The sequence below is a fragment of the Lygodium microphyllum genome, chromosome 9, assembly GCF_053477565.2.
Source record: "Lygodium microphyllum isolate KBCC chromosome 9, Lygodium_microphyllum_v1.1.10, whole genome shotgun sequence".
Lineage (NCBI taxonomy): Eukaryota > Viridiplantae > Streptophyta > Polypodiopsida > Schizaeales > Lygodiaceae > Lygodium > Lygodium microphyllum.
In genome coordinates this window covers 74,066,852-74,211,030 of record NC_141143.1, presented here as the reverse complement: position 1 = coordinate 74,211,030, position 144,179 = coordinate 74,066,852, and the positions used below count along the sequence as shown (strand labels likewise).

The window sequence follows — 144,179 nt, the reverse complement described above, 5'->3', positions numbered from 1 at the left end:
TAATTTGAAATTGTACAAATTTTACTTTTCTTATAAAAATTTTAAAAAATGAATTTTCACAACATGGAATCCCAAGCCTTACCCATTTTTTATCTTTATTTCATAGTTAGCAATTACTTGGTTGTGATCAAGTTCTTGGTTTCTCAATTGCTCTTGGAATCTAGAATGTCTTTGAAGGCCTAACTTTTTGGTATGCACACTCTCTCTTTTTGAAATGTTACACTTCATGAGCTCAACGGTTGGGACTTTTGACACCCTCTTATTCATTTAACTTGATCAACCCATGAAGTACAATAGCTATCTCTTACCTAGCCTCTTGTATGCATGGATTTCCTTCAAGAATGAAGGATATCCAAAAGTGTGCTTCTTTCATTCTCGACTCTCTACAACCTTAGCATGCAAGGAAGAAGTATAAGCATAGGTATGAGAGTGGTTCTTTCAGTTGCTCATGGCTCTCTTTATGAGCAATCAAAATTTAGTCTTGATGGAAAATAAATGGGATGCAAGATGCTAGCTGCTTAATAGCAAGTTCTACTTCAACTCTCATAAAGTCATGGAGCCCTTGACTTCACACATTTCTTCTTCTCCCTCCCCATTACAAGTTTTGACTATCATTGACCACAACAATGACACATACTCGGTGTTCTTCAGCCCAAAAATCGGCCATGTCCAAGCAAACTAGGTTGACATTGAAGAGGATGAAGGGGCTAGCATGTTGCGAGAGGACTAACAACTACATCAGAACTAGGAGGAAATGATGCCAAAAAAAGTGCACACATTTTTCCTAGTGGAACCCGGACGGTAACTCCATTTTTTGATTCACGAACATTTAGGTTTTCATATTTATGGGTAAGTCAATCATGAATGGTTTCTTAAGTCGAATTGTTAGGGTATGCAAAATTGTTGTGGGATTGTTGGTCTACATGGGAGGGAGCCCGATTATCATAAAAATAATAGTACTAAGTGCCTCAAAAATTACTATTTTTTGATGATTTATAGGACTTTTTCACTATCTTTTTTTTCTCAACATTAACAACTACAAGCTTTCTACATTTTGTATGCAACAATGTATTTTAGTGGTATATTACTATGTTTCTACAAATCAAGTTCAATATACTAGATGTGCAATACACATGGGGTTTCATGATCATCCTGTGCAAAGGGAGTGGGTCATGGAAGGAATGAAATTGTTGAGGTAGAGGTTCACATCAAAGCTATGGCATGCCCACAATCAACATCTAAACAAGTCAAACTATCCATTTTCCAAGAGATGATCCTTGATCTATTAAAGAAAGGGTATCACTCACTAGAAGGGGTATTTAGTGAGTGAGAGTTGAATGAGTTGCTTTAACTTGTCACACACTTAAAAAATAGAAACAAGATTGAACAATGCACTCAAGATGCCAAATGAAGCAATGGATTGTTTTGAAAGCGCTTGAGGAAAAAAGAAACAAGAACACTTTGAAATATAGATAACACAACTTTCTCTCTCTTCCAATACAATCTATTTGCTAAATTAAGTATCTAATTGGATAGATATTGGTTAATATTCAACCTTTTGGTAAAGCTTGCATGCCTTGGTCTTCTCAACTAGAGAATACTTCTTTAGCTCTTATTGCTTAGGTAACTTCTTAGTCTTTTTGTGGTCTATTGATTGCAAACTCAAAGCTTACCATGGAGCCTCCATGTATATTCCATTGTGCTTCAAGGCTGAGCAAGCAAGAAGAGAAGAAGTACAAGAGCAAGAGCAATAAGAAAAAGAGGGTGATGATGATGATGATGATGATGATGATGAGAGACCTTAGAGAGCTCTCAACCACTCATGTGCATGTCCCCACTCTATCCTACCCTCACATTCACATAACCTTAAGACTACACAAGCAAGAGAGCTTGTTTCTATGTAAGGTAGAAAAAATACATTTAGCAAAATGATGTAAATGGTGAATGATAATATCTATGTATAGCTCTCACCCTTGTACATGTGGTCTAAGGTGTTTTCACATGTGTCTAAGCTCATATGTAAACTATTTGGAGGCTTAGGGCCAAGCATTCTAACCTATGTTAGCTACATATAGTTCCATCATCAATATGTAAGGTGTTTTCACATGTGTCTAAGCTCATATGTAAACTATTTGGAGGCTTAGGGCCAAGCATTCTAACCTATGTTAGCTACATATAGTTCCATCATCAATAGGTTACAAGTGAGTTTTTACAAGTAAAGGTATATTGTAGTTAATTTTGGATTTCGGTGGTACTCATAAGGTCTTACTTTTTGTTACAATCCATCAAGGAGAAACAACTAAGTTGTTGTATGTTTTGCACCATAGCTCTTCGGAGGGAGAATAAGTGGGAGAGAGAACACATAGCTCTAAGATGGGAGAATAAGTGGAAGAGAGAACACATTTTCATTCATGTCTGATCATGATCGGATAGATGAACTCATTGGAATCTCCTCTTGGATATTGAAGCAAGCTATTTAGGTTTCCTTTACATTACACATGCAAATATAAGTGTGGTGCAAGGGGGCCCACAATAATATCATTAGCTTCTCTCTCCTTCAAATCCTTTTTATTATCTTATTTCTAATGTTTCATGGCTCCTCTTCATGTCTTGCCTTGTTCTCTCTCTCTCTCTCTCTCTCTCTCTCTCTCTCTCTCTCTCATATATATATATATATAAGCCAACTATAATGCCTTAAAATATTGGCATGCTATAAAAGAACAAAATGTTAGTTATAATAAACATAATGCATATTTTAAACCCCCACATTGGCAAGAATTAGTTATCTAGGACATGAAAATATGATTCAATGCTAAAAGATGGATTGAACCAAACTTTAAGGGAAAATGTGTATGTGTGTGTGTGGATTGTTTCTACCATGTAATGATAGTTTGTCCTACAACTTAAAAACTCTTCTTCTTCTTCTTCTTCTTCTTCTTCTTCTTCTTCCCTCTCTCTCTCTCTCTCTCTCTCTCTCTCTCTCTCTCTCTCTCTCTCTCTCTCTCTCTCTCTCTCTCTCTCTCTCTCTCTCTCTCTCTCTCTCTCTTTGTGACCTTATACAACTCAAGTCTTGCATACTTCCACTATTTACAAATTCCCAATATCAACCTTCAATATAGCTCCATTTTTTAGATTTCTTTATAGGGGGATATAAATGAACACATTTAATTTCCATGTACTTGGTAACATGGTATCAATGCAAAAATCCACTTCTATGATATATGTTTTTACTTATATTATGAAGTTCCATACATCCATTAAATAGGTTAGGACACTATTTGATAAGTAAGATAGGTACCTATAATTTTTAACCTCTATAATAGAACCCATGTTTGCAATAAATAGAATTTTTTAATGTATTCAATCTTGGCTAGCATAATACATCCATGTTCAAGCTTTATTTGTATGATTTGTCTATGCTAATACTTCCTCCTTGTATAGTTTATAGACTCCATGCTCATTATCTCCTAAATATAATAGAAATAATTAAAATGAATGAAAAGGGTTACAAAATATTTACTTACAAAGGAAAAACCAATATGCATGCATAGGTACACATATGTGTTTGCATTGGACAGTCCGCATGTGATATATACATGTGCATGCAAGTAGTAGGAGTATATAGATATGTGAATTTCAAAATGTATAGACTAGTATTAGAACATATCCAAGCTTAGCATCAATAAGAATATGCAATGGATCACATATAGGCCCAAATTTGCAAGTACTAATCCCAGTGAGTTCACATTGGAATATGTAGTATTTTGTGTGTGTGTGTGTGTGATACAAGGGGATTTATTTTCTAGTTGAGTTATAAAAAGTATTTTTACATAGGAGCATAACATGTATAAAAATAGCCTAGAGGGGTTTTACGTAGTGAACCCCTAGGTTACCAATCACTATCCATCAATTTTGGAATCATGGAATTTGAATTACAATGTACCTTGATCTATGAAAGAAAAACAAAGAAACTTTAAAGAGGATGGACACAAGATTCAAAGAGAGAGAGAGAGAGAGAGAGAGAGAGAGAGAGAGAGAGAGAGAGGTAGCTCTATGTATTAGGTTTTGGAGCTTGTTGAACCCTCAAGCTGTTAGTCTACTAGGCTAATGTTGAAGAGAGTTGAAGCCAAAGCTAAATTTTGAAGAGAGAGAGAGAGAGGTAAACACTATATTAGGGATTTTGGGAATTTCCATGTACTTTGGGAACCCCCAATACCTTTATTATTTGATCGCATGGTCAAATCTTATTGTCCTAGTTAAAGGTGGAGTCTAGCCTAAATACTACATAAGCTACCTTCCCAAATTCCACTTTAAAATATGGATCAAGATTTAGCCACTTGGTCAAACATTTATCACTTATTTGAGATTGAGACTTGGGAAATTCTCAAATTCTTTAATATGGTGTTGGTAGCTCTAAACAAACTTTGGAGCTTATTGAGTTTCGTTAAGACACAAAAGATAAGAGTTAGATACTTTTGTGGAAGCTTGAGCTTCATCTTGACATGGACATCAAGCTTGATTGCGGTGGATCTTGAGCTTGAGCTTAAGGTGATGTAGAAAGACAAAGCCTGGCACTAGTAGAAAGGATGATAGAGATTGAAATTTGGAATTTGGCTGGGTTTTGAGTGAGAAAAAATGATAGACTTTTAAAAACAACAAGTTCATCAACTCCTTTTTTACCTTCATTTGTGGGGGGCGGAATTTTTAACTACTTCTAGAGATTGAAACTATTGGGGACCCTTAGGACCAAATAGATACTACTACTTAGTGTGAGTATTTCTTGGGGGATTGAATGTGCATTCCTCCGCTCTTTCTATTGGAACTTATCATTAGTTAGATCTTAACCATGCTAGACCTTTTGGAGTTAACCTTTGTTCCCATGCTTTAAAAAATCATATGAAAACATATACCTTACTACAAGAGTCCAAATAGATCAAGAAACATCCAATTCTTAAAAATTCCAATAAAATGTCAAACTAGGTTTTATGACAAGTCTTGAAAGACTCAAATAATGGGCACTAAATGCCCAACCATTGAATTCAAGATGAGGGGTACTAAGTGTGAGGACTTACATAGCTTGCATTGGTATCTATGAAGAACATTTACCTTCTTTGAGGATAGCATGCATAGCTTGCGTTGATACCTGTGAAAAATATTTGACTTATTAGTTCCTAACATTTTGATATAATGCAATCAAGCCCACAAATGTCAAATCCACAAAAATGACTAATTTGATAACGTGTTTAATTGGATGTTCTTTTAATAACAAGGAGGGAATGATAAGTCTTTTCGAAGAACGTAAGAAGAATAGCTAGAGTAAGACAACAAAGCATACTCGTGATCTCTAGGTAATGAAGTTTGCATTGCATGAGAGAAAGTTAGAATGTAAGCATGAGAGAAAATTAGAATGCAAGCATGTAGTAAGAATGGGCAATGGATACATACGTAGACCGGGGTGCATGCTACGTTACGTGACACTCGGCACAGGCGGCAAACAACATTTGATGATACACTGATCAGTACTGAGGAGGTCGTTCCACTTGGGCCAGCAACGGAAGAGAGCGAACACAGCCCGATCATCAGTCACGCACAGAGAGAGAGAGAGAGAGAGAGAGAGAGAGAGAGAGAAGGCTTGGCGATGAAGGGCTGTGCTCTCTCTCTTCTGCTTCTGGCAAAGTGGATAGCTGGAAATAATACTTCTGTGATGATAACAAAAGAGGAAGGCGCAGTCGAGCCAGAGAGAGAGAGAGAAGGCTTGGCGATGAAGGGCTGTGCTCTCTCTCTTCTGCTTCTGGCAAAGTGGATAGCTGGAAATAATACTTCTGTGATGATAACAAAAGAGGAAGGCTCTCTCTCTTCTGCTTCTGGCAAAGTGGATAGCTGGAAATAATACTTCTGTGATGATAACAAAAGAGGAAGGCGCAGTCGAGCCAGAGAGAGAGAGAGAAGGCTTGGCGATGAAGGGCTGTGCTCTCTCTCTTCTGCTTCTGGCAAAGTGGATAGCTGGTAATAATACTTCTGTGATGATAACAAAAGAGGAAGGCGCAGTCGAGCCAGAGATGGCTGTGATGGAGAAAGGAAGGCGATGCGACGCTTAAATAGAGAGAGAGAGAGAGAGAGAGAGAGAGTGCGCGTGTGTGTGTGCGTGAGGTTGCTTTTACGTAGTAGATAGAAACGTAGAGAGAGAGAGAGAGAGAGAGAGAGAGAGAGAGCGGCTACTTTCACGTAGTAGGAGCACATAAAGAGAGAGAGAGAGAGAGTGTGTGTGTGTAAGTGTGTGTGAGTAGAGAGAGTGTGCGTGTATCTCTGTCTCTCTGTATGTGTGTCTCCATCCGATCGCTGGGGTACATCCACGTGGCCTAGCCCTACCACATCCAGCATTTCGGCTGGATTCCCATGCGCGTGCTTGTCTTTCCTTTCCCCTTTTTCTCTTCGCCTTTTAAAAAATCCTCCTTACGGAAAACTCAGCCCCTCCTTTTTGTTCCACATGAGCATGTTCTTTTTTCCAAAGGAGGACATTCCAGCACCCCATCCAATGGAATCACCCCAAAGTAGCCTCCCAATAAAGAGGAACATGCTCCCCCCCCACACCAATAAACAATGTAATGATACTTTCTCCTTTCCATTAATCATCATAAGCTTCTTCTTATCCACATCTCAAACGATGGTCCAATGGCTACTCATAGCATGCCTCTCCTATAATCTAACATAGCTTTCAAGGTCTATCTCTTCCTGTCTTCATGGAAAACTTCTCCCACTGTTATTGAAACTTCCCAGTTAAATTGACAAGGTTATTTACTTCACCACATGAGACAATGTTCGCTCCTTGCCCTAAGGGAAATACTTGATAAAGATGTAAAGGTAGATATATATTAGCCATGACTGAGCAACATTTTGAGGTATTTGTTCCACTTTTCCAAGTGTACATATGTACTATAGAGCCACATGAGATGCCTCTCTTCCACTTTTCCAAGTGTACATATGTACTATAGAGCCACATGAGATGCCTCTCCTTCACACTCATTACTAGGTGTTTATAATATCCAAACCTATTCTAATGTGAATGCAAATTCTCCTTTTATGCTTAAGGCATTCAATGAAACTTTGTCAAATCTCATTAAATATTTTCCCAAATCTAACTACAATAATAATATGGGTCTTGAAACTTACATGCTAAAATACCCATTCAATATTCTTCATATCTAACCACAGTGTACCAAATCTTGAAGCTTATAACACTAAAATGTTTGAGGACTTGATTCTTAAAACCTTCATTGCAAAGCTTTTGACTCATTTTGAAAGGTGTTCTTTATGTTTTCGACTTGGAAAGGAAAACCCTTATGCAACCCTAATAGCTTTTTACCACTTAAGTCATGTAATCTCTCAATGATGTTGGTACTATGAGGACTAATAGTCACCTATAGGGACCACTTTAGACATTTGAATTCCTCACTAGAAATAGTACAAAATGCATAACAAGAATCTCATGTGTAGATTATAAGGCCAAAATTGCAGCAAAAATAGAAGCACTTGTGAGAATAACACCAAGTTAAGATTTGTGACTCATCACTAGAGTATCACAAAATCATAATTGTAGTATGAATGAATAGAATATTAATAACAATAAGGTTGTAAATTGAATACGTATCATTGTTGATCTCATGATATTGGGTACTTTGTTGGTTAATAAACTTTTAAAAAGGTAGTGTTATATTAGCAATATGACACATGCTAATGTGTTGACCTCATTTGAATGTGTTCCCTTTGGTTGGGAAACTCACTAGAGAAACTCTTGCCCATATATATTGGCAAGCGAAGTTATCTTCATATTCAAGCCCATATTTAAATTATTCAAATATTTTCAAAAATCCCATGACTTATGTATTCCTTTAAATTTTATGAAATTATAAAGGATATGTTGAGATAGAAAAAATATTTGCTTCAAATTTCCTACTTTACACCACTTAATACCAAGTAATTATTTCAAATAGCTTTCAAGTGTATAAACTATTTTTAAAGCTAAACTAATATATTTTTATAAGCATGTAACACTTTTCTATTTCTATGGCCTCGATCTTGTCTTATATACTACATATTCAAAGTAAGTAATTTAATTATTGATTTCCTATCATTTGTGGAGATGTAGCTTGTAGTTATTAAGTTGTCAATTGATACGATTTATACTTAAGGTAGATTAAATCTTTTAAGCACACAAAAAAATAAAAAATACAATATACTTCAATAACATGTTTTATAAAACAATTTTCTTAAAGAGAAAGAGAGAGAAGAAAAAATGAAAGACTTTTGACCGAAGAATGCAATTCGGAAAATATCTCATCGCATGAAACATACTTTAAATTATCAGAGGCCTTCCTCTAAGGTTTATTAGTTCATTTTTGTTGTTCTTATACATAAAAAAGATATCATTTTAAAAGGTAATGAAGCATTTCAACAAGCTTCTCAACTAGGATTGCTCTTCATGGCTTCCTTTTTCCTCCATCCAAATGAGTCATAGAGTTCTCAAATTAACCACATTACTTCATGTCCTCAATGAGTAGATATCACTACTAATTATCATGTTTTATTTGATGGAAACCTTCAAATGGAAAGAAGTGAATGAAAGAAAATAGATGAATTTATATATTACATCAATTATTCTCACTACTATTGATTTGTAATGGTATTCCAAGAATACATTTTGAGAATATCCTCGAGTATTTGGTTGTCATAGCAATGATACTTACACACATAAGTACAGTAAATGCCACTATAATCCTATCCATAGAAAGTAACTATCTAACAATGCATGATTATTAAATAGCAAATCTTTTCATAAAAAGTACATGATTATACAAGTAGCATGCTTATTGCAAATTCTCTAGAAATATATAAAAGGGTCCATCATTGTTAATATACCTATAGCAAAGTCCTCTTCTACACTTTATACATATTATTTTTCCTTAGGATAACATAAGCTAAGGAACATCACATAAGAAAACTCAATTTCCTTAATGTAGTTAAATATTTAGCTATTTACTTTTAGGTCATAAAATTCAATGAACGTACATTAAAAATAATTAAAAATTATTTATTTATGTATTTATTTATGTATTTATTTATGGATATCATATATAACCAAAAAATATATTCAAAACTAAAAATTAAACTTCAATAAAATTTCAAATTAAAATAAAGAAAGAATATACACACATATACATTTTTAAAATTTATTTTGAGACTTAACTTTTTTGAATTGGTTTTTTGTTATTAAATCATTTACTATTGACACATAAGCATTGTCTAGTTAAATAAAAAATGAAACCAAGCCAAATAATAGAATGAACTGCTAATTAGAACTAGTATTGTCAATAAAGTCATAGAAGTAGCTTAAAGTCAGTCAAAACTTTAAAGACAAAAGGTGGCAAGATTTCATGAACTTGATAATATCTTTCATATGCACTATTTGAATGCTATGATCAAGTTTTAATAAGACATTATGATAGGAACTTTGTGATACTCTTTCATATGTTTTGATTAATTTCAAAAGTAGATTTATATAGAAAGTCACAGAAGTGCTATTACTAGATCTTTGCATCATAACTTCAAGTTCTTGATGCCAGGAGGCATATTCCACGGTGGATTCCGTGAGGTTTTACGGTGGATTCCGTAAACTTAGATGACCGGGGCTCATACGCAAAGAGGATTCTTTGTGCGAGAAGTTGATGGGGACGCCTGTCCTTTTCGGGCGTTTCATTAATTTAGTGTGTACATGGGTGATTCCATAGCGGGTGATTCCGCAAAATGCATATTAAATTAATAAACGTTTATGAGTTTAGAGTGCGCACTCGTAATAAATTAAGGTTAGGATTTATTTCTAACCAGTTGATTTATTTATGTAGCTGAAGACTGCTAGGTATTCACTTTTGTCGGTTTAATTGTGTTATTTTACTAACGATTGTGAATGCTTCAGTTGATGTGTAGAGATAGCAGGAGTGGCGGAGGAAAGCATTGGAGTCTAGCGGGTTTCCGATCTTTGGACTATATTTTGATAGGCGCCACGCCTATATTTTGATTATGTCTATAGAGACATCGACTATTTATTATTATTTTGTATGCGCTTATGCGCCTGGATATGTTATTTTTATTTGGACATTGAGATTGGGCGTGCCAGACTCTTTGGGCACCGTCCATTAGCTTTATTTTCCTATTTTTGGTAGAAAGCAAACTCAAAAGCTAAAAGCTTGTATATTTTTGTAATTGGGCTATTTTTGAGCAAAAAGATTGAAAATATATATTAAATACATGCTTTGTGAAGCGCTCACACAAGGCATGGGGGAGATTCAACCCAATTTGTCTCTTGTCTCATGTCGTGCTTGCTTTTACATTGATTTTTGTGCTAAAAAGTAGAGAACTTTGTTCTTGGGGACCTTTGAGGATTCACCACGTGAGCTACCTGCGTCCGATCTGCGCACCAGTGGTATCAGAGCGGAGCAGAGATCAAGGGCTTCCAATCGCTACCAATCTCGGGCGAAGGCGGAGCTCCAGGAACAAACGGCCTCTACAGTCAATCTCGTCGCGAACCGTCGATACAGGCAGACTTCTGGCGATCAAGAACCCCTATTTCTACTGTCAGATCGCGAAGGACCACTCTCTGTCGGCGGAGGACCACTCCCTCAACTCCATGAACAAGTCGTGATGAAACTGTGAGAAAAGCTCTTAATCCTATTAATCAAAAGCTTAATCATAAAGCTAAAGGGTATTAGAGAAGCTTGATTAGCTTCAAATCTTCAAATCGTGGCAAGAGGAGATCATCCCGAAATTTTCGGCGGAAAAAACGGACCCCCCCCCCCTCACGATCAGAAAACGGCGGCCTATTTTCCTCCTTCTTAAGCTTCTTAAGCTTAAGCTTAACTAATTAAGCTTAAGTCCCTCCATACTCTGCAAGTCAGTGAAGGCAGAGAAGTCAAAAAACTCCTGGTCTCGCACTACAGAAGACAAGTTCAGTAAGTCACTTGGAATCAAGTACTGCAAGTCCTGCAAATCGGCTAAGTCCAGCAAGTCAACAATCCTGCAAGTCTGTTAAGTCTGCAACTCTGCAAGTCAGACTAAATCAGAACTGACTAACGCTCGAAACTCCTAGAAGACTTGTTCGTTTGCAAAAACTCAGAACTGGAAAGTTGTTCGCAGCAAGCTGTTTTACCTATCTGCAACTTCGTTGAAGTACTTTCAGCAAACAGAGACAGAAATATTTCAGAATTTCTGAAAATTGAAGAAGAAAATACCCAAAAATACATAGCCTTGTAACCCCAAATTTGAGCTACGCTCATCCCGCTAACTGATTTTGAGTGAGAAAGGTTTGTTGAGTTTTACAGGATGACTACCCCACTTATGGATGATCCTATGGCTGAAGACGACCTACCCGAGCCTACCATGGAACAAAAGCTGGATCTTATTATGTTGCAATTAGACGAAGAGCGAAGAGCTAGGCAAGCCTTGCAAGCGCAATTGACAAAGCTACAAGGAGCGTCCACTGATAAAGAAGAACCCCAAGCTGAAGATTTGATACGCCGTACCATCGACGCCACTCTTGAAGCACAAACCATTCGCAAGGAATCCAAGATAAGTAAACGAAGTTTCAAGTTTCGCACTTTCAATGGCATAAGAGAGGGAAAGACTGTTTTATCATTCATTAGCCAGTTTGATGACTATTTCCATGAGGAAACTTATCCTGAGAAAGATAAAATCAAGTGTGTTACTAATCATTTGATAGATAGAGCTTCACTTTGGTGGACTGTCGTCCGCAAGAGCATAGAATGTCCTGCTACATGGGAAGATTTTAAGAAGAAGTTTATGCAAAATTTCCTTCCACCGCAATTTCATGAGAAGGCAATCAAGCAATGGGATTTACTGCAACAACGCGACCGTGAGCCTATTTCACAGTATACAGAGCGTTTCTGGAATGCACTTCTACAGCTACGCATGCTTGAAGATGTACCAGAGACGACACATAAGCGGAAGTACATGTCTGGACTTCTTGGACATTACTACGCTGAGGTAAATATGTTCAAGCCTGCTACCCTTGAAGATGCCATCTCCTTAGCTCATGACACTGAAGATAAGTTACGTGGAAGAGATCGACGACCACAGCCATTCCAAGCAAACGGTAATTATGGATCTAAACAATTCAATTCCAATTTCAGAAGGTTTAATCCAGGTCGTTTTTCATCACCATCTTTCCGCAAGAATTGGCCTAAACCACCTGCATTACCATCCACTGTCAATCCAAATCCTAAGCCTATCCAACAAGCAAATCCAAATATACCCAGACTCCCAGCCATTGCAAATAATGTGACCAAAGCCAAGCCCATCGTATGCTACAAGTGTCACCAGCCAGGCCATCTCGCAGCAAATTGTCATTCAAAGAAGCCATCAGCACATATCAACTACCTTGGGGCTATGGACGAGGACGAGCATGAGGATATGCCGGATTTCACTGAAGAAGAAGATGATCCTACTACTACTTCCGACACTTTACCAGGTATGCCTACTTTACATTCATTGTTGACTATGAAATGTATGGTGCATGGAAAAGAAAGAATTATATTGCATGATGACGGTAGTACTCATGACTTTATTTCAGCAAAATTGGTAAAGGAATTGAAATTGCATACTGTACCTACGCACTATCGCATAAAAGCTGCATTTTTAGGCACTAGGTACAATGGCACACAAGAAGTTCAAAATTTAGAAATTCAAATTGGTCCATATATTGAAAGAAGAAATTTCTTAGTTGTCCCATTACAGTCTAGCGACATTATTCTAGGAATGCCATGGAGACACCAACATAATCCCAGTATAGATTATTCCACACACACAATGAATATAAATTTTCAAGGAAAATCTATTACATTATTTGGTATGCATGCATCTCATATGTTTCCACTGCTTTCGCATACTCAAGCAAAACGTGCACTACGCAAGAATACTAAATCATATCTCATTTGGGTGAATGAATTGCACGCAAAAGAAACTCATATGCACCCTAGGCATAAGGAATTTCTTGCATATTTTAAGGACTGTTTTGCAGAAGACCTACCACCAGGTTTACCTCCATCACGTCCAGAAGACCATAAAATTGACCTAATACCTGGCACACAACCACCTTGCAAAGCCCCATATAGGCACAATCAAATAGAGCAAAAAGAAATCCAGACTCAAGTAGAAGAATTACTAAATAGAGGTTTAATTCGACCTAGCAGTTCCCCATTCGGTGCACCTGTGCTCTTAGTCAAGAAAAAGAATAATACTTATCGGATGTGTATTGACTACCGAGCATTAAACAAGATCACTGTAAAGAATAGGTATCCTATACCTAGAGTTGATGACCTTATGGACAAACTGCAAGGATCTTCTATATTTAGTAAAATTGACCTTAAATCTGGATATCATCAGGTGAGGTTAGATAGATCCGACATATTTAAGACTGCATTCAGGACACAGTTTGGCCATTACGAATTCTTAGTTATGCCATTCGGATTAACTAATGCACCTGCCACTTTCAGTAGAATGATGAACCGTATTTTTCTAAAATATCAATATTGTGTGATTGTTTTCTTTGATGATATTTTAGTGTTCAGTCAAAGTGAAAAAGAGCATTATGAGCATTTATCATTAGTTTTTCAATTACTGAAAGAAAATCAATTGTTTGCAAATCCTGACAAGAGTGAATTCTTTAAGACAGAAATAGAATATCTAGGTCATATTGTATCAGAAGAAGGAATAAAAGTTGATCCTAAGAAAATTGACGCAATATTGCATTGGCCTATTCCTAAAAATGTACATGAATTACGTTCATTCCTTGGTCTTGCTAGTTTCTATAGGAAGTTTGTACGTAATTTCTCATTACTTGCTTTACCACTGACCAAACTTCTTAAGAAAGGCATTGTTTATCAATGGACTGAAAACCAGCAGAAATCCTTTGATTTACTTAAACGTGCATTGACCAATGCCCCTGTCCTACAATTGCCTGACTTTAACAGACCATTCTTTCTAGTTGTGACTGATGCTAGCGGATCAGGAATAGGAGCCGTGCTAATGCAAGACAACCATCCAATAGCATATTCTAGTTCTAAGCTGAAACCCTCTGAGCTCAAATATTCCACTTATGACAAGGAACTCTTAGCAGTTGTCCAAGCATTGAAACAATGGAAGCATTATTTAATGGGTTCAGAATTCATGATAAAGACTGACCAGCAAAGCATTAGACATCTACTTAGCCAACCCCAAATTTCTGACCGTCATATCAAATGGGCTTCATTCATTCAAAGTTTCCATCCTATCATTCAATACCAACCTGGAAAAGAAAATGTAGTTGCCGATGCATTAAGTAGAAGACCTGCAATTCATAACATTTCTATCATATCTTTTGATTCTTTAATTGCTATGAAAGACACATATCACCAGGATATTACTTTTCATTCTGATTGGCAAAAATTAGTTCAAAATAATTTCATTCCTGTTGATTCATTGTCATATAATGATGGATTCATGTTCTTTGAAAAGAGACTGTGTGTTACTATTCCATTCCGATCTTTTGTTTTGAATGAAATTCATTGTCCCCCATATCAAGGTCATAGAGGTATCATTTCTACATTACGCATGTTAACTGAAGATTTTTATTGGCCGCATATGGATGCAGATGTGTCTAATTTTGTTTCTGAATGTCTGATTTGTCAAAGAATAAAAAGACATCATGGTAAACAGTATGGGTTATTAATGCCTTTATCTATTCCATCTAAACCTTGGGAACATATATCTATGGATTTCATTACTGGCTTACCAAATACTAAATCTAACCATGACATGATTTGGACAATTGTAGATAGATTTAGTAAGCAAGCATATTTCATTGCATGTAAGAAAACTTTAACAGCATCACAAGCAGCACAGTTATTTTTGAAAACTATTTTTACTAACCATGGATTGCCGAAAGTGATTATTTCAGATAGAGATTCTAGATTTTGTAATAATTTCTGGATTACACTGTTTGCAAATCTAGGCACAAAGATTGATTTCTCATCTGCATTTCATCCAGAAACAAATGGACAAACAGAAGCCACAAATAGCACTATTCTAGATCTTTTACGTGCATACACTATCTCTAAACCTCAAACATGGGATACTCATTTACATTTATTACAGTTTGCATATAATAATACACCTCACACATCTACAAAGAAAGCACCTTTTGAAGTTATTTATGGACATAGATTATCTACACCTGTTGCATCTTTGTCTAATAGAATACAAAGTGCCGATGATATTGCTGTTATGCATAACACTATTTTTGATGAGGTCAAGGATATGATTGCTAAAGCCCAACAATCATATACCAAACAAGCCAACAAGAAAAGACAAGCCATGAATTTCAAAGTTGATGATTATGTTTGGCTTAGAATAGAGAAACGTAGACTGCAAAGTGTAGATAGACATCCAGTTGTCAAATTAGCCCCTAGATTCTACGGACCATTTAGAATCATTCATAAGATTAATGACAATGCATTCAAGTTAGAACTGCCATCTCATTGGAAAATTCATAATACCTTTCATATTAGTTTGTTGAGACCATTTAGAGGACAATTACCTATCCACCCTGTCTATGAAAACCCACCTTTACTAGAAGAAGAGACTGAAATCCTTGAACCAGAAGCCATCATAGACACTGATTACATGACCACTAGAACTGGCCGAAGGTACTCTAGATATCTCGTGAAATTTAAGAACCATCCTGTAGAAGAAGCACAATGGATGCACGCTAGAGACCTAAATGCTTTCCCCACTCTGTTAGCTCCACATTGAGCTAATAGCAATTGAGGTCAATTGCTATCCCACCCCGGGGGTATGATGCCAGGAGGCATATTCCACGGTGGATTCCGTGAGGTTTTACGGTGGATTCCGTAAACTTAGATGACCGGGGCTCATACGCAAAGAGGATTCTTTGTGCGAGAAGTTGATGGGGACGCCTGTCCTTTTCGGGCGTTTCATTAATTTAGTGTGTACATGGGTGATTCCATAGCGGGTGATTCCGCAAAATGCATATTAAATTAATAAACGTTTATGAGTTTAGAGTGCGCACTCGTAATAAATTAAGGTTAGGATTTATTTCTAACCAGTTGATTTATTTATGTAGCTGAAGACTGCTAGGTATTCACTTTTGTCGGTTTAATTGTGTTATTTTACTAACGATTGTGAATGCTTCAGTTGATGTGTAGAGATAGCAGGAGTGGCGGAGGAAAGCATTGGAGTCTAGCGGGTTTCCGATCTTTGGACTATATTTTGATAGGCGCCACGCCTATATTTTGATTATGTCTATAGAGACATCGACTATTTATTATTATTTTGTATGCGCTTATGCGCCTGGATATGTTATTTTTATTTGGACATTGAGATTGGGCGTGCCAGACTCTTTGGGCACCGTCCATTAGCTTTATTTTCCTATTTTTGGTAGAAAGCAAACTCAAAAGCTAAAAGCTTGTATATTTTTGTAATTGGGCTATTTTTGAGCAAAAAGATTGAAAATATATATTAAATACATGCTTTGTGAAGCGCTCACACAAGGCATGGGGGAGATTCAACCCAATTTGTCTCTTGTCTCATGTCGTGCTTGCTTTTACATTGATTTTTGTGCTAAAAAGTAGAGAACTTTGTTCTTGGGGACCTTTGAGGATTCACCACGTGAGCTACCTGCGTCCGATCTGCGCACCAGTTCTTTAAAATGTTAATAGTATGTTTCTTCAATAGATGTAGTACCTTTCTATATGTTTTCATTGATCTCTAAGTATTCTTGAGAAAATATCTAGAGCATTCAAAAAAATCTTGAGAAATATATGTACAAAATCTAAAACTCCATAATCTCTATCAATAATGTGTATTCCAAAAATAGAGTTTTTGAATGCAAAAATGCGTTGATGATATGTTTTCAACTCCTATATTATGTAGAGAAGGAATCCATCTCTAAAATAAAGTTTAGGAATTGATGTATGCAAATGGAAATAAATCCTACAAGGATAACTTTAACTTCAATAATATTGTAACCTATATTATTAACAAAACTTGGTTCATTACATTACCAAAATTTATTGTACTTATCAAATTGACTATGATCATCCAACTTCCACTCATCCTTCTCATGATAGAGGAGAAAACCTTTGGCAATACATGGATTTTTTTAAAAAAATCTTACCAACAAGGAGTAGGAGGTGAGGAAAGAACTATGGATAACCACACTACTAGAAATATGTAGTTTTTGCAACAAGGGCACCAAGTGGGCATTACATATGCAACACATATAAACTACACATAAACAATGTAATTGTGTTATGCAATGAATTTGCATCTATTTTTGTGATAGATACTTTCCCTTTCATTTATTCTCTCTCTCTCTCTCTCTCTCTCTCTCTCTCTCTCTCTCTCTCTCTCTCTCTCTCTCTCTCTCTCTCTCTCTCTCTCTCTCTCTCTCTCTCTCTCTCTCCCAACCACATAGTAAACATGATCATGAGGAGTTGTTCTCCCTCTTAGTAGACACCATCACAAGGAGTGCAACAGTTAGTAACAAGTACATATCTATGTCATATCCCTCATAGTTGAAATCATACTCATATGGTTGATTGAACTATCAATTCTTCCCTTTAACAAGCACCAACTCAGAGAGTGTGGAAACTAGTAGGGCATTTCTCTGTCTTATATCCCTCATAATTCAAGTCATACCTATGTGGTTGATTGAACCAAAAAATTGTTTTGATTAATGCTTCCTCAACTCAAAGTTGTCACATTTATCTTGATTTATATATTTAATAAATGTTTAAAGATAGATGTTTTCAATTCTAAGGCATGAGAAAAATGATTTGGCATATGTAAAAGAGATGCATGTATTAGATTTAAGTAGGAACAATTATAGTGGGAGGAGGAGAGGTAGAAGCAATGCTTATGAACTTTGGATGTCACATGATTACAATTTTCTAGCTTGACACTCCTAGAGAACTTTGGGTAATCATCCAATGTATGAGTAGTTGCTTTACCTTCATGCTTCACTAAGACTACCATCAAATAGTAGACCCTCTCCATAGATTTAATGGTATAAATAAAGGTTATTGGTAGGGATCAGGCTCTGAATGATGCATGATATTAAGTTTGTATTGTCTACTATCAAAAGACACGTAGCTTTGCCAGAAAGCTTTAACATTATCATATTCGAATAGAAAGAATACCATGGTGATGTAATCCCAATCATTGCAACAAAGGCAATTCATGCACAATTTACAATAGTGATGCCATATGCACTCATTTCTCTATGGACACACAAAAGTATGAAGAGCTTTTTCCAAAAGAAAATAATAACTATTAATGCATGGAAATGATTGCTAGCATATGGATTCGTTTCTCTATGGACACATAAAAGCATGAAGAGCGTATTCAAAAAGAAAATGGCACTTGTTAATGCATAGAAATGTGAATATCTTATTCAAAAGGAAGATTAAAACTAGTCATTTCTCTTATCCCAACCATGAGAGAGAGAGAGAGGTGGGTGGGTGTGGATGTGGGTTTCAAAATGCCAATTTATCATTTTTAAGAAACATGAATAATTAATGCAATGATGTAACAAGTTGTTTGCAACTACATGAGATGCAAGAACAAATGTAGATTAGTTATGAATACTCTATAGTATAAATTTATATTACTAATAAGCATTTACAATAATAACATTAAGATGATTTCAAGATAAACCAAAAGGGATGTCACTTAGAAGACCAAAGAGCGAATAACACTTAACTTCTTGCCTACTATTTTGTAAGGTCAAGTAGTTTTTATCCATTCTTTACACTACAAGATACAGGCCTCATACCAACATTCAAAGCGACAAAAATGTTCATTAAAAAATTTGCCCCCATCATCCTAAAAAATGTCAATATTAGTGACGTCATAGAACAGTGGCTATAATTTTCGTTATATGAGTTGCTATTTGCGTCGCATATAGCAACGATTTGCGACGCTAATAATGACGCGTGTAATAAATCTACAATGCTAATAGTGACGGTTACATGGAATTTTCTTTTTTGTGGCGGCCATACAAAAGAGTTTCAGTAAAGTGTAGAATGCTCGTCAAAATGAAGGTAAAGTGTACTTGAATCCATAAGACTGATACACGAAATAAATACAAGATCACGTAATGACAGCAACGGTAGAATCATGGCAAGATACAAAGGATAATAATAACATAGTGCATAGAAAATGCCTACATAAATCACATGACCAAAAAAGAAGAGGATGTGCACTCCACGAATCCAAGGGCAAGCTATAGATCCTCGCCATCATCCCGCCACCACAAAGGGGCATCAAACGAACTCTGCAAAAAAAGAAACAACTACACATTAGTCTACCATACAATAATGCATTTTAATTAAAATTAGTGTCTACGGACAAGAAAGATGAGTGACTTACTAGGCCCCCGCTTCCATACAATTGATCGATCAATGCAATGAGACCGTGTCTCTCTACATATCGAGTCTCTAGACTGATGGGATTGGGTTTGTAATGGAGTGCTACAGAGAAAACAAAATACAACTTCTAGAAACTGGACTGTCAGTACAAGGGATATTGCAAAAAAATAAGCAAGCAGAACAAAAGAAAAACTTACAAAGTCCTCTAGATAAGTCTGATGCCTGCCACTCCCAAGATGATGGACCACTCCCATTGCCTCCAAGTCGTACCCTTGCCGCCTTGTGCTACTATCTCCAATGTCCTGGAGAATCTGTAGCCTCCTCCCTAAGTCGGTGCTGTCGTGATGTTATGAGGACACAGTGTGAAAAAGTATGTAATGCATCATCATCTGACTTCTTTATTGATCTAGAGAGTCAATGTGATCTGAGCCATTAGTACTAGTGTGAGTTGCATGGATTATCTGAAAATACTAGATTTTTGGATAATTTTAGACTTTTTTTATATAATTTATTGTAAATATCTAAAAAAGTTAGAAAAAGCTTCTAGATTAGGATGGCATGCAAAAAGCTAGTTGCTTTTTTAACCAATTAGAGGATTTTCACAAGAAGGACATATTGACGAAATCGCGCGCGTCGCGATCGCTGTAAAGGCTGAAAACTACAGATTGAACTAAAAGAAGGAGTGATCAGGAAGATCCGTGAGCAGGTGTCCTGAGGTTTTACTCCCCTTTTGGAGCCAACGGAGCCATCAGATTTGGGTTTCGAGCAGTAGAAAAGGAGTTGTAATTTTTATGCCTGTTTTGTTCTACGAAGAAGCTCCAGGAGATCTAATGCTTGGAGATTGCTTCTGAGTCGTGCAAAGATTCCAGGTTCTTTCAATACATATTGATTCAATTCATTGTCTTCTCTTCTCTTCCATCTCCTATCTCTTCTTCCTTCTACTTCTAATCCCCAGTGGATTCAACCTTTCGACAAAAACCCCTCTGACATTGGTGAACTTGACGTGAAAGGTCATCACAGAAGAAGGAAAGATAAGATGGAAGAACCTTCGAATACAATCTCCAATGATGTTTTGCAACAGTTGGTGCAAATTATGAATATGCTTATGTAGGTGATGCAAGCTTCAGCTCAAACAGAAAGTGTTGTGATGAATGCTTTGCAACATTAGGGGAGTTTTGAGGTCTTGAAAATGCCTTTTAGGATGTGGAGAGAGAGTGCTCTAGACCAATAAGAGAAAAGCCTCCGTAACGGAACTTCTATTTAAAAAAAATTAAAAAATCATTTTATAAAAATATATAAATATGATAATATTACGAATTTGTATTTTTATTATGTATTTTTAGTCTCTTATATTCGTGATTATGACATCTTTTGCATTAATGGCATAGAGTCTCGGCTACTTTTATTTAATGATGTTTCTAGATTAATGATAATGACTGATGTAATCGAAATTCAAATTGGTGAAAAGCATGGCGCTCAGTTTTTTCCCTCCTTTCTTTTATTCCTCTATTATTTTTCCCTCCGTTATGATAGCCTAGTCCTCTCTCTCTCTCTCTCTCTCTCTCTGTGCATGTATCTCTCTCTTCTACCATGGATACAGAAATTCGACCTTCAACAAGGCGTCCAAGCTCCCAAATCACATCCATATCAGTGTTTAACTCATTCCAAACTGATGGAAGATGGATTCCTACTATCATTAGCAAAGGTAGTTGGATCACCATGCAACAAGCAAAACGTGGAAAAAGGCAAAGACATGAGAGCTCGTTTATCTCTGCTTGGAAGGGCAGAATCCGAGATTTTAAGCTTGGAGCAAATAAGAATAGTATCAAAGAGGTACTAGTGTAACATGTGTTCATGCATAGAGAGCTGTGTTTGAAACCTGGATCTTCAAAGCTTCCAATGCATAGACCAAATTGTAAGAATTTGATTCTTAAAGTTTTTCCTTTCTTAAACATGGTTTAGGTTTTTCCGTTATAATATTTGTTTGTCTTGTAGATGTCTATCCCTCTAATCTTGAGGAATGGCAACCAGTGGAATCTATTATTGATGTTATACATGGTTCAATTGGAGAAGAAATGTATAGAGGTAGAAAGAAGATAGAGCTTGCAAAGAATGGAATATTCTTTTATGACCATTCTTATGTTATTCCTATGCGGTGTTGCCAATGGGAATCAATAAAACTCCTTCCTTTGCCAGATTTTTCAAGCTTTGAGTAGCCTTTGCCAAGTCCAGCTACTAGTGAGGGCTATAGATGTAAGATATTTTCTGAGATCCAGAAAGTACTAAAATCTAATATCTCAAGTAGGCTAAGCAAAGTTAATTTATTTATGCCTATTAATATATTTATTGATTTCTTCTCTAATATGGAGATAAGAATAACAAAAACCATGCTTTCAGTGAAGAGACTAACATATGATCATATCATACAATTTGTTGATGAAGGATGGGATACAAGGACAGAAGGAAAAATTATATGTAAGATAGATCAAGACTCTATAGCTTGTAAATATATGATTGCTACTCAAAATTTTATCCTTAGCTTTTACTATAGTCGATGGCATTTTGTTGGTAGTAGTCTAGTTGCTTTAGACCAGAATCTTAATGATTTCAGCAAGGATCCTATTGTGGATCTTGATATTTGGTTCAACGAGGATATTATTGCAATCTTAAAGATCAGAAAATCATGTACGCTACATCAAGTGAGGATGGATTTACAAAATGAAGACATTGAACTACCATGCTCCTTTGTATTCCAACTTGACAAGAAATGAGTAAGTTTTCACATCATATTATATCTACTTAGATGTATATCAAGATCTCACTTTCTAACTAACAAACATTTGTAATTTATTTTTTGCAGATATCGAAAAGGAGAGAAAATAAAATACACTGCAATGGCATTCAAGAAAAGATATCTTTACTATCAATATAAAATACATGTACAAATTTTGTAGCAGATGTCTATCTGCCATCTCTATGAGATATACAAGGGCTGAAGGGCAAATTTCTATATATGAAGGCCTACAAGGCGATATGGCAAAGCTATTTCTTTTTTGGAGAACTATCCTTTCTAGGAGTCCTTTTGCCTTTCTTTGATGTCTTGGGTATAGAAGGTATTGAAGCTGTGGATTTGCCTTCCGTGGTTATAGGCACCGCATCTCCTTCATGGTGCAAATCCCCACCAATCTCTGTTGTTGGTTGTATACAATTGACCATCATATACTTCAAGAGCTTTGCTCTAATGTACCAAACATGCTCAGATGTATAGCAATCCTTCGAAAACTGTCACACATTTATAGAAAAAAGAGTTTTAGTTCATTATTGTTCTTACAATAGACTATATTTTTATCATCAATGGACTATTTGCAATTAATATCTATCTTAAAGTTTAGCATCTTTCATATTACCTTTACATGTTTATCATCATTAAGATAAACAAAGTTAACCATTCTTCTAGCATTTGCAATCACCCTCCAGCCACAAGAATGACTATCATCCTAATGGGGACACTGCAACCACCAACACAAAGTAAAACTATAAAGAGGACGAATGGTAGTTCATAGAATAAACTCATGTTTCAATTATTTTAATGAATAACTTACCGCAACTTGTCTATATTGCATTGTTGCAAGCAAATCAGATGGCATAGGGGGTCTTTTCTCTAGCTCTTCAATTAATCTTTTGGCACCTATGTATATAAAATATATTAAAATTTAGAGTACTTACAAAAAAAAGAATTGAAATATCAAGGAGCCCTTGGATAATATAACTTACAATTTAGCATTTCCATGGCTTCCTTTCATAGAGTTGATTAAAAAGCATTGCTTATCCACAAGGTCTATTGCACTCAAGCTCCAATGAGAACTAAAAGCAATCATATCTCAACAAATTAGTAGGATAAAATCTCAAAAACTCTAATAGAATATTGAATCACTTACTTTTCATTATATGGAATTATAAGCAGCTCCAAAGTATCGAAGTCAATCAAATTGAGCTAGTGCTCAATAAAACTTGCATCAAGCTCATTCCTCATAAAGAATGAGATAGATGGATCAAAAACCTCAATTTTTTGTTGTATATCCAAAGGAAACTCATGCATTATACACCTAGAAAAGGCATAGAAATAGTGAGTATAAACAAGAAAAATCTTATTGCTAAAAAAATATCAAAAAGTATAAGTAATTATGGATGGACATACCTTAGGCCAGCAAGAATAAGACTGTCATTTACTTCTCTTCTTTTATCCTTAAGAATCTGAACACATGCAGCATCAAAGGAGATAACCTCAGTTCTTTTGCCTACGTCACCAGGTAAGAAACAAAACACACTGAATCCTTTTGGATTAGCTGCTTCAAGAAGGGTGGCTAGCTCATTTTCAAAGGACTCTAGTTGCTCTATTTCCCTTTCTTCAACCCTTTGCGTCCTATACTCTCTCCATTTATCTGCTTGTTCCTCTTTAGCCTTCTCCTCTTTTTCATGTTGCCTTGTATCCTTCTCATGGGTGACATCCTCAACCCTGACACCAGAATCATCTTTCTTTCTTCTAGCTGGGGGCACATTAAGGATATTAAATGTCTTCATATCAGTGAGGGGAATTGGCTCAAGGACCTTTGAAAATCTATATCTTAGCCTCCTAAGAATTACCATGTCCTTGTCCATGAGTGTGAGCCTATGAGCATGAGCAACACAAATGTAGGCATCTTGGAAAAACTCAATTAGAAAATCCTCTATGGCTTCTTGTATACAATTAAGAGCTGTTCTTGTCCATCTGAAACTATCCAAACTATATCTGTCACAAATTTCCCTGACAAGCCTCTGAAAAGACAACTTTGGAATTGCATTGTCAAGAGCATTTACTGCCTTCCTAATCTCCCTTAGACACCTGACATTTTGAGAAAACCTTCTCCTTGGCTTTGACTTTCTAGAGAGCTTGTGAGGCTTTGAAGACTAATGAATCTTTGATGCTAAATCCCTAGGATCAATCTTCTCTTTTCTTGTTGTTGCCTTAGTCCTAGCCATCTGCCAAAAAAACATATGTTACTTCTTCTCCAGCATGTAAAGCAAAACGCGAGTCCCAGACAAGAGTTATCTATGCTGCATGGCGTTTTCTCGTATCAGTTGAATTTTTCTCGAGCTGTCTAGTGAAACGCGAGTGTCAAGCAAGGCGCCTCCTTGTAGCTGCTTCTTTTCGCGTTTCACCGGACTTGTTGTCCATTGTGTCCAGTGAAACGCGAATTTAAGCCAGGAAACCTGCTTGAAGTACCTTATTTTCGTGTTTCACCGGACAGCTCATGAATAGCATAAAATTTGACAAAACCAAGAAAAAAGAGCTTTGATCCAAGGAAAGCTTTTAAGATTACTTAAAATATCCACAGAATTAGGAAGGAAATTTGAAGATTTCCTTAAATATCCACAATATTAAGGAATGCTTTCATTGTGGAAAAAATTCTTTGGTAGTGGTCATGAGCTAATAATAACATAAAGGATTAAGGAAAAATATCAAAACAATGTATTGAATGGAGCTTGTTATTGAAAAGCAAGATGCAGAAACCATACCTTCTTTTTAGCTTGTTCTTCACAATCTCAGCCTAAAGATGACAATATGCTTGAAGGTTTGCTTTGTTGGGGAAGCAGTGAGATGCTTGGAGATTGGAAGGAAATGCTTGGAGACTGGAAGGAACACCAAAAACAAAGATGGAGTAGCGAAAAAATGTGATGAAAGGTGAAGGCGGTGAATTTGCATGGACTCAACGTTCTTCACAAAGTGTTAATAACACATGTGTGACGTACTCTCGCTTACCGGAATTTTTTATTTACTTGAAAAAGGGTTATTTAACATACATGTGACGTATTTTTGGAAAAAGAGAATGCGCACGTCTTCTGAGGAGTTTATTACGCTGTGTTAAGTCGGACACGTGTACACGTATTTTTCCATTATTACACAAACTTTTTCATTGGAACCATCACCACATGCTTAACGGTCGATATAAAAGCATTTCAAACCCATTTCTCCGACATTGTCTTCTTCTCTGCCAAAATTTCATCTCGACTTCCCTTCAAGGTCCTTGCATCCTGTGTGGAGAGTAGTTCAACAATCTTTGATATGTAACAATTTTTTTTATTACAAGCATTTTAACAAAATAATTTTGATTAATATAGAAAGAATGTTTTATAACACTTGAACAATTAAAGATGTTATGTGCTTTCTATCTTTCAAAAGCAGCATAGCTTTTCCAAAAATGATTATATCATCAATTTGTGTGTTTTCATAGAATTTATTTATTGTTCATGTTTCTTTTCTTCATTTGCAATTTTTGACCAGTGAAACGCGAGACAATGTCTCTGTTGATGATATTTTGCTTAGTATCGCGTTTCACCGGCCACATATTAGAATAATTTTTGTCTTCAAGCTAGTGTTCGATGAAACGCGATTCCTTCACAGGAATTTGCCTTACACACTTGAATTTTCGCGTTTCACCGGTCAACTAAAAAAATTCTCATTTTTTGATTTTTTTGTCTTGGAAAATCAATGTTGGGGCCTCTTTCCATGATATCATCTTGTTTTATTGGATATTGGTTCTATTGTGTTTTTTTTTTCAAGGATAAATATTTTTCTGGTCAAGATGACAAAGAGGAAGCTATCTCTAGAAGGAATGGATGAGGAGGAGATAATTGAGACATCTGATGATAGGCTCTTTGATTTTTTACACACCACTGGAAATTCTTCCAAGTTTTGCTATATCAGGGAAATTTTCAATGTTCCTTTTGATTTGAAGGAGTTATTGGAGGATCTTGATGATAAACTTAAGGAGTACAGATGTTTTTATGATAGACATGTGCAAGGTTTGGAAGTCAATGGATTTGTTCATTATAGTGATGTCATGGGAGCCACCAATACATCCAGGTCAACTTTGCTCGGCAGGTTCAACCTCATTGATGAGGAATTCAGAAAGAAAGAAACATGTTTCCCTTTCCACAGGTACCAACACCAATGCCTTCTGATCTACAAGGACGTTGGATTTATTGTGTATCTTCAGTACATGGAAAATTCTTCTCCAGATATAGACCAACAGAGAAAGCTAGAGGATATTGCAAATATGGATAAGGAGGTCGAAGAGAAGGAGGAGATGTTCCAAGAAGATGTTGAGAATCAACTTGTCCAAGGTTTTGATGTAGGTTTATTCAAGAGTGACAATATCACAATGGTGGAAGAAAAGGAGATTGAGCCAAGAGCACAGGTTGATGAAGAAGGTCCTCTTGCCTGTGTTCCAACATTTCCCACTTATCTTATCAACAAGAAGAGATATGTGTTGCTAAATGATATTCAACATCTTTTTGATCTTAGAGAAGATTATTGCTTAGCAATCCTTGCAGGTTGGGGCAAAAATGACATGAATTTTATAGGTTATGAACAAGAACCACTAGCAAGTCTTGATGTTGAGGGAGAGAATTTCCAAGATAGCTCTATAGCCTTACATACATGTATTAATCAGATCATAGAATACGAAAAGGGGGGGCTACCTATAGAAGAAGAGTTCTTGCAGGTCCAGAAGAAACTTCATATTGATGATGTAGGGTATGAAGAGAGATTGAAGTCTCCATCAGATGAGAAGCCCAAGAGTTCAATAAATCTTTATGATGATAGTCTTCTTGAAGAAGATGAACACCCTAAGGTATGAAATATAATTTGAAGTTACCCATTGAGTTATGTTAGACTTTATTATGCATCATAGATAAATATCTTATATCTTGTACTGTTGTGGTCTGTTCTATAGATTGAGATTGAAGATCTGGACAACTTTCTTGGAAGGGCCAAGGGCTCTAGGCCAATGAAGCTTGGAAAAAATCAAAGCCTTGGCCATTATATTGGAAACTTAAACAATCAAACAATTGTAATATATCATAGTAGATTGTCAAGCTCTCCAAGTCTACCAATGATGGCTTTGAGAGCTATCTCAAAGGTAATTGGATCTCAAGTTTTCAACAGAGGTTTGGACAAGATCATTTTGGTGGAGAAGGAAGAAGCCATAAGAGTTTTTGGCTTTATGCTTGGATACAGTGGATCTAGAGCTGGATATTTTGGAGTTCTTGGCTCCTATTTGCTCTCTTATGTAGGAGATAGTAAGAATTTGAAGCTTCTTCCAGGCTATCGGAAACAAGAGTTTTTGAAATACAGAGGTCTTATTGAGTGGGATGAAACAAAAGATTCCTCTAGAGGCCCTATCGAGCTACCTGAAACCAAGGACTCCTCTGAAGGCCCTGTTGAGGTGCCTGAAAATAAGGACTCTTCTGCAACACAATCAGACTAGAAGATGCCAAAGATTAAGGGTTTCTTGAAACCCATCTTTTTCCAACTCTTTGTTTGGTTTGTAACCATTCTGTAAATCTTTGCTTTGCGCAATAATTTAAATATCTATCTTTTCTTCTTTGGGTAACAATTTGTATAGTCCTTGCTAAAGATGATGTATTGCTTGATGTGGTTGTATCTTTAAGCTTGAATTTATGCCAAATTTGTCGATAGAACCATTGAAAGACCTCTAATAAACTATTGGCTTTGTGTCTTCCACCTCCATGTCTTGTATGTCTGAAATATTTTGTTCTTGCTTGATAATGTGATTTTTCCATACCTTGGGTTGACCAGATAGATAGAGATCCATATTGTTTAATAAAGTATGGAGCATGGTTGTATAGAATATGCTGCATAGTCAACAAATAAGGAAAGTTATTAAAAAACATTATATGAGTTCGACAATGAAGAAACAAACATATACAAACTTCTTACCATATAGTGAGTAAAGTGTTGATCACCCCAAGCTTCTGTCATCGCCTTTTTGAAAAGGTTCAATTGGTTTTTAAAGTCTTTGAGATCATCATCATTCCATTCAGTCTTATCACAATAAAAAAACACTTTGTCTAGTGTTTCCCAAACTTTAGCTTTTCTATTTCGAGCTTGTCCATTATCAGTGTGATCCTTAACTGCATTATGTAGGGATTTCCACTGATTAAATTTAATAGTTGAGCCACCATTTCTCGAGTTTATCTTGCCAAGTCTCCCATGAAAGCCTAGAAACCTTCTAGCCTTCACTCCACCAATAGATGGTTTTTTTGGGACACAATTACCATCCTTAGACTTTTGAAGGTCTGGTTCAATAACAACATTGCCACCATGCAAACCAATTGCAGAGAGAACTTTTTCAACCTTTGTTATAGCATTTGTTCTAGTTGATAATGGCTTCAACTTCCATGAAAATCCTATATAGAGATGAACAAGCTTTTCGATTATCCTGCAAAGTGCATGAAGTGCACAAATATGGGCATTCACTAAAGGAATGTCCAAGACTGGTTTAAACTGTGGATCCTTATTGTGCCTAGAGGGAGCTCTATTCCAATTGCTTGAGTTTAACTCTACAGCTGATGACATGCAGTATAAGCAAGGAGATCTCGAGTTAGCTCCCTTTGATACATTATACATACATTTGAGTGTCTTTAGGTCACCAACTATGTGCCACTCAATCCTATAGTTCCCTAATCCTTCAACAAATAGCTCTTCTCCTACTTGTTGCCTTTGAATAACATTAGGTATTGATGTTTGATGAAAAACCCAATATAGTATATCAAAATTATCAGTATCTACCTCAAATGCTTCTAGCCACCAGATGTTATATTCAAATTGAACACTAAATGATGTTGAGTGATTGCAATGACTTGACGAAAGTGCTCGATTCATCAAGGTGATAGAGATTCTCTCCAATTTTTTACATTTCAGAATCTCACTTTCATCAAGTTTAATCACAAATCTAGCCACTCCCTGTGCCTCTGCTACTGACAAGTCATAAAATTTGATCATTAAGCATTGTAGGGTGGGCAAGTCAAGGAAAATATTGTTAAACTCATTGAATGTAACCTCCTTTTTCTTGCCCTTGAAGCTAGCCTTGATATGAAAAGGCTCACCTAGAATCTCCATCACTTTGTTATTAACTCTCTGTCTGATAGTCCTAACCACAAATGGTTTCGGAAGTATGCAATTGTGTACATGTCCTTGCTTCATATTTGATTGTAAAAGTTGGAAAAGTTGCATATAAGCATCTCGACTGATACCAATACTATCCAGTGTCTTCTGTACTAACTCAGAATCCAAAGAATGATCCTTCACAAATGACTCCAAGCATTGTTTCTTTGCCTGTTTAAATTTCTTCTTCTCCAAGATATCCTTTGAAACCACTGAAGGAAGAAGATGATAATAAAACTGAGCTGCTTTTAAAGAATCTCTTTCACTTGCATTTGGTTGTAGAAGAGATCTAAGCAAAATTAACATCACAAATCAATGCAAGTAGTTTAAATAAAGCCATATTTAAGATTTTTCAAGTGAAAAAAAATATACATTGCTGCTTGGATTCTTTTAACACAGCCTCCTCCTCCTCGTTTGAGATTCTCAATATTTTTAAGAGCTCTTTGTCAATTTCGAAGGCCTAATAAAGTTTGCTTTTGTTGATAAGCTTTGATACGCTTTTCCATTGAATGAATTTTTTGTTGACAATCCTCTAGCTTCTGCAACAACTCTATATTGTGTTTCATCAAAAGATGATTCTCTAGTCCAAGGATATCCTTTTCTGCAACAAGATTAAGTGTATAACCTAAAAATCCATTGTAGCCATCACCAATAAACCTCATTAATGACGAGCTATTATAGAAAGGAGGAGTGCTATTTCTGCTAGGATCTTTGGGATATAGCTTTCCATCTAACCAAAGATCAATATTCTTGTTTCCTTCAAACCTCAGTATATGTTTCATAGACTCTGTAACCGTGATAGATTTTGTTCTCTTTCTTATCGGTTCATACTCACTGTCCAACTCAATATGAAGATGATAGAGAGGTCTTTTATGAGAGCTACAGAGATCATTAGATGATTGATCCATAGCTGAGTTACAGAGATCATTGGGTGATTGATCCATAGCTAAGGATATGATTAGAAGCAAGAACGAAAACAAAGAAGAGACTAATAAGAAGGAGAAAAAAAGAAGAGAGAAACGATGGAGAAACGATGGAGGGAGGCAATCGAGTATCCACCAAAATTCAAATTGAATATTACTTTTCACTTTAATGAGGAGAGGTAAGATCTTCATTATGACAACCTTGCCAACTTTATGGCGACCTAGATTTCTAGGTTTGATGTGACCACGAGAATATCACAACAATGACTTATTAACGAATTTTGATATTTTAACTTACCAAAATATAAACCTTTTAAAATTTCTATAAAATGATTTTATTTCGTAAATTGTTTTCTCTCTCTAGGATCTCTTACAGGGCATTTTCGAGACCTCAAAACTCCCCTAATGGTAGTTGAGCGTGAGGTGAAGTTATTGAATGGCAAGAATGTATCTGCATATGTACATACCTATGCTCAGAAGATGGAATTCTTTGGAGTGGCTCAATTTGCATGGAGCAAGAATTTTGTACGTGTTACTGTTCATGAACTGAAAGCACAGATTACTGAATTATACTTGCAGGATGCTGACTAGGTAGCCTTCAAGAAGACACTCATGGAAGAATTTTATATTGAGGATACCAGTTTGATTACGTGCAAGAATTTTCACGAGTGGGTTATACAACCCAATAAGGGTCTTGTGGCTATAGAATTGTTAAGAGAATTTGAAAGTCGATTTGAACAGTTGGATCTTGCAGAACAGCAAGCTCTTGCAAGTTAGAAAATTAAATTGTTTCTACAGGCAACTGATCCTGAGCTTTAAGAGAAGCTTGATGATTTACTAGAGGATCAGACTACAGAGACAGGTTTGAAAACAAAGTGGAGACATGTCAAGGAAGCTGTTGCTGCGCTTGTGAATAAGAATAGAAGAAGAGAAAGATTGCATGTCTCTAGCTTGCCCACGGTTACGGGCAAAATAGTTGAAGTATCCAGTAAGCCACCTACTTCTGTGGCTAACCCTATGGTTGTACCTGCTATTGTTCCCTCTATTAGGGAAGATGTCTTGGATGAATTGGTCAAAGGGATGCGGAATCTTCAATTGAAGGTTGCAAAATTGGATGAAAAAGGACAAGAGAAAAGGGGACGGGCAACAGCTCCTAAACTTGGAAAAAGATGTATGTGGTGTGACAGCTTGCAGCATAAGAGAAAGGATTGTGTTGCCTATCAGGAGGCCTTGACACGACAACTCATCTTTTGGAAAGATGGAAAGATCCATGCACAAGAAATGGGATTGCCTCTTGCTTTGAATTTTGGAAAGGGAGGTATGCAGAAGTTATTGGAAGACTTGGTTGTCCGAAATGCTTATGCTGTGGTATATGCTTCTACTTTTGGTTTACAATTGGATAGAATGCATGGCCAAGTGATGGTTGGTCCAAAGGCTGAAATATGGACACATGCTTTACATGCAGATGAAAAGAGAAAGGTTATTGATAGTGAAATGTCTCATGAAAGGCAAGACATTCGTGGCATAACTGGTTGGGAATCACCAGTAGATGCATATTCAGTGTATGCATATTTAGCAAAGGTAAAAAACACGGATGTACTTATGGAAGAAAAACGAAAAAGAGATGAAGATATTGCATGGACATCTAAAAGAATGACAAGAAGAAGTGTGGATTAGCCTAAAGCTGCAAATCATCCACCTCCCGAGCATGTTATGGAAGAGGTCAGTCAGGAGCAAAAATAGGATAACAAACAAGAGGGCAAAAAGAAGAGCAAGCAGCCAGGATATATAGTTGCAATCTGACATTGAGACAGCCACAGATCTTAAGAAGGTTCTTGAAGAACGGATCTTAAACAATCGGGTGGAATTTACCTTGGGAGAGGTGCTTGGCATTGCCAAGCGAGAATTTCGTCATGAGATCATTGACATAATTAAAAGGAAGCGTCAGTTTCTTGGTGATACCACTAGTGCATTGCTACAATTTGAAGAGAAAACTGGTTTGTTGGGTATTCGGGCTGAATACGAGCATGAAGTAAGTACAGGATTGTCTATGCAGGATGCTACTAATCAATGGACAACATGTGGAAAAGAGAAGAAAGTGGCTGAAAATGCATTGTCTTGTAGCAATATGCATGGTGGAGTAAGGCAAATGCAACAATATGGAGAAGAGATTCTAGGATTTATTCCTCGAAGTCACTACACAAGAAATCATTGGGCTAGAGCTACCACTAAAACAGTAGTAAAAATACGGGAGCGTGAAACTCCTTGTGTTGCTTTACTTGACCATGGGTCTGAGATAGATGTCATTGAGCATGGATTGTATGAAAATGGTGTATGGCCTGTAGACACTGATCATGGTTGGTGAATGAGAGCTGCAAATAATTCTTCAGGGGAGCTCTATGATGCATGTCCTAATGTAAAAGTAACGATTGGTAATGTACAAAAAGAGCAACACTTCTTTGTGCAAGATAATTCCTCATATGCAGTGATTTTGGGACAGCCCTATATTACAGGACTGCGTATGGAAACAAAGGTGCTTGATGATGGTTCTACTTATACAAGAGTCAGAAGCAAAGATGGGAGGAAAGCAGTCCAATTTCTTATTTTTTGTGTTAATCATCCTAGAAATCGTGATACGCTTCGAGAGTCTCCTTTGGTTCCAAATGCAAGGGAATTCAAAGACTAAGATTTTCATTAAGCACTACTATAATGCGGGGCTATAGTAGTGCTGTTCAGAGGGTGTACTCGCCTCTTGATGAAATGAAGCATGTATTTACTATTGGTAATTCTCATTTTACAGCAAACAGTTCATGTTGGTTTAAGCCTATGGAAGCTATGTGTAGGGCTGAACGCATATCTATGAAATGGGCTACTAAGAAACTGAGAGCATTGGGGTTGTTAATTGAAAATGATGGCATTTCAGGCATCTTTTATGGGCTGAATATTAATGACACTATGTGTGAAATTTCAGCAAGTATACATGCAGAACATGAGGCTGAAAACAGAGTGTTGTCAGTATATTCTTTGGATATGTATGATGTTATAGCATTGTTTGCTTAGCAGGAAGGATTACAATGGGTTGAAGCACTTGTGGAGACAAAGTACAAGACAGTTGACAAAAAGGTGAAACCAATTGCTTTGCCACTTCCACCAGAGAGTGAGGGTATGTATGAAAAAGTGTCAAGGCAGCCAAGCTTACGGGATCCTAAAGATATAGGTCATCAGTTTACATCTGAAACATTACAGGAATTGAAAGTTGGTATAGAAGGGTTTCTTTTGCCTACTGAGAGAGACTATTTTATGCGGATGTTGGCTACACATGGGAAGGCATTTGCATTTCAGCCAAGTAAAATAGGTTGTGTGGATCTAAATGTTGTCTCTCCTATTGTCATATTTACTATGCCACATGTAGCATGGAACTTGAGTCCTATTCCAGTGTCTAAAGCTTACTTGCCAAAGCTGATGGATTTGCTAAATGAGAAGATTTGCATGAAGATCTTGGAGCCTTCTTCAGCCCCGTACTCAAATTGTTGGTTTACTGTGCCCAAAAAGAATGGGGCTTTGAGATTTATTCAAGACATGCAACCAGTCAATAAAGTGACCATAAGAAATATGGGTGCAGGTCCTATGGTTGATGAATTTGCAGAGGCTTTTGCAGGCAGAGCAATCTATTCTTTGGGTGATCTTTAATTGGGTTATGATCAGTTTCAGCTTGTAATTGAAAGCAGGGATATCAAAACCATGAAGACTCCTTTGGGGTTAGTACGGATGTGTACTCTCCCACAAGGTGCAACAAACTCAGTGGTACACATGACAAATGCTATGAATAGGGTACTCATGGATTTTATACCACAATTGACTATGCCCTTCTTGGATGATGTTCCAATCAAAGGGTGTGTAGTGGATGAAAAGAATGAAGAGATGGATGCTCATGGATGTAGATAGTTTGTTGCAGACCATATTGTGGATTGTGAGAGTATTTTGACACGTCTAGAAGAGGAGCATTTAAGTCTTTCTAGAAAAAATTCTGTCTTTGGAGTTGAAGAGGTTTTGATTGTTGGGCATATGTGTGGGCCTTATGGGCAAAAACCATCACAAGCAAAAATAGATGGGATTGATAGAATGCAAGATGTATGCACAAATGTATCAGAGGTGCGTAGATTCTTGGGTGCATCTGTGTTCTATTTGATATGGATTCCTCACTTTGCACATGTAGCCGATGCTCTTTATCAACTTCTAAGGAAAGGTCAGAAATTTCATTGGGAAAGGAAGCATAAGAAAGCAATGAAGAAATTGAAGCAACTCTTAAAATCTGATCCTACATTGAGAAAGGTTGACTATTCACATGGAAAGCCTATCATTATTACTGTTGATACAAGCCCAATTGGGCTTGGATGGGAAATTGGGCAAGATGATGAGGAAGGACAAAGATATGCAATTTGCTTTGGTGCTAAAGTATTGACTGAACCACAGAGAATACATCCACATGTTAAAACATAATTATGGGGAATTGTTATAGCCTTTAAATATAATAAGGATATTTTATGGGTGCTCATGTAGTCATTGAGACTGATTGTTTGCTGGTATTGGGTATGATTACTAGTTGTGCTACCTCGGACATTGCTATGCTCCGGTGGATTGCATGCATCAAATCTTTGAACCCTGAATTTCAGCATATTGCAGGAAGAGATAACCCAGTGGGCTGACATGTTATCTCGAGCACGCTATGAGAATGAAGATGGGATGATGGATGAGGAGGAAGAAGATGACTTTCTTATGGCTGAAAATGATGTTGCAAGAGTGAATTTAGCAATGCAAGATATTGCTATAGCATTAACAGAAGCTTGGACAACAAAGAGAAGACACTTTATATGTTTTGCATCTTGTGTAGAAGTGTTTCTGGAAGACAAATGTGCAGGAGAGTGTCTGAGAATTGGTGAATATCTCAGTACATTAACAAAGAGAGATGAATGGTCAGATGAGGAGTTTAAGAAGATCAAGAGGAAAGCCTATGGATTTTTCTTAAAAGATGGATACTTATGGAAACATGCTAAAAATAAATAGGGTATGTCATTGCGAGTTTTGGGTAATAGAGCTTCACAAGTAACTGTTATGCAAAAATTTCATGAAAGCTTATGGGCTAATCATGGAGATGTTTGGGGTACTTTAACAAATATCAAAGAAAGATATCGGTGGCAGGGTATGTATAAGGATGTTGCTTACTTTGTGGAAACATGTTTGACATTTCAAATGTATTCAACTGTGAGACATCGGGATGGATTGCAAGCCACATATCCATTATCTCTTCATTTTAAGTGGGTGGTGGATCTGGTAACAATGCTTACAGGTCTTTGGCAAATGAGGTATCTTGTGCTTGCTCATGAAGACTTGACTAATCAAGTGGAAGGGAGAGCTCTACGTACTAAGACGACAAATGATGTATGTACTTTTCTCTTAGAAGAGATCTTTTGTCGATATGGCTGTGTGGGAAAAATTACAATAGATAGGGGTGAGCTAGATGCAGATGAGGCTCATGATTTCTTTACACGGTTTGGGATAAAGCTTGCTTTAACATCAGCTTATAACCCTAAAGGAAATGGAAAAAGTGAAAGAGGTCATCCACCTATTATGAAGGCATTGGCAAAAGCATGTGGAGAGAAGGTAAAAGAGTGGCCATGATTGCTCCCTTATGCTTTGTGGGCTGACAGAACAACTCGTAGTGATGTTATAGGATATATGCCTGCAAAATTGATGTATGGTCGAAAACCTATCATGCCGATAGAAGAGATGATAGTCACATGGAGTGTGTTACCTTGGGAGGAGGAGTTGAATCGAGAGGAGTTGTTGGCCTTAAGCATTAGACAGTTGGAAAGAAAGTGAGAAGACATAGAGACAGCAACTACAAAGTTAAGGGTAGCAAGGATACAGAACAAGAAACGGTTTGACAAAAGACATAGACTGAGACCAAGAACCATACAAGATGGGGATTGGGTATTGGTTTATGATAGCAGTTTAGATAACTAGCATAGTGCCATGTGTAAAGTTTCCAAAAGATGGTTTGGACCCTATGTGGTAAGACAGGTGTTGGATAATGCTACTTATGCATTAAATGAGCTGGAGCCATCAAACTTTTGGTAGCAGGAAAAAGAATCAAATTATTCAAAAGGCGGGAATCTACTACCTATGAGTTGCCATAATTGGAAGAAAATAGTGGTCATGATACAGGGGCCAGCTAGGAAGATAGGGGCCAGCCAGGAAGATATGGAAGATGAAGAAGTAAAGGATATGGTTGCAGAGGATGAGGAGGACCCAGAATCTGGTGACAACTAGGATTTTGGCACATATCGGAGGATGTGCAGGTTGAGAGGGGGTGGATGTCGTGATTTTATGAGGACACAGTGTGAAAATTTATGGAATGCATCATCATCTGACTTCTTTATTGATCTAGAGAGTCAATGTGATATGAGCCATTAGTACTAGTGTGAATTGCATGGATTATGCAAAAATACTAGATTTTTGGATAATTTTGGACTATTTTTGATATTACTTATTGTAAAAATCCAAAAATTAAGAGAAAGCTTCTAGATTAGAATAGCATGCAAAAAGCTAGTTGCTTTTTCAACCTATTAGAGGATTTTCACAAGAAGGACAGATTGACGAAATCATGCGCGTCGCCATCGCTGTAAACAGTTGAAAACTGCAGATTGAACTGAAAGAAGATGGAGTGATCAAGGAGATCCGTGAGCAGGTGTCTTGCAGTTTTACCCCCCTTTCGGAGCCAACGGAGCCATCAAATTTGGGTTCCAAGCAGCAGAGAAGGAGTTGTAATTTTTATGCACGTTTTGTTCTACGAAGAAGCTCCATGAGATCTAATGCGTGGAGATTGCTTCTGAATAGTGCGAAGATTCTAGGTTCTTTCAATACATATTGATTCAATTCATTGTGATTTATTTTCGTAGTGTTTACCACTTGGGTATTCTCTATCTTCTCTTCCATCTCATATCTCTTCTTCCTTCTACTTCTGATCCTCGGTGGATTCGACCTTTTGAAAAAAACCCCTCTGATAGTGCTAGTCATATACGTCTAGCCACTCGGGCTTTGAGGCCCCACTCTTAAGTGCCTCGCATATATCTGATCATCTGTGTTCTCTCCCACCTGCGACTACGCTCCTGGGCATACCCAAGAGAGCCCTGCACATCTAGTGTACATACGGGGGTAGTATCTCTCAGAGGAGCACCCATAGGGATGCCACTTGTGGACAGTTGAGCAAAGGCTGGAGTGACTGGAGTAGACATCCCCACAGGTGTGACAAATCCCATAGGTGACACAACTCTAGTAGAATGATGAGACGAAGACACACTGCGTCAGTACCTCCACAACAACCACTTGAGCCACACTCTCTCAAACCTGCATGAGAGCGAGGAGCAGCACCTATATCCCGAGCCCGACCGTGGGCTCATTGCATCCACATCTCCACAACATCCCCCAGAACCACTCCCTCCGTCCGAAGCATCAACCTCGTCTACTAGGAATCAAAGCATCGGAGTGCACCAAAGTAGATCTAACAGAATGGCCTGATGGTGTTCGAGATAGCTCTTGGTCCGCCATAACTCTGAATCAAGCCATCTGATCTAGAGACATACATGTGAAGATCTCTTGTAGTTCCTTGTCACTCATCCCTCGACTCATCGTATGGATCCAAATATCCACAAAGGTCACCTGCACAGACAAAAATTGATGTTAGCATAATCAATATAAATCAAGCAAAGCACAGTAATATAAATCTTTTAAAAATAATCTTACTTAAAACACATATCTTATGTACCCTTATAAGCAATTCATCAACGAATTGAGTAGGTGGATGCTCCAAGTATGAAGTATCTTATAGTCCCATGTCAATCTCTTAACACAACTTCGCATACACTGAAAGGTCGATAGAGAGGTCACAAAAAAAGGATGATTCCACCTCGTTCACAAAGAATTCTTGGACTCCTGTATTTCCATCATTGTTACCCAATTCTGGCTCTTCTACATGCTCCAAGCTTTTGATGGCCTCCACACCTTGCAATATTGACCCCTCTATTTGCAAACTATCCTCATCTACGTTGGGAACATTACTTTTATCATATACTCTCATACTTCGGGGAGCTGAAGGTACAACATAACACCATCGAGGTTGTCAGGGTTTGGATAGAAAATTATCTGTTTAAAATCATGTATAAGAGAGATTTAACTTTTGTGACATGTACTATGTCATAATAAAATTTAAAAAAATATGAGTTCATGCACCTGTTCACAATGGATCGGCAATACGAACATATCGCACAAATCCGTCCATCTCTTTTTGGAATCTATTTCAAGAAATCTAGATGGACCTCGTCGAACTGTTGCCCTAGTCCCTTCAAGTACCACTTTGACCCACTGCACTCAAATAGGAACATGGAGAAGCTATGGTAATCCACCATGATAATACTTTACAAGTTTCCAAAATACTCCATCTCATCTATAATGGTGTTTGGAGATCCATTGCTCGTCATTGGCTCTCTTGCTCAAACTTTGCCATGATACCACAATCTCTTGTGGAGCATATTTTGTCATACGCTCCATGCGAAAATGTTGTCCGTACCTTCACGCTACACTGTATATTTTATACTATATATTGAAACAGTTAATTAGTTATCACATATAAAATCTAGATATGACAAATCCTAAACACGTTGTCACCTTTGGACTATATCCCCTCGAGAATTCTCACTCCTCACTTGAGATCTCCACCCCTTCGTGAGACGTTGCGGTCAAAGTTCCATGCAACCATCGCGTTGACAAACCGCAGCATCTCCTCCATGCCCTAAGGATATCAAATCGATTGATGGCATGTAATATGTTGAAAATCAGATCGTGCTTCTTCTCGATCTTTCCCGGATTGCTCGTATCTAGCAAGCCACACCTCTATGGAGAAATGGCGCAATATACAAAAATGATTTACTCTCTCCTCCATTGTAGCATCTCTCCTTTTTTCTACCCCATTTTCAACCACCACATCTTCAATCAATCTATCATCATCCTTCAGTGACTATAGCATACTATTGTCTGAATCCACTGTTGGTAGCCATTGTGAAATATGCACTAACGCCTCAGACACCAACCAACCTTTAGCCATACTACCTTCTAGCCAAGCTCGTTGTCGCACAAAGCCTTTCAAGATTTTCATGAAGCACTCCAAGAAGAACATACATCGTGTATGAATTGGTCCTGCAATCTCCACTTCCTCTACAAGATGTACCAGGAGTTGGGTTTTTATCATGGGCATAGTGGTGGGCAAGTACTTCTCAAGAGACAGACAGAGTCTCCACTACTCTCCACCTCTTGCGGATTCAATAGAGGATGTCTTTATCTCCTTCAATGAGATTCATTGCACTAAATTTCACAACCTGTAAATCACACCGCGTATTTTTGGAGTAAGGCATCCTGCGATCACGATCAGTAGTACAAACTACCACAAATGAAAAAGTATTACGAACAATGACTAGACTCTAAGTAGCGAAGTATGCATGCTACTTGCAATACATTCATAGTACAAACCTAACATATCTTATGCCAATCATGGGATTTTCGTCCTGATAATTGGTCATCTTTAGAAAACATGGACCTGAGAGAACGCATCATACCCATCGGATTGCAGATAGACTTGATAATTTGCTTCCCAATGCACTCTTCTTTAGTGTGGACAAAACCCAAGGAGCGTGAGGTAGCTGTAAGCGACCATCAACACTCGACTGCAACCAAAGTGCCTCCATCTTTCCTACCTCCTTCAAATCCATTCATGCCTTTGTAGTGTCTCTTTCCTATTATGTGTTCCCATAGTAAGCTGCCCACATTCTTGAAAATATGCATGGGATCCAACAAGTGGTTGATCTGTAAGTGGGTCTAATACAACAACTTGTAGAAAATAGAGAACCGTCGCATTCCGTTTGGATGTGACTCCGTATAGACCATTTTCAGCTAATACCAGCTTTGGGCATTCATTCATCTTGAAGGTCGTCCAAGAAAACCTTCCCTCAGTTCATGACCCTCTGGCGAGAAAGTGGCATGTCCTTGATAAACCATCTTCTTCATGGTTTGCAACCTTCGGGAGTCTAACTATGGCCCACACAATGGACATGCATGATAACCTCAGGTAACCAAACCTATCCCAACACCTCTATCCAGTGAATACAAACTTGAACAAGCTATGATAGATACTACCAATGAGAATGACAGCCTACTTACCTGAGCACTCCCCGAATCCTGGAAAGTTATGCATGGCCCACATGAGAATGGCTCGTATATTGGCGAACCGTCGACCATCGCGCTTGCTCATATCTTCCATGGTGACCCCCTCCTCCCACAAAATCTTAAGGTCATCGACTAACAGAGGAAGATACATGTCCATATTCTTGACTTTGTAGCAGCTAGGAATGAGCAAGCTAAGGATGAGGTGTCCTTTCTTTGTAGAAAGCCATGGAGGGATGTTGTAATTAACAAGGACTATAGGCCACACACTGTAAGAAGTTAAGTGCAGACCGAATGGGTTCACACCATCCATAGCAAGATCGAGCTAAAGATTCCTTGGCTCTCCGGTAGGTAGAGCCAATGTGACTCCATGTGCATGAATCTGTTGTTATTCGTTGGACTCCATCTATGGATCTATTCTGTGCCTCAAGGGGGGGGGGGGGGGGAAGGGGGGGGGGAGGGGGGTTTCACTCATGAATATATGTATATATAACATGAGTTCAAAATAAGGGGTTTTTAAAATACAATTTCTATAAATTCTTTACATAGAAAAGGTGTCATATAAAGGGGTTACTTACAGATTGAATAGAAAGGGTTTTGTTAATTCAAGAAAAATTCATAGATTAGGATATTTATAAATAGGCCATGAAAGCACGTTATATAGAGAATATATATATAGTGAACCCCCCAAGTTCTACGCATGCCACATTGTCAAGGTCGTCATGCTGGACATGTAATGTATACGAGGGATAAGTGGAAAGTGTCTAAGAACTTTTTGAGGGATGGTTTGCCCTTGCAAGTCCTATCGATACATGTGAGCACCATACTTTGGACATGTCTCCATATTCTCATATTCTCCTCAAAATAGTACGCAGTCATTGATACATGCATGGATGTTGTTGTAGTCCATGCCAAGCTTTCGTGAAACATATCGTGTATCATCACAAGACTCAGGCATGGTATATTTGCAAGTGGTAATGTATGATACTTTAGTAACCTGAAAAGAAATCATAAAACACCTTGAAAAAGCACAATTGGTTTTTATGATGGTGCCGAAAAGAAATCAACGAAGCATATGTAGAAGGTACTTGAATAACTCGGTCACACTCGCATCGCTCCATCCATATTTTGCTTGCATACTTACACATATTACTACTACTAGTACTCGCCTTCCTGAAGCATTGAACACACCCAAGGTGCACCTTTAACAAAACCCCTCTCTCTCTCTCTCTACTACTACCACTACTACTACTAGTACTCGCCTTCTCGAACACACCAAAGGTTCACCTTAAACAAAACCTCTGTCTCTCTCTCTCTCTCTCTACTACTACTACTACTACTACTACTACTCACCTTCTCAAAGTGTTGAACACACCCAAGGTGCACCTTTAACAAAACATCTCTTTCTCTCTCTCTCACTCTTCTTCTTCTTCTACTACTACTACTACTACTACTACTACTATTACTACTACTACTACTACTACTACTAAGAAGGAAAGAAGAAATTAAAGAACAAGATCTTACCCTCTCTTTGTTTTTTATCAATTTATTCTCCTCTCTCCCTCCCTCTCTCTCTCTCTTTTTCTTTCTTTATTATGTTTCATGTTTATTCCCTCTTTCTCTTGTTCTTTCTTTCTTTTTTTCTCTCTCTCTCCCTCTCTCATTTTCTCTCTTTTTCTCTCAGTACACATCATTTTTAACAAAAACTAACAAAAGAAAATGAGAAAAAAAAACAAACTAAGAGGGAGCAATGCACTCACTACAAAGGCCCCAGGATGGATTCGGTGGCTCCTCTTCGCGACGGAGCTCCTCTTTGCCCTTTGTGCACTTCCTCCTCTTCTTTGCAAACGGCAGTGGCGGCAGCGATGGTTAGAAGCTCTCATTCTCCCTCTTTCTCTCTTTCTCTCCCTCTCCCTCCCAAACACACAATGTAGTTCGCTCCCTCTTTTACTCTTTTGCGCAAAATGTCGCGCTCGGGTTTTGGCTCGCTTTTTTCTGTCTGAGTACCGTTGCTATTTGCGTTACATTTGCAACGCAAATAGCGACGCCACTAATTTGCATAAAAAATGGCAGTCGTTATTCCCCTATATCCTTGTAGTATTAAAGGCTATTAAAATATCATAATATATTCTATATATACATTTCCCTCAACACTATGATCTATGTTCAACTCTTCAAAAATCATGCTTTTCCTACTAAAATTTTAACCCTATTTCAATCAAATTCCAACAAACATAATAATAGTGATTGCAAGAAGAAGTATAAAATGGACAGAGAGAGAAAGAGAGAGAGAGAGAGAGAGAGAGAGAGAGAGAGAGAGAGTGTGTGTGTGTGTGTGTGTGAGTGAGAGAGAGAGAGAGTGTGTGTGTGTGTGTGAGTGAGTGAGTGCATGCATGCGTGCGCGCATGCATGTGTGTGTGAATCATATTGTAGCTTCACCCCCATCTCTTTGTCTTGCAAAGTAGAATCTACTATAACTAGCTTGAATTTTATTATTGATATAATTAGCCTATTAGCTCATTTGCAAGATGTGGAAGACATAAGACCATATGCAAGTTAAAGTGTGAGAAGAAAAAAGTCCCTAGAGCCAAGCTAGATAATTAGATCTACCATGCACATGAGTAGAGGTTGCTTGGAAATTACTTACACCTTTTCCGCATCCTCTCCCCTCTTCTTAAAGACAATAGAAGGATATTATATGAAGAAATACACCCAAACCCACATCTCATAGAAATTACTTACACCTTTTCCACATCCTCTCTCCTCTTCTTAAAGACAATAGAAGGATATTATATCAAGAAATACCCCCAAACCCACATCTCATAGCAAGACACAATAAAAAATATTACCAAAACATAGGAGCCTAACTCACATCAAAATATAGAGAGCCACCTTTGGCCACCACCTCTAGCCACATGCTATGAAGTGTGTGCCATCGTGCTTGCATGTTGCTTCCTTGCCTACATAACACCACCTACCTTTACCAACATGTTACTCCTTATTTCTTGTCTATCTTGCCTATATGCAATTTTCTGCTACCTTTATGCCTACTTTATACCACCTTTATGTCTTGTCCCGATCACCTATCAACATTAAAAATTCTAAAAGGATGTGTATTTTAGTATAAATTAAGATTAATTTTATTGTTGTCCATGATGAGTGTCTTTCTCAAGATTAAGTTATTGTATTTTTCCCAATACTTTGTGAATTGTTGAACTCGTAAGTACCATCAATACTAGATCTCATCTCACAAAGATATTATTTTCGTAAGGCCTAGCCAATTATACTTTTTTCGTGGGGCATTTTCTAGATTGGCACAATACTATCCATTGCTAGAGGTAGGTTGTTGATGATGGTACAAAGACTACTACTTATGGGTAGGTTGTTGATGATGGTACAAAGGTAGGGCTTCACACATGAGGAGATCAATGAGGATATGTAGAGCTACATGATGCTCTCCAAAGATGCACTAAAGGCTACTATTGAGAGGTTGTCCATCTAGGTATTGTTAGACTATCTAGGAGAGGGTACCTCAACAAATCCCTCCTTGACTATAAGGTGACCCTCTTTGTTCCTCTACAATCTTTCAAACCTCTTTGACATTAGCTCTACACGTGCCTCTTTGCACCTCATGGTTATTAAGGTTTGGCTCATGTCACTCAAGATGAGGGACCGAGGTAAGATTTCTCAATATATAGTAGACATGGTTTTGTGCTAATTGAATTGTATGTTATGCTTAAAGATGCTCTCTACATTAATTATTATCTTATCTATGTGAAACAATGAGGGCCCAATACATAGATGGAGTAATAGTTTTGTTCATATGAAGCAATGAGAGCCCAATACATAGATGAATGAGTATTAGTTCTCAATCTTCTACAGCATGAGTTGCTATAGAAGTTGCATCCTCTCTATCTAGTCTAATGTTGCCTCTTATGCTAGTGCCTCAAGGAGGGAGAGCATCTTCCCTTCTAGGTACTCTTCTAGGTTATAAAGTATAGTTTATTTTAATCATGCATATGTTTTGAAATTTTTTCTTACATTTCTTTTTTATACGTTTGATTTCCTAAATTATTCTCTAAGTCACACTATAGGGGTATATATGGAGATATTTATGGTACTTATCATGATGGTTGCATCATTATGCTTGGAGGAGGATTGATTTCTTTTCAATGGATTCATGACATCATCGACTATACATGCTACATGTTCATCTAGATAGCACGTAAGTATTAATCCAAGCTTATTGGAATAGCATGAATCTAATTCTTGTGCTAACTTTGCTTGTGTCACTGTAAGAAAATATAAAGATTAGGAATCAATGTCAAAATTTTTTACCATTGCACAATTAGAGTAGGAGGTTTGAGCCATAAGTGAGTCCTAAGCAACGCGACTCTCCTACTACAGTAGAAATGAAAACATGTACATTATGTTCACATTCATTAACTCTTGGTTTCTTGAGTTCAATTGATCAATGAAAGTCAAGGAAGAGGGAGCTTGGAGAAAACATAGAATGTAGGATCATGATTAAGGCACAATAACTTGAAGAAGAACGCAATAAACATTAAAATGTGCATAATAGATATAGAGAAGATTGAGAAATCTTAAAATTCACATGTAGATCTGATTTATAGGGTAGTGAACATAAACTTACAATACACACACTATTTAATGTAATATAGAGAATAAATTACACAAATACCCTGAGAGTTAAAGAACTCTTGCATAGCAGAGACAATAGATTATCCCTCAAGGTCGAGACCTCTTATGATATTTCTTAATGGGAGTGCATCCTCAATAGCAACACGATAAATGAGGAGAAGATTATAGCAAGGTCCTCACCATTTGATAAGTTATTGCTAGTACAACATTTGAAAGAACAAGAAGAAGTTGCCGATGTTATAGGTGATGGGACCAACGGTGCACCAGCTCTTCACGAAGTAGATATTGGGCTTGTAATGGGTATTCCCGGCATGAAGGTAGCAAGATTGAGTGCAGATGTAATAATATTGGATGACAAATTCACAACTATAGTAAATGTTGCAAAATGGGGTCGCAAAGCTAATGTTAGTCGTGCTTTTTTGGAGAGACTAGTATTTTTGTGATGAGGAGGAGAAAAGCTAGGGATGATGGAAGAATAGAAAAGCCTTACGCTACTGTTGACAAGCAAGAAGACGGCATGGCAATGGTGAGGAAGAAGATGATGGTGATGATGGTGAGGAAGAAGACGACGCAGTTGCTGCTGGCTTGTTGTTTGGACCAATCGCCTCTTTATTGATATCTTCACGCAAAGCAGCAGACAAGAAGCTGCTCATGGTCTCTTTTTGCCCTCGGATGAAACCAAAATGATTCCATAGCTTGACCCCGTATTCTGTGCAGTCGCCCTCATTGCCATGATTGCCATCTTGCAGCCACCAAGTAGTGATCAACATGGGCTCTGAAGAAGGCTAAAGTAGTCACTCACTGTGGCTTCATACCGCTAATAATCATAATTGCCATGAACATGGAGCCGAAGCCTCATATCTTACAACTACTGAAATGCAGTCATAGTCTAGGGAAGATCTAGAAGTGCAAAAACAACGTGCTGATCATGGCAAGTGCTCCTGCAGACCAAAACCAACAACATTGTGTATAGCAGGACTACAATATCATAAAAAGCATAGATTGAAGGAGTGGGGAACGAAATCAAGTGCTGGTGCTGCAATATTTAAAGCTGATAATCATGTCTTCTATTCAAGGAGTAGCATCACTCATGAGGATATCCAAGGGTATCAGAGCAAGAGGCGAAGCATTTATTAAAGGAGGTGAAAGGAGTCAGCTAGAGCCTATACATGACCTTAGAATTGTACTCCATGACTACTCCAGTTCATTTGCAAGCTTGTCAACCTATGATGTTCTATAGTGAATTTTGATTGGAGTTGCAACGTGGGAGAGGGCTTACAGATCTCCAAGACCTTGAGGAATTGTTTAGTAGCTTGTACTTGTCTCCTAGGAACTAATCTTGATCTATCATCTTTGAACACCTCATTGTGTCAAGCCATAGAAGCAAAATCATTAAATTTCAATTGTAATCCCAATTTTGAACTCTTATGCTATGAGTGTTAACTCCAGTTTACCTTCTCTTGACCATGAGTCTTTTGCACATGTACCTTGACCATACCTTTAATCAATGAGCTTGCTTTCACATACGCCTTTGTTCTAGCTTTCTCTTTCTTGCTTGAGGTTAGTACTCTTCATATTCCATTGCTCCCATCTCCAATAGCATCCCTACAACGAGTAACTTTCACGAACTCCTGCGCATATTGTGTGCGACATCTGTTGGTGAACCCGACGTGAAAGCGTCGCTTATGTTCATTGAGATGGGAGACCCCCTTTGAATAATCGACCTTCATCATCGATTGTTTCTTCCTTGTCAACTAATGAGATGAAGACTTTGTTACAAACTCTTTCTTCAGCCATTATGATGCAAAATCAACAAATGCAATTATCTATGCAGCGGCAGTAGCATTTACATCATCAACAGCAATTGGATGAACAATGACTGTTGCATCAAGAATAGGAGCATACACTTGGTGTGACTAAGGTGATTGAGGTTGTGGTTAGTGAGTGAAAATTATTTGATGGCCATAATATTTCAGCCTACATTAAGGCCAGATATGTTTTTTTAGAGTTTGGACCAATTGGAGTAACTCTTTCGTATGGCTTTCCACGCCTGCTTTGTATGTTAGAGTGATATATTTTTTTGTACAGGACTCTAACTGTGATGCTTTTAAGAAAGCACTCAAAGGCGAATATTTTCTGGAGGATTATACTATTGCTACATGAAAGACATTCAGAGAGGGGATTTATCAGCCCAACAAAGGACTTATTGCCTCTGAATTATTGCCGGAGTTTGAAGAGCAATAAAACTAGTTGGATGCACTAGAGCAAAGAGCTCTGAACTCAAAGAAAGTGGAGTGATTCTTATAGGCCGCTGATCCTGCACTTCAGGATGAGTTGGGAGAGCTACTAGAGGACTGTACGTGCATCCTATGGGATTGAAGATGGATTGGCAAAACGGGATCTAGTCACCACCAGTGATGTCTTCTCCCACCACGACTTCTCCTACTTTGCATGTTGCACCCTGCACTACTTCTCCTATTTCTTAGCCTGTGTCTATGCCTATGCCTATTCCTCCTGCGGCTATCAGACCTACTACAAAACCAACTGTCGAAGATATGGTGGAGGATATATCAAAGAACTTAAAAGACCTACAAATCAAGATGACTAGAATGGAGCAACAACCGCTTAGTCTAGCTTTGATTTTCAGCCCCAACTTCTTCTACTCCTGCAAATTCTTCTAAGACTAATCGTGTCCGTCGTTTTGCATGTGGTGTAATAGTCCAGATCATGAGTGGAAGGATTGTCAAGATTTTAAAGAGGCGAGAAGACTGAAGTTGGTAGTCTGGAAAGACAAGATGATATGTTTTGGAGATACAGGGAGATACAGAGCAGCTGATCAAATCAAATTTTGGTAAGGGTGGTATGAAGAAATTATTAAACAAGTTTCTTTTGCACTCTTTTTATGTGATGTGAGAGGTGGTAAGAGAAGTTGCTGCCTATGGCCTTCAATTAGAGCAATTGCCAAAGGACAAATCTCCTTTATGGTCCTATGCATTGCATGTAGAGAAAAAGGGAAAAGCCTCAATATCCAAACATTTAGCCATAGGTGATAAGATCAGGAAAGGGACTAGATGGGATGATCAAGTTGATGTCTTTTCTATTTATGCCTATATGGAAAAATCTCAGGGATTCAAAGTGCTTGCTGAGGAGAAGTGAAAAAGAGATTATGATCAGCCCAAAGGTTCAAAGAGAGTTACTAGTAGGAGTGATCCAGTTTCTCAGCCTTCTTCTTCACGATATCGGGTAGGTTACTCATGAATATATGTGTGCATCACGTGGGTTCAAAATAAGATATATTTAAAATACCATTTTTATACATTTTTAACATATAGAAGGGTGTAATATAAGGGGATTATTAACAGATTGAATAGAAAAAGGTTACATTTTATTCAACAAAAATTCACAAATAAGGATATTTATAAATAGGCCTTGAACACACGTGATGTAGAGGATATGCATATAGTAACTTTCATGAGTTCACAACCAAATCAGAGTATGGCTAATGTTTAGAATTTGAAAGTACCAAAAGATTAGAAAGCCCCAAAGATAAAGGATCCGAAGCCAAAAAAGCAACCTAGATGCAAGCTGCTTTTCGGAAATTGAGATGACTCTACGGACTTGAAGAAGGTGCTTGAGGATCCGATTCTTAACTAGAAAATTGAATTTACTCTTGGAGAAGTCTTGGGAATCACCAAAATATAATTTCATGATGTTATCATCAACATCATCAAAAGAAAGAAACAAATTATTGAAGAGTCAACACAGGATATGATCCATCGAGAGGCTTTAGCAATGTTGTTGAGGCTATTATCTATGGCTTGTAGATTGAGGAGATTGGTTCTAATGAGTAGATTACTGAGTCTACAGATGGAGCTTTATGTATGTAGTCCAACAAGACTCTTCAGTCTTTTACTATAGCCCATACACTATGCGGAGAGTGATAACGTGCCTAGATTGGTGCCTCAACCATTTTTCTCGCAATCACTAGGCTCGTGCAACTACAAAGATGGCAGTCAAGCTTGGTGAGGAAACCCCTTTTGTAGCTCTTTTGGATCACAGCTCCAAGATTAATGTCATAGAGCATGGATTTTATGATACCGATTGATGTGGATCATGGTTGGTATATATGCATTTGGCCAACAACACTACAGGAGATTTGTATACTCCTTGTCTGAACTTGAAGATTTCTATTGGAGATGTAGATGAGACTTATCGTTTCTTCGTGCAAAACTCTTGTTCCTATCCTATTACTTTGGGATAGCCATTCATTACTGAGTCTCAAATGGAGACTAAGGTTTTGGACAATGGGTCTGCCTATGCGTGGATCCAAAGCAAGGATCCGGCAGTACATGCTTCTACTTTTGATCTAGAATTGGATAGAATGCATGGCCAAGTCCAAAGGCTAAAATATGGACACATGCTTTACATGTAGCTGAAAAGAGAAAGGTTACTGATAGTGAAATTGATGCCAGGAGGCATATTCCACGGTGGATTCCGTGAGGTTTTACGGTGGATTCCGTAAACTTAGATGACCGGGGCTCATACACAAAGAGGATTCTTTGTGCGAGAAGTTGATGGGGACGCCTATCCTTTTCGAGCGTTTCATTAATTTAGTGTGTACGTGGGTGATTCCATAGCGGGTGATTCCGCAAAATGCATATTAAATTAATAAACGTTTATGAGTTTAGAGTGCGCACTCGTAATAAATTAAGGTTAGGATTTATTTCTAACCAGTTGATTTATTTACACTACAAGATATAGACCTTATAGCGACGTTTAAAGCGACGAAAATACAAACAACAAAATTTGCCCCCGTCGTCGCAAAAAGCGTCGTTATTGACGACGCCATGGAATCGTCGCTATTTGCGTCGCTATATGCGTCGCTATATACGTCACAAATGCGACGCATATAGCGACGCAAATAGCGACGCATATAGCGACGGTTACAGAGAATTTGCGACGTTGATAGCGACGACAATAGCGACGCCTGCAGTAAATTTGCGACGCAAATAGCGACGGTAACAGAGGAAAAAAAAATTTTGTGGCAGGGCAGCTCACATATAGCACTGTGTGCTGTATGAGAGCCATACAAAATAGTTTCTGCACTGCTGCATACAAAGCGTTTGCAAACAAAAAGAATCTATACTGAAATCATAAAACTGATAGATGAAATAAATACATGATATCGCATAAAATGCGATTGGTACAATCATAAAACAATATCACTAATACATAGAAAATGTCTACATAAATCGGGCGACTAAAAACTAAAGGTATGTGAGCGCTAAGGATCCGAGGGCGAGCTACAAATCGTCGTCCCCCGAAAGCTCGTCCCTCTGCAAAGGAGCATCAAACGGATTCTGCAGAAAAAGAAACAACATATCAATCCACCATACAATAATGCATTCAAATATCTCATGGTAACTACGGACATGAAAGATGAGAGACTTACTGGGCCGCCGCGTCTGTACAATCGGTCGATCAATGATCTGAGACCGTGCCTCTCTGCATATTGAGTCTCAAGGCCTTGCGGATCACGATTTGTAATGGAGTGCTGCAAAGAAAACAAAATGCTAACTGTTAGAAATATGATTGTCAGTACAAATAATATCTCAAAAAAACAAATAAGCAAAACAAAAGAGAAACTTACAAAGTCCTCCAAATATGTCCTGTGGCCGCCACTCCCAAGATGATGTACCGATCCGGCCTCGATTCGTGCCCTCGCCGCCTCCCGCTGCTGACTCCAACGTCCTGGCGAATTTGTAGCCTCCTCCCTCAGTCGGCGCCAGTCCTCTGCATCTAACCACTCGGGCTTTGGAGCCCCACTCTTGATTGCCTTGCGTGCGTCGGATCGTCTATGTGACATGTATGCACGCATGCAATCCATCATCCAGCCCGTAGAGAATCTATCCACTGCGGCTGGCACCGGGAACTCCTCATGCAAGGATGCTACTATGTACTCCTTGCTCCCCTCCGGTATGTTCCTCCAATGATCCAGGACGTTGTGCCGAAAAACTTGTTGGCACAACTCCCTCATGCGAGCTATCACCCTCCTCCCCTCATCATTCATGATGATAGCTCCTGACCTGCCATCCACTAGGTATCCATAATCCCTAGGAGTGTGCCTCGTATGGGCCCTCTCCCATCTCCGTCCACGCTCCTGGGCATATCCAGGAGACCCCTGAACATCCGGTGTACCGACGGGGGTACCCTCTCCCGGAGTGCCACTGAAAGGGGTGCCACCAGAGGGGGTGCCACCAAAAGGAGTGCCACCAGAGGGGGTGCCACCAAAAGGAGTGCCACCAAAAGGCGTGACATCTGCCAACGGCTGCGCAAAAGCCGGAGTAACTGGAGTGGACGTCCCCACAGGTGTGACAAATCCTGGAGGTGACCGAGCTCTAGCTGAACGACGAGACGGAGACACCGCGTCCGTGTCTCCACAGCAGCACCCCCCTGATCCTCCTGCAGTCGCAGTCCCTCCCTCTGGCCCAAGTCGCGAGCGTCGAGATCGTCTGCTCGAAGCTGAAGCATCTGATCGCACTGAAGCTGATCTAGCAGAGCGCCCTGACGAAGAACGAGACAGCTCCTGATCTGCTATCTCTCTGAATCTCGCGAGCTGATCTGGAGACATACGTGCCATCATCTCCTGAAACTCCTCATCGCTCATCCCTCGACTCATCCTGAAAATAAAGATACCTGCAGAGATAAAAAATAATGTTAGAATAATCAATTGAAACTATACAAAGCGCATTAATATAAATCATTTTTGAAAAATCCATCTTAAAATGCATATCTTATCTACCTTTATGGAAGATCTAAACAACGAATTGAGTAATACAATTCTCCAAGAATGAAGTATTCTATGGTCCCATGTTAATCTCCTGACATAACTCTGCATACACTGGAAGGTCGATAGACATGTCACCACAAAAGAACGAGTCTGCCTCGTTCTCAAAAAATTCTACGACTTCTGTATTTCCATCATTGTTAGCCGATGCGGGCTCCAAGCTTGCGGTGGCCTCCACCCCTTGTAATTTCGATCCCTCTATTTGCATATATTCTTCATCTATGCCTGGAACATCGCTTTGATCGTATACTCTCGCACCTCTAGGAGTTGAAGGTATAACATACCACCATCGAGGTTGTCGGGGATTTGGATAGAAGATTACCTGTTCACAAACACTTACAAACCGTCTTCAAACCATTGTGACATAAAGCATGTCGTATTACAATTAGCAAGCAAATGACTAGAAGATTACCTGTTCACAATGTGCCGGCAACACAAAGGTGTCGCGCAAATCCATCCATTTTTTTTCGGAATCTATTTCGAGAAATCCAGATGGACCTCGTCGAACCGTTGCGCCAGCTCCTCCAAGTACCACTTTGAACCACTGCACATCGAATATTATCATGGAGAAGCTACGGTAATCCACCGTAATAATACTTTGCAAATTCCCAAAATACTCCATCTCATCCACAACCGTGTTCGGATCCGTTGCTCGTCGCCGGCTCTCTTGCTCAAACCTTGCCATGACACCACAGTCCATTGTGGAGCGCATTTTGTCAATACGCTCCACCCGAAAATGCCGTCCGCGCGACCACGCTGCACTATATATTTTGTACTGCACATTGAAACACTCAAATTAGATGTAGCAAACAAATTCAGATACGACACATTCTAAACCCCTCATTACCTTTGGACTACATCCCCTCGAGAACTCCCACTCCTCCATTGAGACCTCTGCCCCTTCGCTGGATGCTGCGATCAAGGCTCCATGCAACCATCATGTTGACATAAACCGCGGCATCTCCTCCATGCCTTCGGGATATCGAATCGGTCGGTGACGCGTACTGCGTCGGAATTCAGCTCGCGCTTCCTCTCGATCTTGCCTTGCAATCTGGTACTTGGCGAGCCACGTCTCTATGGAGGCATGGTGCAACATACAAAAGCGATTCACTTTCTCTTCCATTGAGGCATCCATTCTTTTTTCTACCCCATTTCCAACCACCACATCTCCAGTCAGCCTGTCATCGTCCTTGAGCATCCATAGCATTTCATTGTCTGGTTCCACCGTTGGTAGCCATTGTGAGATATGCACTAATGCCTCTGACACCAACCAACCCTCCGCCATGCTACCTTCCGGACGAGCTCGTTGTCGCACAAAGCCTTTCAGGGTTTTCATGAAGCGCTCCAGGAAGAACATCCATCGCGTATGGACAGGTCCGGCAATCTCCACTTCGTCCACAAGATGCACAAGAAGGTGAACTTGTATCGTGAGCATGCTAGTGGGCAGGTATTTCTCAAAGAGACAGACCGTCTCAACTGCTCCCCGCCTTGCGGATTCAATAGAGGACGTCTTAATCTCTTTCTGTGAGATCCATTGCACCAAAGTCGACAGCTTGTAAATGGCCCCGCGAATTTCTGGAGTTAGGCATCCCACGATTGCGATCGGTAGGACAAACTGCCACAAATGAGAAAGCATTAAGAATAATGGTCACTTTTCAAATTTCAAAATGTCCACGCTAATTAAAATCCATTCTGTTCACAAACCTGACATATCTTATGCCAATCATGGGATTTTAGCCCAGACATTTGGTCATCTTTAGAAAATGCGGACCTGAGAGAACGCATCATACCCGTCGGAGTGCGGATAGACTTGATTACTTGCTTCACAATGCGCTCTTCTTTGGTAGACAAAACCCAGGGAGCACGAGGAAGCTGCACTCCCCCTTCAGCACTCGACTGCGGCCAAAGCGCCTCCATCTTACCTACCTCCTTTAAATCCATTCGTGACCCTATAGTGTCTCTCTTTCCTGTGATGTGGTCCCATAGCAAGCTGCCCACATTTTTGAAAATATGCATGGGATCCAACAAGTGGTTGACCTGTAAGTGGGTCCAATATGGCAACTCGTAGAAAACTGAGAACCGTCGCATTCCATTTGGATGTGATTCCGGGTTTACCATTTTCAGCTCGTACCAGCTTGCAGCGTTCATACGTGCTGGAGGTCGTCCAAGAAAACCTTCCCTGAGTTCATGATCCTCCGGCAAGAAAGTGGCGTGTCCTTGATATACCATCTTCTTCATGGTTCGTGACCTTCGGGAGTCTAACTGTGGCCCACACAATGGACACGCATGATAACCTGAGGTAACGAGACCTGCAAGGCGATCCACGACCTAGTGAATACTTGATTGAATGAAATAAAATATAGATATTACCGGCGTGAACAAAGGTCTGCTCACCTGAGCACTCTCCCAATCCCGGAAAGTCATGCATCGTCCACATGAGAATGGCTCGAATGTTGGCTGACCGCCGACCATCGCGCCTGCTCATATCTTGCACCGTGACCCCCTCCTCCCACAAAATCTTAAGCTCATCGACTAATGGACGAAGATACACGTCCATATTTTTTACTTTGTAGCGGCCTGGGACGAGCAAGCTAAGGATGAGATGTCCTTTCTTCGTAGAAAGCCATGGAGGAATGTTGTAGTTGACAAGCACTATAGGCCACACACTGTAAGAAGTCGAGCGCAGACCGAATGGGTTCACACCATCCATGGCGAGACCGAGCCGAAGATTCCTTGGCTCTCGCGCAAAGCCTGGGAAGGTAGAGTCAATGTGGCTCCATGCGCGCGAATCTGCTGATATTCGTTGCACTCCATCCGTAGACCTATTCTGCACATGCCACGTTGTCAAGCTTGCCATGGCAGACGTGCGAAACATGTGGTTTATGCGGGGGATGAGCGGAAAGTGTCTGAGGACTTTTTGAGGGATGGTCTGCCCTTGCAAGTCCTGTCGATACCTGTGAGCACCACACTTTGGACATGTCTCCATAGTCTCGTATTCATCTCGAAACAATATGCAGTCGTTGATACATGCATGGATGTTATTGTAGTCCATGCCAAGCTTCCGTAAAACATGTCGTGCATCATCACGAGACTCAGGCATGGTGTTTGCAGGTGGCAATATATGATATTTCAATAACCTGAAAACATCATAAAACACCTTGAAAAATCCATCCATATTTACAATAATACTGTTTTTAAAAAAAACGATGAAGTCTGTATGCAAGGTACCTGAATAACTCAGTCACACTCGTATCGCTCCAACCGTATTTCGCTTGCACACTTAAGAGTGCAAGCAATGTCTTCAACCGAGATACTCGGCACCCATCATATAATGGTATGGATGCTTCCTCTCTAAGCGGGTCAGATGTCTCAACATCCATGGGAATCAATGCATCGATCATTGCCTCCATCTCAGGCTCCAAGATTGTAGGCAAGTCGGGAAGGTTGTCTGTCTCCTCTGGCATTGACGATATAGATGGGCCTTGCGAGTGGTCTATTGGCTCCTGCCATCCATCCATCTCACGTCCACGAACTCTTCTAATTGGCCGCAAAGGGTGCACTCCCCCTTGGGTCGAGACATCACCCCCCTGGACACAAAATTTGCCAACAAGACCCAATCTTATTGTGTATGGTTTTCAATTAGCTTGAGAGTACAATGCATGAAAAATGCTAACTTGAAAATACCGTTTGCTGAAAATCTGCAATCGCCTGATCAATAATCTCAGGTTGAAACTCGCCAAATCGTCGTACGTGTTCTATAGACAATCGGCGTTTTCGTCTAATTGCCAACTTGCATTGAGAGCAAGAACATGGGACACGCTGATTAAGATACGACTCGCGGTCTTGAACAATAGGACCTTCTTCGTTTGCCATCTTATCTACATTACAGCAAACGAGGCTTAAATGGATAGCTTTTTGGAGTTGTACGTCAACTTGCAAGTTGACCATAAACCTTGCATTGTATATAGTAGTCGAGAGATTTTCCGATGTTATATCTCGGCCTTGTATCATGCTCAACGATTTGTTTGTCCCGGTAGATAATTTTTTGTTATATCTCGGCTTTGAGTATAAGTAATCCATTTTAAAATTAATGTGCGCCATCTATGAAATTTTACAACTATAGTAATAAAATTTATTTCAATCAATTCTACTCATAGTCATAAGACCTGAGAGAAATTATCCTATACTCAATTTAAGGGATCTCCACTTCTATAACAATAATTTTGGGTTAATTTTGATGAAGTACGTGGCCGTATGCAAAGCACATTGCATACCATTATCGATACGTATATTATCTTAAATTTCATTCCCTTCCCTCTCCCTCTCCCTCTCCCTCTCTTTCTCTCACCCTCTCCCTCACCCTCTCGTTCTCTTTCTCTCCCTCTCTCATTTCCTCCCTCCTCCTCCCTCTCCCTCTCCCTCCCTCTTTTTCCCTCTTTCTCCCTCTCCCTCTCCCTCGCTCCCTCGCTCCCTCTCCCTCCCCCTCCCTCTTTCTCTCCCTCTCTCATTTCCTTCCCCTCCCCCTCCCTCTCCCTCTCCCTCTCCCTCTCTTTTTCTCCCTCTCCCTCTCTATCTCTCTTTCTCTCTCATTTCCTAAACAAGCAAAAAATAAAGTGATTTAAACATCCTCCAAGCAAAAGGGAGAGGGAGAGATACAATGCACTCTCCCTCTCTTTCTCTTTCTATCCCTCTCTCATTTCCTTCCCCTTCCTATCCCTCTCACTCTCTTTCTCTCTCATTTCCTCTCCTAAACAAGCAAAAAATAAAGTGATTCAAACATTAAACAAGCAAAAGGGAGAGGGAGGGAGAGAGAGAATGCACTCTCCCTCCTTCTCCCTCTCTTTTTCTTTCTCTCCCTCTCCTATTTCCTCCCCCTCCCTCTCCCTCTCCCTCTATTTCTCTTTCTCTTTCTTTCCCTTTCACTCTCCCTCTCCCTCTCTTTCTCTCTTACTCTCTCGTTTCCTCTCCTAAACAAGCAAAGAAGAAAGTAATTTAAACATTAAACAAGCAAAAGGGAGAGAGAGAGAGAGAGAATGCACTCTCACTCTCTTTCTCTTTCTCTCCCTCTCTTTCTCTCCCTCTCTCTCCCTCTCCCTCTCCTTCTCTTTCTTTTCCTCTCCTAAATAAACAAAAGAGAACGATTTAAACCTTCAACAAGTAAAAGAAAGAGAGAGGGAGACTCACCAATGAGATATGGCGAGCGTGGGCGGCTTCTCTTTGCAACGAGGGCTCCTCCTCTCCTTCGCGAACAACGACGGTGGCAGTGGCGGTGGCGGCGGCGGCGGTAACAAGTCTCTTCCTCCTCTTCTTTCACAAAGCCTTGGCTCTCTCCCTCGCTCTCGCTCTCAAAAGGCGAAGAAAACAAAATGAAAACGGCGCTCTGGTTTCGGCCGCGCTTTTTTTCCCTGCGGCGTCGCTATATGCGTCGCTATATGCGTCGCTATTTGCGACGCAAATAGCGACGCATATAGCGACGCAAATAGCGACGCCAATAGCGACGCCGATAAACGCCGTCGCTAATCGGCGTCGCTATTGCCCCAGTCCCTTGTAGTGTTATGTAGCTGAAGACTGCTAGGTATTCACTTTTGTCGGTTTAATTGTATTATTTTACTAACGATTGTGAATGCTTCAGTTGATGTGTAGAGATAGCAGCAGTGGTGGAGGAAAGCATTGGAGTCTAGCGAGTATTCAACCTTTGGATTATATTTTGATAGGCGCCACACCTATATTTTGTTATGTCTATCGAGACATCAATTATTGATTATTATTTTGTATGTGCCTATGCGCACGGATATGTTATTTCCATTTTGGACATTGAGATTGGGCGTGCCAGACTCTATGGGCACCGTCCATTAGCTTTATTTCCTATTTTTGTAGAAAGCAAACTCAAAAGCTAAAAGCTTGTCATATTTTTGTAAATTGGGCTATTATTGAGCATGAAGATGGAAATATACATAAAATACATGCTTTGTGAAGCGCTCACACAAGGCATGGGGGGAGATTGAACCCAATTGGTCTCTTGCCTCTTGTCGTTCATGCTTTTACATTGTTTTTTATGCAAAAAGGTAGAGTTCATTGTTCTTGGGGACCTTCCGGGATTCACTACGTGAGCATACTGCGACCGATCTGCGCACCAGTGGTATCAGAGCGGAGCTGAGATCAAGAGCTTCCAATCGCTACTAATCTCGGGCGAAGGCGGAGCTCCAGGAACGATCGGGCTCTACAGTCAATCTCATCGCGAACCGTCGATACAGGCAGACTTCTGGCGATCAAGAACCCCTGTTTCTACTGTCAGATCGCGAAGGACCAGGCTGTGCAGGCGGAGGACCACGCATCCATCTCCTTCATCAAGTCGTGGATATACAGTAAGAAGTTCATATCTAATTGCTTCAAAAAGCTTAGTCTTCAAGCTTAAAGGCTTAAGGAATTGAAGAAGTCTCACAAAACTTGTCAACGAGGTATCTGAGTATGTCCGAGAAATCCGCGACGGCATGAAACGGCTGCCCACGTCCTCATATCCTGCGCCGTTTTTCCTTAATTACCTCCCCCTTCCATAGCTTAAGCTATTAAGCTTAAATCCTTAAGCTTCGTCAAGTTGTACAAGACACACAAGTCGACAAACTTCAGGTCCTGCACCTCCGAGGTCAAGTTCTGTAAGTCAAGTGGAATCAAGTCCTGCAAGTTCCTCAAGTCGGCCTAAGTTTTGCAAGTCTGTAACTCTGCAAGTCGGCTAAGTCTGCAACTCTGCAAATCAGACTAGTCAACTGGAGTCAGAACTGACTAGTGCTTAAAACTCCTAGAAGGCTTGTTCCTATGCAAAAACTCTAAACTGGAAAGTTGTTCGTGGCAAGGTGTTCTACCTATCTACAGGTCCGCTGAAGTATTTTCAGCAAACGAAGACGGAAATATCGCAGATTTTCTGAAAATTGAGAAAGAAATACCCAAAAATACATAGCCTTGTAACCCCGAATTTGAGCTACGCTCATCCCGCTAACCTGATTTTGAGTGAGAAAGATTTATTGAGTTTTACAGGATGACGACCCCACATATGGATGATCCTATGGCTGAAGACGACTTACCTGAGCCTACCATGGAACAAAAGCTGGATCTAATCATGCTACAATTGGAAGAAGAGCGAAGGGCTAGGCAAGCATTGCGAGCGCAATTGAGAAAACTACGAAGAGCGTCCACCGATAAAGAAGAACCTCAAGCTGAAGATTTGATTCGACGTACCATCGACACCACTCTTGAAGCACAAACCATTCGCAAGGAATCCAAGATAAGTAAACGAAGTTTCAAATTTCGCACTTTCAATGGCATACGAGAAGGAAAGACTGTTTTATCATTCATTAGCCAGTTTGATGACTATTTCCATGAGGAAACTTATCCAGAAAAAGATAAAATCAAGTGTGTTACTAATCATCTGATAGACAGAGCATCACTATGGTGGACTGTAGTACGCAAGAGCATAGAATGTCCTACTACTTGGGAAGATTTCAAGAAGAAGTTCATGCAAAATTTCCTTCCACCGCAATTTCATGAGAAGGCTATCAAGCAATGGGATTTACTTCAACAACGGGATCGTGAGTCTATTCCACAGTATACAGAGCGTTTTTGGAATGCACTCCTACAGCTACGCATGCTTGAAGACGTACCAGAGACGACACATAAGCGGAAGTACATGTCTGGACTTCTTGGACATTACTACGCTGAAGTGAACATGTTCAAGCCTGCTACCCTTGAAGACGCCATCTCACTAGCTCACGACACTGAAGATAAGTTACGCGGAAGAGACAGACGACCACAGCAATTCCAAGCCAATGGTAATTATGGATCTAAACAATTCAATTCCAATTTTAGAAGGTTTAATCCAGGTCGTTTCTCATCACCATCTTTCCGCAAGAATTGGCCTAAACCACCTGCATTACCCTCCAATGTCAATCCAAATTCTAAGCCTATTCCACAAGCAAATCCAAATGTACCCAAACTTCCAGCCATTGCAAATAATGTAACCAAAGCCAAGCCAATAGTATGCTATAAGTGTCACCAACCTGGGCATCTCGCAGCAAATTGTCATTCAAAGAAGCCACCAGCACATATCAACTATCTTGGAGCCATGGACGAAGACGAGCATGAGGATATGCCAGATTTCACTGAAGATGAGGATGATCCTACTACTACTTCCGACACTTTACCAGGTATGCCTACTCCACATTCATTGTTGACTATGAAATGTATGGTGCATGCAAAGGAAAGAACTATCTTGCATGATGACGGTAGTACTCATGACTTTATTTCAGCAAAATTGGTAAAGGAATTGAAATTACATATAGTACCTACGCATTATAGCATAAAAGCTGCATTTTTAGGCACTAGGTATAATGGCACACAAGAAGTACAAGATTTAGAGATTCAAATTGGTTCATATATTGAAAGAATAAATTTCTTAGTTGTCCCATTACAGTCAAGCGACATTATTTTAGGAATGCCTTGGAGACACCAACATAATCCAAATATAGATTATTCCACGCACACAATGAATATTAATTTTCAAGGAAAATCTATTATATTATATGGTATGCATGTATCTAATATTTTTCCACTACTTTCGCATACTCAAGCAAAACGTGCATTACGCAAGAGTACTAAATCATATCTCATTTGGGTGAATGAATTGCAAGCAAAGGAAAATCATATGCACCCTAGGCATAAGGAATTTCTTGCATATTTTAAGGACTGTTTTGCAGAAGACCTACCACCAGGTTTACCACCTTCACGTCCAGAAGACCATAAGATTGATTTAATTCCTGGCACACAACCACCTTGCAAAGCACCATATAGGCACAATCAGATAGAGCAAAAAGAAATCCAGAGTCAAGTTGAAGAATTACTAAATAGAGGCTTAATTCGACCTAGCAATTCTCCATTTGGTGCACCTGTACTCTTAGTCAAGAAAAAGAATAATACTTATCGTATGTGTATTGACTACCGAGCATTAAATAAGATCACTGTAAAGAATAGGTATCCTATATCTAGAGTTGATGACCTTATGGACAAACTGCAAGGATCTTCTATATTTAGTAAAATTGACCTTAAGTCTGGATATCATCAGGTGAGGCTAGATAGATCCGACATATTTAAGACTGCATTCAGAACACAGTTTGGCCATTACGAATTCTTAGTCATGCCATTCGGATTAACTAATGCACCTGCTACTTTCAGTAGAATGATGAACCGTATCTTTTTGAAATATCAATATTGTGTGATTGTTTTCTTTGATGATATTTTGGTGTTTAGTCAAAGTGAAAAAGAGCATTATGAGCATTTATCATTAGTTTTTCAATTACTCAAAGAAAATCAATTGTTTGCAAATCCTGAAAAGAGTGAATTCTTTAAGACAGAAATTGAGTATTTGGGTCATATTGTATCAAAAGAAGGAATTAAAGTTGATCCTAAGAAAATTGATGCAATATTGCATTGGCATGTTCCCAAAAACGTGCATGAATTAAGCTCATTTCTTGGTCTTGCTAGTTTCTATAGGAAGTTTGTACGTAATTTTTCATTACTTGCTTTACCATTAACCAAACTTCTTAAGAAAGGAATTGTTTATCAATGGACTGAAACTCAACAGAAATCCTTTGACTTACTGAAACGTGCATTAACTAATGCCCCTGTTCTACAATTGCCTGACTTTAATAGACCATTCTTTCTAGTTGTGACCGATGCTAGCGGATCAGGAATAGTAGCCGTATTAATGCAAGACAATCATCCAATAGCATATTCTAGTTCTAAGCTGAAACCCTCTGAGCTCAAATATTCCACTTATGACAAAGAACTATTAGCAGTTGTACAAGCATTAAAACAGTGGAAACACTATTTAATGGGTTCAGAATTCATGATAAAGACCGACCAGCAAAGCATTAGACATCTACTTAGCCAACCCCAAATTTCTGACCCTCATATCAAATGGGCTTCCTTCATTCAAAGTTTTCATCCTATCATTCAATACCAACCTGAAAAAGAAAATGTAGTTGCTGATGCATTGAGTAGAAGATCTGCAATTCATAATATTTCTATCATATCTTTTGATTCTTTGATTGCTATGAAAGATAAATATCACCAGGATATTACTTTTTATTCTGATTGACAAAAATTAGTTCAAAATAATTTCATTCCTGTTGATTCATTGTCATATAATGATGGATTTATGTTTTTTGAAAAGAGACTGTGTGTTACTATTCCATTCCGATCTTTTGTTTTGAATGAAATTCATTGTCCCCCATATCAAGGTCATAGAGGTATCATATCTACATTACGCATGTTAACTGAAGATTTTTATTGGCCGCATATGGATGCAAATGTATCTAATTTCGTTTCTGAATGTTTGATTTGTCAAAGAATAAAGAGACATCATGGTAAACAGTATGGATTACTAATGCCTTTGTCTATTCCATCTAAACCTTGGGAACATATTTCTATGGATTTCATTACTGGTTTACCAAATACTAAATCTAACCATGACATGATTTGGACAATTGTAGATAGATTTAGTAAGCAAGCATATTTCATTCCATGTAAGAAAACTTTAACAGCATCACAAGCAGCACAGTTATTTTTTAAAACTGTTTTTACTAACCATGGATTGCCAAAAGTGATTATTTCAGATCGTGATTCTAGATTTTGTAATAATTTTTGGATTACACTGTTTGCAAATCTAGGCACAAAGATTGATTTCTCATCTGCATTTCATCCAGAAACAAATGGACAAACAGAAGCCACAAATAGCACCATTCTAGATCTTTTATGTACATATACTATCTCTAAACCTCAGACATGGGACACTCATTTGCATTTATTACAGTTTGCATACAACAATACACCGCACACATCTACAAAGAAAGCACCTTTTGAAGTCATTTATGGATATAGATTATCTACACCTGTTGCATCTTTGTCTAATAGAATTCAGAGTGCTGATGATATTGCTACTATGCATAATAGTATTTTTGATGAGGTTAAGGATATGATTGCTAAAGCCCAACAATCATATACCAAACAAGCTAACAAGAAAAGACAAGCCATGAATTTCAAAGTTGATGATTATGTTTGGCTTAGAATAGAAAAGCGTAGACTGCAAAGTGTAGATAGACATCCAGTTGTCAAATTAGCTCCTCGATTTTATGGACCATTTAGAATCATTCATAAGATTAATGATAATGCATTCAAGTTAGAATTGCCATCTCATTGGAAAATTCATAATACATTTCATATTAGTTTATTGAGACCATTTAGAGGCCAATTACCTATCCACCCTGTTTATGAAAACCCACCTTTATTAGAGGAAGAGACTGAAATACTTGAACCAGAAACCATCATAGACACTGACTACATAACCACTAGAACTGGCCGAAGGTATTCTAGATATCTAGTAAAATTTAAGAACCATCCTGTAGAGGAAGCACAATGGATGCACGCTAGAGACTTAAATGCTTTCCCCACTCTGTTAGTTCCACATTGAGCTAATAGCAATTGAGGTCAATTGCTATCCCACCCCGGGGGTATGATGCCAGGAGGCATATTCCACGGTGGATTCCGTGAGGTTTTACGGTGGATTCCGTAAACTTAGATGACCGGGGCTCATACACAAAGAGGATTCTTTGTGCGAGAAGTTGATGGGGACGCCTGTCCTTTTCGGGCGTTTCATTAATTTAGTGTGTACGTGGGTGATTCCATAGCGGGTGATTCCGCAAAATGCATATTAAATTAATAAACGTTTATGAGTTTAGAGTGCGCACTCGTAATAAATTAAGGTTAGGATTTATTTCTAACCAGTTGATTTATTTATGTAGCTGAAGACTGCTAGGTATTCACTTTTGTCGGTTTAATTATATTATTTTACTAACGATTGTGAATGCTTCAGTTGATGTGTAGAGATAGCAGCAGTGGCGGAGGAAAGCATTGGAGTCTAGCGAGTATTCAACCTTTGGATTATATTTTGATAGGCGCCACGCCTATATTTTGTTATGTCTATCGAGACATCGATTATTGATTATTATTTTGTATGTGTCTATACGCACGGATATGTTATTTCTATTTTGGACATTGAGATTGGGCGTGCCAAACTCTATGGGCACCGTCCATTAGCTTTATTTCCTATTTTTGTAGAAAGCAAACTCAAAAGCTAAAAGCTTGTCATATTTTTGTAAATTGGGCTATTATTGAGCATGAAGATGGAAATATACATAAAATACATGCTTTGTGAAGCGCTCACACAAGGCATGGGGGGAGATTGAACCCAATTGGTCTCTTGCCTCTTGTCGTTCATGCTTTTACATTGTTTTTTGTGCAAAAAGGTAGAGTTCATTGTTCTTGGGGACCTTCCGGGATTCACTACGTGAGCATACTGCGACCGATCTGCGTAGAGTTCATTGTTCTTGGGGACCTTCCGGGATTCACTACGTGAGCATACTGCGACCGATCTGCGCACCAAACATGTCTCATGTAGGGCAAGACATTCATGACATAACTGGTTGGGAATCAGTGGTAGATGCATATTCAGTGTATGCATATTTAGCAAAGGTACAAAATAGAGATGTACTTGTGAAAGAGAAATGAAAGAGAGATTAAGATAATGTAGGGACATCTAAAAAAGTGACAAGAAGAAGTATGGATCAGTCGAAAGCCACAAATCAGCCACCTCCCGAGCATGTTATGAAAGAGGTTAGTCATCAGGAGCAAAAACATGATAGCAAACAAGAGGGCAAAAAGAAGGGCAAGAAGCTAGGATATAGGTTGCAATCTGACGTTGAAACAGACACAGATCTGAAGAAGATGCTTGAAGAATGGATCTTAAACAGTCGGGTGGAATTCACCTTGGGAGAAGTGCTTGGCATCGCCAAGGGAGAATTGCATGATGACATCATTAACATAATTAAGAGGAAGTATCAGTTTCTTGGTGATACCACTAGTGCATTGCTGCAATTTGAAGAGGAAATTGGTTTGTTGGATATTCGGGCTGAATATGAGCATGAAGTAAGTACTGGATTATCTATGCAGGATGCTACTAATCAATGGGACAACATGTGGAAAAGAGAATAAAGTGGCTAAAAATACATTGTTTTATAGCAATATGCATGGTGGAGTAAGGCAGATGCAACAATATGGGGAAGAGACTCTAGGATTTATTCCTCAAATTCACTACACAAGAAATCATTGGGCTAGGGCTACCACTAAAAAACGATAGTGAAAATAGGAGAATGTGAAACTCCTTGTCTTGATTTACTTGACCATGGGTCTGAGATAAATGTCATTGAGTGTGGATTGTATAAAAATGGTGCATGGCCTATAGACATTGATCATGGTTGGTGTATGAGGGCTGCAAATAATTCTTCGGGAGAGCTCTATGCTACATGTCCTAATGTAAAAGTGACAATTGGTGATGTACAAGAAGAGCAACACTTCTTTGTACAAGATAATTCCTCATATGCAATGATTTTGGGATAGCCCTATATTATAGGAGTGCATATGGAAACAAAGGTGCTTGATGATGGTTCTGCTTATGCAAGAGTCAGAAGCAAGGATGGGAGGAAAGTAGTCCAATTTCTTACTGTTTGTGTTAATCATCCTAGAAATTGTGATATGCTTCAAGAGTCTCCTTTGGCTTCAAATGCAAGGGAATTCAAAGACCTAGATTTTAATTAAGCACTGCTGTAATGTAGGGCTACAATAGTGTTGTTCAGAGGATATACTCGCCTCTTGATGGAATAAAGCATGTATTTACTATTGATTGTTCTCAGTTTATAGCAAAATAACTCATGTTGGTTTAAGACTATGGAAGCTATATGCAAGGCTGAACGCATATCTATGAAACGGGCTACTAAGGAATTGAAAGCATTAGAACTATTAGCTGAAAATGAAGGCATTTCAGACATCTTTTATGGGCTAAATATTAATGACACTATGGCTGAAATTTTAGCAATTATACAAGTAAAAAATGAAACTGAAAATAGAGTGTTGTCAATATGTTCTTTGGACATGTATGATGTTATAGCATTGTTTGCTCAGTAGGAAGGATTACAATGGGCTGAAGCACTTGTAGACACAAAGTATAAGATAGTTGACAAAAAGATGAAACCAATTGCTTTGCCACTTCCACCAGAAAGTGAGGTTTTGTATGAAAAAGTGTCAAGGTAGCCAAGCTTATGAGATCCTAAAGATATAAGTCATCAATTTACATTTGAAACATTACAGGAATTGAAAGTTGGTGCAGAAGGGTTTCTTTTGCCTACTGAAAGAAACTGTTTTATGCAGATGTTGGCTAGGCATGGAAAGGCATTTGCATTTCAGCCAACTAAAATAGGTTCTGTGGATCCAAATGTTGTCTCTCCTATGGTAATATTTACTATGCCACATGTACCATGGAACTTGAGGCCTATTCCAGTTCCTAAAGCTTACTTACCAAAGTTGATGGATTTGCTGAAGGAAAAGATTTGCATGAAGATCTTGGAGCCCTCTTCAGCCCCATACTCAAATCATTGGTTTATTGTGCACAAAAAGAATGGGGCTTTGAGATTTATTCAAGACATGCAACCTGTCAATAAAGTGACTATAAGAAATGTGGGTGCATGTCCTATGGTTGATGAATTTGCAGAGGCTTTACTCGGGGTATGATCAGTTTCGTCTTGCAATTAAGAGCAAGGATATCACAACCATGAAGACTCCTTTGGGGTTAGTTTGGATGTGTACTCTCCCATAGGGTGCAACAAACTCAGTGGCACACATGAAAAATGCTATGAATAGGGTACTCATGGATTTTATACCACAATTGACATTGCCCTTCTTAGATGATATTCCAATCAAAGGGTGGTGTAGTGGATGAAAAGAATGAAGAGATGGATGCTCATGGATGCAGACAATTTTTTACAGACCATATTATGGATTGTGAGAGGATTTTGATGCATCTAGAAGAGGTGCATTTAACTATTTCTAGAAAAAGTATGTCTTTGGAGTTGAAGAGGTTTTGATTGTTGGGCATATGTGTGGGCCCTATGGGCGAAGACCATCACCAGCAAAAATAGATAGGATTGATAGAATGCAAGATATATGCACGAATGTATCAAAGGTGTGTAGATTCTTGGGTGCTTGTATGTTCTATTTGATATAGATTCCTCACTTTGCACATGTAGCTAATGCTCTATATCAACTTCTAAGGAAAGGTTAGAGATTTCATTAGGAAAGGAAGCATCAGAAAGTAATGAAGAAATTGAAGCAGTTCTTAAAATCTGCTCCTACATTGAGAAAGGCTGACTATTCACATGGAAAGCCTATCATTATTACTATTGATACAAGCCCAATCGGGATTAGATGGGAAATTGGGAAAGATGATGAGGAAGGGCAAATATATGCAATTCTCTTTGGTGCTAAAGTATTGACAGAATGACAGAGAAGGTATTCACACGTTAAAAGATAATTATGGGAAATTGTGATAGCCCTTAAATGTGATAATGAGTATTTTATGGGTGCTCATGTAGTCATTAAGACCGATTGTTTGCTAGTATTGGGTATGATTACTAGTTGTGTTACTCCAAACATTGTTATGCTCCAGTGGATTGCATACATCAAATCTTTGAACCATAAATTTCAGCATATTGCAGGAAGAGATAACCTAGTGGCAGACATGTTATCTTGAGCATGCTATGAGAATGAAGATAGGATGATGGATGAGGAGGAAGAATATTACTTTCTTGCCAGTGAAAATGATGTTGCAAGAGTGAATTTAGCAATGCAAGGTGTTGCTACAGTATTAACAGAAGCTTGGACAATAAAGAGAAGACACTTTAGATGTTTTACATCTTGTGTAGAAGTGTTTCTGGAAGAGGAATATGCTGGAGAGTGGCTGAGAATTGGTCAATATCTCAGCACATTAACAAAGAGATATGAATGGTCAAATGAGGAGTTTAAGAAGATCAAGAGGAAAGCCTATGGGTTTTTCTTAAAAGATGGATACTTATGGAAACATGCTAAAAAGAAACAAGATATGCCATTGCGAGTTTTGGGTGATAGAGCTTCACAAGTAAATGTTATGCAAGAATTTCATGAAAGCTTATCGCCTAGTCATAGAAGTGTTTGGGGTACTTTTGCAAAGATCAAAGAAAGATATTGGTGGCAGGGTATGTATAAGGATGTTTCTCACTTTGTGGAAACATGTACGACATGTCAAATATATTCATTTGTGAGACATCGGGATGGATTACAGCCCACATATCCATTGTCTCTTCATTTTAAGTGGGTGGTGGATTTAGTCACAATGCCTACAGGTCTTTGAAAAATGAGATATCTTATGCTTTCCCATGAAGACTTGACTAATCAAGTGGAAGGGAGAGCTCTGCATACTAAGATGACAAATGATGTGTGTACTTTTCTCTTAGAAGAGATCTTTTGTCAGTATGGTTGTGCGGGAAAACCTACTGTAGATAGGGGTGAGTTGGATGCATATGAAGCTCATGATTTCTTTGCATGGTTGAGGATAAAGCTTGCTTTAACTTCAGCCTATAACCCAAAGGAAATGGCAAAAGTAAAAGAGGTCATCCACCTATTGTGAAGTCATTGGCAAAAGCATATGGAGAGAAGGTAAAAGAGTGGCCACGATTGCTCCCTTATGCTTTGTGGGCTGCCAGAACCACTCATAGTGTTGCTACAGGATATATGAGTGCAGAATTGATGTATGGCCAAAAACCTATCATGTGGATAGAAGAGATGAAAGTCACATCGAGTGTGCTATCTTGGGAGGAGGAGTTGAATCAAGAGGAGTTGTTGGCCTTACGTATTAGATAGTTGGAAAGAAACTCAAAAGACATAGAGGCAGCAATTGCAAAGTTAAGGGCAGCAAGGATACAGAACAAGAAATGGTTTGATAAAAGGCATATATTGAGGCCAAGAACCATACAAGATGGGGATTGGGTATTGGTTTATGATAGCACTTTAGACAACTAACATAGTGCCATGCATAAAGTTTCCAAAAGACGATTTGGACCCTATGTGGTAAGATAGGTGTTTGATAATGCTACCTATGCATTAAATGAGCTGGATGGGACAGCCATAAAACTTCTAATAGCAGGGAAAAGAATCAAATTATTCAAGAGGCGAAAATCTAATGCCTATGAGTTACCAGAATTGGAAGAAAATAGTGGCCATGATATAGGGGGTAACCAGGAAGATATGGAAGATGAAGCAGCAAAGGATATGGTTATAGAGGATGTGGAAGACTCAAATCTAATGACAACTAGGATTTTGGCACATACTAGAGGATGTGCAGGTTCAAAGGGGGTGGATGTCGTGCCACTACGCGAACATGGTCTGAAAAAATCTGGAGTGCATCATCATCTGACTTTCTTATTGATCAAGAGAGTCAATGTGATCTGAGTCATTAGTACTAGTGCGAGTGGCATGAATGGTCCAAAAATACTAGATATTTGGATAATTTTACCCTATTTTTGATATTATTTATTGTAAAAATCCAAAAAAGTTAGAAAAGCTTCTAGATTAGGATGGTATGTAAAAAGCAAGTTTCTTTTTCAGCCAATTATTGGATTTTTCATAAAAAAGAGAGATAGGTGAAATCGTGTGCGTCGTGATCACTCTTGATAGGCTGAAAATTGCACTTTGAACTGGAAGAGGAAGAAGGAGTGATCTAGGAGATCCCTGACCAGGTATCCTAGGGTTTTACCCCCCTTCTGAAGCCAATGGAGCCATGAGATTTGGGTTCCGAGCAGCAGAGAAGGAGTTGTTATTTAGATGTATGTTTTTTGTCTACGAAGGAGCTCCAGAAGATCTAATGCCTAGAGAGTGCTTCTGAGTAGTGCCTGACTAAGAATTTCAGGTTCTGCCAATACATATTGATTCAGTTCATTGTGCTTTGTCTTTGTCGTGTTTATCTCTTGTCTATTCTTTTTCTTCTCTTCCATCTCCTATCTCTAGTTCCTTCTACCTCTGATTCCCCGTGGATTCAACCTTTCGACAAAAACCCCTCCGACACCGCCTGGCTAGATGGTCTGCACTTCTACACATGGTATATTGGTGCTCCTTATGATACTCACATGGCCACTAACTTATTATTTAATATATTTAGTTTTCTATACATACCTACATCAGGTAAAGATATAGCACCAGTCGATTAGTGTAGTCTGACATGCACTATTTGACTTACTAGTAGGCTACTTTCCCTTATGTTGTATCTTATCTATACTTTCTGTACATTGTATTGTGTGTGGAAGAAGAGGAAGAAATATACAACAAAAAATTTGGCCTCCATCTCTCTTCTTCTGTTCATGAGTGAGCTTTCTCTTGTGTATTTAGTGTGTGTTTAGTGTAACAGCTCAAGCAAGTCCCCCCACCACGCGATTCTTGTCATGGTATTAGAGTGGCAACATTAAAAGAGGCTAATTTTGAAGGTTGAAGTGAAGGAAAAGAAGCAAGGTTCAAGCAAGCAAGCAACGGGTAATAAGCTCTCCCATTCTTCCACTATATCTCTTGGTGGATAGTGCTTGTGGAGGCACCGAAAGGAGGATAGAGTGAAAATCTCAGATTGCTATGAGATTTGATGTGTGAGTAGAGCATTGTATATTCTACAATTAAGTCCTTCCAGCCATTTCCCACAGTTTATTTGGGCATTTGAGGCCGTTTGAGGCCCCATTTTAGAGCCGCAAGGTTTTGGATAGTAGTTTTAGGGTATATTGTGATTTTGGCTATATTGACTGAAAGTGGGTGCACAGGTTACAGATTTCAAATTTGTAAATTTTGAGGTGTTTTCTAAGAAGAAAAAATAAGTTTTATTTGTAAATAGGTTGTATATTACATATACTATTAAGTAATCAATGAAAAAGGTTGCTTGGTGTATTGTTGTGCACTTATTGTGAAAGGTTGGAGAAGAGTAGCTGGAGCCCCAAGAGAGACACCAAGGAAAAGGAGATTCTACTGCAAGAAAATCTATCTTGTAACATCAACAATCTTATATTTCATTATTTTAATGACCAAAACAAAGAAAACAGTAATTCTTCACGCAGCATCATAAACACAATATTAGTGAGTTTGGGAATCTCCCAATTCCCATTTTTTGAATACTAAAAAGGTGGTACCCGGATACCATGCCCATAAGTTTCTCAAAACCATATGATGTGATCTATCATTAGAAAGTGCTTGAAAAATAGAATCTATTGAGCTATAGAACACTCAATTTGGAGTTATAGTATTCAAGTTACGACAAATCCAAAGATTTGACCATGTGTCCCAAACTTAAGGGAAATTCCAGTATTCCCCAATATGGTGTTCATAGTAGATATCTCCCATGGATTTGACAGAATCAACCATAATCTTCTACATCTTCATAAAATCCATCAATAAAACAAGGAACATAAAAGAATACACCATTTTTTAATGAAAAACAATCACATAGTATTCATCTTCAATGTCTTCATAGTTTTCTTTCTCAATCTCTCATATACAGATACACTGTTTTGATAGAATTGGCTATCTCTAGCTCTCTCTGGCTCTCTCTCTCTCTCTCTCTCTCTCTCTCTCTCTCTCTCTCTCTCTCTCTCTGGCTCTCTCTCTCTCTCTCTTTCTCTCTCTCTCTCTTTCTCTCTTAATAATACATAATCTCCTCACTACAATACTTAATAATAACACTTAATAATCCCTCTTAGGTCGTGGATATACCTTCCAAGAGGTATGGGAGGTATGAAAGGGCACCAAAGCCACTACAATGTCTCTTCATAGCTCACTACTGTCACTATCACTTCAGTCTTCAGCAACTGCTTCTTCCATTTGTTTTAGCTCTTTTGAACTTAGATTCATCCTTTCCAAAAGTTGAAAAACTTTTTCAAAGTCACACATACATTCTACAGAACTCTTACAGAAGATCTACAGAACAAAACAGAACAGGAACAGAGCAGAGACAGAGGCTCTACAGAAGGTTTACAAAGGGTCACAGAAGGTCATCAGAGAACGTCAGATCCTCCTAACTCATACTAAAACCATTCCAAACTATCAAAAACTATTTAATAAGATTTTAAAAGATTTCAACCTTCATCAATAATCAATCCGTGCTTCATACAAAAGAAAATCAGAACAAAACAGAAGGTATCAAAACCAATCAGAACCTCAATAGAACCTATTAGAACATCACAGAGCTTCATGTTTCTACTGAGAATCATCATGAACTTCCAAAACATAATCAATATCATCCAAAACACTCTCAAACACTTCCATCAACAACCATACATCACTCTAAATCCATCAAAAATCAACCATTCAAACCTCAAAAACAACAAAAATCAATCAAATATTGAGTCTTTTTCCACTCTCAACATATCCCTACACTTCGAAAGGAAGTGTCCTCGTGACCTAATGAAAAGAAGAATGTAAGTTCAGTAAAGATCTCAATTTGATCTTCTGTAGTATCTTCAACAATCACTCCATCACGACCCCAACTTATCACCTGTATCTAGGAAAGAATACTACTAAAGGAAAACTTCATTATTCATTAACACATCTGATAAACAATAAAAATTCATAAAAATTTTATAAAGGGTATAAGAGGTACTTCAGCTTTGCATCGTAGGCTTGCCATTCACCATCACCATCAATAGTTGAAAAGAGAACTCTCAAAAAAATTATTCAACCAGCACGAACTCATCACATACAAATTATTATGGCACAAACACAAACACAACCATCTAAATGGCACCTCCAAAAGATGTCTCATTAAGAAGCATAGAAGATACATTCAGGGATATCAATGAAGATGATCCCTCTTAAAAGCTTGATGATTAGGAAAGCAATCTAGGGATAAAGACTCATCTACAAAAGATTTTGGATGATTCTGAAATAATTGAAGGCAGAACATCCGTTCTAGCAAAACAAGGTATCTGCTAGGTAGACAAAGGGCATAAAAATATAGGACATCCAACTATTGGGAATCAATGTTCACATTGACATTCATACAAAGCTTTGGAATGGCCTTTTGATCGTTATGGGAATGCCTATACATATATGCTAGGTACCAAGAAAAATGGGTTATCAATCTCACTGAAGGATCTAGATATTGTGAATATTGTTGAGAAAAATGGAGGTAATTTTGGTATTCTTGACTAGCAGTTGTCCAGTCCCCTGGAATTAATGGCCAATTAATATATGGTCCTGTGAGAGAATCTGTTGAGCTCCATCCTCTTCTTCTCGGAATCTGTTGATCAAATCCATCGTACCCACTAACCAACTAAGGGGGTTGAGAAATAGAAGTGGCAAGAGATGGAAGAGGAATGAGTAAAAGAGGATGAAGAGATGGATAGGCAAAATAATAAAATGAGGAATAGGATAAAAAAGAAGTAGCTGAAAATTTAAGCGAATCAGTTAGGAAAGGTGTCAATTGATAAGTAGGAAAAGTAGAAGGTATATGGATAGATGGGGAAGGACAAGGGGGAGAAGGGGAAAAGACTCGAACTTCAATGAAAGAACAATAGGTAAAGATTGGAATTTGAGGAAAACCTTGAGGTTGGAAAAGGAGAGGTAAGTTAGTTGCTGAGTTGGATTGATAAAGGGAAAAATAAGCATCATAGCGATGGGCCATTTGTTGATAATACAATAAGCTAGGAACAGAGGGACCTAACACAGATCGTCGATAGTAAGCATCAAAGAAGGATGAATCAAATGGAAGGTTCTTGGAAAGATAAGCTAGGAGATCCACCCTCAGCTGGTTAGTGCTCTGTGTTGAGATATCGAGCTCCACTCGTGATACGCCAGGGTGACCGTTGTGTATTTATGTCACCGACTTGTCAGTTGCAGATGCGGTTGGTACACCGCCCATGAATAATAGCTACATGATAGCTATCCTTATTTACTCTAGTTCGTGGCTCAGTTAGTATGCCACCTTAGTTAGTTGAGTTTGGTTTGAGACCCATATCTAGGGTTCTTCTATTTTCTTTGTACTTGAGTTCTTTTGGCTTGCACAACTAAGAAGAGGAAAACTGTTTTCAGCCTCCACCCTTGTGTGTATTCCCCCATTGTGTAAGCAAGAAAGCTACAAGTGAGACTCCTTCCTTCTCTCCCACAATCTTGACATGGTATCAGAGCCTTGTTCGTGGTAAGGAGCTCAAGAAAGCAAGCCAAGCTCGCGGTGTTCTGGTAAGAGGAGCAGTGTTGCTTTCATTTTCTGTTTTGGGAGTAGATCTTTGCAGGTAGCACAGCCGGAAAGTGCAGGAGTGCATTGTCTCAGGTTGAGACGCCCTTCGCGGTGAAGCAAGAGGCCAGTATATGCTGCGGGGAAAGGGCTTTAGCCCTTGGCGAGCTTGTTTTTTTGATTTGAGGCCATTTCGGGGCCTGTTTTGGAGGCGGAAGTTTTCTGTACACACTCAGGAAAAGGCCCAGTTTTATGCTGTGCAGCCACTGTTCTACAGGTCGGTGAATAGTTACTGTAAAAATTGCATTGTATGCTTGTGCGCAGAGACATTGGGAGTTACAGAATCATCCTTGCTGCCTGTTGATGCAAAATCGTCACTAGGAAGTGACTGTGTGGTCAAATACCACTTTCGCCAGTTTTGCAGATTTTCCCTTGTGAGGGTGAAGGTGTGGTTTTTGCAGTGACAGAATTTTTTACAGTCTTCTATAATGGCATCTGATTCTCTTTCACAGATTGTCACTGAAAAGCTTGACAAGAACAACTTCCAAGCATGGAAGTTTAGAATGACGAATTTCCTTATGGGAAAAGGATATTGGGAATTTGTTGCAGAAAATGAAGAAGAACCAGTTATTCCTGATGTTCCCAATCAACAGCAAATGCAGGCATTTAAAGCATGGCATGAGAGAGCCAGGAAAGTTATGTATTGGCTGTCTATCAGCATTTCAGACTCTATGATTGTGCATATTCAGGATGCAAGTACGCCAAAGGAGGCATGGGATACTTTGTCAAAAATGTATAGCACAAATACGCAAGCCAGGAAAATGCAGCTCAAGCAAGAGTTGCACAATGTGCAAAGAGAAAATATGAGCATCAACGACTACCATATGAAGGTGAAGAAGATTGCAGATGCACTTGCTTCCATTGGGTCACCAGTGGAAGATGATGATTTAGTTTCTGTGACCTTGAATGGTCTAGGAAAGGATTATGCACAGTTTCGGACATCCATTTCAGTTCGTGAAAGATTTCCTGATTTTGAGGAGTTGATTGCTCTTCTAATTTCTGAGGAACAGAGAAATGGTGGTGCATCTTCTTCAGGAGGAACTTCAAAAGAAGTTGTCTTCTACTCAATTGCTGGAAGAGGTAGAGGCAGAGGTAGAGGAGGCCGATTTGGAGGCCATGGTAGAAATCAGAATATGCAGCAAACTCAAGAAAACCAGTCCTATGGAGGAGGACGTGGTAACTCTAGAGGCAGGGGGAGCCAAAGAGGTCGTGGTGGATGGCAAAGAGGTCAAAATGCAAACAGTAATGTTGAATGCTACTACTGTGGTAAAATGGGTCATATGGCTAAAGACTGCTATAAAAAGCAGAATGACATCATGAATGGAAAACTGCAACAAGGGAATTATGCATCTTCTAGCAGACAGGGTGATGACAGAAATGAGCATTTGTTCATGGTGCAGCACATGAACAATTCTGTGACAAGTGCAGAAGAAAGCAATGATGTATGGTATGTTGACTCAGGTGCATCAAACCATATGACAGGTCATGCAGAATGGATGGAGGATGCAAGGAAAATGGAAAAACCAGGATTTGTGGAGACTGGTGATGATACTGCACATCCTATTGTGCAGATTGGAAAAATTCCCTTGTCTATGCAGGATGGGAAAAAGAAATACATGTCCGATGTATTTCATGTCCCGAATATCACCAAGAATCTGGTTTCTGTCGGTCAAATGGTTGAGCAGGGCTTGCAGGCCAGATTTAATCCTCATGGATGCTTTGTTGAGGATATGAAAAATAAAGGTCGCTTGATAGCAAAAGGAAAGAAGAAGGGCAGAATGTTTACGTTGGATGTAGACATGTCTGAATTGAGTGCAGCAATGTTTGCACATGGGACCGGTGTAGTTGCAGATATTGATATCTGGCATAAACGCATTGGTCATGTTAATGTACAACAACTTAAATCAATGCAGGCCCAAAATATTGTTGCAGGATTGCCAAAATTCAAGGTTGCATAAATGCATAAGGTATGTGAAGCCTGTCAGTTTGGAAAACAGGCAAGGAAACCATTTCCTAGACATGTTCAAGAGAGTGAGAAGCCATTGGAATTAATCCACTCTGATGTGTGGACTACTAAAGCTGCATCTCTTGGAGGCTGTCATTATTTTGTCACTTTTATTGATGACTATAGCAGAAAAGTTTGGGTGTATTTTATGAAAAAGAAAAGTGAAGTTTTTGGGCATTTCAAAACCCTTAAAGCTATGGCTGAAAAAGAAACAGGTCTGCAAATAAAATGCCTGAGGTCAGATGGAGGGGGAGAGTACCTCTCAAATGAGTTTGCAAAGTTCTTGCAGGAGCATGGCATAAAGCAGCAATATTCATGCAGTTATACCCCACAACAAAATGGAATTGCAGAAAGGAAAAACAGCCATATTGGAGAGGTATCTCGTGCCATGCTCAATGAAAAAGACTTGCCAGATTTTTATTGGGCTGAAGCAGTTGCTACAGCAGTCTACATAATGAACAAGACTCCCACTGCAGCAATACATGGAATGACTCCAGAGGAGAGGTATACTGGTAGGAAACCAGATATTTCTCATTTGAAAATTTTTGGTTGCATTGCCTATGTACATGTGCCAGATGAGCTGAGATCCAAGTTGGATCCAAAAGCTGAGAAGTGCATCTTTATTGGTTACTCTCTGCAGCAAAAAGGGTATAGATGCTATAACCCTTCTACTCGTAAGTTTACAGTGAGCAGAGATGTTGTTTTTGATGAGATGAGTAGCTGGTATAAACCAGTAAATGTGATTGATGATGTAGATGCACAAAATGGTAATGCTGCACAGAATTCACAGCAGCAGTCACAAAATATTAGTGGACCTGGAGCGTCCTCTAGCAGTGGTTCACATTCTTCGCCATGGACAGGCAGATTGAGATCAGGAGAATCTTCTCAAAGTAATGCAGATAGTGGTATGCAGGTATCACGAAAAGGAAAAGAGAAGGTTGATCAGCCCATATTTGATGTGAATGCAGGTCACTCTTATGTGGATGGTGAATCCAGTGGCTCAGAACAGAGCATTGATGATGAGTTGGGTATTCCTTCTATTGTTACACCTAGAGTAAGGAAGACCAGGGATGTTTTGAGAGCACCTAGGAGTGAACCCACTTTGCGCAGGTCTACCAGAGTTAGGTATCCTGTGGATAGGCTGAAATATGATGGATTTACAGCCATTCACTATGCATATATGGTCAAGGTGATACAGGAACCAGAACCCACTTCTTTTGAGCAAGCCATGGGAAAAGAAAAATGGGAGAAAGCCATGGATGAAGAAATGGATGCCTTGGAAGCAAATGCTACATGGCTGTTAGTACCTTTGCCTAAAGGTAAGAATGCAATTGGCTGTAAGTGGGTTTACAAGGTGAAGCACAATGCAGATGGTTCTGTGAATAGATACAAGGCAAGATTAATAGTCAAGGGGTATGCACAAACATATGGCATTGACTATGAAGAAACATTCAGTCCGGTTGCAAGGATGGCAACCATAAGAGCAGTCATTGCTATGGCTGCATCAAAGGAATGGTCTTTACATCAGATGGATGTAAAGAATGCCTTCTTGCATGGTGATTTGCAAGAAGAGGTATATATGGAGCAGCCACCAGGTTATGTGCATGCTGTTCATCCTGAGTTTGTTTGCAAGTTGAAGAAAGCCTTGTATGGCTTGAAGCAAGCACCTAGAGCATGGTCTGACAAGATAGGACAGTATCTTGTCACTATTGGCTTTCAAATTTCCAAGGCAGATTTCTCACTTTATGTGAGAAAAACAGAGAAAGGTATTATGCTACTTGTCATTTATGTTGATGATTTGATTATGACAGGTGACAGTGATGAAGATATCCTTCATGTGAAAATGCTATTGAAGCAGAAGTTTGAGATGAAGGATTTGGGAGAGCTGCGTTATTTCTTGGGCATTGAGGTGATCAGATCACCAAGTGGGATAGAGCTCTTACAGAGGCAGTATGGATTGGACATGCTGTCCAAATATGGGATGACAGGCTGTAAGCCTATTTCAGTTCCTTTGGAGCAGAATGTGAAGCTGAGCGCAGATGCAGGTGAGCTTCTGGAAGACCCTACTATGTACAGACGCATAGTAGGAAGCTTGATTTATATGACTATTACCAGGCCAGATTTGAGCTATGCTGTTGGATTGGTAAGTCAGTTTATGCAGGCTCCAAGGAAACCACATTTGGATGTGGCTAGACGCATACTCAGGTATGTGAAGTCCACATTGCAGTATGGACTATTTTATGAGACTGGGGTTCAGATACAGTTGCATGGATACACTGATGCTGATTGGGCTGGTAGTATTTCTGATAGACGATCTACTAGTGGATATGTGTTCTCTTTTGGGAGTGCTGCAGTCACTTGGAGCAGCAAGAAACAACCTACAATTGCCTTGTCGAGCACAGAGGCTGAGTACAGGGGTGCAGCAATGGCTGCATGTGAGGTAGCTTGGTTGCATAAGCTACTTTATGATATGCATCAGTCTACAGATGGGCCAGTTGTCATTTATTGTGACAACATGAGTAGTATACACTTGGCAAATAACCCAGTCTATCATGCTAGAACAAAGCACATTGAGGTGCATTATCACTATGTGCGAGAGAGGGTTTTACTAGGTCTTATTGATCTAGTTTATGTCAGCACAGAGGATCAGGTAGCTGCCATATTCACGAAGGCATTGGGCGCAGAGAAGCTGCGCAAGTTCAGAGACCTGCTTGGTGTGCAGGAATTGGGATTGAGCTCGAGGGGGAGTGTTGAGATATCGAGCTCCACTCGTGATACGCCAGGGTGACCGTTGTGTATTTATGTCACCGACTTGTCAGTTGCAGATGCGGTTGGTACACCGCCCATGAATAATAGCTACATGATAGCTATCCTTATTTACTCTAGTTCGTGGCTCAGTTAGTATGCCACCTTAGTTAGTTGAGTTTGGTTTGAGACCCATATCTAGGGTTCTTCTATTTTCTTTGTACTTGAGTTCTTTTGGCTTACACAACTAAGAAGAGGAAAACTGTTTTCAGCCTCCACCCTTGTGTGTATTCCCCCATTGTGTAAGCAAGAAAGCTACAAGTGAGACTCCTTCCTTCTCTCCCACAATCTTGACACTCTGCACATGAGTAGAGGGCAGCATGTAAGACCACATCCCCCATATACCAAGCCAGATCGACATCATCTGAAATTAACAAATCACCTCGTAGATACATATAAGACAACAACATGGTATTCGTTGTCACAGAATCTTCAAAGACCATATGAACAACTTCCATTAGCAAATCAGAAGACCAAGCCCCACTCCAACTGTCCTCTAAAAGAGGGAGATCCATCGTTGAGAGCTTAATATAGAAGGCCAACTTCACCAGCTCATAGTGGACAAAAAAGGAATGGTCAGGAGGAACATACTCCTGAAATTGCTCAAATGTAGACCATAATAAATCCATCCTGGATTGCAATCTTTCCACTTTATCTTGAAACAACAAACATAATCTGGCCTACCTCTGGAGAACTGCCAAGTCTTGTTGAGATATAGAAGGAATCATGGGGACACTGGGACTTGGAGGAATGGACCGTGATTGTGCCAGTTGGTCCTTCAACTGTTTAATCTTGGAATCTTGGGATTCCACTGTATTGTGAGTAGTCTGCAAAGCTGACAATTTCGTATCCAAAAGAGTCTTAAACTCTTGAGCATCTTTGGACATTTTCTCTTTCTCTTCCGAAACTCTAGTGACCTCTGAGTGAGCTTCGGCTAATTGAGTTTTCAAAGAAGATATTTCTTCTCTTTGGGTCTCAATCATTTTTGTCTGCTAATCCATCTTCTTAAACAGATCGGCAAGAGTGTCTTTAGTAGAGGCTAACTCTGTGGTTGCCTTATGCATCTGGTCTTTGGATTGCATCAATTCTTCATAGAAAGAAGCATATAATTGTTGAACACAAGCTGTCACTGAGAGTTCAATAGAACTCTAGATGTCGTTACAAAGGAAAGGAATGGCATCCCCTTGACAGTAAACTATTCAGCAAAGGAACTAATATTTCCAAAGAACCCTCTCTTTTAAAATCATCTTGGAAGGTATGAAGAGCTCCTTGGACAAATAGTGAGATGGTGTCTTAGCAGGCATGAACCTGTCTTGGAGAAATTGGTAGACTAGCTTCCAGAGAGGATCAGTGAGATCATTGAGAAAGACACTCCTGAAGTGTTAATCACTTTCTTGATATCGAGGACCTCTTTAGTCTACTTCTATAACAGCTTGAGAATCTCGTCACTTGAGAATAAGTGTCTGGCTGTAACAAAGGGTTCTCCTTTGTAGGGAAGAGACAAAGCCTTCCCTAACCCTCTAGGTGTTAGGACCATGGAAATACCACTCACCAAGCCCAATTTCTTACTATATGACGCAAAAAACTTATCACATAGGGCTGGATCATCTGGAATCAGAGAGAGTGAAGCAGCCACAAAAGATGCAATACCAGCTTTTGCAATGGGCTCAAAAGTCAATAGGAAAGAATAATCCCTACTGATCAATGGGGCATACTGAACAGGAGGAGGAGCTTGAGGCGCCATTCAAATAGAATATATACACACACCACAAATACAGACAATCACAGTGAATGCCTGCAAAACAACAGAATAGCCATAAAAAAAAAAATCGATCAAAATAAGCACACACAAGCGTAGCTAACCAACTGACTAGCCCAAACAACCCACATCTTAGAAAAAATGCGGCATGACCCCTACACATATGCGACCAAAAGCTTCATGTTATGCAACAAGCAGGCACCCAAGACCCCATATCAGGTAGAAAAGAAAACTACAGACCACACCTGTAATCGTATCACATAATCAAATCATAATTACTCAATAACCTAATCAGGACATAACCAGGACTTTGATAAACAATGTCAGCTTAAAGGACTGTACGTGCCCATCCCACGAAGCGTATTTATTAAAAATAAAAAAATGTGCAGTGAGAGAAATGATTTTAGTGAAGGGTTCATTTTAAATAATTATTAATAATGGTTGAAATTTTATTAGGTTGTAAACCTTAATAAGAAAACGGTGATTTATTTTTAAATTTTTAGTTACAATTTATTAATGTAAAACGATGCTTTTAACGAAGCCAAGACTTCGATACCCAAACTCATGTCTCTAAATGCATATTCTTTGATTTAAAATTTTAATGTGTCTGAAGCACTCTTCTTTTTCAGCGCGTGCATTTGTGTGACAGCTAGTTCATTTTTATTTAAAATTAAGGTACCTCTGAAGCGCACGTAGCGCGTACAAAGTGAACGGCGAGTTGATTTGAATTTATTAGAAAAATGTATGTTTAGCGTGAGCGCACGTGAAAAAGTGGGTGAATAAAGTTCATTTTAACAATTAACTATGGTTAAGGGATGACAAAAATCAAATCAAGCACAAAAGATAGATACCTGGTAGGGGTGTGTATGCGAGAGACTGAGGGTGCACGGAGTAGTCCCAAATGCAAGGAATCCAATAAAAAAGCACAAACCAATGACTGAAAAAAATAAAACACTTTATTATCTTTTTAAAAAGTAAAATAAATATCAAGGCAATATTACTGGGATCACATTTGGTTTAGGTAATGTTGATTAGTGTTTGGGTGATATTATTATTATTTTTAAATTGTAATTTACGTGCGTTTTAGTTTTAGTTTTTTTTTGTATTTTTTTAAAATATTTGATTTATTAGGGTATCAATCAAACCTAATTGAGAATGAAACCATCAGGCTTCAACAATGGATTTGTATTTTTTTTGTAATTTGGTAGTCTACTTTTCGAATTTAAAATGAATTTTTTATGAATTTAGATTAAAAGTTTATCATTTGGGGTCCAAACATAATAGGGTGATCATGTGCCAAGGCTTTTTAAGCTTATAAAATATTCCAAAAGCAGTCAAATGTATTGATGGATTTTTTTGTGATTTTTTAAAATTTAATTCTGGTTGTTTAGGAATTTTTAATGAATTTTTCTCAATTTTTAGTGAATTTTAAAAAGTATTTTAAATATTATTATTTTTTTGCAATTAATTCTCTATATTATAATCAAGAAGATGAACCAAAAAATTACCCAATTCAGTAAGGAAATTTTCAGTAATTTTTTTGTTTTTTAATTGAATTTTATAAAGTTTTTAATGTTTTTAAGTGTTTTTAGGTATTTTTAAGGTATTTTTTACGGGTTTGTGGAAAATCAAAGGAGATACCCGAGCTGCGTGTGAACAACTACGTGTGCTCGGGGATGGCACGCACCACCGCACGGAGAAGACCAAACGCGCACCCTCGCACATGAACACCCGCTAACAGCTCACGTTTGCACAGGCACACCTCGAGGCCCGCGCGAACACATGCACACATGAGACCACTGGGCAACCAAGGGGGCCTGCGTTGTTGTCATGTTGGGGGTCGAAGGTCTACCACCGGGGTTTAGAGCAGAAGAGGAGTGAGAGATTCAAAGGGGAGAAAGGAAAAAGATTAGGGTTTGATGGATTCTCGGGTTATGGAGAGAGTAGATGAGATAGAGAGTAACCAATATCTTACATAGCCATGTCATACAAGTTTACCATAATAAACTTGGATCCGATTACATCAATAACCATGAGGTTTATGCATAGATCGATATCAGATTTTGTTCCATTTCCTACAACAAATTCAAGCTCTAATGCCCTCCATTTCATGAAGATACATGTATTGAGACTTCAAGATACAAGGTGTAGAGAGATAGAACTCATTACAACTGACACAGAGTCCAAAGGATGATAAAAATGCATCAATAGAACCACAAATGTACTTCAGCCTTGCATTAAAACAGTAATTTCCAGCCCTCAAACTTGACTCAAAAATGTATGCAAACTCATGGGAAAGTCTCTCATTTCAATCTCAACCAATGCCCTATTGTTTCGGGAGCATTGTCTACACAAGGAAGTGATTAGATTTTAAGAAACCCCTTCAAATGAATGAGTTTTAATGGCTGCCTTGTTTATGATAGTTTTGGGAGAGCCTATTCAGCCCATACATTGGCAAAAATCACCTCTTGACTTGCCCCAAAGTCACGAATATGGTAAGAGAATGGAAGAAGAAGCTCGTACGAGCAGGCTAAATACTTTATCTCTGTTTTTCCCTTTCATGGATTGTCATACAAAGGACTCTTACCTTCTTTGTTTGTATCTTCTCTTGATCTTTAGTTTGCTTTGTGTTTGCATGCTTTGGAGCATTCACCATAGTCTTCAACTCTCCCTCCATCTTCCATAGGTGTGTAGGCCGAAAAATGTGCCACAAAACGCGGGCTGGACTCCTCTCCTTCTTCCATACAAAAAAAGAGTTCATATAGATCATATACAAGTCATATAAGTCCTTTGCAACTATTACTCCATGTCACTTGTGGACCTAGTCAAATTTGTAGTGCTCTTGACAAAAGTTGGATATTCCAAGCTAATGAACTTCATAAACCAATGTGACATGACCTGTTAACTATCAATTACCACGTGTTGATCAAGTTGAAGGTCCTCATATACACTATCATTGCCATTTTTCTTGATACAAACTGAAAATTGCATGTCAAGTTACAAAGGAACTTATGAGATTAAATGACATCTAAGAAAAATGTAAGGGAATAATGACTGAATTATGTATGAAAGTTTCTTATGTGGATCCTAATGAAGTTCTTCTGCAAACATAAGAACTCCATGTTTTATGCCATGAACAGAAAACCCTTTGACATTCACCCCCTTCTAACCTGCACACCCTCCGGCATGTGCCACTTCATGAATTTGCAGGTTAAGAAGGCTCTTCTTCTGATATATCTTCATCTTCATCCTCTAAGTCTTCTTCTTCTTCCTTGTCTTCAAGTAGATGGCTCACATCCAAGTCATCAAGCTCATAAGTAGAAGACTCTCTTCATTTGAAGAGCTTGATATGTTTGCCGACTATTGGTATCTTGATCATGGTCCCATCCATTTCAGCCAAAGTGTAAGTAGCATTATCATGTACTACCTTCACCACATATGGTCCAAACCGTCGCTTGGCTAGCTTCCTATGAGCACTATACTAATTGTCTAGGCTACTGTCATAGACAAGTACCCAATCATTCTCTTGGATAGCTCTTGGACGAAGTCAATGACACTTGTCAAACATCTTCTTATTCTTCAACCTCGCTACCTTTAGCCTTTCAATGGCTGTCTTGACATCCTCTGGCCTTCTTTCAAGCTGCCTTATGCACAAAATCAGTAGCTCTTCTCTATTTATGCCTTCATCCCAAGGCAAGATACTCCATGTGATAATAGACTCCTCAATAGGCATAATAGGTGGCTGCCCATACATCTGCACTATGGGTAGTTCTATCAGCCCATAATGCGAATGGAAGCATTTTAGGCCATTCTCTCATCTTCCCTCTACAAGACTTTGCCAAAGCTTTGAGAATCGGTTGATGACCTCTTTCACTCTTACCATTGCCTTCAGAATTGTAGGTTGATATAAGAGATAGCTTGATTCCCAATCGAGCAAAGAAATTGTGAGCCTCATCGGCTTCCAATTCTCCTCTATCAACAGTTACTTTGGCAACACAGCCATACATGCAAAACACTTCTTCAAGTAAAAATCTACAAACAACTTGAGTGGTCTTTGTTGTCAAGGCTTTACCTTCCACCTGATTTGTGAGATCTTCTCTAGCAAGCACTAGATATCTCATGTTTCAAATTCCTGTAGGCATGGTTACTAAATCAATAACCCATTTGTAATGAATGGATAAAGGAAAGGTACACTGAAGCCCATCTCTATGCTTAACCATAGAGTACATTTGACAAACATAACAAGACTCAACAAAATGCTCAATGTCTTTATACATGTTTTGCCACCAAAATTTCTCTTTTATTTTGGCAAAAATGCCCCATATGCCTTTATGGCCAGCCAATAGGCTTTCATGAAATTCTTGCATGACCTGTCTTTGAGTCTTCTTGTCTCCTAAGACACGAATAGGGGCTCCTCCTTTCTTCTTCGCATGCCTCCAAGGGTAGCTGTCTTTGAGAAAGAAGCCATAAGCCTTTCTTCTGATTCTCTTGAACTCTTCATCAGTCCAATCTTCCTTCTTCGCCATAGTGCTCAAGTATTGGCCAATTTTCAGCCAATCATCTGCATAATATTCTTCCATAAAATGAAAACAAACTAAAACAAAGCATTGAGCATGATGTCTTTCAGCTGCCCACCGTCTCTCCATGGTTGTTTCTTCATTCTTTGCTATTGTAAATTCTGATACAATAGTAGTACCTGCTGTACTTGCTGTAATTAATTATGTACTTGCATTTATGATAGTTGTACCATCATTAAGAACAGTTGTACTTGCTATTTTCTGATTTGAACTAGCAATTACAGCATCATTTTCAGCAAATATACACTCTATTACTTCCTCATCCATCATCTCTTCTTCATCTTTATATCTGGCACGCGAAAGCATGTCGACAACTGGATTATCTCTTCCTGCAATATGTTTTAAATCAAGATTTAAGGATTTAATATAGGCTATCCATCTTAGCATAGCTATGTCGGGAGTGGAATAATTGGCAATCATGCCCAAGAGTGGAAGACAATCTGTTTCAACTACTACATGTGCACCCATGAAGTACTCCCGATCACACTTCAATGCAGTTACAACTCCCCAAAGTTCTCTTTAATTTGAGCATACATTCTTTGACGTTCATTAAGAACCTTTGCTCTAAAGCAAATTGCATACCTGTTGCCCTCAAGATCATCTTGACCAACAACCCATCCTATCCCAATAGGACTTGTGTCTACCGTGAGTATGATAGGCTGTCCATTAGAGTAATCAGCCCTCTTCAAGGTGGGGGCTGAAATCAGCAATTTCTTCAATTTTCGAACAACTTGAGTATGCTCTTTTTCCCACATAAACCTTTGGCCTTTTCTTAACAATTAATTAAGATTTTCAACAACATGAGTGAAGTGTGGGATCCAAATAAGATAGAAAACACATGCTCCAAGAAATCTTCTCACCTCCGAAACATTTGTGCATATTTCCCGCATTTTGCTGATGGCATCAATCTTGATTGGAGAAGAATTTTGGCCATATGGGCCACACACATGTCAAACCACAAGAACTTCTTCAACTCTAAAAACAGATTAAGCTCCTAAAAGAGTAAGATGGACTTCTTCCAGTTTAGACAAGATTTGAGCACAATCATTAATATGATCAGAAACAAACTTTGCGGCATCCAAGCTCATTGAGCTCTTCATTCTTCTCATGAATTTCACATCCTTTGATTGGTACATTATCAAGGAAAGGAAGAGTAAGTTGGGGAATATAATCTCTCAGTGCATGGCATTCATCATGTGAGCCACTGAATTTGTAGCTCCTTCAGGTAGAGTACACATGTGGACTAAACCAAGAGGCATCTTCATTGTGGTAATGTCTCGGCTTTCCAAAGCAAGCTAAAATTGTTCATAGCCCGAATATAAATCACCCATCGAATAAATTTCTCTACCTGCAAAAGCCTCAGCAAATTCATCAACAATTGGACCCGAACCAACATTTCTAATAGTGACTTTATTGACAGGCTGTAAATCTTGAATGAATCGCAAAGTTCCATTCTTCTTAGGCACGGTAAACCATCGGTTAGAATACGGAGCTGAAGATGGCTCCAATATTTGCATCTTTATCTTTTCATTTAAAACTCCAGTAATAACTTAGGCAAATGAGCCCTTGGTATCGGAATCGGTTTAAGATTCCAAAGGGATGTGTCAGACTGTGAAAATCACCATTGGTGCCACAACACTTGGATCCACACAACCAATTTCATGAGACTAAAATGAAAAAGCTTTTCCATGTTTCTTCAATATCTGCATAAAAGATTGTTTTTTAGCTGGCAAGAGAAAAGATTCTTCACCAATTTTTAGCTCCCGTAAGCTTTCAGCTGTAAATTGGTGACCAATATCTTTGGGGTCACGAAGACTTGGCTGTTTGGATGCCCTTTTAGCCAGTCCCTCACTTTCGGGACGTAGTGGAGTTGCCATTGGCTTGACCTTCTTGTCAACTGTCTTGTACTTTGTTTCTACTCTTGCCTCATCCTTGTTTGGCTGTCCAAAAGCTTGAATTATGTCATAAATATCCAATGTGCATACCTGTATGGACTGATTTTCAGCCTGATTTTCTGCATGAACAGCTGCATGTATTTTAGCCAATGTATCATTATAAATCAGCCCATAAAATAGTCCTGAAATTTCTTCATTTTCAGCCAAAACATCAACTTGCTTTAGCTCCCGTTCCACATGACATAAATGCTTTCTTTCAGCCCTATTCATGGCTGAAAATTGTTTATAACAGCCCACACTGTTGGCTGTAAATACTTGCAAATCAGCCTTTGACATAGCCCCCTTTACATGTGGAGGCAAATTTTTATTACATGAAGCACTGCCATAGCCTCCACTTACAACAGTGCAGTCCGAAAACCCTTAAATTATCAGGCATTAGGAGGCACAGGATGATCTCTCAATCAATCTCTATTCCGGTGATGATTTACGCAAACAGTCAGAAATTGGATAGCTTTGTCATTATCCTTACTTCTTATCCGAGCATAAGATGAACCATCATCAAGGGCCTTTGTCTCCAAATGAGGCTCAGAAATAAAAGGTTGACCAAGAATGATAGGATAGCTACAAGAATCTTGAACAAAAAAATGAAGTTCATCTTTTACATCACCAATAGTAACCTATACATAAGGACATGTTGCATAGAGATCGCCAGAAGAATTATTGGCTGCTCTCATGCGCCATTCTCATGCGCCATCCGCCATTCTCGTAGAGTTCTTGACATGACATTGATCTCCGAACCATGGTCTATAAGGACAATGCATGGAGTCTCTCTTTCTCCAATCTTGACAACGGTTTCGGTAGTGGCCCTTGCCCAATGGGTACGGGAGTAGTGACTACTTGGAATAAAATGAGCATCAGACTCTCCTTGCATGTTGTGAAGACGAGCTTCTTTCTTATGCATGGGATACTCTTTGGATTGAGAAGACCCCACCATAACATTCTCTGCAATAGCTTCTTCAATTTCAGCTTCATAGATGTCTTCATCTTTGGCTTCTATGGCTGCAATCAATTCTTTGATTGCCTCCAATCGAATCCCTTGAGTATTCAGCTTCTCTTCATCCTGCAAATACACATGAAGAGCTTGCAAAAAAGCATGCATAGATTCTTCAGTTTCTTCACCAACATATTGTCTTTTCCATTTAATTACATCAATTATTACATCATGAAATCCTCGTTTTGCGATTCCGAGAATTTCACCAAATGTAAATTCAATTTTGCTTCCAAGAATCCTTTCTTCTAGGACCCGCTTGAGATCCATCGCAGTCTCTATGTCAGACTGTAGCTTAAAGCCGGGATGTTTGCCTTTTCTCTTTCCTTCCGTCTTCTTTGCTTGTGAGGCATCTTCCATGACATGGCATGCAAAGCCTTGATCATTGTTGGCTATGGGACTCTTCTAGTGATTTGTGAATTATTCAAGCTTGAGCTAAAGGCCCCCTTGAAGTCTAGGGTCATTTTTGTGGTCTTGAGAATGTCAGAAATTGGGGATTCTTATATAATGCTTTGGGGAGTCCGTGCTTTAGATTGGCTAAACTCAAGTAGGATTGGGAAAATGATTATGTATGTATTCTAATGGGACTCAAGGAAATCAAGTTATCCATAGTAAATAATGTTATTTTGAAGAGTTCATCTAGACCTATTGTGGCCCAAACTATTAACGTTCTTGATGAAGTAGAAGATGATGAGGAGGATTTATATCTTCAAGCAAATCCTTTTGTAGTTTTAGTTTTTGAGATAGATGTTGATGGTATTATTCAAGGGTATCAAGAGCAACCCAATAGGATTGGAGATGTATCTCTGGAGAACATCGGCACATAGATGGCCAAGGGAAAGCTTTCTATGGAGCTCTATAGGAAGTGGTGGTGGATTTTCAACAGCCTTCTACTGATCCGGTTTACTTCTTGTCACATGTTTGGTTAGCCCTGAAGAGGAGGAATCGACAACATCTTCTTCTCTTTTCTTCTACCACAACTTCTTGATTATTGATTTCAGCCAACCGAGCGAAAGCTAAAAATGAATCAATTGGTTCGGTCCATCTGATTCTTCCTCGGATACATTGATTGGCAGTAGTCAAATCATCTTTGGATGCCTTGCCTCGCTCCATGCGATCTAAGGCATGCATCCACACTTTAGATTTTACATCATCTTTATATGCTTTAACAATCTCATTGGTTGGTTCAATTTGCAACCCATAGATAGCTGCATCAACAGCTCTATAGGCTGTTCTTGTTGCCAAATCCTCCACTCTTTTCTTCATGCCACTGTTACCAAAATTTGACTTAAGAGGAAGCCCAATTTTGGTCGCATGAATTTTACCATCCTTCCAAAAGATTAATTTTTGTGCCTCAGCTTCATGGAATGCATTGCACTCCCTCTTATCATGCTGTAGGCTATCACACTAGATACAGCGTCTTTTGAAGCCTTCTCATATGGGTCTTTGGATAGCTGTCCGCCCTCTTTCTCCCACTTTCACATCAAGCCTTTCCACCTTGGAATTAATCTCCGTTAGATTAAGATGGAGATCCCGCATGCTCTTGATCAGCTCGTCCATGACATCCTTCTTTGGAGGTGGAACAACAGGATTTCTTAGTTGCTCGGCCATAGAAACAGGAGGTCGAGATACAGGAACACGCTCTTTTATGGACTCAGATGGTGCAAAGGTAGAACCCCACCTTAGATGCATCCGCTCTCTCCGAGCAATCATATTAACTGCTTCAGTGACATCACCCCAAGCAGTCTTCAATCCCATCTTAAAGTCGGGATCTTCAAGCCAATCAACCAGCTTCTCTTGAAGAAGAGGATCCGCAGCCTTCAGAAACAATTCAATCTTCTGGCTCTTCATACTCTGCCGATCATCAGGATCTAGCTGAGTAAATTTGCTTTCAAATTCGCGGTGAAGAGCGGTGGCAGCTAGTCCCTTATTGGGCCTTTCAACCCATTCAGTGAAGATTTTCTTCGTCATGAGGCCAGAATCTTCAAGAAACAATTCTTCTCGAAGAGCCTTCTTGAATGCAAACTATCCTACATCTTTCTGGAAAAGACCATGAATCTGGTCTTGGAGGCCATGCACGGCCAAACGGGCAAAGTATCGGCTCCAAGCATGATGAGGGACCCCAAAGAAGACCATCTTGTCAGTATAGAGGCGGATAAAAGAGGACACATTTTGCCTATTAAATTGCTTGAGCTCCTGCCCAACTGCCTCCAAAGCTTTAATGGCAGCAGCATAACTCCGCTCTTAATCTTGCCTCAGTTGTTGCTGCAGTTGCATCTGCTACTGAAATTGCAATTGTTGTTGTTGGTTCTCTTGCATCAGATGGGACCAACTGCTGCAAGGCATCTCCTCCTGAACCTGATGATTCTCCCATTGTGCTTTCTCTTCTGCAACCGACCTTCATGTCGGGTTCACCACTGTCGTCGTGTTGGGGATCCAAGGTCTACCACCGAGGTTTGGAGCAGAAGAGGAGTGAGAGATTCAAAGGGGAGAGAGGAAAAAGATTGGGGTTTGATGGATTCTCGGGTTATGGAGAGAGTAGATGAGATAGAGAGTAACCAATATCTTACATAGCCATGTCATACAAGTTTACCATAATAAACTTGGATCCGATTACATCAATAACCATGAGGTTTATGCATAGATCTATATCACATTTTGTTGCATTTCCTACAACAAATTCAAGCTCTAATGCCCTCCATTTCATGAAGATACATGTATTGAGACTTCAAGATACAAGGTATAGAGAGATAGAACTTATTACAACTGACATAGAGTCCAAAGGATGATAAAAATGCATCAATAAAACCACAAATGTACTTCAGCCCTGCAATAAAACAATAATTTTCGGCCCTTAAACGTGACTCAAAAATGTATACAAACTCATGGGAAAGTCTCTCATTACAATCTCAACCAATGCCCTATTGTTTTGGGAGCATTGTCTACACAAGGAAGTGATTAGATTTTAAGAAACCCCTTCAAATGAATGAGTTTTAATGGTTGCCCTGTTTATGATAGTTTTGGGAGAGCCTATTCAGCCCATACATTGGCAAAAATCACCTCTTGACTTGCCCCAAAGTCACTCAAGTACTTGGGCACAAGAAGGGCTTCAATGGTACACGACTATGGTAAGAGAATGGAAGAAGAAGCTCATAAGAGCAAGCTGAATACTTTATCTTTGTTTTTCCCTTTCATGGACTGTCATACAACTCATTTCCATGTTACCAAATGGATAGAGTAAAAGGACTCTTACCTTCTTTGTTTGTATCTTCTCTTGATCTTCAATTTGCTTTGTGTTCGCATGCTTTGGAGCATTCACCATAGTCTTCAACTCTCCCTCCATCTTCCACAGGTGTGCAGGCCGAAAAATACACCGTGAAATGCGGGCTGGACTCCTCTCCTTCTTCCACACAAAAAAAGAGTTCATATAGATCATATACAAGTCATATAAGTCCTTTGCAACTATTACTCCATGTCACTTGTGGACCTAGTCAACTTTGGAGTGCTCTTGACAAAAGTTGGATCTTCCAAGCTGATGAACTTCATAAACCAATGTGACATAACCTGTAAACTATCAATTACCACCTATTGATCAAGTTGAAGGTCCTCATATATACTATCATTGCCATTTTTCTTGATACAAACTGAAAATTGCATGTCAAGTTACAAAGAAACTTATGAGATTAAATGACATCTAAGACAAATGTAAGGGAATAATGACTGAATTATGTATGAAAGTTTCTTATGTGGATCCTAATGAAGTTCTTCTGCAAACATAAGAACTCCATTTTTTATGCCATGAACAGAAAACGCTTTCACAGCGTGTGGGGGGTGGATGTAGATTGTTGTTTTCGTAAGAAACGGGGGTAGTTATGTGTTTGCTGCGGGTGGGGGTGGTGGGAAAAGGGGGCTAGGAGGGGGGTAATTGGGTAGGGGTGGGAAAGGGGGCTAGGGTAGGGGTAACTGGGTTTGGGGGGATTAGGTTAAGGTAACTGGGGTTAGGGAGTTAGGTTAAGGTAACTGGGGTTAGGTGTGGTTGGGGAAGAATGGGAGGAGGAGTAGTGGAAGGAGGCGTGGAAGGAGGAGGAGGAGGCAGAAGATGAGGAGGCGGAGGCGTAGAGGAGGAGGGAGGGTGGAGACTCTGTGGGCGAGGGAAGAGGCGCTGCAGAGGAGGGAGGCGCCGGCGGAAGGAGAAGGTGAGGAGGGAGGGTGGAGGCTCTACGGGCGAGGGAAGGAGACGATGAGGAGGGAGGGAGGGGAGACGCGGATGGGAGGAAGAAGCAGGTAGGTAAGGCAGTTTTTTTTAAAAAATTTCTTTCTTTTTTTTGTTTTTTTGTTTTTTTTTCCTTTTTTGTTTGGTGTTTATTGGTTCTTTTTTTTCTTTTTGTTTTTTGATTTTTTTCTTTTTTTTGTTTGTTTTGTCCCTCTTTTTTTGTTTTTTGTTTTTGTTGTTGTTTTTTTTTTTGTTTCTTGTATGGTTTTTTTCTTCTTTTTTTGTTTGGGGTTTTGTTATTTTTTGTTTTTTCGTCTTTTGGGGGTTTTTTTTTTGTTGTTTTTGTATTTTTGTTTTTTTTTCTCTCTCTTGTTTAGTATTATTATTGTTGTTTTGTATGTGTGTGTATGTGTGTTTTTTTTTTGTTTTTGTGTTGTTGTTTTCTTTTTTAAATTTGTGTTTGTGTGTGGTTGTGGGTTTTTTTTTGTTGGGTTGTTTTTTTGTTATTTTATGTTATTTATTATTATTATTATTTTGAAAATACATTAAAAGGTAAACGCACCCCCGTCCCACGCGCATGCACAAGGCGGGAGTAAAAAAATTTTTGCATCGGCAGGATCAAACGGGGCGGGGACGGCGACACGCGAGGCATAGAGGCCATAGGGCGTCCCAAGGCGCTTAAAACCAAAAACATACGCATTCACGCACGACACGAGAGACACGGCCACACGTCAAGAGCCCTAACCATACACCGGATCGAAAGACCATAAAAAGGAAAAATGTGCCAGGAGACAAGGGAAAGATGACAGAAAACTGCGACATGGGTGCCGGGGCAAAATCAAGGTGCTCATATGGGAAAAACACAAATAACGGCTCCAAAAATACATACGAGGATTAATATAGAAAAATCCGCTCGTTGGAACGTAGGGCGGAAAGAAGGCAAAATGTGCCAAATAATGTGCCCAACAATCCTATCACGTCAACACATAGTTCCGACCGAGAGAGGACGCGTTCACATGGAAAAAACCCAAAAAAAAAACCCGAAAATGGGCTCAAAGATGAATACGAAAATAATCGAGTAGCAAAATTAAGGGCAGTAAAAAGGAAAAATGTCTGCGGGAAGGGGATGCACAGGGCTGTCACGTGAGATTCTTGTTCTGAAACAATAAAGGTGCATTCACATGAAAAACCGTCCAATTTACGAGAAATGCTTCAAAAATTAATAACTCCAGAACCGGCGGTCGGAACAAGGGTTGGTAAAAAGGAAAAATGGTCATGTCGAAGGGACAAACATGGCTGTAAGATTGGATGGGGGTCTTGGTAAACGTAGGATGCGTTCGCATGAAAAATCGTCACAATAAGGAATAAAGGGAAAAAGAGAAGGAACGGCCCCAAGGGTGGGTTGAACATGGACGAGTGGGTGGAGAAGGGACCTCATCAGGGTAAAATCAGGTCATGGCATACATGCAAGATTTAAAGTAAGGCATAGGTAGGGGGTATGTATCATAGACGCACAAGGACGCATCCCCACACTTAAAACCTTAACGGACAGGGTTAGATGCAGCATCATAGCCTAGGAATCATCAATTGATTGGACTCTAGCGTCCCCACACTTAAAACATAACGTACACTTGCAATCATAAGGATAGGGTTAGAAAGACTTGGCCCATTTTGCGTATGGTTGAAGGAACCATCATTGTTATAGAAGGATTGGAGTCAGCTGCAGGAGGTACCACGGCTTGCTCTAGCATTCAACCAGCATGGCAAGGACCATGGAGTAGCACCCAGAGAGGTAGCTGGTTGATGAAGCCCGTCAGGGTAGGTGTCGTTGTTGACGAAGGATAGTCATTCAACTCACGAGCACTCAAATGGAATGAGAGAACAGATGCTCACCCCATGACACACATCGCTCAATGAATACGCATGAAATTCCATAACTTATAGCTGGTGTAGAATTGAACAAGGGGAAACTGAGTTGGAGGGAGTATGCCAGTGTGTGCAATTGATGGTGCATTCATGTGTTCCACCCATTTGGCATAGGTGCAAGGAGGAAGTCCAGGGAGCCTTGTAATGTAGTGCACAGAACAAAGTGGCGTGTCCTATGACGATGGCAAAGACCCATCCCGTGGGTGTATAGGGAAACAGAAACGTACCTGAGGCCAATTGTCGTAACATCCCTCAAGCCTCACCTCTCAATAATTGATTGAAGAAACACCAGTCACACTCAGCCCACCCTCTATCTCACTCTCTGTTGAAAGATCCAGGAGGGCAACCCATTCCTGAAACCCATTGATGTAATCCTCAATGTTACTTGTGCAGAGGTTGTATGCCTTGTGTGCATTTGATGGTGCAACTGTGTATCCCTCCCTGTGCCAGCATACAGTGCAAGAAGGAAGGCCAGGGAGTTGTATGGTGCAGTGCACATGAACAGATTGTGCATTGTGTATTGAGAGGCCCATCCCGTGCGTGCAATACTCAAGTGACACATCTCACCTCTCATTTGATTTGAAGGGAAAGACTAGTCACTCAGCCCACCCTCTGTCTCATGCTCTATTGAAAGATATAGAGGGCAGCCCATACTCACGTCCCCATCATGTTAAGATGAAAGCTTGCATCACTCAGGGGGTTGGTGATGAAGATCGTGTCGGCTGTTGTTGTCATCAGGATATTGAAGACGAGGCGTACCCAGGGAGGCAACCAACAAGTCTGGTACTTCAATGATTTGTAAGAAATGTCGTCTGTTAAGAAGGGCAGACGGACTGATATTGTAGAGACAATACACCAAGGGAGGTGCTTCAAATTACTTGTTGGAAAGGTTCTACTGGTGAGTCAGCTATCCTGAACTGCAAGGTGTTACCACCTTTTCCACAATCAGCTTCCCGCCAAGGGTGTTTCCACCTTTTCTTAGAACGAGGCCTATTATGACGATAGGGAATTTCTTCATTTTCTCCCATAATAGTTTGTTTGTTTATTTATTTATTTTATTTTTTTCTCTCTTTTTTCCCCTTTTTTTTCGTTAATAAAGAGAATGGTAGAAATACCATGCGTCAGAACCAACCTCACCACCGTTGTTGGATCAAACGAGAAGAGAACAAGGTAGGGTTGAGAGGTATCTGTGAGGGGCTAGCAGAACAAGACCGCCTCATGAGGAAGATCATAAGGGCTATCAGAAGCATGAAGAGAATGACAGTGTGACACCCAAAAGGGAGAGGGTAGGTCAATTGTGATTGTCAAGATCCCCAAGGAGGGAAGTACTTCTTCAAACGATAGCCATTGATCAGAAAAGAATCATCAGAGGCATCAATGGTCTGCACCTGAACAGAGCCATTAGGATTGACAGCTAGTACCTTGTACGGGCCCATCCACCATTATTGAAGCTTGCCAAGAAACTTGGCAAATCTCGAATCATAGGCCAAGACAAGATCACCTTCTTTGAACTCCTTGTGCTTGATGAAACTGTCATGATACGCCTTGCGCCACGCTTGAGTGGTTTCCATACACTGTAGGGCCATCCGTCGAATCTCATCCAAATATTCCAAGCGTAGGAAGCGGCGTTGCAGTGACTCATCATCTCCCAAGTGTTTTTTAATTGCTACTCGCAAAGAGGGTAGTTCCAATTCAACAAGGAAGATGGCTTCTGTACCATACGCTAACTGGAAAGGGGTCTAACCTGTAGCTGCCTTATGGGAGGTTCTCTATGCCCAGAGGGCCTCTATAGGTCGATCATCCCAGTCGCGACGATGTGCGGCAATCGTTCTTGTCAAGATCAAGCAAAGGATGCAATTGGTAACTTTAACTTGGCCATTGGCTCTAGGGTAATAAGGAGTGGACTTGTGATGGTAGATCTTATACAGCTCCATCAACTCTCCTCCATGATTTTGTTTAGGAAATGAGTACCTCTATCACTTACCAGCTTGAGGGGACTGCCAAAACGAGTGATAATATTTTCATACATAAATATAGCTACACTGTTACCATTGTCCCACTTCAAAGCTTTAGCTTCACACCACTTTGTGACATAATTTGTACATACTAAGATATATCTATTCTGCTTCCGTCTGGTGCGTGGATCAATGGGACCCAAAAAATCAATCCCCCACTTCTCGAATGGCTTTAGGGGAAGAATAGGTTGTAGTGGCATGGTACTTATTTTGGTGGGTTTCCCCATTCATTGAAAAGCATCACATCTCTTGCAATAGTCATGTGCATCCTTGTGGAGGGTCGCCCACTAGTATCTTGCCAATAGAGCCTTCCTGGCTGTCGCTTCTCCTGCGAAGTGTTCACCACATGGTTTGTCATGGCATGCATTCAATACTATGCCGATTTCATCTCCTGTAACACATCTTCTCAACACTTCATCTTTGCCTCTCTTGTATAGTACACTGCCTAGCAAAGTGCTCGGGGGGTTCACTATATATATATATTCTCTATATAATGTGCGTTCATGGTCTATTTATAAATATCCTAATCTGTGAATTTTTCTTCAATAAAACATAACCCTTTTCTATTCAATCTATAAGTAACCCCTTTATATGACACCCTTCTGTATGTAAAAAATGTATAAAAATAGTGTTTTAAAAACCCCTTATTTTGAACTCACGTTATATATACATATATTCATGAGGGACCCCCCCGAGGCAAAGTGTAGGGGGATGATTCTAACAGAAGCTTCTTCTTCTCACGGCTTGAGATGTCAGGAGGATACTGTTGAGTTGCTAGGTGGTTGGCTATGCCTGCATACCAGGGAGTAACTGTTTCAACTAGAAACAAGGAAGCATCAAGAAGGTCTAGATCATCCTATTCCTCTTCTATAGTTTGAGGGATCCATGATAGATGATCGGCTAGGACATAGGAACAGCCACGCTTAGTGACCACTTCAAAATCGAACTCCTGGAATAGGAGCAACAGAAGAACTCTTGATGAGATGCCAAAGACACATTTGTCGAGGTTGAGAGAAATCCCATAGTCTCGGCATCTGTAAAAGCATTGCTCTAGGTGTCCCCAATGCTCACGGATTAAGCTATAGACACAGAAGTCATCAAGATACACCTCAATGAAATCATGCAAATGATTCTGGAAGGCAGCCATCATTACTCGTTGGAAGGTGGCAGGAGCATTATAGAGCCTAAATGGCATCACTCTATAGGCATAGGTCCCCCATTCTATGGTGAAGGTTGTTTTTGATTGGTCCTCTTCTGCGATTTGGACTTGGTTATATACGCTAAATCCATCCAAGAGGGAATACAACTCATGGCCTGCCACTGTGTCCAACAATTGGACTGTAAAAGGGATATGGAAACGATCCTTCTTTGTCTTCGAGTTCAGCTTTTGAAAGTCTACACATATTTGAAGTTTCCCATTCTTCTTAGATACTACCACAATGGGCGAAACCCATTCACTATTAGCCACGGGATAAATGAACTTGACTTCCATAAGTTTCAATAATTTAGCTTTTACGAGAGCAGAATAATTAGGATTCATACGCCTTTGTCTTTTCCTTACAGGTTTAGCATCAGGCTCTAGGTCAATGTGATGTTGGCATACTGTGGAATCAATCCCCTTTAGGTCTTGGTCCAACCAAGCAAACACGTCTAAGTTCTCCTTTAGTAGATCTTGCAGGACCACTAGTTCTTCTTCAAGAAGATTGAGACCCACTTTCAGGTGATGTTCAATACCATCAGTATCCAGGAATGTCACTTGTCTTTCACCTTCCACTTCGTGGATAAATGTCCCATGAATTGCTTTTGGATAGAGGTCTGACTCTTTCAAGGGAGTAGTGTCATCGTCTGATGTTCCACTAGAACGAGTGTCCTCCTTTTGAACAGATGGCTCATTTGTCTATTGAGATTGCTGGAAGGGTATCAAAGCTTTGTTTGCTTCTGTGGGAGTGGTGATTTCTTCTGGACTTAGGGATTCATCTTCAAAGGATGCGTCCAAAAATGTCACATAGCATGAACCTTCTAGAAGCCGAGGCTCTAATGGCTCTGGCTTTTGTTGACAGGGGGCATCATCATCACCTTTTCTCCAAAATGAATGGTCAAGGCTACAGGAGCCACTAGTGAACTTAATTTTTATGTCTTTGATACATTGCTTATGCAAATTTTGCATACTTTGTAGTCCATTGGTCAACCCAAATGGAACCATGTCATTCCATCCAACACCTCAAGATCTTCGGCCTATGAGGTCTCTGTAGGGACATCAATAAGATCGTCCACTATCAGAGGAAATTCTTTATCTGCACTTTCATCTCCTGTTTCATTTTCTTCCTCATCATTTTTATCCTCTTCCTCTAAAGTCTTTGTCTCTACTTGTGTAGAGGCTCTATAGGAGAAGAACAGATCCTCCACCTCTGTGTCTATTTCTACTTTTTCTTCTGTCTCTAGCTCTGTCTCTACTACTGTCTCTATGACTGCCATGTAATAGGGAGAACAATACATCCATGCTTCTATCTTGCTGTCAGATGTGATTTCAGAAGTCAATTCGAGTTGAGGCAGGAGGCATTCTCCCATAGACAAAGACTTGGCTTTCTTTACTAGTTGGCTTACATTGCCCACTGTTAGGGATTGTGCCTCTGTTTTCTTGGGAAAGATCTTTTTAATAGCCTCTTCCTCTCTTGATGTACCATCTTTTACCTCGTTGGAGGAGTCAGTTATGACTTTGATGGATGTGGATCCATTACCTTTTTGCGATCCATACAATTTCAACACCACTTTATTGGGTCCTCTGCCTAGGGTTAGGGTTTCTTTGAACCAGTCTGTCCTAGCTCTCCCTTCAAAAAGCCAAGGTCTTTCCAACAATAGAGGATATGAGGTCCCATAAAAATTTGGTTTAACCACCAGATAGGTCAGCTAGTAATCTTTTCCTGCAAGGGTTGTTTTTACGTATGGGAGGATGCCCAAGGGTTTAATTCTGCTTTGGTCTGCCAATCTGATAAGCCACTGTGTAGGTTGAATTCCTTGCAACCCTAAGTCCTTCATTGTCACATCCGTCATTATGTTTATGATGAGCCCCCATCAATCAATGCATCTGAAATAAAGCATCCTTCTATCCATACACTAATCTCTGGGGTTCCAGGATCTAGGAAGGTGCTAGCCACATCTACTTCCTTTACATGCTCTGGGGCCTTATTGGTCTTAGTCACTGTTGAAGGAACAATCCTTAATCCATGTCTTCTTGTCAAGATGCTTTTGAATTTCTTTCGGCAGAGCTGGGAGACAACATCAGCAACTGTCGGAATGTTAAGTTTGGTTTAAAAGTGTCTAGGTCTTTTACCAAATCATATTCTTTGATAGGATCCATGGGCTTCTCCAGCTTGCTAGGGAATGGGGCTACACCCATTTTCATATTTTCTTTTTTTTCTAGTAATGGAAGCATTGGCACTTCCTCTGTTTCTGGATGTGCTTATGTATCGTCTATCTCCTGAATCTCTGGTCCTATTTCTAGGACTATCTCTATGACTCTTCGTGGCACTGCAGTGCTCTATACTGCAATGTTTTGTACTATATTGCTCTGTCCCTCTGTTGGCAGGTTGAACTTCACAGTCTTGGCAGGAGAGTTGTTCTCTTTCTAGACAATGGGTTCGTTCTTCGTGGCACATGTGATAGTGGCAATTTCCAACTCTACCAAATTGGAGGCAGGCTCTTGTGCCTTCTGTTGGCTATCAGTGGCATTGGCCTTGACAGGGGCTGGACTTGGGCAGTCCTTTGTAGTGCGGCCTTCTCCTTTGCATCTACTACATAAGGGCTTGTAATCCACAGATCTTTTGGGGTTTGGAAAATTTGGTGAGATATGACCCTTTTCTCTGCATCTGTAACATTCTACCTCGGATCTCTAACCACCGCCAGACTATCATCCTCTGTAACTTTGAGAGGGAAACCTCCTTGGACCGAAATTAGGACCAAACTCTCTAGGCTTTGGTCCAATATCCTGTGTTATCATTTTGGATTCTAGCAAGTTGAATCTTGCATTTTCATCTTTCTATCTTTATTCGTACATCTCTTTCAAAGAAAAATATTCTCTGTATAGTTCTTCCGCAAATAGTAGAAACAAAAGGCTCCAGGAATAGTTGGTTTTTAGGTACATTCAGTGGCTAAATGTCCCTCTTGATGATACTTTCCGCACCATGTATTAGAACGCATCACATCTGTCCCAGCTCCCGCAGGAGTAGATATATTAGCGGTATTCACCTTCAATGTCTATAACTGCTCTATAATCACATCCATAAACTCTTTCTTGATACTTGCAACTGATTTGGATAAGTAGCCCTTCAGATTTTCACCTTCTGAAGTACTTGTAGTAGGGTTTTGGGAAGCTTCTGTAATTATTGCATACATTGGTTGGGTTGATCCAGAGGGTTCTATGTTCTGGTTCTGATTCAGAGCTCCTGTTGAGACCTGGGGTTGTTGATTCTAGTTGGTAGGGTTCCACTGTTGTTGAGTCCCCATTGGAGGAACTGTTTGAGGCCACTGTTGTTGTGGTTGAACCATCATTTGAAACACTATCGTCTGTGGCGACCACAGTGGATTAGGTGCATTATACTGCAGCACTATTTGCATTTGGGAATAGGGGTAGGAAACTATCCCTGGGACTATATTTGGTGGGTATACCATTCCTGGCATGGGAGGAGGTAAGACTCCTCTTCCTGGAGTCATTGACAACCTTGCTTCAACTTCATCATACAATCTTACACCTTCCACTGCAGCTTGCAGATTGACTGGTCTTCTCAATTCCACGAACTTGCAAACTTCTGGTTGTAGGCCTCTGAGAAACACTCCTTTTTGGATACCTTCGTCCAAATGATGGTTAATCCATCTCTTCAGGATGGATTCCATTCACAAGACATAAGCTTCTACTCTTTCTCTAGAGGATTGACTTAGGTTCATGAACTCCTCTTGCATCCGCTCTTCAAAACCTTCACGCCTAAATTTTGTGAGGAAGGCCAACTTCAAGTCATCCCATGTGCCAAAGTTCCTACTGTTGATCTCTCATACCACTGAAACACCACACCTTTGAAAGTGGCAGGGAATATCGCTAACCAATGCTTAGGGGTTCTGGCATTGTTAGCCACACATGCTACCATAAATTATGCTACGTGAAGATCAAGGTCTTCATTGTACTCTCTCTTAAAAATTGGCAATGGGACTACATTTGTTGGCCTGCCATCAATATTTCTAGGACAAATCTGACTAGGAAGGGGACCTTGAGTTGCCATGGGGACTTCTCTAAAGAGTGCTTTTAGGGCATCAAAGGAGGCTTCTGCTGCGAGCTCGTTCTCAGTCTTGATTCTTGCCTTCTCTCTTCTTACGTACCTCTGGACTCGTTCTAACACTTGCCTCTTGATTGCGTCATTCATCAGGGGCTTGGCTCCAACTAGTTGTCCAATATTCAACAGAATAGAATCAGAGAGGGCTTCAATCTCTAGGGGATTTCTGGCCAACATCTCTTATACTTCCTTCTTTTCAACATCTCTGAATTTGGCTTTCAAACTGCTACAGAGGGGGAGATATTCCATTCTGAAAGTATCAAAACTCATTTTTCTTAGGATCGTTGTTGTACCATCATTATAATAATGCTAGCTTCTGAGGATTTCAACAGTGTATGTTGTGAAAAACACTCTATCTACCAATGTCCAGTGGGTTGCTAATTGGACAAACAGAAGATGATCAATGCACCAAGCATCCCACATATCTTGCTGTTGAGCATCCACGAACAAATTCCAACTCTTTTCCTTCTTATTTTTGTGAACCTCCACAGACCACGACTCCTGAAGCTTCTTCACGATCTCCCACTTGATGATGTATGGAGACTTCTCAATGAATACCAAATCTTCCATGGATAGTCATTCTCTTTGCTTCTTCTCTTTAGTTTGTTTCCAAACAAGTTGACACCAAGATGCAAGTTTCTATTGCTTCAACAGGAAGAGGAAACAGTCCACCGCATAGAGCTTGCATCATGATGGTAATATGTTTCCACCATTGTGGGATGAAATTATTGTGGAAAGTGGCTTTGATAATGAGAATCTCCAAATCTTCAGTGGAAGAAGGAACTTTGCAAACATCCATTGAATTCTTTTCTTCTTGGCAATGCCATTTCTTTCATTTGTCACCCTCTCTTTTGCTTGTTGATGGCAAGTTTCCCCGGCTGCGCACCAAAAACATGGAGCTCCAAGAGAGACACCAAGGAAAAGGGGATTCTACTGCAAGAAAATCTATATTGTAACATCAACAAGCTTTCATTTCATTCTTTTAATGACCAAAATAAAGAAAACAACAATTCTTCACACAGCATCATAGTAGATATCTCCCACGGATTTGACAGAATCAACCATAATCTTCTCCATCTTCATAAAATCCATCAATAGAATAAGAAACATAAAAGAATACACCAGTTTTGAATGGAAAACAATCACATAGTATTCATCTTCAATGTCTTCATAGTTTTCTTTCTCAATCTCTCATATACAGATACACTGTTTTGATAGAATTGGCTATCTCTGGCTCTCTCTCTCTCTCTCTCTCTCTCTATAATACATCATCTTCTCACTACAATACTCAATAATGACACTCAATAATCCTTCTTAGGTCGTGGATGCACCTCCCAAGAGGTATGGGAGGTATGAAAGGGCACCAGAGCCACTATAGTGTCTTTTCATATCTCACTACTGTCACTATCACTTCAGTCTTCAGCAACTGCTTCTTCCATTTGTTTTAGCTCTTTTGAACTTAGATTCATCCTTTCCAAAAGTTAGAAAACTTTTTCAAAGTCACACATAGATTCTACAGAACACTTACAGAAGATCTACAGAACAGAATAGAATAGGAACAGAGCAGAGATAGAGCAGAGACAGAGGCTCTACAGAAGGTTTACAGAGGGTTACAGAAGGTCATCAAAGAACAACAGATCCTCCTAACTCATACTAAAACCATTCCAAACTATCAAAAACTATTCAATAAGCTTTCAAAAGATTTCAACCTTCATCAATCATCAATTCATGCTTCATACAGAAGAAAATCCGAACAAAACAGAAGTTATATAGAAGGTATCAGAACCAATCAGAATCTCAACAGAACCTATTAGAATATCACAGAGCATCATATTTCTACTAAGAATCATCATGAACTTCCAAAACATAATCAATATTATCCAAAACACTCTCAAACACTTCCATTAACAACCATACATCACTCTAAATCCATCAAAAAACAACCATTCAGACCTAAAAAACAACAAAAATCAATCAAAAATTCAATCTTTATCCACTCTCAACAATAGCTTGTTGTATTGTATCATTTTTTGTTATAATGGCAGAGAATAGTGGAGATCCCATCATTTGAGAAGCTCGACAAGAACAATTACCATTCATGGAAGTTCGGTGTGATGAACTTCCTCATTGAAAAGGAGCTAGAGCTGAGTATCCCTTTGACTGTAGATGAATTAAAGGCATAGAAAGAGTGGAATGCAAAATATAAAAAGGTGATGTATTATCTACACAGTCATTGATAATACTATGCTGGGACATATCAAAAATGCAAAAACTTAACATGCAGCTTGGAGAATTTTTGAGAACATGTTTTCAATGAATACAAAGGCACGAAAGATTCAACTCAAGCAAAAGTTGAGTACCTTGAAGAAAGAGAAAATGTCTGATAATGAGTATGTTTTGAAGGTGAGGAGCATTGCATATGCTTTAGTAGCGATTGATGCAATGCCTGATGATGATGATTTGGTTTCATCCACTTTGAGCGGCCTTAATAATGAAAAGGCATGGAAATCATTTGTCACTTCTGTATACGTACGGAAGTCATTTCCAGATTTTGATGAGCTCATCTCTCTCATGATTATCAAAGAGATCAATATACAGGGTAACTCGTGTTAACCCTCATACAAACAAGGTGAAAAATCTAGAAAATCTAAAGCAGAAGACAAGGCCAAGGAAAAAGTGAAACGGAAGACGAAGGCACACCAAGAAACACTACAAGATATAGACCTTATACCGACATTAAAAGTGATAAAAATATTCATCAAGAAATTTACCCCCGTCGTCGCAAAAAACGTCATTATTAGCGATGCCATAGAATAGTTGATATTAGCGTCGTTATCAGTGCCGATATCAGCATCGCAAAATGCGATGCTAATATCAATGCCAATAGTGACGCTGATAACGATGCTTTGCGACGCATTTTGCGATGCTAATAACTATGCATACATTAAATTTGCGATGCTAATAGCGACGGTAATAGGGAAAAAAAATTTGTGATAGGGTAGCAAGCTGTCCTGCCATATATAGCACTATGTGCTTTATTTGGGGGATTTTATTTTTGCGGGCTTTCATTTTCGTTCTTTTCTAATCAATCTCTTTTTTTCGAGCTTTTTCGTGCAACATATCCATTCTGCATATAAATAGTCCTACTTAAGGAGTACGACACATTGCATTTACATGAACACACACACATCAAAAAAACAAAACCAACGGAAAACTAGTAAAATATATTCGTGTCAAATAGTTGCAAGGTACACTCTTCCTAAAAACAAATCAAAGATCCCAATGCATGTAATCTCTTAGACAAAATCGGGCATAGTCACATGACGAAGTGTATAATAAACATATATATAAAAGTAGTAACAAAATGAAATGTCTAGAGTCTCTCGAAAAAAAAAACACACTCTCTCTCAGCATGGTACCGGTCCACACACTATGGTGGACAAACACTCCCCATAGAACACATCATCTATTTCTAGACACATGCAATGTCTCATCTCCTCTGCACTGGCCCGCGCCAAACCACCACACCCCGCAAACACATCCAAAACATAGTCGTAGCGTTTCGTAAATGTAGCTAGTAACCACCTAACCATATCACCAATCACATATCACCAATCAAGATACAGAATCTTTGCGGCCATGCAAGTAGAAACAATGAAAATACCATACAAGGTAACCTGAGAGCAAAAACATGCAAGACTACTTACCGAAAGAAAAGATGAGACCTCTCTGCTCCGCCTCTGACAATGACACCATCAACGTCCATGGGAAAGACACAATCATCCATCATGTAGCTACGATACGCTGGAAACAATCTCTCTGAAATCTTCTCCCCAGCCTCTCTGTCATAGCAAGGCACAACATGACCAGCACGATACCAAAGACACACAGGAAGATCAAGTACCTATTCACGAGTGGAATTAGAATAAGTGATCCATGTTTTTATTTAAAGCATGTAACATAAACTTTATTTAGAACATACAACCGTATGTTCAACGTATCCAACTTTGTTATCTTACCGCCTCTCTAGTAACGGGATGTCGATAAGCCTTGGAGTCACACATGAGTGTCCAAGTGCGGTGAAGCACAAACCCCACCCTTGCTGCATCCGTAATAAACTCACCTATATGCTCTGCTAAGCACATAGTGACTAAGAATCCCTGGTCGGCCAAATACTCGCGAGCAAGGTCCATACAACCCATAACTAGACCCTTTGAGAACGTGTTCCACTTGGGAATAGTCATGCCCTCTACAAACAACATTGGTATTATGATATATGAGAAGTGAGTTTGATGTAAACCTTGTGTGATAGAAAGCATAACTTACCCAAAGGGATGGGACCTAGAGCATCCACAAGCAAGCTCGTAGGAAAATCCGCAAATATCAATCGAGCCACCTCTTGACATGGAACTCCATCTTTGCTATAAAGATGCATCTTTTGTGTTGCCAAAAACTTGTTGATGCTATACACAAAACAACATAGTCATTAATGCAAAGTAACCGATGATGCAATGCTATATGCAACATGTAAATTGATGTTCTTGCAATATGTAGTTGTCATGTCTACCTATCAAGGGCAAATCTATCAATTTGGGTCACATCCACTAATAGAGCATCGACATATGTTTGATACTGGAACCCTGCAACAATTATCTCAAAGTAATTTATTTTTAATAATCATACACGAATTTCAAGTTAATATAAGACTTCTCACCTACTAAACGGGTCATAGGTCGCCTCTCCCAATTCTCTCGACCAAGAGATGAATCTGCAACAAAGGAGGTGGTGGGTGCCATAGAGGACTCTGGCACATTTTTTCTCCCTGGATTACCTTGAGTACCCTGGGTGGCACCTTTGGTAGCCTTGGTTGCTTGCTTCTCTATAGTGGTGGGTGCGGTAAGCGGTTCATGAGTATCAACTCCCTCCTTGAATCCTACATAGTATCATTCACCCTTAGACTCCCATGCATGAGCACAAAAACTATTGCTACAAAAGCGACAAGATGTTTACATAGATTGAAGTACTTACTGTCATGCAGATCTTTCTCTTGCTTAGGGATAACCCCCACAGGGTAATCTAGCCACCAAGGGCAAACACTTGCCTCCCATGCCGTCAATTTTCTATCACGTAATGATGGAGAATACATAGTGTTCTCGTCACAAACATCAATCCACTCTCTTGTGAATTGCGGAGCTGCATCTAGCCTCTTCTCTTCTACACATTGTAGTATCCACCTGCAACATTCTTGCCAATTACGCAAGCAAATGCATGCAATCTAATATGAAAATCAGACACACAATCTAATATGAAAATGCATGCTAACCTATAAATCACACGTTTGGCTGAAAACGTAAGCTCCGGCATCTTCTCTGCAACATCTGAAGATTTCACTCCATCCAAGAGGTGTACAAAAGCCTACACAAGTTTCACAAGCGCTTAACATTAGCACATATACATTTTAAGAAAGAACTTAAGAAAGCAATATGTTGGCACTGCATTGAGTCAACCTGCATGACATGATTCTTCATGTTAAGCTTAAAGAACTCCTCAAATGAATCTGGTAGCTGTGGACCTTCTACTTGTATCCTATCAATCTGAAGTAGTGCCTCCGAATGCAAGTGAGCCCAATATGTCTCTTTCTTCATGTAAACCCGAAAGAGCTTATAATCACCAAAATGCGGGTATTGGGGGTCTTTGGCCTTTGTGAGACTCATAAGATGCAACAATATTTTTTTCCTGTGATGCACAACAATATACACAAATAGAAAGCATTGAAGAAAAAAGCATCACATACACACACCTTGCGTTATATATACAAATTACCTTTCCGCAGGGATTTTTGAGCTTGTGAGACAATACAGCTTGTCTCTTGTGATCTTGAGCATGCTTGCATCATCCCACTTTAGCCCAAATAACAACTTAAAGAACTCATCACCATTTTGGGGATTAGCAATGGATAGGTATTTGTAACCCCTATCCTTAAGGCGCTCCTCTTCCACCCTTGTAGCCTTCTCCAAACGTTTCTTCCTCTCTACCTCATCTAGACCAAGAGCCTCAAGCTTAGCAGTTTCTTTTGAGATGAAGACATGAAATTCATCCTATCATTCCAAAAAAAAACTAAATTAGAGATAGAAAAGCACATCTCATACAAGTGAGCCATAGAAAGAAAATCACCTTCCATACAAGCTGAGATATCAAACCGCAAGGAGAGTTATACCATGGAGCAACACCATGATAATACCTTGCCTCTATACTCATCTCAACCTCAGCCCACTTCCTCATGGCCGGACTCAATCTATCTAGAATGGAGTCTTTGTTTGCAATACCAAACTTTTGAAACATATACACCTCATGCGCAATATTTGGAGTAACATGAGCTCTGGCAATACTATTGAAAACGAACAAAAGCATAATATGAGAATGTAAGTGTAACATATTACAAAGAGGAGCATAGTTAAAGGAAGAAGACTTACGCGTTGGTGGTGTCTAGTGCGAGTAGTAGCTCTGCTTCCTTTGCCTTGGGCACCTCAATGAATTGGCACCGTACACTAACATGGTAGTGAGCACAGTCGGAGTACTCTGTAATTGAAAACCAACAAACATAAGAATGGGATACGAACATTCAATACTTGTATGTATAGTGGACAACTTACTTTCCTTGATGCGTTTCCACCACGTTTTAAGCCTGTGGTTTCCATCCCAAACCAAGAATTTTTTACCCTTAAGGTCTTGCCACTCTCTTCCAAGAGCCCTCTCAAAATCCTCATTTCTTTGACGCCATATTGGACCCCATTCATCTAGATTGCTAGCTGTCACAGACATGGTCTCCCCTCTCGGACCTTCAACTGACACAAGGAAGTGTCCCATAGTCTCAAGATAACCAGTGGAATCAAAGGAAGGAATCAACCACTGGGCATCATCCGTAGCAAATCTGACTGCCTCATGAGCCACTAATCTGCAAAGAGGCACAAGAGGAGGTAGCGTCCTCTTTTTTATATAAAATTGACTCAGCACATCCTTCATCAGTCCTAGAGAGACTTGCTTGCCTAAGTTCCTTGAGTGCTTCTTTTCTTTTTCATCATCATTCTCCCTTTGATCACTATCACCACTCACCTCTTCTTTGTCATCTAGACTATCATGCTGCACATTAGTCTCTGTAGGAGCAGATATTAATAAGTAAAAATTAACAAAAGTAGCATTAAACCAATCATATTTAATACATAACACTGAACAAAGCGTCATATGTAAATGAAATGGACACATAAGTGACTACCTGTGTGCTCCGCAACCCCGTCAATTGTATTGGAGTCCCCATCCACTTGTGCTTCGTCATCAATGTAGACACATCTTTTTGGACCACGTCCTTTCTTTGTTGAAGGAGTGTCCACTGATCTCAAACGCGATGATGCTTCTTGCTCTAAGATCCGCCCAGGAACACATCCTGAACGTAGCTTCATACAGACTTCACGGCTACTATGAGGTGACACACATTTCTTTCTCTTTTTAAGCACTCTTTTAGGTGCCATAACTTTCTCTACACACTTACAAATAGATACACAATCAACCTCTTTAAGATTAACAACACAATCAATCTATTTAAGGTTAGCAACACAATCAATCTCTTTAAGGTCACGGGACAAAGCCACGGACGAAGCCACACGCTTGTGCATAAGCCCACGGATCGTCCGCGCGGACGCGGACGATTGGGGGGTTCAATCTCTTACCTTATTCTCACGAAGCATATGGGACGAAGCCACATGCTTGTATCCATGGGGGGTTCAATCTCTTACCTTGGAGGCCCGTCGGACGGCATACGGGACAGTTGCCATGGGGCATAAGCCCACCCATTGTCCGCGTGGACGCGGACGATTGGGGGGCTTCAAGGTGTTACCTTGGAGGCCCACACGACGGCGCATACCAAATGATGGGGCATAAGCCCACCCATCGTCCGCGTGGACGCAGACGATTGGGGGGCTTCAAGGTGTTACCTTGGAGGCCCACACAACGGGACGGCATAACCAAATGATGGGACGACATACGGGACAGTTGCCATGGGGCATGAGCCCACCCATCGTCCGCGTGGACGCGGACGATTGGGGGGCTTCAAGGTGTTACCTTGGAGGCTCACGCGACGGCTTAGCCCACACGAAGCATGACCGAATTAACACAACGGCTTAGCCCACACGAAGCATGACAAAGCGTGACAAAGGTAAACCAAAAGACGAAGCTTAAGCCCACCCATCGTCTGCGTGGACGCAGACGATTGGAAGGCTCAAGATAATACCTGGGACAGATGAAGCGTCACGGACGAGGATACGAACAGTCGCGCAGTGCTGCAGGAGTTACGAACAGTCGCCATGGGGCATGAACAGTCGCGGATGCAGGAGTTACGAACAGTCGCGGATTGGGAGGCCACCGTCGTGAGGCACTGTCGTTAGTCGCTAGTTGTGGGGCTTTCCCTCCAGCCCTGTTGGTTTCTACATACACAAACACAGCTTGGTGCACTTCTAGTAGGTCATCATATTACTCTTTAACCCGGCAGGCTCTTATTGATGTACATAGACAATATTGAAACAACTTGTGAGCACATCTTACTAACGTTGCAAAAGAACTTGTGATCACGTTAATACTAAACCCTAACCGAAGCGACACAAAGATTAGACTGTTTACCTTCATGTCACCATGCATTCAACCTACCAACTAGGATATGCATTGTTCGACCTACGAATCAAGAAATATTGAAATAAACAAGGGAAAGGGCCTTCAGCCGAAGAGACAGCTAGGGAACAACCCACGAAGCGCCCCCCCTTCTCTCTCTCTCTCGGTGTTGCCCCCCCCCCCCTCAAAAGAAAAGAAGAATCAGATTTGAACGCAAAACTGTCACATGCCAAAACTTCATGCAAAAATATCATGCAAATTTATAAAGAGGCTCAGCACATGCCAAAACTTCATGCAAAAATATCCCGAGATGACCCATCGTCTGCGTGGACGCAGACGATTGGGGGGCTCAAGATAATACCTGGGACGGACGAAGCGTCACGGACGAGGTTACGAACAGTCGCCACGGGGCATGAAAAGTCGTGGATGCAGGAGTTACGAACAGTCGCGGATTGGGAGGTCACCGTCGTGAGGCACTGTCGTTAGTCGCTAGTGCTGCAGGAGTTACGAAAATATCAATCGTCGCTAGTGCACCGTCGTGAGGCACCGTCCTGAGTTGTGGGGCACCGTTGTGAGAGAGAGACGGAGAGAGGGAGAGAAGGGAGAACAGAGAAAGAGAAGAGAAAGAGAAGGGAGAAGGGAGAACGAGAGAAGGGAGAGAGAGAGAAAGAGAAGGGAGAAGGGAGAAAGAGAAGGGAGAAGGGAGAAGGGAGAAAGAACGGAGAAAGAGAAAGAGAAGGGAGAAAGAGAAGGGAGAAGGGGGAGAGGGAGAAGGGAGAGAGAGAGAGAGAGAGGGAGAACGGAGAAGGGAGAAAGAACGGAGAAGGGAGAAGGGACAAAGAACGAAGAAAGAGAAAGAGAAGGGAGAAGGGAGAAAGAGAAGGGAGAAGGGAGAGAGGGAGAAGGGAGAGAGAGAGAGAGGGAGGGAGAAGGGAGAAGGGAGAGAGAGAGAAAGAGAAGGGAGAAAGAACGGAGAAAGAGAAAGAGAGAAGGGAGAGAGAGAGAAAGAGAAGGGAGAAAGAGAAGGGAGAAGGGAGAGAGGGAGAAAGAGAAGGGAGAAGGGAGAGAAGGGAGAGAGAGAGAGGGAGAGGAGAGAGAGTGAGAGCAAAGAGAGGAGAGAGTTGAGAAAGAGAGGAGAGAGTTGAGGAGAGACTTAATAACCCTAATAAAGAAGTTAGCCGTTGATTGCGTAATTAGGTAACTAGTTGGCCGTTAAATAATTAATACAACATAAATAAATTATGAGTGCATAAAGGTGAAGGATGGTGGGTGGTTGAGTCGTAAATTTTTCTATTGATTTCTCTCCGCTTGTAGTGACGGTGAACTGTTGCCTTCTCTTCATCAAATACACACTATGAGCTATATTCAGAGTTTTCTTCTCTTCATCAAATACTAACCCACCAGAGGGCACGACATGTCGAGTTTTGCTATTTTGACATGGAGACTAGCCAGTGATTGCTTAGAGCACAGGGTTTCATTAAGAAATGGGGAGATTCTTTTGAGTGAGTACTACCTACAGAATCTATTGCCTCCAACACAAAAATTCCAGGGGTTGCAAGCCGTCATAGAGAATGATGGTGGAGCAAACAATGTCACCGTGTCTCCAAGATGGGATCATCAAGGGCATGCGCACTATTTGATTGATAGTACATTATCATCCACCTACTCTATCAGGCACTCAAGTAACTATGTGTGCATCTCTAACAGTATTGAGTCAATAGAAGATGAGATTGACAACTACATTGATTGTACTCCAGGTTGTAGCAAATCAACTCCAGTGTGTCTTGACGTACACTCAGATAACAAGAAGGATGTTGATGACACAAATGTCGGGGAGGACCTATGTGTGGGCAGCCAAAGCGAGGACTTATCTTCCTATGATAACTCGATTGCAGCCTTCATTAAGGAGAAAGCTAGAACGGGTAGATTGAAAAAATTACTAGCGCTCTGTGGACCTCCACCAAGGGTGGATGAGCTCCCAATCGAGTATAATGGCACAATTGCTTTTGAGCTTCCAGCCACAGATAGCAAGAAACGAATGATGGGTATGGAACAAAAATATGATGGTCACCTGTGGTCGCGGCCCTCACAGACAAATATGGCAATTGAGTGCACTGTGCGCTTGAGCTATTGTCTTGGAAGTCTTCAATGTCTTAGGATCACTTGTCCTTACTACATAACAGAGGGAAAGTACAATGATGTTTTTTTCCATGGTCACTTGGATAGAACCGTGAGCATGGGTTATCCTGCAAGTGAGGGAAACTCCAAGATAACATGTCACTATTGTCTTAATGTTGCTACTTGTGTAGCCATTTGCAAATGCATGATCTATTATGTGTTGCCGCTGGATCCTACAATGACACGTTTGGTGATCCATGTTGGGGAGCATGCTCACAGTGTTCAACATGGCACTAAGAGGGCAACCCTTGACAAGGTGCGAAGGCTTGTGAGCACGGTCCTAAAGATCGAAAAGGGAGGCCCACGAAAAATACAGATGCTAGTCGCTCGGCAGATGTTGTTTGAATCTTTAACAAAAGAAGACGAGTCGGAGGCGACAGAGGTGGATCTTAATCATTTTCTAGAAGAAATGATGCCTCTTGTGCAGAATAAAGGGTAGGCTTGTGCATTATTATTTTCTGCTTACAATGTATGTCTTGCATTTGAAATAACCCTCTAATAAACACATAGGTTCAAAGGCATTGTTTCACAAGAAAGAGCCAAACAAGGTCAGGTGGTTGGTGATGGGTATGACAACATACTTCTTTTGCAAAAACGTTGTGTCTTCCCATTTTTCCATGGAAGTAGATTTCCAGGACAAGGTGATGCCAAGGAGAAGTGCTACTTGTTTAAAATGTCCACCAAGGGACCAGCATCAGGAGTGGACTTAGTGAATCGTATGAGGCGAATTGGGACTGGAGATTTACGACGTGCATGGGTGCACTTTGATCATACCCATAGGATTGATGGGTGGGCAACTATGTCTTGTCCAGTTTATGATCACGGGTATGTGGCAACATAATGAAAGCTTTTATTGAAATTAAATTGTTGTTGATGAACACTATACTAATGTATCAATCATGAACTAGCATGAGAGCATTGCAGGTAATTGCAATATGTGAATTTAAAGAGGAGGATGAAGAGTCTCAAATCCTGTTTTGGAGAAATTTGAATTCTGTCATGGTTCAATGTGGCCATGATCCACCTGACTTTGCTGGATTTATGTCCGATGAGGCAAGTGCGAATTGGATGGCAATAAGGGCTGTGTACAATGGAGGGCCTCATAACATAATGGAAGGGAGGGAGCGTTCTTGTCTTTTTCATTGGGAGCAAAGTTTGCAAAAGCATACTAAGAAATTAGTCCCTGTGGATAAACAAATGCACCACATTGAATTGTGTGAAGCATGGAGGCTAGCAACGACAACTCAACTAGCCTCACTTCAGGCCTCTGCTATCCGAGATTGGTGGGCACGAAATGTCAACAAGGAACACATCAAGGCTTTGGATAGGTGGTTGAAATGGTGGGAGCAAAGAATTGCCCACTGGGGAGGAATTGAATCTCATGTAAGTGTGACATTTTTTCCAGGTCCTTAATATTTGTTGCACAATGTAGCAATGGGGAGAGCTACTGATTCTATTTTTGGATTTGACTCCACAGGCTAACAAAAGTCCTTGGGAACATGCTCAAATTCCAAGCATAAACTTATCAGAAAGTGTCCATGCTAGTTGGTTAGCAGGTGAGGGTGGAAAACGAAAGATATCACTTTATGATGCATGTGTTAGTGATGTTTTGAATGCATATATTCAATGTGCAAAGAGGTTGGGCTATACCACGGGGAGGTTTATTGGATCTGGGCCTTCTATGGAGTCTTTGTTGGCTAGTGCCAGCAAAAGGGAATCCCCAAATCCCTCCTCTGTTGCACGGGCGTTGCAAGGTGTTGTAGCTGGAAGTCCTTTGTACGAGGAGCCTATAATGCAAGGTGATAGGGAGACTGTGCAAAGAAAAAAGAAGGGAGGTGGAGCAACTGTAAGTTCTCATAGACCGAGATACGTGATGGAGTCAAGGCAAAGGAAAATTAGGGGCAGGCCGCGGAGTATACAGTTTGACGATGGAAAGATGGAAGAGATATGTATCCAAGAGGATGAGGAGATACCAATCAAGCCCTTTGCAAGTGGAGTAAGTGCACCAAATGCGGAAACGTCAACTCACGTAGAAGAGGTAGAAGTGGCACAGGAGGAGTGGGCTTTACGAAGGACACCACCTAACTGTGTGAGAAAGTGTTTTGGTATGGAGGGTAGAAAGAATTGCAGTAGCAAATTACAGAGTCGGCAAGTGGGGTTAGTCGCCCCATGCTTTTGGTCTGAGAGAGCCTATAAGAACAAGGCCATTGCACAATGGATATGGTTTTGTAATCATGATGTCAAGCATACAAACGCTGTGCAGAAACAAGTGATAGCATCACCAATCGTTCCATCTTTGTGGCCAGTTGATATAGGAACAAATATATCGAAGGAAGAGTGTAGCAGCCTAAGACAGGCTGGTTTCAAGTTTGCTTGCTTTAGCTTTACAGCACCACCAAGGAACGAGAAGTCACAAAGGTCATAAGGATGTGAGGCCATTTGGCCATAGGGAAAAGTTTGCATTGAGTTCGTTAGACCAGTGCAGCAAAGTGAGGGAATGCAAGAATATTAAGGGATATGTGAGATGGGTTTGGAGACCCAAAATCTCCAAAAGTATGGCAGGAGTGTTGGATGCAAGGACAAGGATCCCACTTGGATATATTTTGTCGAACCCCCAAGAGGATAAGACTGGATATACATCTGACAATATACACTGCCTTGGGATACACCCATGTGATGTGCCTAGGCTTGAAGCTCTACCTAGTTTGGGTCGCAGCATTGATTTATGTGAAAACCCAAATAGGGGAGGTTCGAATGAGTACAAAGCTATGATTATTTCTGCCAAAGGAGCCACTCAGCCGCTTGAACAACCAATTTATTCGGATGACATTAAATGTGGGACATGGGAGCCCATTGAGGCCGTTCATTCAGCTCATAGTGCCCAATAAGGGATCGGTCTTATTGATGAGTTATTTGTGGAGAGGCTTGGACTTCTAGCTCTTTAAAAAAAAAAAACCTAAGATAAAAAAAATACAAGATCAAGCTTTTAGCTAACTTGCATGAGTAGCATGGGGCTAGTCGAGCTATGATATGCTGTCCTTAGCACCCTGGGTAGTCTGATAGGGTGTGATGTATATGCCAAGGACATCAGCATTACGTGGACTAAAATGACCTATCTAGTTTTAAGCTAGGAAGGCTAGTTGCTTTGGATATTACGTCCAAATTTCGTTAGGCCAAGCGGGCCGATCAGTTTTTGCAGTGAAGTGTTTTATTTCATTAGGCCAAGAGGGCCAATTGTATGTTTAGTACAGGTGCGGTTAATGGTTTCTTGTTGTAGTTTTGTGCTAGACAGGTTCGAAGAAGAGCTTGGAAAGAGCTTTTGTTGCGTGGGAGCTTCTTGTGGCCCTATCCAGGTGATATCACTCCTTTTCGAGTACCATGTTTTTATGCTATATGTGTCTGTGTACCTGTAGGGAATTTTCTTTTCTTGTGGGAGACCGGCGTCCAAGGCATGAAATCCCAGGTTAGGTCTGTCAGAAGGAGGTCTGAGTAGTCGTTGCCTCCTGTAAAGACATTGTCAGGCATCAAAAGACCTATTTTAGAAGGCAGTTCTAGTGACCCTGTTCTGCTAGCCTACTAGGCAGCCGTTCTAGGAGTTCTTGTAGTTGTGAGGTAGTTAGAGAAGCCTGCCATAAGGAAATGTTGATGATGTTAGATCGGAAAAAACCATGAATATTTCCAAGAAAAACAGATATATAAAAGGTGTGTAAAAAGGGGTTCTAACCCCCTATAAAAATAGAAAAGAAAAGAAAGGAAAATTTATAAGTAGTTGATTATTGCCTTGCGAAGGCCTGGTAGGTTCCTGGGGACGAGTCAGACCCGGGGCCGATGCCTTGTCTTCCTAGGGGTGGCGTCTTGCTGGAAAAGAAGAAAATAAGGAATGTTGGAGCGAAAACAAAAGTGAGCATGAGAAAAGGATTAAGTGTCACCTTGCGAGGGCTTGGTATGTTCCTGGGTACCGAGACAGGACCTAAGGCCGATGCCTTGTTCTCCTTGGGTCACTACGCTCAGCTCCCTCCTTTTTACATGCCCGAGTATGGAAAAATAAAAATCTAAAAGAAGAAACATGCTAAAAGATGATACTTCTTGATCAGGCTATAGGAGTCCTCGCCTAGTAGGAGCTCCTAGTTGTGTTGTCCTTAGTTAGGTAGGTAGTTCAGCCCACCACTTAGGGCAACCTCTTTGATAGTTCTTTTTAGCTTGGCCGTGTTGGAGCACTCGGTTAGTGACTAGCTTCGGACCTTCTATCCGATTATGCTAGACCTACTCCTTGTGGATGTCATGCCTTGGTTTTGTCGGGGGGGTAGGGTGAGTATTGTGCTGTGTTTTAGTATGTATCTATTTTGTATAAGCTTGATGCTTCCTTTGGTTGTTTTGTGCAGATCTATTGTGGGATTCGACGGGCTGAGTGGCCCTATCCCGTGGTCGCAAATGAGAGCGGAGTTTTGAGCTCGGGATGTGCTTGAAATTTGCTTAAAAATCTGGAATTTAGGGGAAAAATATTTAACATCGAAGGCGGCGGCTCCAGCTAGGACGATTTTAAGCACTAAGTGAAAGATGACTTTTAAAATGCGCTCGAGCGACACTTGTTGATTTTTGATAAATTTTCAGTCTGCCATGTGGGTTGTTAGAGTTGCCAATCAATGCGGGATGTCAAGCCGGACACACAGAAATTTACAACACTCGAATCGGAGCCAGGACGGGGAAATGGCCAACAAACGGGCAAGATTTGAAAAGGTGGACTTGTTTTGGCCAAGTTGGGTAGTGCCTTTTGGGAGTTAGGGGGCCCAAATTTTATGAAACATCAAAAATCAAAACATGGAGAGAGAAGGATGAAGAAATTGTGGAGGAAGAAGCGCAATCTTCACCCCCGAAAAATGCTCCATATGATGGGGGAGATGGAGATTGCAGCCTGTAAACAACCTACCCAATCGATCATGGCCCCGATCTTCTCGTTTCTTGCCGGTCCTATCACATGTATTCGCCCGTTAAATGGCTGTGGGAATGAGAAGAACCAAATCTAGTCTTTCTCTCTCCTCCGTCTCTCTCCCCTAAGGGGCTGTTCTTGTGTGCAAAAGGAAAATGAAGAATGGTGAAGGAAAGCTTGTCCGGTTGAGACCGGATTGCTTCTAGATTAATGTAGACATGAAGATTGCTGATTGTGAAGATGTTGGACATTGAATGAGGGCTGACCCGTAGTTCCGCAGCAAAACTGAGATCCCGAGATATGGAGCCTAAGCGGTAATTCAATTTTTATGAAGAAAAAATGAGTTTTTATGCTGTTTGGTTAATGAAACATTATTCGCATGGGCTGATTATGCATTATGATGTTGTTTGCTATGATTTTCAATAGTTTATAGTCTAAAAATCAGAAAATCATAAGTGATATGGCTGAAATTAATGTTAAAAAATCCGAAAAACATGCATTTAAGGGGTAAAATTGGAGTTTTTGCAAAATAAATGAAAAATATGAGACATAATACCTAGAAAACTTGAAATTTTGCTGTCAAGGAATCTAAGGGCTACATCCCACAATCAATCTTAATTTCTAGTCATTTTTTATTGAAGAAAATAGAGAAAAAATACCAAAAAATGGTGAAAAAGGGTTTTAAATATGAGAAATTTAGGAAATGGTAAAATTAAAATTCCAAAAAATTACATGTGTGTTTGTGGAGCGTATAATGAAGGTAAAGCACGAGGTTGGCCTCAGTTTACCCTCGTTTCTATGTTTTCGTTCATGTTTATCGCTTTCTTTGTGAAGAAATACACATAAAATGACCCTTTCAGCTATCAACGAATGCAAAACATTAAACGGTAGGGTGAGAGAGGAGGTTGAGCGTCAAAATATAAATTAAAATTTGGTTTATGTGTTGCATCATGCCTATAGGACGTTGTTTTAAAATAAAGGGAAAGGCAGCATGAGCGTAAGGCTCGGTGTCTTTTCTCTTTGCATTACATAAATGCTAGCATGGAAATCATGAAAAGATTGGTTTCGCACGATGCACAATGCTGATTTTCTTCTTTTTGTGCACTAAACCGTTCACATTATGCGCTATGCATAGTTCATGGTATCAAACGGAAAAGCTCCTATACTGCATAGCAATTGTTTTCTTAAGAATTTGACCCACAATTGAGAGTGTAAGGTTATCCCTTGCCATAGGATAGAGGGTCACTTTCCTAAGGGACTATTAAGTGAGGACACATGGTATATCTCCTGGATTCGAAATAAAGAGAGGATTTTGTGTTCGTTTGTGTTATATGTTGAGCAACGCATCAAGGGTCCAATCCCTGCGATGTAGGAGAGCTATAGTGGGGCTGCGGTGTTTCTACTGAGAGGTTGCCTCCGTGTATGTGATTATCGTGGCAATGCCAATGTGTATGGATCCTCGTTCCTATGTTTTCGTTCATGTTTATCGCTTTCTTTGTGAAGAAATACACATAAAATGACCCTTTCAAAACATTAAACGGTAGGGTGAGAGGGGAGGTTGAGCGTCAAAATATAAATTAAAATTTGGTTTATGTGTTGCATCATGCCTATAGGACATTGTTTTAAAATAAAGGGAAAGGTAGCATGAGCGTAAGGCTCGGTGTCTTTTCTCTTTGCATTACATAAACGCTAGCATGGAAATCATGAAAAGATTGGTTTTGCACGATGCACAATGCTGATTTTCTTCTGTTTGTGCACTAAACCATTCACATTATGCACTATGCATAGTTCATGGTATCAACGGAAAAGCTCCTGGACTGCATAGCAATTGTTTTCTTAGGAATTTAACCCACGATTGAGAGTGTAAGGTTATCCCTTGCCGTAGGATAGAGGGTTGGTTTCCTAAGGGACTATTAAGTGAGGACACATGGTATATCTCCTAGATTCGAAATAAAGAGAGGAGTTTGTGTTCGTTTGTGTTATATGTTGAGCAACGCATCAAGGGGCCAATCCCTGCGATGTAGGAGAGCTGCAGTGGGGCCACGGTGTTTCTACCGAGAGGTTGCCTCCATGTATGTGATTATCGTGGCAGTGCCAATGTGTATGGGTTCTCCCTCTGAGGAGTTTATAAAAAAGGGAAACGTTGGACTACAAAATGATAAAGCTATAAACGCATAGATTAGGCTTTAGGGCAGTTTGTCCTTCAGCAGTAGATTGATGCTCCTGGTCTGCGAGGCCATGAGGGTGTGTTTGTATGTCATGAGCATGAGGTCGGGCTAGTGCCATAGCCGGCCCATTTCAGGTCCCATCAGGCAAAGGCACATGCACACATTTGGCACCATAGCCCAACACAAAAAGAGACTATGGCTCAGTTTACATACTAATAAATGAATAATATCAAATAAACATAATCCAAAAGCTATAGGTAGCACCTCAAAATCTCATACATACATCAATTTGTTGATGGAAGATGATAGGTGGTACCACCATAGACAAGATACATGAATCAAAATGCATAAATCCATATAATTACCCTCTATTAGTCTTCAAAATCATTATAGCCTTGTAATTATAATTTTATTATGAGAGTAAAATATGGTAGAGATTGCCCCAAATCGAAGAGAAACTGTATCTTTGTTATGTATACTTTACAGGTAGAGATCAAGAATCAAGCAACAAAACTCAAGAGAAGCCATGTTTGAGCATCAAATCTCCAATATTTCTAGCTTACTATCCTATTCTTGACTATTATTCATAGCCCAAAACAATCCAAGTGAAGAGCATTAACCCATCAAAACTCCTCTTTGATAATCAAGGAAGGCTCCCCTTATGTTTGAGACAAAGAATAAAGTGAGAGATTGCCTCAAAGACCTTGCAAGAGATGAAGATCTTCAAGAACAACTTGCTACCTTGTCTTTTCTTTTTTTCCCCCAATCAAAAGTCGTCCCAATACACTTCTCTCTCCTCTCCAATGCATGAGCCTCTAGCCCAGTTACTTTCTTTGGCTCTTCCCCCCACTTTTCCCTTGTTCCCTCTCCTAGTTAGCATGCCATCACCTTCACCTTTGTGGCCATGTTGGACAATATCCACCCAATTAGTCTTGTCGGTGTCCCTAAGTCTACACTAAATGGTCTTCTTGATCTCGTGCTTCATTCCCCACCACCTAGCCTATAAAATGTCACTTAAGTGACTACTAATCACTACTCTAAGCCACATGGTCATGAACTCCGAACACTCCACTTGACTAAATCCTATTATTAGGAGAATGAAGAAGCCCACTCACTAAGAAGTCTATCACTTACCATTTTGTAGACAAAACATGAATTTTTCCATAAGACAAAGTATATTCAGCTTTTACACTCTATGTAAAAAATCCCACGATAGCGTGAGGAAGGGATAGAGAGGAAGAGATAAATAAAGGGAGGGGGAGGGGTTGGGAAAGGGATAGAGAGAGAGGGAGGAAGAGAGAGATAGAGAGGGAGGGAGGTAGAGATAGAGAGAGAAAGGAAAAGTGTGCAGTCCAAGATGGGTATGTTGTAGGAAGTCAACCATAACTTTGGGTAGAAGACTCCGAACGGGATGAGTGAGGTGTCCTTGCAGAGCCCATAAGATATACTTTCAGTCGATGTGGGTAAGGTGGTGCTGAAAATAATTCAGGACCAAAAATTGTTGCAAAACAGATGGCTTTCCAAAAGCAGGCGGGTATGTTGTCCAAGACAGGACTGTTGTAGGAGAACAGCCATAACTTCCCATAAGAAACTTCGATCGAGACAAGTGAGGTGTCATTGCGGAGCCCTAAATGTGTACTTTCAGCCCGTTTAGGTAAGGTGGAGCGATTGCCAAGACCAAAACTGGTGCAAAAAAATAGCTGGCTGTTCAACAGTAGGCTATAGTCCAAAAAGGGGCCAAGTGTGGTTAAGATCCAGCTAATACAGCCTCCTTGAGGTAGGGAAAGTCATCCAAAATAGAGGCCAGGCACCAAGAAGCTTCCTCTAGAGGTAGACCTTGCCATTTGATCAAGTACTCATGAATGGACCAAGTACGAAGTTGCTTTTCACATTGTCCTATGACCGTTTCAGGCACATACTGAATAAGGCCCTCTTCATCCATGGGGGGCAGTTCCTCCACATAATCTTTGGGAGTGCCTATGAATGGCTTCAATTGGCTCACATGGAATATATTATGTATCTTAGTGTTAGGGGGGAGTTGGAGGTGGTAGCTCAAGTCTCCGACTGTCTCAAGGATTGTGTAGGCAAAACATAGTATTAAAAATATAAAAAATAAGCTAAACTTGTCCAAAAATCTAGTATTTTTTACCATCCATAGCACAAACACTAGCACTAATAAGTAAGATGACATTGACTCTCTAGATCAACAAGAAAGCCAAATAATGATGCACTCGAAGGTTTTTCACACTGTGCGCACGTAGCAACATGACAATGACACTTGTTTTCTCATCCACTAGGTATCCTATGCTTGTGGGGTACATCTAAGGTGTGTTCTCTTCCACCGACGAGTATGCTCTTAGGAATAATCAAGAGATCCGTATCCATTTGGCATACCTATAGGGATAGTATCTCTTGGAGTACCACTCATGGAGGTACCACCTGCGGGGGTGAGTGAAACTTGGAGGCACGGGAGTAAACATCCCTAGAGGTGTGGCTAACCTTGGAGGTGATAAGTATCCACTCCACTAAGAACAGATTTTTAGAGCCCATTTTAAAGTGGAAAAGAGCTTGGGAGACTGTAAAAGACCAATTTTTAATGCAAAATAAAACGGTTGCAGATTGATGACCTGGAGATTTCCTAGACATTATGAATCCAACGCATGTCTCGATCATCAATCAGAGTCCGTTTGATCCCCATTTAATCCCCACAAGGTTTCATGTTATGAAGCAGATATGTGATCCGAGAGCCAAAAAGTGCATGACAATAGCCAAAAAATCTAGACTCGGATATCAAATCCGAGCGTGTTTTCCTCTCCAAAAGTAAAAAAACCACTTGGCACAGAGTGTGAATATAAAAACTTGAACCGGTTCTTTTTTAAAACAAAGCTTAAGCTTGTCTTATGCGTATGGATATGAAGCATCACGATTTTAAGCAACGTGGGGGAGGTGGGGCACCAAAATTTTTCTCAAATTTTTATCATTTTTGGAAAAAGCACCATCACAGAGGCAAAATCTTGGCATAACAGGCTCTATGAATTCTTCACCCTCCATCGCTTCAAAGATGGTTGGAATTGATGCATTCTACAGCAAGATAATTTATTATTTTTCTCTCCTCTCTTCTCTTGTGGTTTATTCTCATAGATCAATGTAAAAGAGAGGGGGTGGACTGAGATGGACATTTTTTGTCAAACAATGATGCAAGAGTATAAAGCAACATAGATCAGGGTTGGAGAGATCATGAGCAACCGTTGAAGAACATCAATGGGTCCCCAATTGCAAAATATGTGTGTCAGAATGAGTGGTTTTATGAGAAAAATGTAGATTTCATCATTTTATGATAGAATTTGGTTCAAAAGGGTTGGAAATGGTTTCATTTGGTTGCAATGCTCTACTTTATCTGTAATGTCAAAGAAATCACAAAAAAATAGTCATATAATAATTTTATGCAAAAATCGAGACTGGGCGGTGTAAGGGAGAATATAGGGTTTTTGGGTTTTTGGTGTGTATTTTCCATTGATATGGATTGAAATATGATAAAAAATCCATTTTCAATAAGGTGAATCAATCTAAATCATAAAATTAGTAAATATAAATAATTTTCTATAAATAAATATAGAAAAATAAGTAAATAAATAAATAATTTTCACATCAAAAAATATAAAAATATAAGATTTATGCTTGTGAATGTAGGGTAGAGCTAAAGTATGAGGTCTCCTCTATCTCTTTGCTAGAGTGAGTTTTTACTGCTTTCATAAAAATAAAAATAAAAAACCATACCTTAGATCTACCAACGCATGCAAAATCTTAAACATTAGGGAGTAGGGGATTGTTGAGTGATAAACTATGCCGAATTTTGATGTTTCATGATTCATATCATACATATTTTGATGTTGTTTAAAATTAAAGGGTCTAGTAGCATGAGAAAGCTCAGTACTAGCCCTAAGCAACGAAGCACTATCCTAGTAAAAGAAAAGCATGAAAAGAATTATCTTCGCACTTTCACGTTGCTGCTTTTAAATGAATAAATTTGTTTGAGTATAATGGTCATACAAAATTTCATTTGCACGCACCATATTGTATCATATCATGGATGCATAACACATGTTTGTATGAGTCATGACCCATGTGGAGAGTATGAGAAGGTATCCTAAGATGTAGGGCTAGATATTTGACTCCTTGGGGTTTATTTTATGAGGATTATTTATTATCTCTGGTCCTGAAGAAGAAGGCTGGAGAACTGGTTCACTCCTCCTGGTTGCCTTCTTCGATCCTTAAGGTTGATCATTATCTCTTTTGCACTTTTTTTCAACAAGTGCTTCAAATCCTTCAGATTTTGCAATGTAAGTATAGATAGAGAAGTCATCTACGCAATCATTCCATCCAATCCCTTTTCTACTTGCATCTCTCATGAATGAAAGTTTGGATGATGAAGCTTTACCTTTCTTTTCTGCATGTAGTGCATGTAGGACCATAAAGGAGACTTATCTTTCGGCAACTGCTCCAATTGAAGACCATAGGTAGCAGCTTCTCTTGCTGCCTCTTACTTCACATGAGAAGAACACAAGAGAGATTCCTCCAATATTTCTTCATACCTCCTTTGCCAAATTTTATTTTTAGCGGTTGCTCTGTATCTCTGAAACATGTCAGCTGTCCTTCCACACCACCAACTTTAGTCTTTTTGCCTCTTCAAAGTCTTGACAGTTCTTACGCTCATGGTCTAGACTATCGCAACATATGCAATGGCGAACATGATCATTTCTGGAAGAATTCATAGGAGTAGAAGAGGATGGGGCGCAAAAATTGGAGCTGGGTTAAGTGGTTGTTGTTTTCTTCTAGTCATCTTTATTTGAATATCTTTCAAGTTCTTTGAAATTTCTTCCACCATGTCTTTGACAGTCGGTTTGGCAGATGGTATGACAACCACAATTGGAATAGGCATAGGCATAGGTATAGATGTAGACATAGACATGGGATGAGAAGTGGAAGGAGCAACAGGAGAAGTAGGAGAAGTCAAGGTAGGAGAAGACATCGCTAGAGATGTTTGCATACCATTTTGTAAGCAAGCCTTCGATTGCTACCTCTTTGTCAATGTGGAAATGCATCAACAACATCTTGCCAATCCGTCTTCAATCCCATTGGCTATGTGTACAGACTTCAAGAAGCTCTCCCAACTCATCTTGGAGTGCAGGATTAGCCACCTGCAAGAATGAGTCCACTTTCTCCGAGTTTAGGGCTCTTTGCTCAAGTGCATCCAATTGGTTGTATCGCTCTTCAAACTCGCGCAATAACTCAGAAGCAACAAGTCCTTTGTTGGGCTGATAGACCCATTCTTTGAATGTCTTCCGTGTAGCAATACCATAATCCTCTAGAAAATATTCATCTTTGAGTGCCTTCTTGAAGACATTCTAGTTTGAATCTTGTACAAATAAATCAGTCACTCTAACCCACAAAAAGAAGGCATGACAAGCCATAGGAAATAGTTGCTCCAGTTGATAGGAACTCCAAATAAGCACATCTGGCTTTCAAAAATTTTAAGATAAGCTTAGACATTCTGGCCATCAAATAATTTACGCTCACTTACCACAGCCTTGATTGCTTTGGTTGCTCCATGTGTATGCTCTTGTTCTTGATGTAGCATTCCTTGTTGATCTAATTGTTGTTGATGTAGCTGCTACTATTGTTGCATAGATAACTTCATCTAATGATTCAGCATCATAATGGCTGAAGAAAGAGTTTGCAATAAAGTCTTTATCTCATCAGTCGAAAAGGAAGAAGCACTTGATGATGAAGTGGGTGGAGTATTCGAAGAGTCTCCCATCTCGACAATCAGAAGTGATGCTTTCACATTGGGTTCACCAGATTTCGCACGGAATTCGTGCAGGGGGTTCGTGAAAATTGCACATCACAAGGACGCTTTGCAAGATGGGAGTTCCAAGTATAATCCAAGCAAGTTTACAAAAGTCCAAATCTCAATCAAGGAAGAAGAGCTAGGTGAATGTGAAAGCAAACTTAAAGGTGACAATTATTCAAAGCTTTCTTTTCCCCAAAAACTTTATTCATCTGGCATCAATTTATTCTTGAAAGGTTTAAGCTCTTAAGCTTAAGAAGAAGGATTATGGTGTGACAAATGGATAACTACTAATGGCTTTTCCCAGGGGAGTTCATAACATGCCTAGATCTTCCAATAGTTATATCGAAGTGTATTAAGTGAATTGAAGATGATTTCCTTCTTTTTTATGACTACCATTGGCTTAGTCATTTTTATTATTTCTTTACTTTGGATGCATCCTTCATTTCATCAAACAATGAAAACTTCTTAAGCTGAAATTCTACAATCGTATTCTTCTTCTTCTTGAATTTTTGTGGACTCTTTTGGATAGTCAGAGATACCCACAAAATATATAAGAGAAACTGATGAGAGGGGGAGGGGGGAAGTAATACCACAATGCCTCTATATCAAGCAGGATAAGGAGGATGCCAAGGCTGAGAATATAATTTGTGGAGAGGAGTTTGCAGATGTCTTCATACAAAAATCGATCTCAAGAGCTTTTTCATGTAATTCCGTAGACTTCAAAGTTGGTGCTTTCAACCTACATATGGACTGTAATCTTTGCTTACTTCATCCAATATGCTGACACCACAGCGTTAACCAACCTGTCCTTTTGACAGCCCTTAGAACAGGTGCCAATAAGTCTTTAGCAAATGTATCTTTAAAGCCTCCACGTTTTACTTTACAGTTCGGAGTGTGATAAACTCTTGTCCATGGAACCTGTAAAATTGGCTTGATTTTCTTGATAAGCTTCTTTGTCATTCTGATCTGCTTCTGCTCTTCTTCCAAGGCCGATCTTCTTCCTCACTTCAACACGTCTAGCAATAAACAGACGGCACTGTCCTCTTCAGTTCAGCGCCGATCACACGCTCTCATGAGCTTATCACCCAGTGCTATTGATGAACAATCTAGAGTTGTCGTTGGGCCGATCACCTTCACAGTCATGCATGCAGTGATTGCAAAAGAGGTGTCGAAGGCTTAAAATAGTCTGGTTCACAAAACTTTACTCTATCATCTCAGTTTGATTCCTCTCAGGAAAATTGGAGTAAAAAGGATTGATATGGTTATGCCTTCCGACCTGTCAAAAGAACTGCAATACTTCCTCTTAGTAAAACTCGTTCACGTTTGAATAATGAGAAAAAAACTCTAAGACACATGTATTTTTAAGCAAACCACTCTGCTCGAATTACAGCACACCGAGGCTTGCTGGTCCCTCTTCTAACGCTTCTTCACCCTACGTTCATCTTGTATATTTGTTCACCAGCTTGTAAGTTTTTTGGGAAAGCTTCCAAAAACATTGATAAAAAAATCAATGGTGACGTTATTATCATTCTGCTTTTGTCCAATCAAAAGCTTTTAAAGCATCCCTTCTTTTTTATCATCATCAATTACGTCATCATTGGTCAGCCATGCCGCCTCAGCATTTTCACCCTTAAAAACTATCATAATAGCCTATTGTTTTTTAGAAAAGCTATTAACCAAGATTGTTGCACTAAAGGTGATTAGTTTGAATCAGGGTTTAAGTTTCCCGCAATGCATTTCTATAGACCAGTCATTCTGGATACAAAGCATGTTCAGCATGTTGAATTTTGACCAAGGATTATGCATAGGAATAAAACATTCCTCCCTTTTACAAAGTGTAATAGCAAGTTTTATATCACCATAGATTTCAAGAGAGATCATTATTCAAGTGATGAGCTTTGTCAATACCGAATGTATGTTTTATCTTCGTAGCAAGTTTCCACCATCTTCACAAAGAATGCAAGTGTCAAATGTAGTACTACTCCACGTAAATGTCCATAATATGAGTGGATATCTTTTAGCTTAGATGCAATGCTAAATATTGATCCAAGTTTTCTTATCAAGAGTCATATCATCTACACTGGCAACATCCAAATTTCATCAAGTCCTCGAGTCTTCTTCATGTGATCCGTTTTTCCATGAATTGTGCCCTATCAAGAACATGCTTTAGAAAAGAACTTCCTTCCCAATCACTCATGCAGTTTGCAAATTTGAGTCCATGTTATGCAATCAATGGAGCAATGCTTCCATGCAAAAAATTATGAATGCATTGAAGAAATCGTGCCTAGCCTAACTACATGTGCTTGTGCGTCATGCAAATACAAACACAAAGATACACAACAAAAAATAAACTCATAATGATGCTGACTAAAGAGTTTAAAATCTTGGCAAAAAACTCTGCCTTTAAGTTTGCAGTGGTAGACACGCACCATCACGACAATGGTGATTGGACAAGGGGTACTCCTTTGTGTGCACTATGCAGTGTATAACGCCAAGATGTTTATGGACTCCCTCTAAGGAGTGGGGAAAGAATTATTCATTAGACTACAAATTGTAAAAACAAAAAAGTCTAGATACTCCTAGCCATGAGGCCGTGTGGGGTGGTGTTAAGTGTGTAGTAGAGGCCCAATGAGAGCAGTATTTAAAGACCCATGAAGAGCCAAGATGGAGAGGATTATACAAATTTTATGAGTAAATTTAAAGACAATGGAAGTGGAACATGAAGATTCAACAATTTTTAGAGACCAAGGAAGCAAAACTTCGGTCGTTGCGATGGTTGGAGATTTTTAGTAATTTTTCGACGGACCGGATTGAAAACAGATGGCTTCCCAACCAATTGGGATATCAACTTAGTCAAAATCAGAAAAAAAAAAGACGTCCCCCCTCTTGGCGACAATTTATGGAGAGGGGGGGTATTGGGGTTGAAAAGAAACAATGCAACAAAGAATGGCAAGCAAATCCTTTAATTTCTTGCTCCTCATCGCTAGTCCTCTCGGATCGAAGAATGGTTGTGTGATTAAGAAGCTGGAAAACTAGTCTTTCTCTCTCCTCCCTCCTCTCCTCTTGATGTAATGAATGGGGATCACGGGAGCATGGCATGGGAACATACCATTCACACTGATGGTATATAAGGTGTAAGAGGTATTTTGAGGTATGACAGAAATTATCAAGAAACTCTCTTTTCACCTTCTCAAGCTTCCATGGCTTCTTCTTCTTCTTCCTTTTTCTCTCTTTCTCTCTCTTCTTCTTGCCTTTCTCTCTCCTCTCCCTCTTCTCCTGCAGTCCTTCTCTCTCTCCTTTCCCTTAGTTAGAATAGTTAGGTCTCTTTCATTACAAGTGGTATTAGAGCTTTGTCCTTGATCCTTCTCTTTTCCCATAGATTTAGGGCTCTCACAGTTTCCCATCGTTAGAAAACTCCAGTTACATCTCTCTCACAGGTACATAGGAGTAGTCAGGCAGGCAATTAGCCCTCTTGAAGACTATGGCAGCCTTTCTTGGAGCTTTCCCAAGAACCATGGACAGACACATCTGGAGGCGGGCAGACAAATTTGACAGGTCGTCACTAATTTTCATGCAAGTTTCTTGAGGGTTTTGGGCAAAAAGGAGGGTAGCACAGTTAGAGAAGGCCAAAAGCTTAGTTACTTTTCAAGAAGACCTTCTCTCTCCTCCTTCCACAAGCTGCGTGCAAGCTCCCATGGAGGAAACTAGCCCCAAATCTTGCTCTCCCCCTTCTTCCATGAAGCATCAGCCTTGCCCCTTCACCTTCTAAAGCTCAGGAGCCACTGATCAAGCAGGGCTGAGCTGGGTGGTCATCCCCAACCCTCCAGGAGCAGCCCTGAAATTTGCGATGCAAAAAACGGGCTGCTTCCTGGCCTGCTGGACAGCTCCCCAGCCCTCCTCTCCTCCCTGGATCTCACTCCTGGCTCTTGTCAAGTCTCTTGAGCAAGATTGAAGGCTTCCTCCTCAGCTCTTGGACTCCTCTTTCCACTTCAAGAAACCCTGATCTTGTGCAGTCCATGGCAACCATGGAACCTTGGCATCAAGCTCAAAAATCTTAAAGATTTTGGTCTTTTCTTGGTCCCCGGGTGTCCCTCTTCAAGCCTAGCTCAATATTTCAGCCATCAAGAAGCACAGGAAGAAGATTAAAAGCAAGATTTGAAGACATGCACTTGTGGGCAGCCATGGCTATGGGAGTAGAGCTTCAATTACAGCAAGAGCTCTTCATGGGAAGGTCCTGAGCCATCCTTCCCCAAGCTTGACTTCACCCTTTCTTGATGGAGCACAACCATTTTGGAGCTATGGAGCATGCGGGATCAAATTGGAGCTCTCATGAAGGACTGAAATGGCATTAGTAATTGCCTTCTTCTCCAAAAGACTCAAGGTAACCGATTCTTGGCTCTCATTCTCTCCGTTTAAGCCTCTTCTTGAATCATATCCACTTGTTTGAGAGAATGTATGAGTCCAAGTAGATAATAAGAGTCCCAAACATTATATGCATGCTGAATATTAATCCCAGTTATTTCCCTTTGATCTTATAACATTGGAATGGATTTTACTCATGCTGAAGCTTCATTGAGATTATATTTTTGCTTACCCATAACCCGTTTGGCTTCTTGTGAACTGGATGAGCCAAGAATTGATTTAAAAAATCCATTGATAAGGGTGAGTAGGCAGTGAGTCACTGCCGGTAAGCTCTCTATCCCTATTCCCCATTCCAACTCCATGCATTTCATGAAAAGCCCAAAATTTTGATTCTTGAAATGCATCTCATGCTGGGTGTTTACTTAATAAATATCTGCCATGTATTTTCCGGGTGAGGAAAAGCCCGATGCCAGGCGAGGTGGCAAGACAAAAGAGGGGCGACCCCCCCTTGCCATCTGTAACGTGTCCACTAGTATCATCCAGGACACGTCTTAGCAGTCCATCGGAAAGGATGTCTAGAAAGCTCCACCCGGCACTCCCATGGAATGTTACGGGATTTGCGATCTAGGGCTTTCCGCATCTGCCACGTAGCGGAAGTATTCTGGCCATTCCCACTTAGGATCGATCGGAATTAGGGTTTTCCTAATTGGCCATTTCCTAACAGCAACTAGCGGTGGACCCAAGCGAACTACTTTACGCAGAAACGCCAGGTCCGAAGCGGATTCACATTGCACTTGTTCAAGGAGAATGGGAAATGAGAGGGATGCAAAGCTCAACCTCTCTACCATAAGGCATAGTCCCATTCCGTTCCCCTAAAATAGCATAAATCGGTTAAGACATAACTCTAGGTCAACGCTTTCGTTGTTCGTGTCCTTTGACAATCATCTCGCTGTTCTTCGAGATTTGAGAAAAGTTCCCGGCCAGCCGGGACCACCCAACCGTAGGACGGACCCATGGCCCATCCTCCGCACTTTCTTTCTTTTGTTTTAGTTATGTAAATATCTAACGTATTAATTGGACATGTAACAATCAGCTTCTTTAATTAATCCGTTAAGCACTGGTTCCTTCACGTAATCTTATCACGTGACATAGAAAAACAATATCAGACAAGTTCTTTATTAACATCATATTTATCTTTGAAATACAAGGAGTTCCGCCCGTAGGCTTGTCCATAATCCACCCGAAGGCTATCCAGCAATCCACAGGGATCACTATTCTAAGTTTCGACCCGTAGACTAGTATGCGGGCCTCGAGATCCAATCCCGAGTCACGTTAGCCTCTTGTGCAGGACCCGGAAGGTGAGGGATTTACGGCCAGAGCCCCCGTGGCACCCAAGCGTCCTCCTGCTCCAAGTAGCGCTCAACGGAGAGACCTCTCGCGGCGAGTTCGGTCCACGTTCCCGGCGCGGTCAACAACCCCCTTGGTTAGGGTAAGGCAGGCAGTCGGGGGTAACTGAAGTTGCCACTCCCTTCAGGCCTTCAACCCGAAGTATAGATACTTATTTATTTTGTAATTCATTGGTCAAACAAGTCAAACAGTGCTCTAAAATTCTCTAGCAAGCACAAACATTTTCTTTGATTGATTTTGTTCTTGGCAAACTGCTAAGGAAGGAATCTTTCCTTTCGAATGCATCCAACACTCGATCCGGGGTGTCTTGCAACTTGGCAAGATCCCTTATATTCTAGGTTAGGGCGTACCCTATTAACCCAACTTGGTCAAACCCTAAAGTTCATTGGATACTTCAGTTTCCGGTTTTTAACCTTCCTTACTTAGAAGGATAGCAAAGTATACATCCTCTTGCAAGATAACTTGCATAAGGATCTGCTATCCTTGTTGCGGGAATTTAACCTTTCTTCTTGTGAATCAATCACAAGACCATATGACTTCGTACTTGCCGCGCAAGTCCTGCGTCGTACTATGCGATAATAGAGTTACGAAACAATCCGTTTCAGTTTTTATAAGCTGACGTTTGTCAGACCTAGGGTTTCCTAGCTTTTTTTTTTCAGGGATAAACCCTAGTTCTTTTTCGTTTACAATTTACTGACCCTATATTCAGGGAATGTGGACAAGTATTTAAGGTATGGACGTTTCTTGAAATTTTAATTCATTCCCAACGAATATTTCGCAGCATAGGTATTTCTAAGTTTATATTAATTTGGTTAACTCATAGAAGGAAATATCGAGATCACCTCCGCACGATTTGTTATCTATGTGTCAATTGATTTTTCAATCCTAATCTTTATTGATTTGAGGTTAGGTAAATTCAATTAATCTTCCTTTTTCCTTGCGAACAAAAATCATGCCAAATAAGCAATCTTTCCCTTGCTAAGTTATGCAGTTAGCAATGATAACTTCCTAGAGTTTAAGCATCGTAAGAAACCTTTCATGATTCGCACCTTCCATGATGATTTGTTGTAAAAAGAATAGGGGTTAATAGTGCAAGATGCAGTTTTATACCTTCTAGACTTAACCAAAGTATACTACTTTAGTGGGTAAATACTCTTGCTCATAATTCGTTTCAATGCATAATGCTTTTTGAAGGAAAACTATGTTTTTACTTTATTTATTTTGCATGTTTAATTAAACTGAATTCCTTCGTCGTAAATAACTAGGAAAAAATATATCTTATCCCTAACAAATTATCTTGCACGATTGAATTAAAACTGATATAAAATTAAGAAGGAAAAACCTGGGTTTGGGGTGAGATATCCACATGGATACCGGCGGGAGATGACCCTCCCACAGCTACTCCTTGGACTTTCTTAGGCGACATCGCAGTTGTAGTCCTTCGAACGTGAAAGCAGCTTTACACTCCTTTTTTGAATTCCACCGTCGCTCCCTTGCACGTCAATACTCTTCTTCTCTTTTTCGAGTAGGGGAAAAATCAAGTCCCAAGGGCATTTTGGAAAGGCAAGGAACAGATAAGGGTTTATCCACAAGGAGGGGTAATAAGACCTTTAAGGTCTTAGTTTCTTTGGGAGGGAAAGGTCTACAAAGCCTTTAAAAAAAAGCCCTATAGGGGTATATACACAGGAAAAAAGGTCTGTGTGTTTGTGTGGTTCCAAAAGCATATGAAGGGGGCCTTGAGAGATCTTTGGACACGGGAGTGAAAAGTATAGGAAGGGGGATCTTGAAGGGATTTTTTTTTTTGGGGCACGGGGGAGGGGTGTTTGGACACGGGGGTGAAAAGGACTTAGGGGTTTCAAACCCAGGGGGGGAAAGATGAAGGGTAACACAAGGGGTTTATAGGTTAAACACGAGGGGGGGGGGGGGAAGGGGTTTTAAGGTGGATTTGAACCAAGGGAAAAGGGGCTAAGAAGGCCCTTAAAAAGGATTTAAACCGGGAGGGGGGAAGGTTAATAAAAGGTATAGGAACGGGGGCTTAGATCCCTCCCTTAGAAGCTTCCAAGAAGCTTCTTGGAAGCTTCTGTAAAGTGGATTTATCACACTGGAGGAGAGAGAGGATGATTTTGACGGCGGCTTGCTGGCGTCCAGGGTCAAATGGTGGCCGTAATGTGACTCGGCGGCATGCTGGGAGGACCGGCAGAGTCAGGCAGCTGGTTCACCTGCAGCAGCTCATGGACATCCTTCCCCCTCTCAAGGCCTTCCCTTCTCACAGTGCCGTATTTCAGAATACCCCCTCTCTCACCTCATGATGCCTGTAGAGAGCCGTTCTGTCTCCCCAATCACAACGTCGTCCTCTTTTTAAATAGGGGAGGGAAGGGGGATCCTCTCTCCCCTAACGTGTCAGTGCGCATGGTCCTCCACCCTCCAAAGCATCGAGCAAGGATGCTTAGTCATCCACCATTCCCTCCCTCTCCCCTAGCACGACAGTCGGCTAGGGGAAGGAGGGAATAATAATAATAAAATTTCCTAATTTAAAAGAGAAAATATTATCCCTACTAAGAGGGTATTCATGCGAAATGCTTATATCTACTACGGAGCTGTCACACCATCAAAGGCCCTGAAGGGATGCACAACCCGGCCCGGGGGGAACTTTGCCAACCTCTCGGTGATCCAGAGCCCAAAGATTTATTGCAGGTGCAAGTAAATTTGATGGAATAGCTCGAGCCGTGATCATTTGAGTCTACAGCCCCCTACATGCATTGGTAATGTCATGAACCACTTGGTAATGTATGGTGGATGCATGCAAGAAGGACAGGGTATGCAGTTGTGGAAAAGGGCCATGACTACAGATGCAAAGGATGTATGGCTCTATGGGGCATTGAGAGCCACCCTTGAGGCCTTGGATGCTTGGGACAAGACCCTCACCATTGGGATAAGGTATGCTCATTGAGGGAGTCTTTACAAGGTATTGCAGACAGTCAATCCTACACAGTCAGCCCGTAAAAGTTGATTTACAGAAAAGCCTTCTTGTGTGGCTGAGTGCAGTCTCTATAGCTTGATTCGAAGAGGGCATCCTCCCCTTCAATCTAAACTAAAAATCTCCCCATTCTGCCGTACGGTTGGGGAGATACGCTCAGTTTTGTGCTTAGAGGTACTGTGGGACAGGCAATAGTCCTACACAGTCAGCCCGCAAAAGTTGATTACAGCAAAGCCTTCTTGTGTAACTGAGTGTGGGCTCTATAGCTTGATTCGAAGAGGGCATCCTCCCCTTCGATTTGAACTAAAAACCTCCCCATTCCACCCTACGGTTTGGGAGATACACTCAGTTTTGTGCCCAGAGGTACTATGGGACAGGCAGCAGTCCTACACAGTCAGCCCACAAAAAGTGATTACAGCAAAGCCTTGATCATTTATTGTCAGAGGTATTTTTACATAGCCTCGTAGAGGAGATTGAGGGCTTTCATTTGGATCAAAAATTTTGGTGATCGGAGCTTTCTAGCTCAAGACATTGTCATTTCTGTAACAAGAGGTCTGGTGGACTGCACTTGGGATGGCAGGCTACAAGGGTAAAGCAAAGGCCTAGGAGGACTTTCAGCGTGAAATAAGAGACTCCCGTGCCTCAATGAACGATCCTACCTCAGCCTAGCAGGATTGTGAAGACATGTTTGAAGAGGGTGTCCCCAAGATAGACCGCTTATCTCTGCTCAACCAAACCTTATGCCAACATGAGACCCATCATGTTGAATGACATCGAGAGATGGAGCAATGCCACAGGGAGATGGAAACCCGCCAAGATCACAGTCATTCCGAGATGATGGCCAAGATGGACTTACTCATAGAGTGCATGGGCACCCTCATCCCCGCCATTGCCCTCCCCTCGGATCGACCCAAGGAGTATGTCCCTCCCCGTGAGGCTAACCGCCCTGCCCCCTTGGAGACCGGGCGTAGCCCACAAGGTCTTCGTGGTACCCATGGCATTCCCCATAGCACTTATGAGACGGGTGAGCCTTCCACCCGACATGATGAACCCCTCCTTCCCTCCCTCATTTACGAATCCTTCAAGCCCATCCTTGGCACCCCAACTCCCCCGTAACGGAAGCTATTTGCACACTCAGGGGAATGGCTCCAATGCAAATCTTGGGCAGCATGGAATGCACGGAGTATATGGGCAGCATGCACATGGCAATGGGCAGCATGCACATGGCAACGGATAGCATGCATATGGCAATGGACAATATGCACATGGCAATGGGCAGCATGCATATGGCAATGGGCAGCATGCATATGGTCATGGGCAGCATGGACATTTTGGACAGCAAGGTCCTAATGGGCAATTTGGTCCTCATGTAATGCAAGGGCATCATGGCCCCCATGGAAATTTTGGACAGCCGGGGATTGGACAGCAAGGCATGTATGGGCAGCATGTAGCACATGGCATTCATGGGCAGCAAGGCCCAAATGAGTTGCGTGACAAGATTGTGTTTACTAAATTCAATGGGCAGTCCTCATCCCCAGCTGAACTAGAGGAATGGACCTCTAAATTGGAAGCCTATTTTCCCATCTACCCCCGTGCCGATGAGGCAAAGATTATTTTTTCCTCCCTTCATTTAGAAAGTTTTGTCCACACATTGTGGAGATTCGTTCAAAGAGAAAATCAGCAGTTTCGTGATTGGGAAGAGTTCAAGATGCATATGATCCAAATTTTTGTCTCCCCGGTGGAAAAAGAACGCTTGGCTAGGCAATGGTATCAGTTTGATCAATGAAATCTCACTGTGAGGGAGTACACCAACCAATTTATGAACCTTTCCATGTATGTTGAGGCAGTTAGTGATGAGGCCAAATTGCATAAATACATTTATGGGCTAGATGTGCATCTCTCAGCTGATGTAATGGCTCAAAAGCCAGCCACCTTGTTTGCAGCCATAGAATTGGCTGAACACTCACTACAACATATACATGCTATAATGACGTTTATAACTACGTTTTCTTTATATATATAAAATATCCCCATCATCGGTATTAGCGTCGGTATTAGCGTCGCTACAAAACCGTCGGTATTAGCGTCGCTATTTAGCAGAGAATTTTCGATGCTAATACCGATGATTGCAGAATTATTTTTCGATGCTGATACCGACGGTTACAGAGAATAAAAGTTTTTTGTGGCAGCGCTGCAGATGCAGCCCTGCCACAGTTAGAGCCACACAGGGCTAAGAGACAATTCCTACTGTCAAAGAAGTTAGACAATCGATTCCAAATAATGACAAGACTTTGCAAACAAGTACTTTCATGACATTAATTAACACAAATGTGCACTGCATTGATAAAGAAAATAACAGAACTTAAATTGAGAAGTGCTACTGCGACAAAGCAAATATGGAGTCATGCTACAACATAGAAGTCCGAATCATATATACTTTGCTATTACATATGGAGGATAGAGGCCATAAGACCTTACATAATACAAGATGGGGAGTAATCCTATGTAGCCTAATCTGCTCTCTACGACTCATCCACATCAGAAAACTCCTCTCGCTATAGTGGCATATCGAAGGGAGTCTGCAACAACAAATACATATAATGTGAGTACTAAATACAAACTGACATATAATGACAGATTTCTCAAATTAGGAATGATATTTATTACTATTTACTGGTCCTCTGCGAGCATAGAGCTTCTCGATCAGGGCACTCAAGCCATGCTTCTCCCCGTATGTCACCTCTAGTGCAGTCAGGTCACGATTCATAAAACCTTGCTGTGGCACACAAACATTGAAAAACAAGTACTTGAGATTCATATTCGAAATACATACATCAACATGGATGTCATTAAATTAGAGTACTCTACCCTATTAATACTTACGAAATCTGCCACGAATGTTGCGTGGCCACCGCTACCAAGGTGATGCACCGATCCTGCGTCCAAGCGCGCCTTTGCTGCGTCCTTTTGCTGCTTCTACTTGTCTGGAGTGGATGTCGCCTCATCCTAGAGATTACTCTAGTCCTCAGTATCCAGCCACTCCAGCTTGGATTTGCCCTGCTTGACTGCTTCGCGTGCATCAGACCGCCTATGCGACTGATAGTCACGCATACGCGCCATCATCCACCCTCTCGAAAATCTATCATTGCTAGAGGGCTGAGGGAATTCTCGATACAATGTATCGATTATGTACTCCTTGCTGGTATCCGTGATCTCCTTCCACTTATCTGTAATGTTGTACCTGCCACTTGGCCCTCGCCGAATAGTTGCACCTGCTCCTTCGAGAGTAACCTTGAACCATTGCACATCAAATATGGTCACGGAGAAACTTTGATAGTCCACTGCAAGGATACTCTGTAAACATCCGAAATACTCCATCTCTGCAACTACACGGTTTGGATCTGTGGCACGTCGTCGGCTTTCCTGCTCAAACATTGCCATCACTCCACAGTCCATTGTCGAGCGTAACTTGTTGATGTGCTCTACTCTGAAATGTCATCCACATGACCATGCTGCAGTATGGAGCTTATACTGGGAGAAGAACAAGTATATTAGTTGCGATTTGCAGTATAGATTGTAATTTCTTGGGATTGCATACCTTGGGATTGCATCCACGTGAGAAGTCGCACTCTTCTTCAGTAACTGTTTCTCCGTCTTGAGATGCTTTGGTTAGGGCCTCATGTAGCCATCTAGTGGACATGAGTAGAGACATCTCCTCTAAGCCCTTCAGATATCGAATGGGCCGTTGCCGCGTACTCCATCGAAAGTCAGATCTTGCAGACTCTCGCTCAGTGCGAGCATCCTCATACCGTTGCAACCACTGATCCATCGTAGCGCTATGCAGCATACAAAATCGGTTCACCTTGGACTCCATGGATGCGTCCATCTTCTTCTCTATTCCGTTTCCCACTAGGACATCTCCATTCAGACGATCATTCTCCTTAAGTGACCATATCAAGCCTTTGTCCCGGTCCACAGTGGACAACCACTCAAAAATGTACACCAAGGCCTCCGACACTAACCAACCTTCAGCCATGCTACCTTAGGACGAGCCCGTTGTCACACAAATCCCTTTAAGGTCTTCATGAACCGTTCAAGGAAAAACATCCATCGACTATGGACTGGACCTGCAACCTGCAATTCATCTACAATATGCACTAGAAGATGGGTTTGTATCGTGAGCATGCTAGTGGGAAGATACTTCTCCAAAAGACAAGCAGTCTCTACTGCCATGCATTTCGCGGATTCAATCGATGATGTTTGAATCTCTTTTTGGGAGACAAACTGAACCAACTTGGACAATTTGTAGAATCATGCAGAATCATGCCGTACATACCTGACACATCTTATGCCAATCATGGGATTTGAGTCCTGTCAGTTGGTCATCCTTTGTGAATGTTGTCTTGAGAGAACGCATTAGGCCAGTCGGCGTGCGAAAGGACTTGATGTTTTCCTTTACTCGTCACACTTCATTGCCAGAAAAAACCCAAGGAGCGTGCGGCAATTGCACTCGACCGTCGACGCCACTTGCAGGCCAATATGGTTCCATCTTTCCCACTGCTTTCAAATCCATCCTCGCTCCTAGTGTGTCTCGCTGCCCAGTGAGGTGGTCCCATAGCAAGCTACCCACATTCTTAAAAATGTGCATGGGATCTAAAAGGTGGTTAATTTTTAGGTTTTTCCAATAAGTCAGCTCATAGAAAATTGAGAAGCGTTGCATTCCACTGGGAAGCGAGTCTTGGTCCACCATCTTGCGATCAAACCAGCTCAGTGCATTCATTCTCGCAGGAGGGCGACCAAGAAATCCTTCTCTCATGACATGACCCTCTGGCAAAAAAGCCCAATGTCCCTCAAATACCATCTTCTTCATAGATTTTGACATACGAGAATCCAACCTTGGTCCACATAGAGGACATGCATGGTAACCTGATGTGACTAGCCCTGCAGAACACACATGTACAATGAGGCATGTCATAACACCAACATCGCTCAAAGAAAACTAGCAAAATAAGAAAACACGCTTTACTAGAGCATTCTCCATAGCCTGGAAAGTCATGCATGGTCCACATAAGAATTGCCCTTATAGTTGTGGATCGCCTACCAATATGTTTGCTCATGTCCTCCACTACAATTCCCTCCCACAACTCCTTTAGCTCATCAATTCAGTGGAGAGAGGTAGACATCCATATTCTTGACTTTGTATCGTCTAGGCACAAGCAACCTGAGCAAAAGGTGTCCTTTCTTGGTGGAAAGCCATGGCAGTATATTGTAGTTAACAAGGACCACGGATCATACACTATAAGAGGTGGAATGTAAACCAAAAGGATTTACCCCATCCATGGCAAGACCGAATCGTAGATTCCTCGCCTCCTTTGCAAAGTCAGGGAAAGTCTCGTCAATGTGATGCCATGCTTCTGAGTTAGCTGGTGTACGCTGTACACCATCAGTGGATCGATTTTCCGCATGCCATGTAGTCAAATTTGCAAAACTCTTGGTCCGAAAAATGTGACGAACACGCGGTATCAGCGGAAAGTGCCTCAAAACCTTTTGCGAAACAGTCTGTCCTTGCAAGTCATTTCGATACCTGTCCGCACCGCACTTGGGACATGTGGCCAACAATTCAAACCCTCCCCGAAAGAGAACACAATCATTGGGGCAAGCATGAATGCAATTATAATCCATGCCTAGCTTTCACAGCACTTGTCTTGCATCGTCACGAGACTCAGGCATCGTGTTTTGGGTAGGCAAAATGTAAGATTTCAATGTTCTACAAATTGCAATGAAGCACATTATTAGAGTACTACATAACACATTTTAATGGCTTTCAATAAAGAATCATACACATCATAATATACCTGAATAGCTCTGTCACACTCCCATCGCTCCATCCATACTTTGTTTGTATGCTCAACAATGCAAGAAGTGTCTTCAAACGGGATACCCGACTCCCATCATACAATGGAATGGTAGCCTCCGCAATTAAAGGAACTTGGGATTCCGAGTCCGTCGGAAGCAATGATTCGATCATGTCCGCAGGAGGATTTTCCATGTCTCCAGCATTGTTACCCATAGAAGGGGGTTGAGAGTTATCACCTTCTATGAGACAGTTAGTTATCTCGGACGGCATTTGTATAGAGCGTAGACGAACTCGTCTTATTGGACCAAGAGATCTGTGGACTGCAATGTATCAACATGGCCCTGACCTTGTAAAGGACGTTAAGGAGCTAACTTCTAAGATAACCCCAGACCGTTATACCTAAATCAATTACATGTCATATAGTACGTAATGAGAGAGAACTTACAGCAATCTCGTAATTCAAGACTACTTGGTCGATTATCTCAACTTGAAACTCTCCATACCATTGTACATGCTCTATGGACAAACGACGTTTCCGACGAATGGCCAATTTGCATTGCGTGCATGGACAGGGGACACATTGATTGAGCCAAGCCTCACGATCACCACCATGTTGGTCATGAGTGCTAGACATCTTGACTGCAATGTAATGGAATGATAATTTAATAACGATTCTATATTGTATATTGGGACCACTCCACTATATATATTTCAAGTCTTTTTTTTTTAATTTTCATACCTATCTCTTTGAGTTCGGCTCTAAACTTATCTATCTTTGAGGTCGGCTCTAAACTATGCTCACACACATACGTTTCGTACATTGCAAAGAATAAAAACCAACACAAATTTTTTTTTGAAAACACTCGCTTCCATTTCTCTCTCTTTCAACACTTCCTAACCTACATTGCAAAGCAACACAAAGCAATACAAAGATCGAAGACAAACCAATACTTTCTAACCTACATTGCAAAGCAAAACAAAGATTGTAAAGAAACCAAAACAGGGCATACCGTCGTGCTTTCTTCTTCTTCCACGACCTCTTCGTGCAGGCGACGCTCCTCTCCTCGCGTGCGGCTCGCAACTTGCTTCCTTGCTCACCTCCCTTGCTCACTTCCTTTTCTTGCTCACCACCCTTTCTCTTTCTCTCCGCTTTCGCGCGCTCATATGCTCATATGAAAGAAACGTTCGGGTTTCGGCGAAATTTTACTGCAGTAAGTCGTCGCTATTAGCGTCGGTATCCGCGTCGCTAAAAACGTCGATATTTGCATCACTATTTAGTGACGCAAATACCAACGTTTTTAGCGACGTGGATACCGACGCTAATAGCGATGCTAATACCGACGCCAAAAAAAAACGTTGCTACTTATCATCGCTATATATATGTTCCCTTGTAGTGGCTATGGTCGAAAATACCGTCGCAATGAGTGCATGCAGCCCATTGCAGGACAACAAAGATACCCTATCAGGAAATCCTCATATGCTAATAATTATCGTAGCAACAATGCAGGGAATGGTAGCCCCAAAATCCCTACTTACCTCACTTTTAACACTGAAAGAAAATATGGCAGTTTTGGGACAGCACCACCCTCCAAAAGTGACCCAAAGTATGCTGAAAATAAGACAAGGAATGGCTTCAGTCCTTACGGTCAAAAATTTATTCCTCCTGAAGTTGTTAAGGATAGAAAAGCCAAAGGCTTGTGCTTTAAATGCAGGGATAAGTACACGATTGATCATGTATCCAAATGCCCCTTTAAGAATGCCATTGTCAAGTTTAACAGCATGTATGTGCTAGAAGATAGTGACAAGTTAGAAGAGGACTTGCATGACAACTCTCCCATGATGACACTTGCTGAAAATGCTGAATATGAAGAGGATCTTGATATCTATCAGTTTTATGACTCACCGGACGGGTTCCCTTTTGACCCCGGTGGCTGCCCTGTTGAGATGACAAGCTCAACACATGCGAACATTGATGATGGACCGCCTGGTTAGATGGATCCACACGTCTACACTTAGCACGTCGGTGGTCATTGACTCATTACTTATTATATTCACGTTGTTACACCTATTTACAGCTGGCATAGTTATAGCGCCAGTCGACTAATGTAGTTGGTTATGCATTGTTTGACTTAGTAGGCCACTTTCCTTTATGTTGTATCTTATCTATACTTTGTGTATATTGTAAAGTGTGTGGAGAAGAAGAAGAAATCAGCAAGAAAACGTTTTGGCCTCCATCTCTCTTCTTGTCTCTTGAGTGAGCTTCTCCTTGTGCATTTTGTGTGTTCGGCGCAGCATCTTGAGCAAGTCCCTCCACCACGCAATTCTTGACATGGTATCAAAGCCACGCCACTGAGAGAGGCTGATTTTGAAGGTTGAAGTGAAGGAGAAGAAGCAAGGTTCGAGCAAGCAAGCCACGGGTAAGAAGCTCTCACATTCTTCCACTCTCTCTCTTGGATAGTGCTTGTGGAGGCACCGGAAGCAGGGTCGAGCAAAAATCTCAGATTGCAGTGAGATTTAGCGTGCGCGAAGAGCGCTGTGTATTCTAGAAATTATCTCTTCAGGGCCTTCCCGCAGTTATTTTGGGCATCTAAGGCTGTTTCAGGCCCCGTTTTAGAGCCGCAAGGTTGCAGACAGCAGTTTCAGGGTACACTGTGATTTCGGCTGTTTTGACCAAAAGTGGGTGTGCAGGTTACAGATTGCGAATCTATAGTTCTTGAGGTGTTTGCAGGAAGCAAACATAAGGTTTATCTGCAAATAGGTTGCAGATTGCATGTTTTGTTTAGCAGACAGTGAAAAAGGTTGTCTGATGTATTGCTGTGCACTACAGGTTAAAGGTTGTAAAAGATTTGCTTGCTGTTTGGTATTCGTTTTGTGATAATTGCAGAGAACAGTGGAAGCCCCATCATTGAGAAGCTCGACAAGAACAACTACCCATCATGGAAGTTCCGTGTCACGAACTTCCTTATTGGAAAAGGCCTCTACGAGTTTGTTTCAGGTGAAGAAAAGGAGCCGAAGGTGAGTGACCCTCCAACTGCAGAAGAGACAAAGGCACGGAAGGAATAGAATGCAAAAGATAAAAAGGTCATGTATTGGCTATCTGTAGTAATTGACAATAATATGCTGGAACATATTAGAAATGCAGAGAATTCATATGCATCTTGGACCATACTTGAAAGTATGTTTTCTATAAATACAAAGGCACGAAAGATTCAACTCAAGTAAGAGTTGAATACATTGAAGAAAGGGAAGATGTCTATCAATGAGTATGCACTGAAGGTAAGGAGCATTGCAGATGCCTTGGCAGCGATTGATGCAATGCCCAATGATGATGATTTGGTGTCGTCTACCTTGGGTGGACTTAACAATGAAAAGGATTGGAAGTCTTTTATAACTTCCGTATATGTTAGAAAGCCATTCCCAGATTTCGATGAGTTGGTCTCCCTTATGATCACTGAAGAGATCAACATGCAAAGTGAGACATCTGAAAGAAGTGGTGAACAGGTCCAAGCTTTCTACTCCAGTTCAGGAAGGGGACGTGGCAGGTTCTCTTAAAGAGGCCGTGGTACAGGACATGTTAGTGACAACCAGCAAAATAGATTGAATCAGCAATTTGGCGATATGCAGGTTTCAGGAGATCAGGGTAACTTTAGAGGCAGGGGGAGCTTTAGAGGAAGAGGTGGATGGCAGAACAGAGATTCTAACAACTCTCATATTGTGTGTCACTACTGTGGCAAAACAGGCCATATTGCAGTCCAATGTTATGCTAAGAAAGATGATATTCGCAGTGGTA

At 40.2% G+C, this 144,179-nt stretch overlaps 1 protein-coding gene and 2 long non-coding RNA genes across 4 annotated transcripts in view; all 3 read right to left on the bottom strand.

Annotated features, from left to right (window-relative positions):
* LOC148031182 (uncharacterized) overlaps nucleotides 1-5,794 on the bottom strand; it is a 7,208-nt gene extending 1,414 nt beyond the window's left edge. For both annotated transcript variants that reach the window (XR_015691982.1, XR_015691981.1), the window contains exons 1-2: nucleotides 5,446-5,794; nucleotides 5,107-5,143 (exon numbers count right to left, since the gene is read on the bottom strand). This is a non-coding gene — a long non-coding RNA (uncharacterized LOC148031182). The remainder of the gene's footprint in view (nucleotides 1-5,106; nucleotides 5,144-5,445) is intronic.
* A 40,059-nt stretch (nucleotides 5,795-45,853) lies between these two features.
* On the bottom strand, nucleotides 45,854-109,461 carry LOC148031180 (uncharacterized). Its single transcript, XM_087685548.1, has 6 exons — nucleotides 109,278-109,461; nucleotides 108,658-109,158; nucleotides 108,478-108,583; nucleotides 105,712-105,846; nucleotides 105,450-105,589; nucleotides 45,854-46,104 (listed from the first exon to the last, which is right to left on the bottom strand). Exons 1-6 carry the CDS (start codon nucleotides 109,459-109,461, stop codon nucleotides 45,854-45,856), a joined length of 1,317 nt encoding a protein of 438 aa, XP_087541674.1.
* LOC148031181 (uncharacterized) lies at nucleotides 106,352-106,822 on the bottom strand. The gene is made up of 3 exons (XR_015691980.1): nucleotides 106,719-106,822; nucleotides 106,572-106,644; nucleotides 106,352-106,467 (listed from the first exon to the last, which is right to left on the bottom strand). It is a non-coding gene; the product is annotated as an uncharacterized LOC148031181 (long non-coding RNA).
* Nucleotides 109,462-144,179: the final 34,718 nt, after the last annotated feature.

Bases quoted from the DNA above. Each gene is read 5' to 3' on its own strand.
- LOC148031180 (XM_087685548.1), bottom strand. From the start codon at position 109,461: ATGAAGCTACGTTCAGGATGTGTTCCTGGGCGGATCTTAGAGCAAGAA. The intron at 109,159-109,277 runs GTAGTCACTTAT...CTGCTCCTACAG, and splicing joins CGGGGTTGCGGAGCACACAG to AGACTAATGTGCAGCATGAT. The intron at 105,847-108,477 runs GTAAGTCTTCTT...TTGCTATGACAG, and splicing joins GCACTAGACACCACCAACGC to AGAGGCTGGGGAGAAGATTT.